Source organism: Micromys minutus, assembly GCF_963924665.1.
Source record: "Micromys minutus genome assembly, chromosome: 29".
Classification (NCBI taxonomy): domain Eukaryota; kingdom Metazoa; phylum Chordata; class Mammalia; order Rodentia; family Muridae; genus Micromys; species Micromys minutus.
This window is the reverse complement of record NC_137964.1, coordinates 1-111,965: the sequence shown is the minus strand read 5'-3', so window position 1 is coordinate 111,965 and position 111,965 is coordinate 1. Positions and strand designations below refer to the sequence as shown.

At 50.4% G+C, this 111,965-nt stretch overlaps 3 protein-coding genes and 1 pseudogene across 5 annotated transcripts; 1 reads left to right on the top strand and 3 right to left on the bottom strand.

Moving 5' to 3' along the window:
* Window positions 1-38,759: 38,759 nt before the first annotated feature.
* GRIFIN (galectin-related inter-fiber protein) lies at window positions 38,760-40,635 on the top strand (the record flags this gene model as incomplete). The annotated part of the gene is made up of 5 exons (XM_080940999.1): window positions 38,760-38,771; window positions 39,060-39,139; window positions 39,219-39,378; window positions 40,203-40,369; window positions 40,503-40,635. The coding sequence occupies 5 exons, from the start codon at window positions 38,760-38,762 to the stop codon at window positions 40,516-40,518; spliced, it is 435 nt and encodes a 144-aa protein (XP_080797125.1). The 3' UTR covers window positions 40,519-40,635.
* A 9,053-nt stretch (window positions 40,636-49,688) lies between these two features.
* On the bottom strand, window positions 49,689-51,742 carry LOC308439256 (large ribosomal subunit protein eL33-like; annotated as a pseudogene). Its single transcript has 2 exons — window positions 51,703-51,742; window positions 49,689-50,037 (listed from the first exon to the last, which is right to left on the bottom strand). The product of its transcript is annotated as a large ribosomal subunit protein eL33-like (transcript).
* An 11,229-nt stretch (window positions 51,743-62,971) lies between these two features.
* Window positions 62,972-80,258, bottom strand: CHST12 (carbohydrate sulfotransferase 12). Of its 2 annotated transcripts, XM_080941151.1 has the most exons (3): window positions 80,157-80,196; window positions 64,893-65,064; window positions 62,972-64,623 (listed from the first exon to the last, which is right to left on the bottom strand). In XM_080941151.1, the coding sequence occupies exon 3, from the start codon at window positions 64,543-64,545 to the stop codon at window positions 63,286-63,288; it is 1,260 nt and encodes a 419-aa protein (XP_080797277.1). In that variant the 5' UTR covers window positions 64,546-64,623; window positions 64,893-65,064; window positions 80,157-80,196; the 3' UTR covers window positions 62,972-63,285. The 2 variants fall into 2 exon arrangements, with proteins under 2 accessions (XP_080797277.1, XP_080797276.1); XM_080941150.1 differs by lacking the exon at window positions 64,893-65,064 and having other exon boundaries at window positions 80,157-80,258.
* A 9,295-nt stretch (window positions 80,259-89,553) lies between these two features.
* LOC308439254 (kinesin-like protein KIF19) lies at window positions 89,554-110,107 on the bottom strand (the record flags this gene model as incomplete). The annotated part of the gene is made up of 10 exons (XM_080940997.1): window positions 89,554-89,654; window positions 91,129-91,236; window positions 93,248-93,398; window positions 94,960-95,292; window positions 95,482-95,590; window positions 96,595-96,722; window positions 99,235-99,356; window positions 102,439-102,709; window positions 108,829-109,000; window positions 109,933-110,107. Coding segments are annotated over 10 exons (1,670 nt in total), but the record flags the coding sequence as incomplete, so codon positions are not given.
* Between the last annotated feature and the right edge of the window lie 1,858 nt (window positions 110,108-111,965).

Here is a 111,965-nt window from a genome sequence, read left to right as displayed (position 1 = left end):
GCTCCTCCCTGAATCCTCTCTTCTGGACCACTTGGTAGCCTCCGGTCCATTCTCCTCTACAAAGTACCTGCTCTGACCCCTCCCTCCCTCCCCCATCTTACTGCCCCTCTCAAACACACACACACACACACACACACACACACACACACAGCCAATTTCCCAACAGCTCAAGCCCCCTAGCTTTCTGCATGGCTTGAATTTAAACCAAAGGGAAGATTCCTTAGTGGGAACTCATCAAGTCTCTGAGGGCAGAAGCAATGGAATACCTATGTCTTCCTTCCACACCCATCTGATGGCAGTCTCTGAGAACCTCCATCCCAAGTCTAGGACTCCTTCAAGCTCCTACCACCAAGTCCCCATGCTTCCCGTTGTAAAGAATGCAGCCTGATGCTTGGAGATGGGCTGGTGAGGGTACATAGAGCAGCTGTGCAGGGGAGACACAGCCCTGTACACAAAGCTGGGCTGAGGGGGAGTGAGGAACCCAGCTCTGGCTGTGGCTGCTGATCTGAGAATGGCAGGTCAAAGCCTTACAGCATTCTTGTGGGAGCTGCAGGCTCCGGCAAGAGTGATTCAGTTTCTTTGCTGTCAGGAGAATGGAATTTCGTGGTTGCTCCTTGAGGTCTGAAAACCAAAGGGAGACATGACCAGCTAGCCTCCCTACTGCTTCCTGCACTGAGCTCTAGCTGGGGTACTCTCTTACCCTAAACACTAAGGCTCCCTGCAGGGAACCACTGGGCATGGAAGGGTAGGGCAATCATCCCAGGACAGGAAATAAGGGTCTGGAGCGGGAAGACCCAGATATTCAGGAAGCCCCTAGTATCCTCAGAAAAAGTTCTGGGAGGGGAAATCCAAGGGTCCAGGTCCAGGCAGGAGCACAGTGACCATGTGAAACAGAGCCATGTCTCCAGGCCCTCACTGGGGGATTCTAGGCAGGCGCTTTATTGCTCGCACACATGTGCACACTTGCTCGCTCGCTCTCACTTTCTATCTCTCTGAGGCTGTGAGTTCTTGGGCCTCAGTTTTATTTCTTTTCCTTACAGTCCTGGAATTTTGTTGACCTGGAAGATGGAGAGCAGGCCAGTGGGCTTCAGATGACATCAAAGGGAGAGCATCCGGCCCAACGTGTTCATACACACCTTTAATCCCAGCACTTGGCAGGCCAATCTCTGAATTCAAGGACAGCCTGGTCTATATAGAGGTTTCCAGGACAGCTGGGACGACATAGAAAAACCACAGAGAGGTGCCAGATGGAGACTGAGAGAATCTAGGTTCTACCACCATCACCATCTGAATTCCAGAGACTGCATTTACTGCCTTGCGGGGAGACATGCTGAGACATTCACTTTCTGACTCTACTGGGTACTTGGTCCCTTGGTCCCTTTATTTTCCATGTCAAGTTTCCTCCTCTATAATTTCTACCCATATACAATCTTCTTACTCCATAGTCAGTAAGCAGGGTTTGAATCCTGTGTGTTTGATTCCCCTAGTAAGACAACTGAGTCACAGCTTTCATATCTTTTTTAAAAAAGATTTATTTATATATGTGAGTACACTGTAGCTGACCTCAGACACACCAGAAGAGGGTATTGAATCCCATTATAGATGGTTGTGAGCCACCATGTGGTTGCTGGGAATTGAACCCAGGACCTCTGGATGAACAGTCAGTGCTCTTAACCACTGAGCCATCTCTCCAACCCTCACAGCTTTTATTTCAAGTGACCAAACTTAACTTTTCCTTTTTTACTGACAACAGGGGCATAGTTGAGTTCCCTGGCTTTTTGTGGCAGAGCAGGTAAGAGTGCCAGCCTGGCCCTTCTGCATCTTCAATCACTCTGCCAGTCCCTGCTTGGTCGATACCCAAGTGGTGGGCTGAGGAACCAGGGGTTACAGCACCCCTGTAGACTGAGCCAGGGCTCTCCAACTGAAGTCAAGCTCACGAAGTCCTGAGGACACAGGGTTGCCCCTGGCCCCTTTAGTCTCCTGGGAACGGTTAGAACCGGCCATCTGCCTACCACCTCTTCCTGGTGTCTTGAGGCCCGGGCAGGAGCCTGCCCTCTCATGCAGGGTCCTGGGAACCATTAACTCAGCAGGAAGCCATCCAGAGCAGCCCACACCCACCACTGCTAGGAGTCGGGCAGCCTGGGAACCAGCCTCCCCAGCAGGGCAGCGGAGGCCAGGGAGGCTGGGCATGGCGGTGCACACCTGCAATCCAGCATTTAAAAGGCAGAGGCAGGAGAATAGGAGTACAAGGCCAGCCTCAGCCTCATGAAACCCTGTTTCAAAAACACCAAAAGTGGCCAAGTGTTTACTGTGCGAGCACAGAGACCTGAGTTCAGTCTCCAGCGGCCACATAAAAAGCCAGGCATGATGGTGTGTGCTTATAATCCTAGTCCCGGGGAGTGAGAGACAAGTGGCTTCCTGGGCTCACTGGCAGCTACCCTCCCTTACCTGTCGAATTGATTCAGGCCAGTGAGAGACCCTGTCTCAAAACAAAAGCAAAGTCTGAAGCTGACACCTTCAGCCTCTAGGGCACACATACATGCTTGGACACATGCTCAAGGCTAGGCATACACATACACACACATACACATGTGCTCAAGGGTAGAATGTGTCCTTGAAACTACCACAAGGCAGCACAATGAGGTAGGGCTGGGATCTTTAAAAAATCTGGTACACATACATCAGAGATGGGGCTCAATCAAAATGGCCCAGTGAGGCCCAGTGCAGAAGGTTCTGTCACTCCTAGAGGAGGGAGAAGGGTTGGGGTTCGCTAGGAACTCAGCACAGCCAGCAGAATTAACAGCAGCTGATTCCCATCAACTGGGGTGGGCACTACCCAGGGACAGGCTAGGCAGACTCCAGCTGCAGGAGACAGCCCCCACCCAGATCCACCCATCTGCCCAGCACCCTCACCACTGCCCACACTCTGTGTGGTCCTGGGCCAGTCCCTGGCTCCCTGCAGGCTGAAGTCTTCACTCTTCTCTGTAATAGGGACGTGGCTGGCGCCTTCCACCCACCGCTTGCAGGCACAGTTCAGTGGACCCAGCTGCTTGATTGATCCTGGACCCTAGTGTAGGTTAAAGCCTGCTTCCTTTGACTCAGTGTCTGGGCAAAGTTTCAGGGGGCACTCTGGTTTGGGGTATCCTGAGAGGCCCTAAATGGTTTCCCTTTCCCACCCCTTGTCGCCCCTTCGTGAAGCCATGTCAACAAGAATAGCCTGTTTACCTGCCATTCTCCTCATCCAGGTCTGCCACAAAGTAGGACTCCATGAGCCTGCTGCACGGGGGGGGGGGTGGGGGGGGTAGAGGATAGACTGTGGCTATGTGAATGGGTGGCAGAGGTTAAGTGGTTGTGTGACTAGATGAATGGATGGATGGGATGGGTGGGTAGGTAAAGTGGACGAACAGACAGACAGAAAGATAAATGCATAGGCAGTATGCTGGACGGGAGGGCATGTAAATGGTGTGAGTGGATGGATGGGAGGATGGAGGAACAGATGGGATGTAAGGTAGATAAATGGATGAATTGATGCATGGATGGATGTGTGGATGCATGGGTGGGTGGATGAAAGGAAAGATGGGTGGGTGCATGAATGCATGGGTAGATGGATGGATGCATGGAAGCATGGATGATGCATAGGCAGATGATGCATGGATAGATGTATGGATGGATGCATGAGTAGATGGATGGATGCATGGAAGTGTGCATGGATGGATGGATAAATGGATGGATGGATGGATGGATGGATGGATGGATGGATGGGTGGGTGGGTGGATGGATGGATGGATGGATGGGTGGATGGATGGATGGATGGATGGATGGGTGGATGGGTGGGTGGGTGGGTGGGTGGATGGGTGGATGGATGGATGGATGGATGGATGGATGGATGGGTGGATGGATGCATGAGTAGATGGATGGATGCATGGAAGTGTGCATGGATGGATGGATAAATGGATGGATGGATGGATGGATGGATGGATGGATGGATGGATGGATGGATGGATGGGTGGGTGGGTGGATGGATGGATGGATGGGTGGGTGGGTGGATGGATGGATGGATGGATGGATGGATGGATGGATGGATGGGTGGGTGGGTGAGTGGGTGGGTGGATGGATGGGTGGATGGGTGGGTGGATGGATGGATGGATGGATGGATGGGTGGATGGATGGATGGGTGGATGGGTGGATGGGTGGATGGATGGATGAATGAGTGGATGGATGGGTGGATGGATGGATGGATGGATGGATGGATGGATGGATGGGTGGATGGATGGGTGGATGGATGGGTGGATGGATGGGTGGGTGGACAGAGTGAGGGTGTATAAATGGTGTGGGTGGATGGGTGGGCAGATGGGAGGTCAGATGGGTGGCTTCATACATGGATGGATGCATAGATGGATGAATGAGTGAGGATGTGTAAACAGTGTGGATGGATAGATAAACATCAGGAGGTATTATGAGTATCTGTGAAGGTGCCACATGTCAGTTCTGCAGAAACCATCAAGGCTCGGCCCATGCCTAAAGCAGAGCCTGGACCTACTATAGGAGTGACGGACAGGCGGAGAACATGTGCTGCAGGGTGAGGAGTCATTCTGTCCTGTCCTTCAAGCCATGGGTCTTGGGAATAAGAAGATGTGTCAAGCCATCTACTGACCTCTGAGCTGGGCCAGGATGTAGATCTCAAGGAAGTAGATGAGACCAGTACTAGGTGTCATACTCTACACAAGGAGCAGTACCTCAGCTGTCACACAGGCTTTCAAGGGTCTTCCTCAAACCCAGGGGTTGGCAGAGCATAGCAGGAGTGCTCCACGGCGGGGGAAGAACTCATGTGCCTGGGAGCTAAACTATCCCTGTCTAAACTTACGATTGAGCTCCCTATGACCATATGAGGACAGCTGGGCTGGGAGGAGGGGTGAAGGGCTGGCTTAATGTGATTTGCGATACCCAGTGACAGAGTTCGACCACCACCCAGATCCACTTCCTGACATCCTGCAGAGGCCAGACACCCTCCAGGGAGACGCCAGAGCCACCACAACCCAGCCAGCCTTTGTTTCTTCAAGAATGGCCAGCTTGTCAGCTGCCACAGGCAAGCAGGGGTGGGCTCAGTGGCTCGGGGAACCTCATGGTCGTGACCCCATGCCAAGGCAGTAGTCTGGGATCCTAGAAACAATGGGAGGAGGCTCTGGCTTGGGTTGTGGTAGCAGAGGTCAGTCTCAAATGGGACACTGCTTAGTGAGTGATGGAGTCTCTCTACCTGTCAGCTCTTCCTCAGAAGATGCTCCCCTTCGTTTTATTTTATTTTATCGGTATATTATTTAGTAGTACTAAATATTAGGGGTTGAATTTAAGCAATCAATATGCTAAGTAGATACTCTACCACTGAGCCACACCGCAGCCCCTCACTGGGGGATTCTAGGCAGGGGCTCTGCCTCTGAGCCACACCCCAGCCCCTCACTGGGGGATTCTAGGCAGGGGCTCTCCTACTGAGCCACACCCCAGCCCCTCACTGGGGGATTCTAGGCAGGGGCTCTACCACTGAGCCACACCCCAGCCCCTCACTGGGGGATTCTAGGCAGGGGCTCTACCTCTGAGCCACACCTCCAGTGGTCTTATTATTGTTTTATTTCAAGACAGAATCTCACTGTTTCCTAAACTGGTAATCTTCCTGCCTCCATCTCTTGAGTAACTGGAGTGTCAGCTTTTCACCATTAGGCCCAACATTCTTCACCTTCCTAAGGATGAGATAGAAATGTCATCCGCGATCATCCAGGCTGGTGTGGAAAGTGCGAAGGGGGCTCCACACCAGAGTGACAACCCTACCTCCAAAGAGACAAGCTACCACCACAGCGTCAGAGAGCCAATGACAGGCTCTGCTCACTTCTCATTTTCCTGTCTGCCTGACTGTCCACCCACACTTCCTCCTGCCTCACCCATTCATCCAACACAGTCCCTAAATATTTCCTTTCTTCAGCATGGGTGAATTCATTTGGTTTCTTTTTTTATTGGTGTGTGCGCATGCTCATCTGTGAGTTCACATGTGAAGGACAGCCATCTATGTGAGGTATCTTTCTATCCCTCGGCACCTTACTTTTTGCCGTAGGGTTTCTTACTAGACCTAGAGCTGACCAGTTTGGCTGGAGTGGCTGACCAAGAGCTTTCAGACACCCCGATGTACACTGTTTCTAACCTCAGGATTCCAGGAGAGCCTAAGCCAAAACACCTGGCTGGGGGTCAGAGTTAAAGCTCTTAGGTGTTCACAGCAGGCACTTTGTCCATGCCAACTCCATAGCTCCTATTAAATGAACTCAAATATCCGGTTGAAGCAATCTTTTTGTCTCAGATTTCCCAAGTGATGGGTTAGCCTCATTACAAGTATGAACCACTGTTCTTGGCTAAGTGTGGTGAATTGAAACAACTTTTTTTTTCCAGATCTCTTTACTTGTGTGTGTGTGTGTGTGTGTGTGTGTGTGTGTGTGCGCGTGCGCATAGCATCTGTAGTATGTATGTGGAGATCAGAGAACTTGCAGAAGTCAGTTTTCCCTCCCACTACGTTGGTCACAGCAATCAAACTCAGGGCACCAAGCTTGGCAGCAAGCCCTTTAACTACTGAGTCACAGTGTTGACCCAGCATAAGGACTAGACACTTTGGGCAGGCGGAGGGATCCTGTACTGTTTTGAGGGGTTGTGTGCTTAGGCAAGAGTGAGGGCAGCACCCAATGGGAGAGAAAACTAGGATGCGCTGGAGCCTAAAGTTCGGGGGGGGGGGGGAGCAGGAGCAACAGCAGGCTTACAAGCCCAAGGGAGGCGCAACAGACGATATAAATGAAGAATATTCTGAGTCCACGTTTGTTGGTGTGATCATCCCAAGCCTGTGTGTCCTGGAGTCTTAAACTGGAGAAAGCTGGGCGGGGCCCGGAGACCTGGACCAGCTTTTGTTTCCTTTTCTTGCTTCCTTAGGAGGCTTTAGTCAAAGGTTGAGTCTAGTCTTGCAGGGTGTGTGTGTGGCCACTGTCAGAGTAGGTATAGCCAGGTGGCTCAGAGGCTCATGAGGCTCCAGGGTGGCAGGGACCAGCCGAGGTCAGCTGGAAGGGAAGTGGGCTTCTGAAGCCCCCCTCCCTGTAGCTAGGTCCACTTTCTTCCTTGTGATCTGCAGGGTCTATGGCCCAGCAGGTTTTCTTTATGGTGATTTGGGTCCTGGACATCTGACAACGAATGCCAAGATACAGTTTTGGTTGCCACACTTGAGCAGAAATGTGTTGGGGCTGTAGCTCAGTGGTAGAGCCTTTAACTAGAATCCCCAGTGAGGGGCTGGGGTGTGGCTCAGTGGTAGATCCCTTAACTAGAACCCCCCAGTGAGGGGCTGGGGTGTGGCTCAGTGGTAGAGCCCCTGCCTAGAATCCCCCAGTGAGGGGCTGGGGTGTGGCTCAGTGGTAGAGCCCCTGCCTAGAATCCCCCAGTGAGGGGCTGGGGTGTGGCTCAGAGGTAGAGCTCCTGTCTAGAATCCCCCAGTGAGGGGCTGGGGTGTGGCTCAGAGGTAGAGCCCCTGCCTAGAATCCCGCATCTCCCAGTCTCCTCCTGCTCAGTGCAGGGACCTCCTCACAGACCCTCCCCAGCGTGACAACAATAAGCAAGCACAGCAAAGAGAAATAGGCGTAGGCTGAACACTGAGGCAAAGCCAGGGTGCTGATAACCCACCCAGGTCACACAGGACGTGGGATCCCACAGTCTCACCCACAATGCAGCTGCTGAGAAGTGGTGGGCAGTCCCTCAGGGGATCTCCAGTGTGGCTTTCCCGCTTGCCTGGTTCCTCGTGAGCTGGGCATGTGCCCGACAGTGTAGGCCTAGGAGTTGCTTTCCCGGTCCTCTTGCAGGAGGTCATTGGAGGGCAGAGGATGTAGCTGCAGTCAGGACATATGGCCGCCAAGAGCGGAAGGATCGCACTGGGGACTTCCGCAGGTAGTGGCCTTGATGGATTAGGGACGCTGGGACAGGAGCCAGGCAGCTTGAGGGTCTAAACAAGGGCTTGTAGAGGACAGAAGTGACAAAGCGACCCCCCACCTATCCCTGGCACCCCTAGGGCTTCCAGGGGTGCACGCTGAGGACCCAGTAGTGGGAGGGGCCTGCTGCAGCTGTTCGCTCAGCTAAAGGTTTAATCTCCAAAACAGGAAGGCGCTATTGACACAAGCCACAGCCACAGACGGAACTGGGCCTCAGGCTTGTGAGCATTAGCTCCCCGGCCAGTCAGCTGCCTAGTGCAGGGACCTCCTCACAGACCCTGCCATCGAACACTGGTGGTGTGCTCAGCTTCTGGTAACCCCCCGCCACCCACATCACAGCTCAGGAATAAGTGCCTCTCCGGCTTTGCAAGCTCCAGGATGGGGGTGGGAGGTGGGGGTCTTGAGGCATGAGGAGCAGGAAGGTAGAGGCCCTCCCCACCAGCCTCATTTTATAAATAAGGAAACCACACAGGATCATAGAGGGAAGTGAGCCAACCTGGGTCATAACAGCATGAGTAGAGGCATCTCAAATATACCTGGGTGTGGCTCTGTTTACACACACACACACACACACACACACACACACACACACACACACCATCTGCCCAGCAGACTGCGTTTGCCTTACTCCTAAGTCCACCCTTTTTACCGTTGTCCCCTGTCCAGCCCTGCACACAGTCTGGTAGCCACCCAAACACAGAGAACAGTTTCCTGGATAAAATCCTTCCGTGCAGATACACAAGGTACCCAAGAGCTTTGGGGCTAGGGCCCATTTCGCAGATGGGAAGAGTGAGGCTAGAAAGGATTGCTTTACATCTTGGGACCATGTTTGAAAGTGACTGTGCATAGGTCTGACTGACTCCGCAGTCCACTCTCCAGCTGATGGGTGGTTTGAGTCTCGCTCAAGCATCACATTAGTCACATCCTGAAGCTCTTTCAGACTGCCCCACCCTCGATGCTTCGTCCTGCACTGGGCCACCCTCCCTCCCGTCTCATCCAATACGGCCTTTGCTGTTACTCTATCCCCACGACCCAGTTTCTCTCCTTGTCTGTGTCTGGGGGCAGGAGACCCTGAGGGGACAGTGTCCCTCTTTGAGGCAGGTCCAGTGGAGGATCAGGTGTCCCAGGTGGAGCAGGCAGGCGCGTCTGCCTGCTGGAGAAGGGACCATGGCTTTCAGGTCTTCAATAGCCCAAGATTAGGTTCCCTCCCCGGGGACCCTGTTGTGAGGCCATTGTGATGGCCCTGGGAACCAAGGCCTCCCAGCCAGCTGGAGCCTGGCCTGCCTGCCCCTGGAGCCTACATTTCAAACGGTCCCGGCATCCTCCGGGCTGTTTGGATGGTCAGGGGTGAGAGCAACATCCACAGCCAGAGTGAGCCCAGAGGAAGACACGGACCCCGTTTGTCACAGACTTTGTCTATTGTCCAGGACCACTGCTTTTGAGGGGACAAGTGACCTCGTTGTGGTCTCATACAGTGTAGCTGGACATCCAGTGTGTGACTTTGGCCAGTGTGCAACCAAAACAGTGTTGTGCAGAAACCGTCACAGGGCTCAGTCCTACTTCAGCTTTTCTTGTTCTCTTTGTCAGTGTCCCCACCACCTACCCACCCACCCATGGCTGCTTACATGACAAGGCCATCTTTCCCACCCCAGTTTAAGTTTGAGTATGGGCCTTGCACTCTCCCACTGAGCCACACCCCAGCCCCTCACTGGGGGACTCTAGACAGGGGATCTACCACTGAGCCACACCCCAGCCCCTCACTGGGGGACTCTAGGCAGGGGCTCTCCCACTGAGCCACACCCCAGCCCCTCACTGGGGATTCTAGGCAGGAGCTCTACCACTGAGCCACACCCCAGCCCCTCACTGGGGGACTCTAGGCAGGGGCTCTCCCACTGAGCCACACCCCAGCCCCTCACTGGGGGATTCTAGGCAGGGGCTCTACCACTGAGCCACACCCCAGCCCCTCACTGGGGGACTCTAGGCAGGGGCTCTACCACTGAGCCACACCCCAGCCCCTCACTGGGGGATTCTAGGCAGGGGCTCTTCTGCTGAGTCACACCCCAGCCCCTCACTGGGGGATTCTAGGCAGGGGCTCTACCACTGAGCCACACCCCAGCCCCTCACTGGGGGACTCTAGGCAGGGGCTCTACCACTGAGCCACACCCCAGCCCCTCACTGGGGGACTCTAGGCAGGGGCTCCCATACCCCAGCCCCTCACTGGGGGATTCTAGGCAGGGGCTCTGCCACTGAGCCACACCCCAGCCCCTCACTGGGGGACTCTAGGCAGGGGCTCTACCACTGAGCCACACCCCAGCCCCTCACTGGGGGACTCTAGGCAGGGGCTCTACCACTGAGCCACACCCCAGCCCCTCACTGGGGGACTCTAGGCAGGGGCTCTACCACTGAGCCACACCCCAGCCCCTCACTGGGGGATTCTAGGCAGGGGCTCTTCTGCTGAGTCACACCCCAGCCCCTCACTGGGGGATTCTAGGCAGGGGCTCTACCACTGAGCCACACCCCAGCCCCTCACTGGGGGACTCTAGGCAGGGGCTCTACCACTGAGCCACACCCCAGCCCCTCACTGGGGGACTCTAGGCAGGGGCTCCCATACCCCAGCCCCTCACTGGGGGATTCTAGGCAGGGGCTCTGCCACTGAGCCACACCCCAGCCCCTCACTGGGGGACTCTAGGCAGGGGCTCTACCACTGAGCCACACCCCAGCCCCTCACTGGGGGACTCTAGGCAGGGGCTCTACCACTGAGCCACACCCCAGCCCCTCACTGGGGGACTCTAGGCAGGGGCTCCCATACCCCAGCCCCTCACTGGGGGATTCTAGGCAGGGGCTCTGCCACTGAGCCACACCCCAGCCCCTCACTGGGGGACTCTAGGCAGGGGCTCTACCACTGAGCCACACCCCAGCCCCTCACTGGGGGACTCTAGGCAGGGGCTCTACCACTGAGCCACACCCCAGCCCCTCACTGGGGGACTCTAGGCAGGGGCTCTACCACTGAGCCACACCCCAGCCCCTCACTGGGGGATTCTAGGCAGGGGCTCTCCCACTGAGCCACATTGTCCAAGCTCTAAATTGGGGTAGTTATGGAGCAGAGTGATATGAGCCACTCCGTAGGACATACTGGGATAGTTGTAGGAACCTGGACGTCTAGTGGCGATGTACCGCTCTTGGGAAGCACACATGCAGTGTGGAAGGCTGGGCAAGCTGTCCACAGACTAGTACTTCTTCCACCCCTGTGCGAATGCATATGTGTGTGAGCCTGTAGGACACGAACATGCGGAGCTGCAAGACTGCACATGTGATTTGCTTGTGTGCAGGAGTGTAGCTGTCCTCTGTGTGCAGACGCATCCTTTCCCCAGCCTAGCCAGAGAGTCTAGAATAGGGCTAGAGTCGTCTTTAGCCCAGATCTGTCCTGCAGGGACCCATAGCTCTCCTGGACTAATAACGAGATAAAACCTAAGCTTCGGCTTACGGCTGTGGAGTGCCAGGGCAGTTTGCCCCTGTGATACCCGCCCCCCCTCCAGTCCGTACCCCTCCTAGGCGCTAGAAGATGAGCCTGGGGCTGCTGTAAAAGGTGTGTTCCAGCTGAGTAGCTTTACCACAAACTGATTGATTCCCTGCCAATTCCCAAGGTCAAGGTGACAGTTCCCTCTGATTTTCTGAGGGGTCACCATCTGTCCGGAGACAAGCTCACATGTGGATGAGACACAGTGTGTGACCCGAGGGACGTGGGAACATCAAGTGTAAAAGGCCCTGAAGTTAAGAGCAGTGGTTCTCAACCTGTGGGTCACTTTATGTGGCAACTCATGACAGCAGCATATTTGCAGTTACAAAGTAGCAACAAAAAAATGCATGGGGGGGGTCATCCCAACATGAGGTGTTGACCATATCAAAGGGTCTCAGCATCAGGAAGGTTGAAATCCACTGAGAACGAGGTCCATCCCTCCATTCCCAAGTACCTCATGGAGGCTTTGTGGGGTTCTCGTGAGGACCTAAACAAAGGTCTCTTTCTTTTATAGAAGGCTGTTTTGTTTGCATTTGTTTATGGTGTATATGTGTGACAGTGTGCTTTCATGGCACACATATAGAGGTCAGGGGACAACCGGCAGGAATAAATTTTGGAGTCCTGGAGTCCATGTGAGTCCTGGAGATTAGAATTAGGTAGTTAAACTTGATGGTTAGTGCTTTCCGTCAGTGATCCCCTTCAGGGGGCGAGAACTTCAGTTACTTCTGGGGTGCTGTTAGCCATCCAACTATAAAAAATAGGACCTCACCAGGGTCGTGGTGGTAGCACACACCTTTAGTTTCAGCCTCGAGAGGCAGAGGCAAATGAGTCTCTGTGGTTTTGAGGGTAGCCTGATCTACAGAGGACAGCCTGGGCTACACAGAGAAACCCTGTCTCAAAACCAACAAAACAAAACAAACAAAAGACAAGAGAAGGGCAACTAGACAGGTCCTGAGAGGCTGGCTCTTCCCTCATTGCTAGGCTAGCTGTCCTGCCTCAGGAATCAGCAGGTGTCTAGTCCTGCGGGAGACAGCACCTCTCATGGTTCAGGTTGGAGTCCCAACTCAGAAGCCCTGCCTGCTGACCAGCAGTCACACCCCACATGGCAGATGGACCAAATGTCCCTGCACCTCTGGTCACTCTGAGGACACTAGAGGCCAGCCTGACTTAAGAGACAAATATATGCATGACGCATCATTCTCAGACTTGCTGAGGACTCTGTGCACGGCCTTCTTACCCCCAGCCCTCAAGTCCAGGCATGAGGGTTAGGATCACTTCAGGAGTGGGAACAGGCTCCCCAGGGATGTCCCAGCAGCTAGAAGGTGCTTTCAGCTGCAGATTCATCCATGCTGGGTATAACCTGGTCCATCTCCCATCTCATTACAGGTGTGTCCTCCCCTGCCTTGTTACGAGGTGTTGGGAATGGGACGCAGGGCTCCGTGCACACTAGGCAAGCACTTTCGTAACTGAACTGCAGCCCCATGCAGTGTTCTTTGACCAAGAGGTCTCAAGTCCAGCAGATGTGGCTTGGGTAGGCTCAAGCTGCAGTTCGCCCCACCACCTGTTGACCCCATTCTTCCATGGCTTTGTCTGGGGACATGGTGGGAACTAGCCTTTGTTTGGCCTCCCAGATCCCAGACTGTCGCCCCCTGGGAGGCCTGGTCAGCCAGAGCTCAGGTGTCTCACACAGCCGGTTCCTCTGCCTCTTGCCCAGGAGCCAGGGAAGGTCACTCCCCAGGGGCCACAGGCGGCTCTGGCCCCGCCTTCAGGGACAGTGGACAGGTGGGGTGGCCGTCTGGCGGCAGGTAAGCCCAACCAGACCTGATGCCATCTCTCAGTCCCTTGAGAGGAGAGGCCGACCAGGCGTATCCACAGAAATATCACCTGAGGCCTCTTCCCACGACCCCTGTGCCCACCCCACCCCCAGGGCCAACATGCCTGCCAGAGTGAGTTCTCCCTGTCCTCTGTCACTCTCTGCCTTGTGGAACCAGGGTTCTGACCCCATTTTGTCTAGTAAAGAAAAAAAAAAAACCCTTATTGTGAGGGGGATGCACCCCACACCCTCAAGCTGTTCCTGTGGAATCCATGCCTGCCTTGGGTTTGATCCTGGATCTCAGTGCTCTAGGGAGGCCGCCTCGTAGTCATGTGTTCTTTGGAGTCATACTACCAAGGTTAAGTCAGTCTGGGGATGTAGCCCAGTTGATCGAGCGCTTCCCTAGCATGCACAAAGCACTGGGTTTCATCACCAGGAGTTCAAAATCCGGAAGTGGTGACATAACACCTGCAAATCTGGCATTTGGGAGGATCAGGAGTTCAAGGTCATCCTTGGCTACATAGCAAACCAGAGGCCAGCCACAGGCTATATAAGATCCCGGCTTTAAAATTAAAAGTCCAAAACTTAGCTTTGCTAGTTATGTGCTGGATGACTTTAGGTTGAGTCGGGGGCGTTGCCACAGCTACAAACAGGGATGTCCAGAGGGTACTGTGAGCTGAGGCCCACACAGCACTAGGTGCAGGAATCGGCCACACCTGGGCAGGACCTCAACTTCGTCCTCCTGTGTTCCATGTGGGGTTCCTGGGTCCAATCTAGCCAGGTCCTACATGTCTGCCTTATCCATAGCAAGGATTTGAGCTGAGAAACCAAAGCTCAGAGAAAGCAGACCTTTCATCCAAGGCTAGTTTTTCCTAGAGGGTCCACTGGCCACGAGGAGAAGGAGGAAGCATACCCGAGGGTGGGGAATTCCAGATGCAACAGTCAGGAAGCTGTGTAGGATCCTGAAGCCTGGGCCTGCTCCAACTCGCAGACTGGCTCCATTCTGTGCCCAGACACCCACACACACAGCAGATCCATGGACCCAAAGAGGCCTCTGCCCCATGGCAGGCTGCCTGGCTCCCCCACATGGGAAGGGGCCCAAAGGCAAAGGCTGTCTGTCCTCTGCCACTTGAGAGGACACCCAAGAAAGTCATAGCCCTTCCTCCTTGGGTATTCATTCATTCACTAATTCAGTTACTCATGTTCATTCACTAACTCACCAACCCATTAATCTATCCATCCATCTACTTATCCATTTGCCCATCCATCCACCCATTCATTCATCCATCCATCCATCTACCCACCCACCCATCCATCCATCTACCCATCCATTCATCCATCCATCCATCCATCCATCCTCCCATCCATCCATTCATCTTCCCATCCATCCATCCATCCTCCCATCCATCCATTCATCTTCCCATCCATCCATCCATCCTCCCATCCATCCATCCATCTTCCCATCCATCCATCCATCCTCCCATCCATCCATCCATCCTCCCATCCATCCATCCATCCTCCCATCCATCCATCCATCTTCCCATCCATCCATCCATCCTCCCATCCATCCATCCATCTTCCCATCCATCCATCCATCCTCCCATCCATCCATCCATCTTCCCATCCATCCATCCATCCTCCCATCCATCCATCCATCCATCCATCCATCCATCCTCCCATCCATCCATCTACTTATCCATTTGCCCATCCATCCATCCTCCCATCCACCCACTCATTCATCCATCTATCCATCCATGCATGCATTTTGCAGACACCTGGATAATCTTCCTGTGTAGTCTTGACCAAATCTATTGTCCTCTCTGGACTGATGGCTCCCATTTGTCAAACAACCTTACCTCCATAGCTGGCTGGGGACATACAGGAAGTGCAGAGTAGAGGGGACCACAGGCCCGAACACGGTGGCTTTCAGGTTAAAATCTTTGATTTCCCTAGAGAGTGCTGGAATCTTGCTCTTGCCTACATGCTTCTGGGAGAAGCTCCTCTGTCTTCCTTCCCAGTTTCTTCTCAAGGAGCACAGCTGGTAACCCCTTGTCATGTTAGGGCATGGAGAGGAGGAGAGAGGAGGGGCTACTTCTGGGTCTCTGAGGAATCCTGTGAAGATGATCACTCTCAGTCCCTTAGGGATCTGCCCGATCCAAACCCTCATCTTCTTTTTATTATTTTTTATTTTTTTTTAAAAATGCACATGCACACACATATGCACAGGCATAAGAGAGAGAATGTATGTGCATGTGTGTGGGGATATATGTGTACATATGTGGAAGTCAGAGGACAGCCTGAGGTGTTCCCCACAGGAATGCTCTTCACCTGTGAGACACACTCATCAGACAAGAGCTGACTAGTAGGCTAACTTGGCTGGCCCATGAGCCCCAGGGAGCTTCTTGTCCCTTCCTCCCCACTGCTGGGAATATAACTTTCTATAAAAGATAATGATATTATGATTTGAAATGTTATTTTTATGATTATGTGGTGTCCGGGGGACCATGGACATGTGAATAGAGCTGAGGCCCAAAGAGGACCTCAGATCCTCGGGACCTAAGCTGGAGCTGGAGTTACTGGATCTGTGAGTGCTAAGAACTGAACTTTGTCTTCTGGAAGAACAGAATGTACTGGGACACAGCTCCAGCCCTGGGTGAAGATATTATAAAGAGATATGTGTGTCTTTCTCTCTGACTATATTGAAATGACAGACCCGAAGGGAACGGGATTCTCTCAGGAATTTTATACTGGGAGAAGAGAGGCCGAAAGCCTAGGCCAGTGGGACATGACCCTTTTCTCCTGGGAAGAGCCTAGGACCTCGGTAGAGCACAGGAGAGGCTGGTCAGGACCACACCTTGACCAGGCCTACTGAGCGCTGCGTGACTCTGGCCCTCTCGGGAATCCTCTGTCTCATTCAGGACTCACATGAACTTGGGAGTCACAGGGTCACTCTGTCCATTTTCTCAACATAGCCACATTGAGTAAAACCTTTTCCTGCTCTTTACTACCAGTTTGGATGCTTTCGTTGGCTTGTAGAGGATGCAGAGCTGAACCTGGTTTGATGGGGCTCAGGTTATGACCCCAAGTCCAATAGCAGGAACATAAACACAAGCCGTGACACTCAGGTATTCCTTACAGTCTCGGGTCTTCTCATGCCAAGTGTTTACCAACTGAGCCACGTCACCTCTGTCCAGTGTCCCCTCACGGAGGCACATGAGGTGTGAACTGATCACTGAGAGGCAACAAGACAAGGATACTTCTCTCATACTTCTCTCTGGCGAGAAGCCAGGCTCTGACAATCTCTGGAGGAGGTTCTGCCCCTTTCCGTTGAGATTTATCTCTCAGAATCACCAAGATAGCTCTCTACAAAGTCCGGGTACTCCGTACAGAGACCTCAAACCCATAGAGCTCCAGTTGCTTCTGCCTCCAAACTTCTGGGATTAAACGGCTGGGCTACCAAGCCTGACTCACTCTGACATTTCAAACAGTGATTGCAGCTGTGTATCACTAGGGACACAGAGGTCCTTGTAATGGTTTGAACATGTTTAGCTACTATTAGAAGGTGTGGCCTTGTTGGAGGAAGTATGTCGCTGTGTAAGCTGACTTTGAAGGCCCCTAATACCCAGTGTAGAAGAGTCAAACTCCTGGTTGCCTTCGGATGAAGATGTAGAATTCTCAGTTCCTCCTCCAGCACCGTGCCTGCTGGGAGGCTGCTATGTTTCACCATGATGTCAATGGTCTGAACCTCTGAAACTGTAGGCCAGCTTCAATTCAGTGTTTGCCTTTATAAGACTTGCCATGGTTGTGGTGCCTCTTTATACCAAGGAAACCCTAACCAAGACAGTCTTTTTTTTTTTTTTTTTTTTTTTAATTTTTAAGGCTTATTTATTATATATAAGTACACTGTAGCTGTCCTCAGACACACCAGAAGAGGGCATCAAATCTCATCATAGACGGTTATAAGCCACCATGTGGTTGCTGGGATTTGAACTCGGGACCTCTGGAAGAACAGTCAGTGCTCTTAATTGCTGAGCCATCTCTCCAGCCCCAAGACAGTCTTTATACCCACAGATCACCAGGGAACCATGAATGTTAAACACACAGGGGCCTCTTCTCAGTGGAAGAATTACCTGTTTTCCACCTAGAAGGCTGGGAGTGGGTTCTGTTAACAGTCTGGTAACTTTTGGCTATCTGTGGTGACAGACCTCACCTAAATCTTCCAGAATAATTATCCCAGACTCTCCCCTCCCTACATCATTACTCATCCTGAGGAGAGATGTCACATGTGTCATATGACCTGCTGACCCCTATGCCACCAGCCAGATTCTAGACCTCTTAGCTATAGATCCCACCCTCAGGGTCACATGCACGTGCTAAAGGAATTTCTATGTAACCACGCCTTAAGCTCTACTGTGCACTGGAATTGGAATGATTGTTCCTTGGAAACTTTCCCCCAAATTGTACTGTGCTTTAAATATGCTGACTATGCTGAGTGGTGGTAACTCACACCTTTAATCCCAGCACTTGGGAAGCAGAGGCAGGAAGATCTGAGCTCGAGGCCAGCCTGGTCTACAGAGTGAGTTCCAGGACAGCCAGGGCTACACAGAGAAGCCCTGTCTGAAAAACAAACAAGCAAACAAAGCTGACAACAAGACCCCGGCATTAGACTCCCTGAAGTCTGATCCATGTCCATTTCAACCACATTTTCATCCTCATCTCTTTGTGGGTTCACTTCCCCGCCTGGACACCTACTGGGTCTCTCTGAAGTGACACCCACAACATGAAGAATACAACCCTCAGAGAAGGTAAGAAAAGTTTTATTTAAAAAGAAATTATAGGGGTTAGAGAAACTATACATTCTCAGTAAAAAAGACCTTAGGTGAGAGAGCAAATTAACATGGGTCTTTTTCAATCCTTTGTGCAATTATTGAAATGTTTGTTAAGATCAAAATATTCAGACTTACAGCTGTACAACTTTGCACACATAGGAACTGATATGAAGAGATTCCGTGAGAAGGTCAATGTTTTAGAAAAAGAGAAAGGGAGAGAGGGGAGGGAGAGGAGGAGAGAATGGGAAGGGAGAGAAAGGAGGGCAGATAAGATAGAAAAGAGACAGGGTTACAGGCATCTACCTAGATGGACAACTCAGGCTCTTCTGAGGATATGAATCCCAAAGGTTCAGCCTGGTGGCCTGAGCAGCAGCAGCCACTGAGCCACTGTGTTTCAGAAAGTCTGTGCCGCCCTGGTTCCTGTTTGTCTCTGTCCTCTGAGCCACCCCTGGGTCCTTCCTATAAGTCGCACTTGGGTTTAGTGGTCAGAGTTGCTTCTGAGCCCTAAAAATCAAACAAAACACCAAGCTTCAAACAAAGCAAGCCAGATGAAACCACTCCAAACTTGCTTGGGAGGCGTGGTGTGGAGGAGGAAGGGCTGGCTTTCGGGTTTAACTCTTTTCGTACCCAACATGGCTTGTAAAAAGCAAGCTTTTTGCTTTTGCTTTTGACACAGGGTCTAGCTTTGTAATTCAGGCTGGCCCCAGCCTCACGAGTGCAGCTAATACAGGGGTGCCCCATATCATCTCCCCTCTTCCTCTCCTCTCTCCCCAACTTCTCTCTTTCTTTCTGACAGGGACACAGATAGCCCAGGCTGGGAGTAAACTATTTGGCTAAAGATGACTTTGAAATGTTTGTTAAGATTCATAAACCTTCCATCCCCATCATCCCTGTCACTTCGATTCCAGGCATGACCCACCACCCCTAACCTACTTGTTAATATTATCATCATTATTATTTAAGCACAGGTTCTCATGTAGTCCTAGTTGACTCAGAACTCCCTATGTAGCTGAGGCTAGCTCTGAATTCTTAGAGCCCCTGCACGTGTAACATTTTTGACTCCCTAGTAATCTGTGGGTGCAAGAACCTCTGTGACCTCAACAGTAGACAACCATGAGCACATGTCCCAGTTCTTTATGTCACTCTTGTTCAGTTACAGAGGATGTACGTGGAGCCTGGGTTCTCACTGGCAGTCACTCGCTCTACATCCTGTCCTGGAGCTTGATTGGCAGAGAGCATGGGGCAGGCCAGAGGTCCACGTGAGCTCTGTTTTCTGGCTCTGAGAACCCACTGGCATATTCTCTCCTGAGAACTGTCCAGGGGTGAGCTTCCCAACACTGGAGGCATGTAAGCAGAAGCTAGCAATGGCAGCTGGAAGATGGGTGTGCGTAGCTTCAGTCCTATGCTTAACTGAATAGAATGGAGTGGGAGTTTGCAAAATGGACTGCATTATCTGAATGTACACACAGTGTTATCTGATTTCTTGAAGCATAACAATTTAAAATGTTTCCCTGTAGATATTCCTTGGTATAAAAGTAATAAGTCAGTATAGTTTAGTGTTGTGTTAAAATGTTTGATTTTAAAATTCCTATTGAAGCAGACTGGAGATTCATGGAAAACTATTAATGAACCTTGGCTTATGATTTAGGACAGAATTCCCAGAAATTTCTGAAATGACCCTAAACACACTTCAACCATTTTGTATAATATATTTATATAAAGTGATATTCTCAGCACTGACCCGAAAAAATATCAATATTGATAAACTCTGAAAAATAAACATTTGGTTAAGATTTTATATAAAATAACAAGTATATGTATCTAATTAGTACACAAACTTGCTCTATTGCTGTATCTGCATATGTGTGCAGTCTTGTATTATGTGTATGATTGTGTGTATGTGTGTGAATTGTGGTGCATGTACATGTATGTTCATGTATGTGGAAGCTTAAGAAGGGTGATGATACCATGACTAAGTCAACTCTTAAAAAGGACAACATGTAACTGGGGCTGGCTTACAGGTGGTTCAGCCCATTACATCATGGCAGGAAGCATGGCAGCATCCAGAGAGACATGAGGCAGCCAGGAGGAGGGTCTGGATCACACTGGCTAGACCTAAGCATATATATGAGATCTCAAAGCCCCGCCTCCACAGTGACACACTTCCTCTAATAAGGCCACACCTACTCCAGAAAGGCCACACCTCCTAACAGTGCCACTTCCCCTGGACAAAGCACATTCAATCCACCACAAGTGTAGAAACTTTCTCCTGATTCTTTTGTTTGTTTTTGAGAAAAGGTCTTGTTATCCGCCTGCCTCTGCCTGCCACCCACCAAGTGCTGGGATCAAAGGTGTGTGCTGCCACCCTTCTGGCTCCCATTTTGATTTTTTTCTTTTTTGAGAGCAGATATGCAGTTGAACTAAGAGCTGATTGATTTAGCCAGGATGACTGGCCAGTGAGCTTCAGAGATCCCCTGTCACTGTTCCACACCCCAAAACATCACATGTTACAAACATGCTCTACCATGCCTGGCTTTTGGAATGGGTCCAGAGGATCTGAACTCAGGTCTTTATTTTTGTATGGCCAGCATTTTACTGGCTGGGTCATTGACCTCATTCTCTAATAAACTGTGGGACTCTATGTATACCAAAGAATTGTTTTAAAATAAATGTCTTTCTAATTCATTGTGAGCAGTGGATTTGTGGGCTTGTTTTTATGTGGCATACTGGTCTGGAATTCTAGACTCTGGACCTCCATCTTCCGGGGAAGGGCTTAGAGTCATGGTTCCAAGAGAGATAGGAAGTTAAGTCTTTCCAGCAGTCAGGTCGGTCTAGACAGGGACCTCAGCCTCCCCTTCCATGCATGGGTCATGAGTCTCATCCTACATAGCAGGGAGCACAGCCTCTAAGGGGCAACCATACCCTTGGACCTCCTGGTCCAGCAGAGCTGGCATGCTAGAGGGACTGTTGGCAAGTGTCTCTGAAGGTGACCACATGTAGGCTGGACATGGTGGTGCTGACCTGCAGTCCCAGCAGGGACATCATGGATTTAATGGTAGCCTGAGTTACATATAACATCCTATCACAAAAACAACAACAAAAACTTAGAAAGGGGACTGGCTGGGAGTTTAGCTCAGTGGGTATAGTACTTGTCTGGCATACCTAAAGAGCAGAGGGTAGGCCCAGGAGAACAGGGCTAAGGACTTTTCTCCACAACTGACCACCTGGCTGAGTCCAATTCCCACCAAGCCACTGTAGTTCCCATAGAACTGGAGGACTAGGGACACAGGGACAATGCCAGGGACAAAGAGCTGGGGCCGGGGACCCTGGGGGTTGGACTTATGGCCTTCCCTGACCCCAGCAGAAAAAACTAGCCTTGTTGGGCACAGCCAAGTCACAGAGACCAGCCTGGGGGTGGGACTAGGGCAATGAAAGGCCCAGAGAAAGGATTAGTCCAAGCCCAAAGGCTTGGCAGGTGCCATGGCAACCTGGAGCCGGAGCTGAGACAATAGGCCTGTGTTAACACCCTCCGTCTGCCTCTGTGGGGCTGGGGGCTTGTTAACCAGCTTAGTAGGCCGAGGGCAGCCATTCACATGGAAATCTGGGCTTTGGAGCTGAGGGACTGGGAGGCGATGGGGCAGGTGCTGGAACCGAGGAAAAAGTGAGTCTTACCTTCTTGTCTGGCCCACATTCCCACACTGCCTCGTGCACCGCCATGTGTCCTGGAAAGCTACTCTGTTCACGGGCAGCCCAGGCCTTATGGGGCCTAGGAGTGTCTGGCTTGGCACTCACAAAATGTGGGATTAGTGAGGATCCTGGAGAGGGCAGTAGGGTGGGCTCCATGGAGTAGGGGAGGGAAGAAATGGACAATCCCTGCTGGTACCCCAAAGCCAACGTTATCCTAAGGACTTTGAGGGTGTCCCTTCTCAGCTCTGTTCATAGCTCCAGGCCCAGCTGTGCCTTTGGCTCCAGCCTCTGTCGACACAGGAGGCTGGCCATGTAACTTAGCGCTATCCTCTCCCACCCAGATGGCTCCTTGCACCTGTTCCTTCTGCCCAGCCCCCAGCTGGAGCCTCCCACAGCCCAGCCCTGGGACCCTGCCTCACAGAAACCCTTCCGTTTGCTAGCATTTCTGCTTTCTTTCAGCTTTCCTATTCTACCCAAACAGGTTACTCCAAAGTGCCATCTCCAGCCCGTGGAGTGTCTAGGTAGAGCATTCACGCAGGACTTGCAAGAGGAACAAACCAGGACCAGGTTTTGGGGACCACAACAGGTCTGGCCTCAGAGCCTTGTTCTGAGGTTGCATGGTGCTCACATCAGTAGGGGGAGGGACAGAGCCCCGAGGCTCCACCATGGCGCTGGGAAAAGCCCCTTGCAAGCTGAGATGCCCTGGAATGCTTGAGCAGGCCAGAGTGACAGGGAAGGAGCCAAGCAGGTGTCTAAGCCCCTGTTGATGCAGGATTACAGCCATCTGGCTGCATCTCCGGGCAGGGTCCCTCCCTCCTGGTGTGGGGAAATCACCAGGCACGGCAGGGAGAACTCCAGCGGTTCCAGGATTGGCCTCAGTCTCTGCATGGGGAGAGCTGAGCACCCAAGGGGTAGCCTCTGTGTTGGGACCTCTAGGTGGATGCTTTCCTTCCTGAGCTGAGCTTGTCCAGCAGGAAGCTATGGTCGTGACCTTGTGGGGAAACTGAGGCTCAAGGGCACTGGTAGACTCTTGCAGCTTAAAAATATTTTTATTGTGTGTGATGTGTGCCTAGCACACACATGGAGGTCAGGAGTCTGTTCTCTCTGTCTACTACACACCTTTGTTTCTTTTCCTTTCTTTCCTTCCTTCTCTCTCTCTCTCTCTCTCTCTCTCTCTCTCTCTCTCTGAGACTGGGTCTCATTTATTCCCTGTATTCCCACCGGGGCCTTGAACTCTATTCTGATTCCCCTGTCTCCACCTCCCAGTGCTGGGATTGCAGGCACATGCGGACACCAATGTTTTTCTTGCAAATGTATGCTTCTGACAGAGACAGAAACTGTCCAGGACAGACAAACACCTGGGGTTCTCCAACCCAGCGTCAAGCTCTCGAGCCCTGGAATCCTGTCCTTCCTTGGGTACAGGTGGGCACACACAGAGCTGTGTGCCTTTGGAAACTGTTAGGGACCAGAGACTTTGACCTGTAATGAGTGCTGTGTCTACACTGTGCCTTTCAGGTTTTTGGGGTGATGTCACCTGCCTTGTATCTCACGCTTCAGCTCTCCCTTGTCACCTCTTTTACCAGCAGCCACCAGACAGAATGTCAGAGCAGTTTACTAGTTAGGAGTCCAGGAACATAGAAGACCTCAGGTTCCTGAGCCCCAACACACGCGCACACACACACACACCAGTGTTGGGTTTCCTTTGAGGCCCCAGCTGCACACAGCTGGCAGAAGGGAGGGGGCATGCTGGAAACATGAGCAGGATCTACCTCCACCCCCAGCTCCCAAGGATGAACTTTGGGCACCATCAGAGATTCTGGCTGGGCTAGCCACCTCCGCTTCTGTCCTCTTCCCCCCTCCCCAGCCTGCCATCTGCCCCTGTCTCTCTGTGGAGGGGGAGGGGCTACCCACATTCCTCAGCATCTCAGCTACCCTCCTCACATCTGCCGTTTCCCAAGCCCCCTGCCTTCCCTACCTTGTCCAAATATCACACTGGTCCATGCAGCCTCTTGTAGGTCCTCTAGAGTCATCCTGAGGATGGCTCTCAGTCCTTTGAGAAACTCCCTAACCCTGTTGGCCCCTGACATGCCAGAACATTCAGGAACAGAGTAAAGAAGGCTGATTGGATGCCCACCACATGTCTGACCAAGTCTATTCCCCATAAGGGGCTGAGAAAGCAGGGTACCAGGGCAGGGAACTGGTCATCCTGACCTGTCCTGATCCTCAGAGGCCTTCCATGGATGGGTTAAAGGATGCCTCTGGTCCTTGGAGTTCCTATGTGGGAGCAGTGTAGACTGAGGGATTTCTAGAGTTCCCAAAGGAAACGCACCCCAGTCTGCAGCCAAGCTGCCTGGCTTAGCCTCACTGATCCCCAAAGCTGCTCTGAGCATCGGAGAAGAGAGGACATAGAAACTGGGCAGTAGCAAGGCTTAGAAGAGCCACAGCTCAGATGCGTCTGCTTAATGCACTGATTCACCCTTACTCTGTCTCTGTGTCTCTGTGTCTCTGTATGTGTCTCTGTCTCTCTCTCATATTGCCTTTTGAAACAGAATCTTTAAACAGTGCCTTTAATACCAATACTCAGGAGGATCTCTGAGTTGTAGGCCAGCCTGGTCTACAGAACAAGTTACAGGACAGCCAAGGCTACTCCTGTCTTAAAACACACACACACACACACACACACGTACATGCACACACACACATGCACTAGAGAGAGAAAATCTCATACTACCATCTATGCTAATCCTGGCCTTACAATCACTGCATTAGCCCAGGCTAGCCTAAATCTTTGCTCCTCTTGCCTGAGCATTCCTCCTCAAGGTTCTGCCATTTTTCTTAGCTCTTATATAGACCTGACAGCTGCATCCAAACTGCCTGGGAATTTCACCAACCCAGCCAACACTGAGCACCTGCTGTATACTAGACCTGTTATACACAAGGTGGTGTAGTTCACAACCATTCTTCTCTCTTATGGAGCATTCTAAGAGCTAGACACGAAGTCATAGGAAGTGTGAAAAGAAGGCCTGACTCAACTGGGGCAAGGTGCTTGAAGGGATGCTTGGCAGATGAGGAATGCATATGCAATGGTCTTGTGTTCAGCAGAATGACTAGATAAGGAACCAGTGGGAAAGAATGCTTGTTTTAGGGAGGCTGGGGTTGAGGGGGCAAGGCCACACCTTGTGATGGCCTAACAGTCTCTAGTAGAGTGGCCCCTTCTTGCTATGTCACCAGGAGCTGATTCAGGGCAGGCTGCTAGTCAGCTGTAGCTAACCCAGCTCAAAAACTGTGGCTCTGGGGCTGGAGCACCCATCAATGTCACCTATGCAGACCCACATGGGAACTCCCAGAAGTAGAGGCCAGGGGAAGAAAAGCAGCTTGCCTGTGACCCAGGGCTGCCTCTTTTTTCTGCACCCCTCCCCTCCCTCTCCCTAGAGCCCCCCTAGAGGCTCTTCCCTTACCCAGAGCCCCCCTCCACCTCCTCAGAACTTCCCCTTCCCCCAGCACACAACAGCCGCCAGGCGGGTCCTCTTTCCGGGGGGGGGGGGGGGGGGGAGGGGGAGGATGCTTTCTCTAGGTCCTCAGCAGAGCAGTTGCTTGAGACTAATTGAATTTTCCGCCTGGGAAGGGTCTGGGGCGTTCAGGGTGGAACAGGCTGGGAAGAACTTGTTAACAGGGCCGCTGGTGCCCTCCCCCAAGCCCTGTGCCATCTCCCCCCCCCACCACTTGTGGAATGGGGAGGAGTGATAAGGAGGGAGCCTGGGAAAAATGATTCAGCAGTTGGGGGGCAGCTCCACCCCAGTAGAGTCCTAGTGGACAGAGGTGACTTGTGGCAGCCCGTACCTTAACTGTCCTGGGATGAGGCTCACTGGGCCTCTGTTTCCTCTCGTACCAAAGAAAATCAGAACTGGGGTAAGTGGTTTGGTAGAAGCCAGACTGGTCTCACTGTCGTTGTGGAAGCCACCCTGCCCATTGCTGGGTGCAGACCCTCTGAGTAGCATGAGACAGGGCCACGTGCAGGGCTCTGAATGTGCAGAGGGCCTGGGGTATGGGTCAGGCTCTAACGCAGCAGGTCACGGACTCCTGATCCCTACTTGAACAATCCCCCAGATACTCATAGGTGACCCTCACATACTATTTACAGTCCTGTAAGGATGCTAGGCACGAGCCTTTGGAGATTACAGTCAGATTGGGGAATCCCTTCTGGCTCCCGGCCCCCTCAGTGCCTCCCATGAGCATGTGTTGGAGGGGTGAGGAGCAAGTGAGGGGGTGGTGAGGGGCTGCGGTACACACGGGCACAGTCAGGTATCTGTGGATGCCTGTGCCTCTGGGCTGTGTTAGTCCCAGGGCTGGCCAAACACAGGGAGGGAAGGGTTAAGAGTCACTAAGGAAGGCCTTATGGGACAGCAGCTGCTGTCTCCGCACCTGTGGGAGGAACATGTGGGTCAAGCTGCCGAGGAGGAGGTATAGTCTGATCCTGCTTCAGTCCACAGCAGCAGCATGGCAGTGGGGAAGATGTCCAGCGAAGGGGCAGGAACTGGGCAGAGTGGGTGGGCAACACAGCTCCGAGCTGCTATCTACAGACTGACCTCTGGGTCATTGTCACACGACCCACCTCCCTTCCCGCTCTGGTCCTCAATGTAGTGACACCCCTCCTGACACCCGTGAGGGCCACATGTGGGAACACCACTTGGGCTTGATGGTCTCTCTGCATAGCTTAAGGTCATGTGAGAAACCCGTAGGGGACACTGTCACCCAGTAAGATCAAGACAAGCCTTGGAGACAATGACAGTCATATCCAGGAAGGGTCTAGGAAGGGGATTTCTCTCCATTTTCCATTTGAGACGTCTCACCCTTACCTCTGTCTATCCAATCACCCCCAGCATCTTCCTAAATGCCTGCTCCAGACCTGGATGATGCTGGGGCATAAACCCGAACCACACCTATCGTTCTCTGGAGCCTCAGGGTGGCCACCGAGGTACGCCAGGCAGGCAGACAGGACAGAGGGAAATAGCTTGTGTGGACTGGATCTCTCCTGGTGTCCATAAGACTCATTGGAGGGTGGAGTCCCTCGAATGTCCTGAGGTTGGGGAGAAGGCAGGAACACAGCCATCATAGGACAAGGCAGAACATTTTGAGAGTGAAGCCCACAGAAGGCTCTGGGTGTCCTAGGAGAACGTGAAAACAGACGAGACAGGGTGAGGGACAGAGACAAGGAGCTATAGGAAGTCCAACAGTGGGACATAGATCAGGAGGAAGAGATGGGGGGAGAGTCTTGTCCTCAGGATAGAGGCCACAAAGATAAGGGCTGGAGGACAAAGGGCCCCTTTGCTCAACAAGGAGTCATTTACTGGGGAGGACTTGGTGGGCCATTCCATCTATTTATCTGTTTGTTTGTTTGGTTGGTTGATTAATTGTTTTTCAAGACAATGTTTCTCTGTGTAGCCATAGATGTCTCGGAACTTGCTATGCAGGCCAGGCTGGCCTTGAGCTCAGAGATCTGTCTGACTTTGCTTCCCAAGTTTGGGGATTAAAGGTGTTCACCACCAACTCCACCTCCACCAACATTCATCCTCTTTTGTAGGCCTTTTCCCCATGAAATTATCTTTGGTTCAGAACCAGGGTAAAAGATATCCTGCACAAGATGCCCTGTGATACCCTACCAAGGATCTTTAAGGGCCCTTTCCTATATCCTATCTTGGAACCCAAGGCTGGCTGGCACATACCCTGAACTCACAATAGCAACAGGGACTCATACTACTCTGAAACAGGCAAGTGATGTACCACTAATGGGTTAGGACAACACTCACAGGCTTACAGAAGCTGATGTCAGGCACAGGGATTGCTCATTGTACCTCAGTTTCTCCTCTAAGAACTCCTTCTCTGAACAGGATGGAGGCTATAGAGGAAAGCACTGGCCCCAGGGTATGTGTCTATAGTCAAGGAAGGAGCTGTGAGGAGAAGAGGGCTGAATAAGGAGATGGGGAGCTTCAGCTTATCCTGTCTCCCCCCACACAACCCCATAACTCTCTGATTCTTCCCACTCAGCAACCTGTCTACATGAATGAACAGAGAGACAGATAGCAATGGATGGACAGAAGGATGGATGGATAGATGGATTGATGGATGAGTGGGTGGATGGATGGTGGATATATGGGTGGATAGATGGGTGGATGGATGGATGGATGGATGGATGGATGGATGGATGGATGGGTGGGTGGATGGATGGATGGATGGATGGATGGATGGATGGGTGGGTGGGTGGATGGATGGAAGGATGAATAGATAGGTAGATGGATGAGTGGGTGGATGGATGGTGGATATATGGGTGGATAGATGGGTGGATGGATGGATGGATGGATGGATGGAAGGATGAATAGATAGGTAGATGGATGGATGGGTGGATGAATAGATAGGTGTATGGATAGATAGATGGGTCAGAAGGATGGATGGATGGATAGATGGATGGATGGTTAGAGGGATGAATGGATGGATGGAGGGAGGGAAGGCTGCAGTCATGGATCAGGTGATGGACACAGGTGGGTGAGTGGGTGGGTGGATAAGTGAACAGGAAGATTGATGGGTGGGTAGGTAGATAGGTGGAGGGACGCATGGAAGGTGAGTTGGTGGGTGGATAGTTTAATGACTAATCCTGGCTTGTCAACTATCAAGATGTATCAAGATCTGGGAAGAAGGAACCTCAGATAAAGAATGGCTCCATCAGATTGGTCTGTGGCGTTCTCTTGATGGCTGATGGATGTAGGAGGGACCAGCCCACCATGAGTGGTACCATAGTGGTAACAAAGGTAGCTGAGTGTGGCCCTAGAAGTAAGTAATCCACTTAGCAGCCCTCCCCCACAGGCTGTCTCAAGTTCCTGCCTTGGTTTCCCTCAAAGATGGACTCCTCTCTACCCTACGTGGCCATGGTGTTTATCATGGCCTCAGAAAACAAACTAGGACCGATGGACAGATGGACAGCTGGACAGCTGGATGGACCCTAGGCTCACTCCTACACTCAGATGAGGCTGGCTGCTATTCACTGGGTTATAGCACTGGCTAGAGGACCAAGGTCAGGACTTTGACTCTTCAAACGTCTGAGAAACCTGTCTCTAGCAGTGTCAAGCTATGTGACCCAGGACAAGAACATGAACTCGTTGAGATAGAAATCTCACGGTAGGGTCTGGAAAGATGGCTCAGTGGTTAAGCACACTGTTCTGCTCTTGCAGGGGACCAGGGTTCAATTCCTAACACCCACACAGTGGCTGGCTCTTGTTCTAGAGGATCTGATGCCCTCTTCCAGCCTCCATGGCCACCAAGCATGCATGTGGTGTACACAAATACAGGTAGGTAAGATATTTTTGCACATAAAATAAGTACATCTTTTTTTTTTTTTTTTTAAAGGCTACTAAGACTTCCTCCAGACCTCAGAGAACCCAGAAAGGTGTGTGTGTGGGTCTCTGAGCAGAAAACAATCTTCAAACCTCTTCTCGATATACCCCTGTCAGAGGGCGGAGGCCTAACTACCAATGTGAGGAAGCCAAGCCTTCAGGCTCACCTCCAGATAAATACAGACCCCGGGGTCTCCTCGCCCTGCCCCTGATTGCCTGGCACAGACACAGGACACACACGTGCAAATGCTTTTATCTGAACACAGACACTTTGTGACCACCGATATCTCTCCACCCTGCACGACCTCTGACCTGTGACCTCATCCATACATCGCTCCTTCCTGGCCTGTGTCCTGCTATGGGTCGAGAGCACAAGTGGAGTCCCTTGTCAGTCAAGGATGGAGGAGCTGAATTGGTTGTTCGAGGGCTGTGGGGTTGGGTGTGGACCAGGTCCTCCTGAGCCAATTTGGCCCCTGCTCCTGTGTCTGACCCCCACGCTTCCTCCCTGCACCCCCTCTGGGGAGAGACCTTAATTAACATCTTCCTGTTCAGTTTCCAAAAACATATTTGGGAGGATTATTTTGCAAAGGAAATGTTTTTGAAAGAATCTTGTGTTCCGTTGTTCCAACACAGGGTATCGGTCAGAGCAGGGACATTGAGTGGGGCTTTGGGGCGACCCTGATGTTCAGGTGAACAGATCTGATAGACTCCAGCCCTAAGCCCCTCTCGGAGCTGCCATCCACTCCCAAGAAAATGGGGTCCTGGGGTGACAGAGAGAGGGCTAGAAGCCAAAGATGGGAGGCAGACTCTGTGTGTGTGTGTGTGTGTGTGTGTGTGTGTGTGTGTGTGTGTGTGAGCGAGTGTGGCTGGGACACACCCTTCAAAAACAACCTTGTCAAGCCCCAGGTGCATCTCAGGCCCTATGTCTGGACTGCTTATTCCATTTCTCCTGGGCAAATAACTTGAACATGCTCCAACCTGGCTTACAGACCTGTCTTTCTCTTCCCTCTCCTGTCCCTATCTACTATTTAAGTTTCATATACATTTCAATCTCTCTTCCTGCTCCCTCCCTTCCTTCCTCTTTCCCTCCTTCCTTCTTTCTTAACAAACAAATAAACAAACAAACAAAAAAAACCAGATTCATTCTATTTTTGTTTGTGTGTGGTGTGTGTGCATGTGTCTCTGTGTGGGTATGTGCATATATGTACATGCAGGTACCTGCAGAAGCCAGAAGAAGGCCCGGACTCTGGAGTTACCCACCTGATGGGGGGGGGGTGCTGGGAATGGAACTTAGGTCCTTCGCAAGAGCAACAAGAGCTCAGAACCACCGAGCCAACTCTCCAGCCTGCCTTCCTTTCTTTCTTCTTATGGGGTCTCATGTATGATTCTAAGGATCAAACTCAGGGCCTAGTGCACACTAGACAAGCCCTCTACCAACTGATCTACATTCCCAGCCCCTCTCCTCCCCCTACCTCCTGATTTGTTCCACTTCTTCTTACTCTAGATTCTTTTAATTATTTCTCCCAAGGGCTGGAGTTACAGACACCAGCTGACTACTTCTTCCCTGTCTCTTCTTCCTCTCCCTCTCCTCCCTCTCTTCCCCCTCCTTCTCTTCTTCCTCTCCTTCCTCCCCTCCACCTTATTCCAAGACAGGGTTTCTCTGTGTAGCCCTGGCTGTCCAGGAACTCTGTAGACCAGGCTGGCCTCAAACTCCACCTGCCTCTGCCTCCCAAGTGCTGGGACTAAAGGTGTGAGCCACCACTGCCTACTTAGCCCCTCCCCTCTTGTAGCCCAGGCTGGCCTCAAGAAAGACTGCCTCCACCTCTCAGATGCTGGGGTTTTAAGGTGTTGTGTGGTACTAGGGGTTGACCTTGGGCCCTAGTTTGTGCTAAGCTAACACTCTACCCACTAAGCCACAGCCCCAGTGCCCTGTGCCCTTAGTTCCTATCCAGACAATCAATCACACTGCAACACCCCTGCTCCCACAGACACAGAAGGGCGTTGGCATGTGGGAAGCACCAGCCAGGAACACGTCATGTTGCCCTCCACTCTGAAAGAAATGGCTGCAGACCATCCCTCAGCTGAGACCTCTCAATCCCCCCCCACTTGCTGCATGATCGTGTATAGTTTTTTGCTCACTCAAAGCTTCTGTCTCAACCTGTCACCTACTGGCCCTTCTTGTCCACTGTGAACCCTCCCTCCACGTCCCAGTGCAAAAGGTATGTTTGTAACTGTTTGTTGAATGACTGAATGATGCCTCCGTCGTGGACCTAGAGTAGGGTCTCCTAGCAAAAGTCCTTTAGCTCAAAGAGTATCCCTCCCTCACTGGGGACGTGGCTTAGTTGGTGGTGTGCTTGTCGAGCAAACAGGAAGCCCTGAGTTCCATCCCAGAACCTCATAAGCAGGGTACGGTGGCCGTTGTCTATGATCCCAGCACTTGGGATGTAGAGACAGGAGGATCAGCTCAAGGCAATCCTCAGCTATGTGGTGAGTTCCGGGTCAGCCTCAGCTACATCAGATCTTCTCTCAGCAAGCACTCTTCAGTTCCTGCTTCCTGTATTTCTGTGCTCCTCTGCCTTAGCTTCTCCCTCTGCCTCTGTTTCTACCCCATCCTGCCTTCTTAGTCACAAGCCAGCCTCAGCTCTCCACTGGCCTCTGGCCCCCTCAAGCTGGGGAAAGTTCCAGAAGCTTCATCCAGTGCTAGCTCCGAAGAGGACATTTCTCAACCCCCCAGGGATCCGCTGAGGCAGGGGTGGGACAGTGGGTCAGAGCCTGCAGCCAGCTGGGGAAGTGATGGGCAAGTGTGGTGGGCATGAGGCCACAGTTTTTCTGGCACCTTCCCTAGCTTATCTGGGCCTCAGTTTCCCCTTTGAGAAAAGAGAGGTAGTGGTGCTGCCTAGCCTGAGACATGTGCTTACTGGTCTCTTCTACTCTCTTTTATTTTTGTCTGACTTTGCTTCTTCAAGAGTTTCTATCTTTGTTAATATTGTTTTTCTTCTACCTCCAGGCCCCACCCCCGCCCTCCACCCTCCTCACCCCTATCGGAGGATTGATCCGAAGGGCTCATGTGCACCATGCAGGCATGCACAGTGCACCATGCTCAGATGTCTATTTACTCTTTATATCAAGACAGAGTCTCACCATAAGTTGCCTGGGCTGGTATTGAACTCATGACCTTCCTGCTCAGCCTCCCATAGAGCTGGGATGACAGACTGCTGACATCAGGCCCTGCCATGTCCACTTTTCTATCTGTTGTTTTCTCTTTGTCACCAGTGTGCCCTCCTGTCCCCATTTCCAGCTCTGCACGCCTCTTCAGTGTTCTGTGGGGCTCACAGCTCCTCCCCACAGATGTCCTGGAACTGGTGTGAGGTTATTTTGGGAGCTGGTGGCTCCCCTGGGTCTTTCCCAAGCGCCTTGGCTGGGATAGAGCACATTGGAAGCCAGTCATGTCTGCCGGGGCAGGCGGCTTGTGCTGCCTAAGACTGACAGGAGTGTGGTCCAGGGACACAGCACACAGACTTCCTGGTGACAGAGGCTCAGGCAGCGGCCACAGCCTGTCTCTAAGGATTCCCGGGAAGGGCTCATTCCTAACCACGGGTATAAAACTTCTCTCTCTATCTCTTTGTTACAGTTTATTTTTGAGACAGGATCTTATGCAGCTTAGGCTGGTCTCCAAGTTGCTATATAGCCAAGGATGATCTTGATTTCAAATTTCCTTCTTCCACCTCCCTGGTGCGGGAGTGAGGGGTGACCACCAGCCATGTTTATGCAGTTCCGTGCATGCTGGGCAAGCTGTCTATCAACCAAGCCACACCCCCAACCCTGCCCACCCCCTTTTTTTGACAAAATATGACTATGCTAGGGAGTCAAGAACTCAAATCCCTCCTGTCTCTGTCTCCTGACTGCTGGATGTGAATTATTGCAACTGTCATAGAAATGTTTCTGTTGCTTATGTTTAAAAAAATATAAAGAACTGGGCTGTGATGGTGCACATTTTTAATCCCAGCACTCAGGAGGCAGAGGCAGGCAGATCTCTGAGTTCGAGACCAGCCTGGTCTACAGAGTGAGTTCCAAGACAGTCAGGGATACACAGAGAACCCCTGTCTAAAATAATATTAATAAAGATCGGTGGGGTGCTGGGGAGACAGCTCTGTGGGGGAAGTGCTTGCTGTGCAAGCCTGTGGATCTGAGTTTGCTTCCCTATTATAGTGTAAAATCTCAGTGTGGCACACATAACCTCAGAGCTGGGGGTGGGGACTGACAGATTCATGGAGCTCACCAGATAAACATTCGAGCCAGGTCGGTGAGCTTCAGGTTCTATGAGACCCTGCCTGAAAGAGCAAAGCAAACCAAACACAAGCACGTGTAAGGCAGAGAGTGACAAAGAAGGACAGCTGGTACAGCAACTTCAGACCTCTGTATGTACATGGGCACACACACACGCATATACCACACTCATGTGGACACACACGTTCACATTTTTTTAAATCTTATTTTGAGTGTGTGTTTTGCCTGTGCATCACATGTGTGCCTGGTACCTGCAGCGAGCAGAAGTGAGCAGAAGGGGGCGCCACATCCCCTGGATCTGCAGTCATAGGTGGTTTGTGAGCTGCCACGTGGGTGCTGGGAACCGCACCAGGGTCCTCTGGGAGAGGAGCCTGTGCTCTAGACTGCCGAGCCCTCTCCACAGCTGTCTTCCCCGACATTTCCTAGGTGCACAGGGTAAAATTTAATTATATGCTTCACCTAACTCAGTGTGTCAAAACTTATTTAAACATGGAATCAATGTGAAATCATTACAGGGAGAATTCCCAACAGATAATGAATGCAGAACTCAGTGGGTGTTACCGGGACATTTCTGTTCATGTATGAATCTCACCTACCCTCCCTTTCCTACCCACTTCCTGTGCCCTCCCCAGCTCCCACCATTCCTAATGCCCCCCCTCATTGCCCCCCCTCATCTTATGCTTTTGGTTTTTATGGTTTTTAAAGTTTCCATATTTGAAAGAAAACATGTAACACTCTTTTTTAATTTCATTTTTTTTTTTTACACAAGGTTTCATGTAGCTGAGGCTGGCCTTGAACTTCTCAGGTCCCGTGTATTAACATTCACCACAGTGACGCAGGGTTGTAGTCGCAGCACTCGGGAGGCTGAGGCACTAGTATCTCAGAGAAGCTCAACCGTGGACTAAAGAATGAGTCCAACTATGTCTCAAGAAAGGGAGGGGAGGGCTGGCCGTGCGGCACAGGGCAGAGCACTTGCCTAGCATGAAGTCTTGACTCTGGAGGTGGAGGAGGGAGGGTCAGGAGAGCAGGACTTCTCTTTGCTACATAGTGAGTCTCTAGACTACACAAGACTCTGCCTTCGAAGGAAGAAAGGAGGGGTTATTAGTGTGCCTTTTGTCCTGATTTGGGAATCTAGTGTGTGTTATACACTCATATCTCCATGGAATATTCCAGATGCTTAATGGGTGTGTTCCATCTGTCTCTCCATCCTGCTTTCCCGGTGTCTACCCATGCACGAATGCAGCTGGCGCTCTATAAATGCCCTTGTACACCAGAGTGTGGCAGTGCGAATGTGCCAGTCAGACATTTGAAAAAACACAAAAGAATAAAAATAAAATAAAACTGGGGCTGCAGCAATGGCTGAACCACTCACTCTAAGAATGTACCGCTCTGTGCTAGAGTTTGGTTCCCAGCGCCTAGCCCAGCTGTGGTGGGTCCTCTCAGCTCTCTGTGAGTCCAGTTTCAGGGCATCCAATGCCCTGGGGGCCCCATACCGTCTTCTGTCCTCCACAAATACCCCAGAGTGCACACACACACAATCTTTAAAATAAAAATACTCCTGTCTGGTGAGGAGCCATGTCCTTTCTGTCCCTCCCTGGTTCCGGGCCTCAGAATTCCCGCACCTACATCTTTAGCACAGCTTGAAAGGGGTCCTCCAGACACCTTATTGTCTGATTGTATTTACAGCTCTTCCTTCCTCCAATCCAGTCCCAGGTCTGTTTATAGCTCTGGCGCTCTGCAGTGTCCCTGGAGCCCAGCATGCATCTGGAGAAAATATTTGGTTCCCTCAAGGTCAGATGTTAGTGAGCGGGCATGCTCCTGTCCGCACAGTGGACCCTAACCCCGGCCACCTCAGTGGCCTCCTCGTTCCTGTTTCTGCCCCAGACAACCCTCCGTGTGCCACACCTCAAAGATGGTTTCACATAGGCTCATTCCCTACTGGCACTGGATCAGTTTGGATGGCTGAGAGAAAATCTTTTCTCCATCCCCTGGCCTCCAGCACTACTCCCTTACAATGTGCCATAACTGACTGGCTTGGGCATCTGGGCATTTTTTTCTTGGACTTGGCTCCTTACTGCCCCCCGGAGCCTGTTCATAGCAATGCACCACCAGAGAAACAGCCCAAAGTGGCCTCTTCCTCCACCCCTGAAAAGAAAGGTTCTTGTCCAGCAGTGAACAGATATGAACACTCCTTGATGGCTTCAGAGTTATTGGGTGACCGGCAAATACTGACTAAGGAGTTTGGCCCAGAAACTGACAGGTGTAGCCAAGAAGAGGTGATTTCATGTCTTCTTGACCGGGAGCCTCCAACTTTCAGTCCTCCTGCCTCAGCTTCCTGCATGCTGGAATTGTAATTCCATGTCACCGCACCCAGACTGTTGTTGGTTTGGGTACCTTCCCCTCCCCTTAACTCTCGTTCATTCTATAACACCTACCCATAGTGTCTCCTGGAAGGCAACCCAGATAGACCTCATCCTATGCTTCCAAGGGATATGTGTGGGGTGGGGACTCAGGCACGCTGCTGGCTTCAGACCTTGGCTTTGTGATGACCTAGCTGTGTGTCTGCGCTGCTTCATCCTTTCCCAGAATCTGGCTCTCAGGACAAATCAGAAATGCATGCAACTACCCAGCAGGTATCTGACCAAGAGCAAGCCTGGGCTACGGAGGGACATTCTTAAATGAACAGGGGAAGAATAGATGAGAAAAAAAGATGAGAGAAAAAGAAAGTGGAGGAGGCAGGGAAGAGTAGAGGAGGGGGAGATTTGGCCCTAGGCACTGGCCAGGGTCCGGCCAAAATGGCTGCCTACCCCCCCACATCCTGGTGTAGCCCTTCCCCCAAGCTGGGTGGAGACCAGCTCCTGCTTCAGGACCTTCAAAGTCAACAGCTCCAGGCAAAACTGCACATCCGGGTGGAGGTAGGAGTTGCTGCGTAAGCGGCAGGTCTGTTATTCTCAGCACTGAACCACCTACCTGGCAGCTGGCCCCACTGGACAGCCTGGCATAGAGGAGCGCCACCCACCACACTATCTGTCTCACAAGACCAACCAGGCCAGGGTAGAGGCAGCCAGGGAAGGATCTGGGCTCCCTGACATTGGCGTGGGGGCAAGGTGTATCTTGGGTCTCTCGTTGGCCCATTCTGTCCCCTGGGTTGTAGCTGCCTGGGTCACTGGGAACTGTCAAAGCCTCCTGCTCCAACCCTACCGGACACAAGTCTCAGCCACTCAGAGGGAGGCAGAGCCCAGCTGTGGGAGCACATCCAACCTCAGTCAGAGTAGCACGGGGGTTCCACAGTTTCCCAGAGCTGTAGAGACTGTTGTGGGCAGCTGCCAGCTTTCCTGCAACACAGACCTCATAATCCAGAAGGGGGAGGTTGAGGCTCACAGAGGAAGGAGACCGTTCGAAGCAAGCATTTTTGACCTGTCTGTTCCAGGCAGCAATGCCTGGGCCTCATGTCTCAACAGGTCTGGGGCTCCTCTGCCATCCCTAGGCCCCTAATTCCAAGCCTTCAGGCAGCAAGAGCCTGAGAACAAGGTGCCCACACCAATGTTCCTCTCATCCTAGGGAAGATGGAGGTGGAGTGGCCCAATGCTCCTGCCCAACCACATCTGTCTTGTTCACCTTCCCTCACCAAGGAGACAGGCACAGGGGGCAGAGGTCAGCATTAGTAAGTCCAGTGTGAGGCTGAGACACACAGAAGGCCACTGGCCCAAGGTAGCTAGGGGTTAGTGACAGTTGCACACTCCTGGCTGTGGGCTCTGACTCCAACCCTGAGCTCTGGGCACCAACCAGCACTTATTGCTTATCCAGAGAATTTAAAGATTGACATCTAATTCCAGCAGCACTCCTAGATATGGGAAAGAAGAAGAGGAGAGTCCTGACGCTGGCCTGCAAGCTCCTAGTGGGCCCTGTGGCCCAAGGCCTTGAGTTTGTGTGTTTTTTGAGAGTCTCTCACAGGGACCTGGGGCTTGCCACTTTGGGTATCCTGGCTGGCTGGAGAACCCCAGCACCGGCCACTGTGTTCTGTGCTTTGTGGGGCATCAAACTCACATTCTTCTACTTGCGTAGCAAGCACGTTGGTACTAGTTCCCCAAAGGGAGCTTCACCATGCTCCTCTGGGGAGGTAAGTGTGGGGTCTGCAGACTGTGCACCCCCAGCAGCCAGACAGGCAGGGCTGTGAACATGGCAGGTCCGGCAGGCTCATCCACTGGAGCCTCTGTTACCCTGGGCTGCCCCCTGCAGGCACAGCCAACCATGCCGTCTCTCTGTCCTACTTGACCTTGGTACCCACCACTCCCCTGACGACAAGTCCGTGCAGCGGTACTGGGAAGAGGCAAAGCAGGACGGAGACTCAGCCCTGCCTGGGCCTGTGGGGGGATGGTGGCAGAGGTGACCCACGATAGCAGGACAGGACACACATGCTTGTTATACACTCATCTGTTGGCTTTAGCCACAAGGCTCTGGGCCCCCAGCCTGGCTACACTGTGACCTAACTCCCCCCTCGGAGAGTCCCAGAGGCCCCCATAACCGCCCCCACAGACTTGGGCTTCTCTTCTCCATCCTTGAGGTGGCCTCAAGGGCCCCAGCGGAGCCTTCTCATTGGCTCAGCCTAAGAGGCAGTCGGCCAGGAGAGGCGTGGGGGTGTGGGAAAGGCCCTCCCATCTGTAGACTGGACACTGGAATGTGCTGAGCAGAGCCAGGCCTAATCCCCATTCATCCCCTTGAGGCCACTGAGCCACTGCATCAGGGCAGCCCTAGGGGTGGGGGGGCTGGAACGGGGACACATTTCCAGAATGGTGAACAGTGGGTAGATGGTCAGAGACCATAAGGCCAGCCAGGGTTCCACAGGAGAGCATGACTTCTGCACTCTCTGAGATGGGTCAGTTTGAGGCTCTGGAGTATGGGAGTTGGTGGAACCCTGGTCATACTGTTCCTACAAAGATGGGAGATGTCCCCAGATGTGGGCAAGACCCTGAATAGTCATGGTGGCAGAGCCAGACAGACCTGAGGAAGTATGTTGAGAGGACCAATGAATCTCCTGAGGATGAACCCAGGGCAAGAGTTCTGTCACTAAGCTGTGTGCCCAGCCTCCTCTCTAGCAGGGGCAGCCTGAGGGGGAGGAAAAAAAGGACACAGAGGCTCATGTGAGCCAGACAAGGCTCCCGGAGGTGGGGCTCCTGTGCCCCGCCCCAGCAGGCTTTGCTATATCTCCAGCTGTCTCATCCCCCCCACCATTGGCTGAGGGCGATGGCATTGCAGGTGGGTAAGATGCTCAGACCTGGAAGGGCGCAAATGCTGGAGAAGGAAGGGTGGGGGCGTCTGGCGGGCCCCCTACTCCTTACTATAGAGATGGGGAACATTTATGTCTCTCTTCAGACCCCAAGCAGAGAGGCTGTGGGGGTAAGGTTGGACTACCCCACCCAGAGCAACACGGAGGTGGAGGCCTTGGGCTTGGTGGGGGACGGTGTCTCTGAATAAATAGTCCAATTGGAGGGGAGGCAGGAGGTTGCAGCCCTCTGGGTTCTGTCCTCTGTGTCTTGCCTTCAGTTCGAAGCCTTCTGTGCAGGGGGCCTGGCCCCTGGCTGGAGTCTGACTGTACAGGGACATGCAGATGCTGGAGAAGATAAGTAAGAACCTCCATCTCTGGGGCTGGGGTAGGTACCCTTCAATTGTGCTCCTGACCCTGACCACACTCCCCACCCACAGGTTTGAGATCAACTTTTTAACAGATGCAGGGGACATCGCCTTTCATGTCAAACCTCAATTCCCCAGTGCCACAGTGGTGGGCAATGCCTTCCAGGGAGGGCAGTGGGGACAGGAGGAGGTGTCCAACGTGTTCCCGCTGACCCTCGGAGAGCCCTTTGAGGTGAGGAGGCCTGTGGGAGGAAAGAGAGGTAGGGGTGGGACACCAGGGGCCCATGAAGAAGGGGACCGTGATGGGTTGGGTTGGTACACCTCCTGGGCCCGAGTGGCCTCCTTTTCCTCGTTTCAGAGTTTGTTCAGGTGCTTCTCTCTCTGGTTACCGATCACCATCTCTCGGAGAAAAGAGGGAGCCCCAGCTGGGAACTCAGAGTCAGGTGGTCCATATTGTACTTTGCTAAGTAGCCAGTATTGTGGTTTTGGTTTTTAATGTTTATTTTATGTATGTGAGCACACTGTAGCTGTCTTCAGACACAACAGAAGAGGGCATCAGATCCCATCACAGATGATTGAAAGCCACCATGTGGTTGCTGGGAATTGAACTCAGGACCTCTGGAAGAGCATTCAGTGCTCTTAACCACTAAACCATCTCTCCAGTCCCCCAGTGTTGTGTTTTATAAAACATGGCCGGCATAATGTGGTGGGAGGAATTTCTTGGCGGCCTGGCCAATGTGTTCCCCTAAGGAATCACCCCCATGCGACAAACAGGTCTAGTACAAAAAGAAGTTTATTGGGAGAAAGGAAGGAGACGTGGAAAGGAGTAGGTAGAGGCAGAGAAAGGGGCAGAAAGACAAAAAGAGAGGAGAGAGAAAGGGAGAGGTCACCTGGGAGCCTGTGGAGAAGAGAGAGGGAGAGGGAGAGAGAAAGACAGACAGACAGACAGAGAGGAGCCAAGCCCAGTAGTCTTGGCTCATATTTGGCAGGGATGCAAGCTCTGTGGTTGCTTCTGTGGTTGGGGCCCAGTGACTCCCCACTTTCTCTTCTCCCCAGGTGGAGGTGGGTGCAGATACGGAACACTTCCACATTTATGCCCAGGGACAGAAGGTTCTCCAGTTCCCACATCGGCACCGGCCGCTGGCCACCATCACCAGAGTTCGAGTGCTCAGTGACCATCAGCTGGCCCAGGTGGAACTGGCCAAGCGGAGCCTGAGCTGGGGGTAATGTACCTGCCGTGTCCTTCTACCCGAATCCGGCACCCTGGGTAACCACATCTATTTCCCACCCTCACCCCAGTTGTCCATGCCTGGTCAGAGCAAACAGAGCTAAATCCAGAACCTTGGATTCTTTCAGGGATGGGGGCTACTGAGTGGCCTGGACCACGCAGCCTACAAGAGCCAGCCTTGGCTATCCTGTTTCCGCTGCCACCTGGAGCCACACTCCACACAGTATAGATGCTGGGAAGCTGAGGCTCTGTGTGAACCCCTAGCTTAACCTTCAATAAAATATGAGCAGGTTACAGTCGTGGCTGCTGCAGAGGCGGGGCTGTTCTTCCGGGCTTCCTGAGACCAATGCCCCAGGCACTGCCCAGTCCCCCTCCCTTGTCCCTAAGACCCTGGCTGGAGTCTGAGGTTGTACATCAAAGGGCACTCACTCTGACACTCAAATGACCCTATCATGGGGTGGAACATGGTGGACAGGAGAATCTGGTAGATCTTTAGTCCCTTTTGGCACGGGGCTCAATCTGGCCCCTTCTAAGACATCATTTCAGAAGCTCTGAGGCTTCCTGGAAGCTTCCTCTCCCTCCCTACTCCCCGCTTCCCACTGGAGTCCTTCCTGTTTTCTCTGGTCCCACCTGGGAGACGTGCTCCTCTCCCTGTAGCCTTCTGTGTGTGTGTGTGTGCACATGAGCGTGTATGTGCATGATGGGCACAGGGTAGTGGGAGGGAGAGAGGACCCTGAGGGCCTCTGACAGGAACTGGGCTCAGCCCTCAGCCTCTTAGCTCTGCTTCCACAAATATTCCTTCCAGGTTACCAGGGGGGAAGCTCACGCCTGCCTTGCCTCAGCAGAGCTTAGCCTTCCACCCACCGTGCAGGTGCTCCCTGGGTCAGACAAGGCGGCCATAGGGGCTCACTGACAAGTGGAGGCACAGGTGCATGCACCAGGACAGGACCTGTGTCTCTGACACTCTGCCTTACTGCTTTGAGAAAGGTTTTTCACTAACCCGGAAGTTTTGGCTGAGCTGCCTTACCAGTGAGCTCAGGAGGTCGATCTGTCTCTGCCCTGCCGTGGGCTTATAGCCACAGTCAGCTTTTTATGTTGATGCTGTGCTGGGATCTGAACTCAGGTCTTCATGTTTGACCTTCTTAACCACTGAGTTAACCCCTAGACTATTATCTGTCTTTGTTCTTTTTAAGTGTCTGTTTGTCATCTATCCATTTAATCATCTAGCTGTCATCTCTGTGTGTCATCTGCCATCTGTAAATTATTATAAAAGCTCTCTCTCTCTCTCTCTCTCTCTCTCTATATATATATATATATATATATATATATATATCACTATTTTTATCATCTATATATTGTCTGTATCTGTCATCTTCATATAAGTCTATAGTCTATTTTATGTTTGTCTATTGACCTGTCTGTCTGTCTGTCTACCTACCTATGTGTCTGTACTTCCTTTCCACCTGGGAACACACTGAGCCCAGCTCTGCCCCAGGGTTCCCTCGCAGCCTTAGGAGACGCTGGGTGGGAATGTGGCCTTTACATGTGAGTTCATGTGAAGAAATCACTCGATCAGTGCTGACCCAGGCAGGGGCAGAGCGAAGCCACTTTGGAATGGTAGTCCAGGTTGAGTCTGAGCCCTGGTTCACCCTACAGGAAACCCTGGCCCTCTATCAAAGTGAGATTGCAGAGCCCAAGACCCACAGGGTGTGCGAAAGTAGACTGTCAATTCAGGTACTGAGAGGGACAGTTACATTCAAGTACTCTCTGAGGTAGTGTGGTTTTCCAGCTGTGGACTGAGACCCACTAGAAGGCCAAAGACCTTTATCGGGGTCTTCAGGCATCCTGCATATCAGGTACTTACATTACGGTTCATAACAGTAGCAAAATTACACTTATGAAGTAGCAAGAAAATAATTTTGTGGTTGGGGGTCACCATAACATGAGGAACTATATTAAAGGGTCACAACATTAGGAAAGTTGAGAACTACTGCTCTAAGGTTACAGTGGGGAAACTGAGGCTGAGACAGGGAGCCAGCAGGAGAGAGGAGCCAGAGAGGCACCTGGGGTCCGCAGCTGGGCAGGGTTTAGAGAGCTGCTGGCGCCAACCCCCAGGTGGGACAATGGCAGCCCAGAGTCCAGCTGTGTAGCTTCCTGTCTCTGCTCACTTCCCCAGCCTATGTCCTGGCCCAGCTGGCCTGGGGCCCCTTCCTGCCTCTCTTTAAGAGTTCTGGCCTTTGTGTGAGCCACAAAAGGTTGGGGGCTGTCTATAATGTATAAGTCTTTGGCTTTGGTAGCATATGGGGAGGAGGAAGAAGCTCCTATAGGGGTGAACTAAGTGAGGTTGCCAGGCTGCCTGGCTCCTGAGGCTCTGAGTGTCCCACTCACTTCAAGAAACTGCAGTGGCTACTTGCTCAATGTCCCTGGGCCTCAGTTTCCCCACAGTGTAAAGCACTGCCTCATCAACAACATGACACAGTGCACGCCTGGAAAAGCATCAGATCTATCTTACAGGGTGGAAAAGCCTGGGGACAGGCTCACAGTGGGACAGCACTAATCCCCTAAAACCAAAGTAAAAAGTTGGGTATTTGACAGGGATTTTTCATCCCAACACTAGTGAGGTGGAATCAGATGGACCTTTAATGCATTATCCTGTCTGGTGAGTTGCAGGCCAGGGAACTTAAAAAAGGTGAAAGGTATCTGCACCTAAAGCTCTGGTCTCCACGTGTATGTGAACACATGTGCACACACCTGTACACACATGTGCACTATACACACCTTTAGGTCCACATTTAGATATGCATCTTCTTGCTTTTGGGACAGATTCACAAGGGGCTCCAAAAAAATCATCAACATACCCAGAGGTTAGATAACTTACTCCAGGTTGCTCAGAAGTAAGGAGAAATCCAGGCCCGATACAATACCTGTACTCACACACATCTTTCCTCAGAGAAATGCTAAAACACTCATCTACATATGAATACCCACCTGAATGCACACACACCCGAGTGTACATGCATAAACACATGTTTGCACACATGCTTGTGTGCATGCCCCTCTCTGTGCCTCCACCCTGGGCCTTAGTTAAAGGCAGCTGTGCTGGAGAGGTTACAGAAGAGTTAATCCCATTACAAGGGAGGGAGACCCCTGAGTGTCTCCATCTTTAGAATGGAGTGCAGAGAGCTAGGACTCCTAGGCACCCTGCTACATACCCTTGCTATCACATCTGTCTTTAACACACAGCATGGGCTGAGCACTGCAGCCAGGCTGGCTGAGTAACCTGTTTCCTTGGCTGGGACGACACCTCCTCCAGGAAGCCCCCCCCCCTCCAGCCAGCTCCTGCAGCCTGGGCTTTCTCCAAGCAGCACCCTCATCCCCAGTACCTAGTCTACAGGTCAGAGCCTAGGTCTCAGCCCAGCTGCAGCTCAGTTGCACTGAATTCTGGAAATGTTTGTTGAATGAGAGTCGACAATCTGAAGATTTCCCTGGGGGAAATCATTAATCGTCGAGCAACCTACAGTCCTCTCCTCACAGGGTCTAGGCCACAGGTCTAGAAACATCTACTGCGCTCTTGCTCTTGTGCTCTTGCAGCCTTGCTCTCCCACCCCTACCCCTCCTCTTCCCCTTCCCTTCCTCCCCTCCCTTCCCCCCTCTCCCTCCACGTGCTCATGGCCGGCCTCTACTCCTTTCTCTCTCTCTCTCTCTCTCTCTCTCTCTCTCTCTCTCTCTCTGCCTCTACCTCCGTCTTGACTCCCCCATGACCTAAATAAACTCTGTTCTGTACTATAAAAAAGAAAGAAAGAAAGAAAGAAAGAAAGAAACATCTACTGCACACAACCGGAAGGCACCCAGTAACTTTCCCCGGTGCCTCTGTGGGTCTATTTTCTCGTCCCCAGCTCCTTTGCTCCAGCTGACTCTTGCACTTTCCTTTGTATCCCTTAGCCTGGCTGGCTTCCTGCCATCATCACAACCTTTTAGAGACACACCTAGGATAGGGCATGTCCTCCTGTCCTCTCTCCCACATTCCAGCCTCTTCCTCAAGCCCTGAGGCCGACGGGTAACAGACTGACCAGCAGAGGGCATGAGCATGGGGCCTGCCTCATCTTCTCAGTCAGGTTGCAGAGAAGCACTTTTGGCTTCCAGCCGAGCGGGCAGTGGTGGTACAGCCTTTGATCCCAGCACCCAGAGAAGACAGAGGTGGACAACTGTGAGCTGGAGGCCAGCCTGGTCTCCAGAGTGAGTTCCAGGACAGCCAGGAGAGACCCTGTCTCAAAACACACAAATCAACCAAACAAAAAGATGACCTTCCAAATACCAGGACAGAGCCAAACTGTATTCCTGGGCCCATAGGACTTGTTCCCACAAAAAAGAGACCTGAGCCCCAGGCTTGTGGCGCAGATAACACCGGCAGCTAACACAGCTGAAGGGTGAGGCTGACACTCCTGTTCTAACCATCACTGAGGCCAGGACACACCTGGTGACAGCCTCAGCTTCTTTGCTTATTTGGAGACACAGTCTCATTCCATAGCCTAAGCTGGCCTTGAACTCACAGCCATCCTCCTGCTGCTGCTTCTTGGGCTGTGGGAGGAATTCCCTGCAGCACACACCTGGCTTCTTTGCCACATGCTGCTGCACAGAAGGGCGTGGACAGTGCCCAGCAAGAGCAGTGGGCACAGACTGCACAAATCACCCCACCATGACAGCCAGAGGACAGGCCGGCTGTGCCCTTTCAGGCCTCAGGTCACCAGACCCCAGCAAGGGCCTCAAGTACCTGTCTCAGGCTGGGTAGTGGTTGTCCCGTCTCTGCTTACAGCTCCCTGTGGAGCCTGGCTTCTGTCCGCATTTAACGGGATCTTGCAAGTACTGCAGGAATGTGCTTGAGGACCATGGGGCAGGTCCCTAGCATGCCACTCTCTGCTGAGAGTGAAGGAAGACCAGAGCTCTGGCCTAGGGTCAATGCCATGCAGTGGTCCCCCTAACCTGTCCTCTCTGGTTGCCTTGGGTTAGAGCATGGTGTGTGAACAGAGACTGGGGAAGGGATAGCAAATCAAACATCCAGTAGGATGGGGCAAGACGGCTCAGCATCTGAAGATACTTGCCTCCTAGCCTAACAGCAATGACCCGAGTTCTCTGACCTCCATACATTACAAAACCAGTCCCTCAGACACATACAATAAACAAGCAAACAACATGAAGGTTAAAGTTAATGTCAAGAAAGCCGGTTGCCAGAGAAAGACTGGAATTCCCCCCCCCCCCCATTAGATTCATCTAACACAGAGTGAGTGAGAAAAGTCCCCTATATATGTAAAAAATTAAGTGAAGATGGTGGTTGCCTTATAAACATCCTATCAAGGATCATGCATGTACCTGGGACCCAGCATTTTGGGGGCTTTGGGCTCAGCTCAGTAGCCCACTCCCATTCTTAGTTCTCTCTCTCCCTGTCTCTTTCTCTCTGTCTCTCTATGTCTCTGTCTCTGTCTCTCTCTCTCAGACGGGGTCTCACTACGTAGCTCTGGCTGTTCTGGAACTCACTACATAGACCAGGCTGGCCTCGAACTCACAGACCAGCTGCCTCTGCCTCCTAACTGCTGGGATTAAAAGTGTGTGCTAACACCACCTTTTTTCTTAATAAACTCTATGTTTATTTTAATCATGTGTCCTTGGTACAATTCATTGCCCTTGGTCACAAGACTCGGCATATCTCCTTTTTTCTTCTCTTTATTTACCTGTTTCTTTAGTAGTGAGATGGGACAGGATGCATGCATGTATGAAGGCTAGAGGACATCCTTAGCAATGATTCCCTCTCTTCACCCTGTGGGTGGCAGGGATAGATCTCTCAGGACATCAAGTTTGGCTGCAAGCACCTTTACCTGCTGAGCCATCTCATCAGCCCAAGAACTGTACATTTCAACAAGTGGCCCTTGAGTATTCATCCCAGGATTCTTACCCATGCCAGTTACACCAGTCAGATCAATAAGTAGGTAACAAAACCACCTCCAGGCATCTGGAGCCTGAGGGGACAGACTCTGCCCAGTGGGTGCAGTCTATGATGTCCAGGGTGCACACTGGAGCAGAAGTCATCACCTAAGATCCAATGTGGCCCTAGGGCAGTGCGGACTTCTTCCACCCATCTGAACCGAGATGATGACCAACCGGACTTCACCTTGACCGAGGCTGCGTCGGCATGCCTACCTCTCACCCCTGCCCCAAATGTTTCTCTATTCAAGTGCCGCCATCAGTGCCTGGAGGATGGACCCAGAGTCCCAGGACCCTTTTATCTGCTCCTCTTCCCAACCCACCGATTTTATCATGTACACATTAGTTTCAGACACATGGGCAGAGGAAGCCTGTGCTGAGAAATTGCCTCCATCAGATTGGCCTGTTGGGCATATCTGGGGCACTTTCTTCCCTGAGCGGCTGATGAGGGAGGGATCAGCCCACTATGGGTAGTGCCAACGCCAGGAAGGTGGTCCTAGGAGGCTTGAGGAAGGTAGCTGAGCAAGCTTGAGGAGCAAGTCAGCCAGCAGCGTTCCTCTGTGGTCCCTGATTTAGTTCCTGTCTCTAGCTCCCCTGCCTGGAGCTCCTATCCTGACTTCCCTTAGTGATGCCATGTGGTGTGCTCAAGATATGTGAGCCAAATGGACCCGTCCCTCCCTTGGGTGCTTTCGATTTGTGTTTATCAGAGCAATGGACAGTGTGCTAATACATCTCTCTTCTCCAGCTACCTGCTATGCTTGAGGCCCTGGGTTCTGTCCCAGCAAAGCACGGTTCAGATGTCACACCTGTATCATCTGTAGCTACACAGGGAATCCAAGCTCAGTCTGGGCTACATGAAACCCTATTTAAAAAAAAAAAAAAAGACTGGGTATGGTGGTACAAGCCTTTCCTCGGGGGCAGAGCACCTGAATCTCTGAGTTCAAGACTAGCCTCTGCTATATAGCAAGTTCCAGGAAAACACAGAGAACACTGTCTCAGAGAAAACAAAACAAAGTAACATTTTAGGACAGGGCACCGCAATCTGTTAGGGCTTCTGGAGCTGGGGCAGACAGCTTTCAGCAGGAGAAGGTCTCTTGTGGGAAATTCAACCCTGCGATAAAGTCCAAGCATAGCTCCTGTTGGGGGAGAGATGAGACTCTGGACCAGTCCTCAGAGCCTATGGGGTATGTGTTCAGAGGTTCCACATATGGAATGTCCTGCAAAAGGGACAAAGAAGCCAGCTGGCAAGCACATCCTAAAATAACCTTGATACCCAGGAAGAGGGGATCTAATAAAAAAGCCACCCCTGTGGGGTGTGGCTCAGTGGTACTGCACCTTTAAAGAATCCACCAACAAGGGGACAAGCCTGTAATCTTCACAGAGTTCAAAATGACCCTTGGCTACACACAAGGAGTCTTAAACTTAAAACTGTCTCAAAAAAAAAAAAAAAAAAGAGAGAGAGAGAGAAAATAAAATAAATACACTCATTAACACAACAGTTGTCAGGGTCCCAGGAGGGAGCACTAGCGATGACAAGGAGTACAGTGGCTCCTCTGCAGCTCTGAGGCCGGAAGCAGTGCTCCTGACAGTTGCCAAGACCATTGAACTCCATAGTACAAAGAGGCACCTTCACTGTATGCAAATCCTTAAAACGTTAGCCAGGAAGCCACGGGAGCGGGATGGAATGCGTCTGCACAAGGGACGCTAATTGAATTACAAACATGTGACATCATTTTTGAACAGGGATGGAGAAAGGGGCTGATCTAAGCAATTTGGGACACTATTCTGTCCAAAGACAGCAAGACCGGGGAGGGAACTAACCATGTACCAACACCGGGCTTGGGCGGGTGCAGAGTTTTTCTCACAGGAGTATGTGGCTTAGCAATTCTAAGAATGGAATAAAGAGAAAATAGATTGGAGATGGTGCTGGGGGTGGGGGGCACTCCACTTTCCATGCCAGAGCAAGAAACAAGGCTCAGACAGATTAACAAAAATGCTGGAACAACAGGACAGTCGCAGACAGAGGGGCTGGGCTCCTGCCTTACTCTGTAGGCAGAAATTAATGCTAGCGCCATCAGAACACTCAACAGGAGTGGCTAAAGCTTTAAATTCTTAGGAAAAAATGTGGGCTAGAGGGCGGGCTTCCTGGGTTTGGATAGACAATAACTTGATGAATAGAACCCAAAGTCCAGGCAACACAGGAAACACGAGACTGTGGACCTGATCCCAGTTCAAATGGTGGGTCAAGAATTCTAGCAGAAGCTTGACGGGCAATCCAGATGATGGGGAGAACATCTGAAGTCAGATGTATGGGGTGCCAGCTGTGACTGCATGGCTGAAGTGCCAGCACTAGGGAGGCTGAAGCAGGAGGAGTTTTGGTGCTATTTGTTTTGTTTTTGGATATAGGGCTTCTTTGTGTAGCCCTGGCTGTTCTGGGACTGGCTCTGTAGACCAGGCTGGCCTCAAACTCAGAGATTCTCCCCTGTTTCTGCCTCTCCAGTGCTGGGGTTTAAGCATGTGCCACTACATCCAGCTGAGGCAGGAGGATTTTTATGAGTTTCAGGCCAGTTTAGGCTAATGTTTCACAGATAAAACCCTAGAGCACAGGTTAGAGTAGTACACTGAGTGTACAGAGAGCTTGGTAGCCACAGCAAGTGTCTGACTTAGAGAGGAACAGAGAAGAAGGTGGAGGGTGCGGGAAGACTGCAAATATCAGTGCACATACATGAACACACACAGCACATGTGTGTACGTAGCACAGAGTAGCTTTTTGTCCTAATATATATATGTATATATGTTCTAATATATACATATATATGCCATAATGTGTATATATATGTTTGTGTGTACGTATATGGAGAGAGAGAGAGAGAGGGAGGGAGAGGAATCCCGGCTGCCCTGGAACTCGATCTGTAGATCAAGCTGTCCTTGAATGGATTGAAGTCGAGTATCACGATGCCCTTACTGCTCTATCTTATCACCGCGAACACACTCAACATGGTTGTGGCTCTGCAGTTAAGAACACTTCCTGCTCTTGCAGAGGACCTGAGTTTGGTTCTTACCTCCAACATCCAGGGGTTCACTACTGCCTGCAACTCCAGCTCCAAGGGCTCTGACACCCTCTTCTGCCTTCTGAACACACATGGCAGATGTCTGCACACACCCATACATTTTTTTAAAAAAAGTTTTAAAAGCACACAGTAGATTGGGATGGCAGTTTTTGTGCATTTGGGGTCTGAGGTTGAATTTCTGGGGACACTGGAACAGTCTGTAACATTAAGAATAATTTTTTATTACAAGAGCACAAATGAACTTTTATTTATTTACTCTCCATTAGTTTAAATCCGGGATCGGTACAGTATCACACGGATTCTGTGTCCAATGGCCTTTGCAGGAAGGTTGTTTTGGAATTTGGCACGAACCATACCACTGTTTCCATGGGCCCGAGTTACTTTTCCCCAGAACACTCTGGTTTTGTTTGGTTTGCCTCCAGGAGTCACTGTATTGTTTTTTGCTTTGTACACATAAGCACATCTCTTGCCTAAGTAGAACTCAGTTTCATCTCGGTATAAATGCCTTCAATTTTAAGAAGAGCTGTGTGATCCCTTTGGTTCCAGAGACCTTGCTTGTAGCTAGCAAAAATGGCCTTGCACCACAGTCTTCCAGACAGACTTGCATTTAGAAGTCCTCTTCCCAGCAGGCCTCCACAGGCGCCAAGATGGCAGGAAGGGTAGAATTATTTCTTTTAATATTTTATTTAGCTGGATGGTGGTGGCACACACCTTTAATCGCAGTACTAGGAAGGCAGAGGCAGGCAGATCTGAGTTTGAGACCAGCTGGTCTACAGAGAGAGTTCCAGGATAGGGAGGGCTACACAGAGAAATTCTGTCTTGAAAAATAATTTTTAAAAGTTTAATATGTATTTATTTATTATATATAAGTACACTGTTGCTATTTTCAGACACACCAAAAGAGGGCATCAGATCTCATTACAGATGGTTGTGAGCCACCATATGGGTGCCAGGATTTGAACTCAGGACCTCTGGAAGAACAGTCAGTGCTTTTAACCACTGAGCCACCTCTCCAGTCCCCAGAGCTATCTTTTCAACACCACTGTGGCCTCCATTTTACCAGGGCATCCAAGGTATGACAGGACCTGAGTCCAACTTGCCCCATTTGGCTATTCACAGAGGTCTATAGAACTCCAAAGGACAGGTTCCAGATTCTGGAGGACCATGTGTGTCCGTAGGCAGGAGGAATCTTCTGGAAACATGAACCCAGATGTGACTGAAACAGAGAGAGGCTGCAGCAGGGGTAAGAGCCATCTCCTTGGCCCCCTTTTTTCATTTCTGAGACAGGACCTCATTTAGCCTTTGCTGACATCAACAGCTATATGTAGGCAAGGACTGACCTGGGATTTCTAACCCGTTTGTCTTTGCCACCTGAGAGCTGAGATTATAGGTGTGTGCCACCACACCTGGTTTATGTGGCGCTGGGCGTGGGCCCTCTACCAACTGAGTCACACCCCAAGCCCCTATTTTAAAAAAAAAAAATCCTCTTTATTTTAAGTGTATGAGTACTTTGTTTACGCATATGACTGTGCCCTCCCTCTGTGACTGGTGCCCAAAAAGACCGGGCACAAGTGTCAGATCCCCTGGAACCAGAATTAAAGATGGTCGTGAGCCACCTTGTGGATTCTGGGAGCAAAATCCCACTCTGCCAGAGCAGCAAGTTCTCTTTCCCATTAAGCCCCCTTCAGCCCCCTTCAACCTGTCCCCTTATAAATGAGTTATCAAGAGGCTTTGCAGGTCACTGAGACCCACCGTTGGGGACAGATTGCTCGCTCTGGGCTGTAGCTGAGCTCTTGCTAATCTTGGGGACAGATAGGGAGTGGGAAGTGGGCACAGCCAGTGGCCGGATGGAGCAGCATTCAGGCCTTGAGAGTCCAGGGGAGGCCAGAGGGGACCCATTGTGCTCTGGCCAACTGCCTAGAACATCCCGGAACTTGGAGATGGGGGCCATGTCCTCCTGAGAGCACACCAGGCTCTGTCTTTACAGAGGGGCAGTACTGGGGTGGGGGTGGGGAATCAGGGCAGAAGGTGGAGGGCATGGCCAACAGTCAGTGACCCAGGCTGGATGTCTGTGCCTGTGCCTGAGTATCCCAGAAGCTACTCAGTGTCTCTCCAACCGAGCGGCTCTTCCTCTACCCTGCACTCGGCCATCCGGACAGACAGCCATTCAGAGCCTGTCAGCATGGGCTCAGGTCCAGCTTAGGAGACAAAGCTGTCCCAGGGCCACAGCCTGGCTGACCCTGGATGGGTAGTTGGCACTGCTTCTTGGGCAGCCCCTCACCATGGATACCACCACCCACATTCAGCTCAGAGGTGGCCATTGTCTCCCTGCCAGTGTGTGGCAAGCACCCAAGAGCCCAGGCTGGCACTGCTACGGTGGTGTCTCAGGCCACAGGACGGAATGGAGTATTTTCCCACGCACTAGGATCCAGTAGCCCTAGAACAGTGACCTGGTAGATGAGTGTCTCAGTCAGGGTTCCTATTCCTGCACAAACATCACGACCAAGAAGCAAGTTGGGGAGGAAAGGGTTTATTCAGCTTACACTTCCACATTGCTGTTCATCACCAGAGGAAGTCAGGACTGGAATTCAAGCAGGTCAGGAAGCAGGAGCTGATGCAGAGGCCATGGAGGATGCTGCTTACTGGCTTGCTTCCCCTGGCTTGCTCAGCCTGCTTTCTTATAACCCAGGTCTTACCAGTCCAGGGATGGCACCACCCACAATGGGCTGTGCCCTCCCCCTTGATCACTAGTTGAGAAAATGCCTTATAGCTGCATCTCATGGAGGCATTTCCTCAACTGAGGCTCCTTTCTCTGTGGTAACTCCAGCCTGTGTTGAGTTGACATAAAACCAGCCGGTACACTGAGGAAATGGAGGCCTGAGGAAGAAGAGTGTTCACCCTCAGTGCCAGCAGGGACTGGACAGTGTCTGCTACAGGAAAGCGCATTCGTCCCCTCTTTCAAGCCCACATGTGGCTTCCCCTATTCCTTGTTGATTGACACTCCTCCCAGTCCCTCCTCATCTATCTAGAAAGGCCACGGATCTCATTGCTCTTGTCTCTTTCCTAACTCACCCCAGTTTCTCTTGGGAGACCTTCCTGAGCCATGTGGTCTCAGACATAGAACACTATGGAGTCTGGCCCTATACAGCTTAGACTGAATGGTCCCTGAGGAATCTCCCAGGCCCTCCATCTCCTCACTGGCTTGTTTCTGTTGACTCACACCAGCATCAGGACCAGGCAGGTGTCGACTTTTTCTTAGAGCATCCTGGCCAAGCAGGGTGAGGTGGAGCAGTCCAGGAAGAGATGGCAGATGGAGAACTCTTCCAGGGGTGCTGGCTTCAAACCTGGCCCTACCTTTTCCAGCAGGGCAGTTATCTTATTCGTGTGTGTGCGTGTTTATATGTATATGTGTGTTAAAGATTTAGATTTATTCATTTATTTTATGCACAAATGCTCTATTTGTATGTATACCTGCATGCCAGAAGAAAACATCAGATCCCATTACAGATGGTTGTGAGCCACCATGTGGTTGCTGTGAATTAAACTCAGGACCTCTGCAAGAACAGTCAGTGCTCTCACCCACTGAGCCATCTTTCCAGTCCAATGTATTTTACTCTTTAAACTTTTATCAGTATGGTGTATGTGTGTGCATGGTGTGATGTGTGTGGTATGTGTTATGTGGTGTGTGTGTGTGTATGTGGTATGTGTGTGTGTATGTGCACCTGCCTGCCACTGTATGTGTGGAGGTCAGAGGATAACTTTCAGGAACTCAGTCTCTCCTTCCACCTTAAATTTTTTATTTATTTTTTAATTATGCACAGGATATGTGACCATGAGTGCAAGTGTTTGAGGAGACCCTGGGACATCAGATACCCTGAAGCTGTAGGTCTAGGTAGTTGTGAACCACCTGACATACTTGTCTGGAACTTGCTCTACAGACCAGGCTCAAACTTACAGAGATCCTCCTGCCTCTGCCTCTTCAGTGCTAGGATTGAAGCCAGGGGGAAAGGTTAGAATTTAGGCTAGGGCAGGATGGGGAGGCCCTGTGCTAGGCAGGAGATCCAGAGAGATTGGAATGTTCTAGAATAGTCACTGTTCAAGGGCTCAGAGAGGAGCCAGAGAACTCCATGATTGATTTGGAGACCTCTGAAGGAAGGCTCAGGAAAGAAAGAGATGGAACATTCCAGAAACAGAATATTCTTTGAATAGGAAGCAACGGGCTCACTGGAATAGTACTTCTGAGATGGTAAGTGGGCACTGGGAGAGACCCTGGCCCCAGTGAAAGGATTTCACTCTACAAAGGGAACTCACTCCCTAAAGGGGTTCCCTGCAGCAACTCATGGTAAAAAAATAAAATAAAATAAAAATAAAAAAGGAATAGATCTGGCAGAGGCACTTGGGAGGCACCAGTGTCCTTGTGGCAACTACAACCTCATGTAGACAAGTTTGGGCTGGATGGTACTGGGGATGAGGCCAATCCCCTCGAGAGGGTCATGTGTGTTCCTTTGTGTCCACGTGTCTTGGGGAGGACCAGAGAATCCCTTGGGAAGAGACTCAAAGGACAGCTGTGAGCCACAAGTGGTAGACATCCAGCCAATTCGAAGGTCTGAATGGGGTCAAGCCAGAGGATTCTTGGTGTCCTCAAGACAGGCCCTGCATAGTGACCTCAATAGCAAGTGAGAGAAATGGCGTGGGCTTAGACCACTCCTGCTGGGCCTCCGGAGCCTGTCCTGATGGAGGAATACATTTAGGCCAGTAGCACACGTCACCCTGGCTTCAGAAACTAGGATAAAAGAATCCCGGTTCAGCTGCAGGAGAGTTGTCTGTTGAGAGACTACCTTGGCCTAGGAATCCAGCAGTGGGAGCTGTCACTCCCTGTGCCAGTGGTGGCTGGTTTGGATGCCACACTTCACTATCACTGCCTCTTCGGGCATGAGAGGGTGGCTGCAGAGCTACTCCTAGTCCGAGCCGACTTTGCCAGCAGCCGGGCAGATAAGCTTAAGGGTGATCAGCCTGATCTCTGAGTCGGGGCTGCCCCCTACTGGACCGTGTTGGCTATATAGTCCTGAATGAAGGCTGCTTCCTGGTGAATGGAGCCCAGCGAGCAAGTTAAACCCGCCCCATAAGGACCAGGTCCTGAGAGGTCCCAGTTACATTCTTTGCAGCTGAGGCCAGAGGCCTCACGGGTCGATGGGAAAGGGGACGTTCTTTTTCTGTGATAGGGAGGTCCTGGGGGTCACTCCCAGAGCTCAGGGAGAAACCCCACATTCCTAAGGGTCCATTCCCTGAAGCAGGCACTTAGCTATGGCTTCTGTGTGACCTCTCTCTGAGACTCAGTTTCCCCATCTGTACTGGGTTATGATAATTTCAGTATAGTGGTCACAGTCCATGTGTAAAGATACTCCCTTGAAACTTTGTGTTTTCTCTGAAAACTTCATACTCTGCATTATGTCTACCTATGCTACTTTGAGATGCTCCCCTCAAATCAAGATCATTGGTTGCAAAATATCTGCCAACTTTTAACCTGAGCATCAGTAGAGACAGGTAAGGATGTGCTTGGTGTTCGACTTCCCCGAACCACAACGAGGTGGGAGAGGTCACTTAGCCCAAATGCTCCTCACTGGCACCTCTCAGCCTGTGTGACAACAGAAAAGGTGGATCCAGGTGTGGCTCAATTCCTCAGAGTGGAGAGGCAGGGCCATCAATGCTGGAATCTTCTAGAGCAGTGGTTCTCAACCTACCTAATCCTGTGACCCTTTAGTACAGTTCCTCAGGGTGTGCAGACTCCAACCATAAAGTTGTTTTTGTTGCTACTTCATATCTGTAATTTTGCAACTGTTATGAATCATAATGTAAATGTCTGATATACAGTGTATCTAATATGTGACCCCTATGAAAAGGCCATTTAAACCCCAAGAGGGTTGTAACCAATACATTGAGAAGCACTGCTTAGGAGGCTCCCGGGGCATGAGGTCCTTTGCTTTGAGAGCGCTACCACAATAAGGGAACCAGATAAACTTGTGCCTAGGGCCTAGAACTGTCCAGTGTGGGGTTGGGGTGGGGAATATCGGAATGGACCTTGGTGTTGAACCATGTCTCTTTGCTGGTCTTCCATCTAGGGACTGTTACAAACAGGATGGGCATCCAGATCAGGGGATGGGTTCACGTAAGACACAGTATAATTCGGGCTGCTGTGTGCAGCTGGAACACATTGTGCTCTGTATCTGCAGGCACCCAGGAGGTGGGTCACAGCTTTGAAGAGGTGAGGCAAGGGGGTGAGGGGTGCTCACGGCCCTGCTCGGGCCCCTGACTTCACACTCCTGAAAGTCAGCATTCAGAAAGATCAGGCCTCCAGGGTTATCTTCAGCTATATAGTGTGAGGCTATGTCAAACCTTATATAAACAAACAAACATATCAATACATTTAAAACATTAGGGGAAACAACTGTGGCTCAGATCTCTTCAAGGGACCGAAATGAAGGTCACCAGGCTGTTAGATCCTCAGCAATGAAACCTAGTCAAGTGTAACAAGGGGACAGAGACTCTATCACACTCATCTAGATGCTTCCTCGGACAAGGCAAGGTGACACAGGATATTGGGGTCACTCTTTTGACTGAGTGACCAGGGTCATCCTGAATAATGAGACCCCTCTTGAGAAAAAGGCAAGCTTAGCATCAAGTCATGAGAGCAGAGAGTCTGAGAGGGGGAAGAGAGAGACCTGAGGCCCATGTCTACTGGGACCTGACAGTGTGAGGTCAAAGAGCATGTCTGAGGTCAAAGGTTCCTTGTGGCAAGGGGTCCCAATATCCATGTTCTGCTTAGGGGTAACAGTGGTCATTCTTGCTTTATGTCTTTTCTCTTGGGGGCAGGGACAAGACAACTCCAGATTGTATGGAACACCCCAAAGTGTCAGCCGAGGGCCGAGCAATGATGCTACAGAGGATGCCAAGTGGAGGATCTCCTACCATACTCATTGTGAAAATTGTGAAAATGCCTCCATAAGATCTGGCTGTAGGGCATTTTCTTAACTAGTGATGAATGGGAGAGGACCTAATCCATTGTGGACCCTGAGCTGGTGGTCCTGGATTCTATAGGAAAGCAGGCTGAGCAACCATGAGGAGCAAGCCAGTGAGCAGCATTCCTCCATGGCCTCAGCATCAGCTCCTCTCTCCAGATTCCTGCCCTACTTCCTCGTGCCTCCCCAAGACGATGTCCACTGGATCTGCATTAGGGCCAGATGTGAACTGGAAGACATCATCTTGGGGAGGCACCAAGAAGTAGAAGCCTAGGGCACTTCTGAGAAAAGATGGGGTCTACAAAAAAGGGCTGGGCTAGCAATGGTAGTGTTTATATCTATGCATGTGAACTCAGGACTGGAAAGAATTCCAGCCTGCAGGGGACGATGACTTTAGGGGAAGCATGATCAGCTGCTGGTGCAGAAGAAACTGTGACTCGCTGCACATCTGGATCATGCCACATCTGGAGCCCATGTGTACATCCAGCTGTACTTCTCATCCTGAGAGGTAGCACATCCCTACCATAGCCCAGCAAAGGACTCATCCCTGCCTGGCTGGAAGTCATGATAACCAAGACAAATGCATCCCGTGGCCCATCAGTGGGCATCCCTTTTCTCTAGACCTCCCCCCTCAGACAGGCACAGGAATCCAGCTCAAGCGAAAGCTCAGGGTATGCAGGCTCAAAGCCCTAGGACACAGCCCCATCACTACATGTACTGGGCATGGTGGTGCATGCTTACAGTCATCCTCCACTATACAGTGAGTTTGAGGCCAGCCTAGGCTACATGAAACTTGGTCTCCAAACCAGAGGGGAAAGATGGCTCAGTGGCTAAAGGTGCTTATGGTGCCAGCCTGAGGACCTGAGTTCAAGTTCCAGAACCCACCTAAAAAACCAGGCACAGTGCAGCTGTGACCCTCTCATTGTATGTCCAGCTCCAGATGCTTCCAGCCTCTTCCAGCATTCTAGGTATATGCAGACATTTGCACACACCTATACATAATTCAAAAAATTTTAAAAAAGGCTTGTAAGTGAGGGGTCCTAGGCTGTTGAGGTAACCAGCTTAGATAGCTCTGGGGGCCTGGTAGGCAACAAGATGGAGGGAGACTGGCTGGACTCCAGGGACAGCAGCAGTTCACAGCCTAGTGGGTCTGCACCTGTGGGTCAGAAGGGTAAAAGTTGGAAATACAGGAGGTTGATGTCAGTCGAAGCCCCGAAGATGGTTATGCAAATAACTGTCAACCGGCAGGTGCTTCCTGAACTCCCAACTGTAAATCCACTTTGCCTGGACGCACCACAATGGGGCAGATGTACAAGGCTCTAGGCACCCCCCAAACCCTGCCTTCACAGAAGAGAGTGACATAGACTTTAGCCAAATCAGCCACTCCCTAAGTCCCTCTCCTGCGCTTGTGCACACACACACACACACACACACACACACACAGCATCAGAAAAACAACTATGGCCAATCTCAGAGGCAAACGAATGGGAAGTAGGTGGTTGGATCCCAGGCTGTTTTAAAAGGAGAGAACAAAGGAGAGAACAAAGGAGAGAGGGGCACGAAAATAAAGGCACGTGTTGAAACCTTCTCCTTGGTCCTGGCTCCTTTGTCCTCCGTGAATGCTCTATTCCAGAGCGTTGTCGCAGGCCCTGCACTGCTACCTGACAAATAGGCTGGGGTTTATGGCCCCACAGGCTGGGCTTTCATCTCAGCACCTCGCTGAGCATTGAACCACCAGGGTTCACAGGCCTAGCGGTACCCCAGCCTGAACTCCTGAAGGCCAGGCAGAGCGCTCCAGAAGCTGCCTTCCCTCAGATCAGCAGTGTGAAGCTGCCTTCCCCGGGAGGAGCAGAGTGTGACCCCATCTGACAGTACACCATGCACCTACCTTCAGAGATGCACATCCAGCTCCATGGGGAAGTCCAGTCTCCTTCATGCCATACATGTGCACGTGTGTGTGTGTGTGTGTGTGTGTGTGTGTGTGTGTGTGTGTGTGTTGTGCGTGCATGCAGACATGTTTGTGTACATATGATTATGGACAGTTACCTATATCACTATGTCCCAGGTCGTCAGGCTTGGCAGCAAGTGTTTTTACCCACTGACCTATCTCACTGATCCTATTTTTTTTAGACAGGGTTTCCCTATGTAAACCTGGCTGGCCTGGAACTCACTATGTAGACCAGGTTGCCCTCAAACTCATAGAGCTCCATCTGCCTCTGTCTCTTGAGTGCTGGGATCGAAGGGATGTGCCATACCTGAATCCTTGCCTTGTTCTAATACAGGTTCCCTTACTGAATGAACCTGGAGTTCACTAGCTGACCAGCAAGTCTCAGGGATCTGCTGGGGTTATAGAAGCATGCCCTCCATGTCCAGCCTTTACTTGGGTGCTGGGTATCTGAACTCAGGTCCTCAAGCCCACATAGCAAGTATTTTACCCACTCCTAGGCATCTCCCCAGCCTAGTTCATAGCTTTCTATCTTAACCTTTTTCCAGCACTAACACTGCATCTCTTGATCCCCTGAATTACTGTGAGCAGTGGCTCAGTCTGAAGGACCTAAGTCTTAACAGCAGGGGGCAATGGAGACTTCAGCTCCAAAGATGCTCTGTAGACTCCTGGGCTCCATCCAACTTTTCAGGTAGGGAAGGTAAGAAGACTTTTATTACGGCTCTCACCTACTCACCAAACAACGTTGTTCCAGGACCTTCTTTTGGTTGTGCCTTAGAGGTCTGTCCCTGGGAAATGTTAGAAACTTTGCCCACAGTTCTGAGAAACAACTGTCCTCTCAGGGGACAGCAGGGCCCCAGGGATCTTAGTAGACAAGGGGCTGGCAACCCAGGGGCAGGCACCCCCAGATCTCTCCTGCTGTCCCCACTCCAATGTGTGTAGTAATTGCTTCAGGAAGTGTCTCTTCCACAATCTCAAGAGCCCTGCTTGCTGCCCAGGGTGGGGCTGTGCCCTGTGCTAGACTGGGGTGAAAGCCAGGGACACTCCCTGGGCTGGGGATGTTTTTTCTAAGTGGCTAGTGTCTTCCTGTCTCCTCCCTCTGGCTCTGAGCCTCTCTGCCAAGCTGGCCAACACCATGGGGCCCGTTACTTCCTCCCAAGCATGAGGCCACTTTCAACTACTTGGCCTCTTTACCAGCTCCCAACTTTGCCATCAGCTACCCCAGTGGCCTGAGGCTGAGCCTGTGTGTAGCCTCTTTGCCCTGCCTTGTCCTGTCCTGGCTCTTCCAAAGGTGGGGCTGGGACATGGGGCCCAGGGCCTGCTGGGAACAGTCTGGTTGGATGCCTGATGGTGGGTGGGGTTCCTGGTGCTGTCTTCAGAACTTCTTGGTTCAGAGCAAGTGTGGACTCTGTGGGTCACCCCAGGAGACCTTCAATTCCCTTGCTAGAACAAGGTAGAAATCTACAGAATTCCTTCTGACTCATCCAGACAACCTTCAAATAAGCCCTAACGTCTCCATCAAACACCAGCCATCCATTCTTGTTTGGTCCTGTATTTAGTCAGTTTCCTTTTGGAATAAAAATGTCCATTGACAAGGTCACATGAAAGGGGCATTCTTCTTTGGAATGGCGGGGAGGACAGTGAACACACAGTGTTTTAATTTTAGTCTCTCTCTCTCCCTGTGTGTGTGTGTGTGTGTGTGTGTGTGTGTGTGTGAAAGAGAGAGAGAGAATGAAATGAATGTGTGTTGTGTGTCAGGGGACAGTTTTTAGAAATCATTTTTCTCCTTCTACTTTGTGGGTCCTGAACTCAGGTAATCTACCTTGGCCACAAATGCTGACATGGGTTTGACCAAGTTCCTGTACCAGGTGGACACTCACAGACCTATCAGATGTCTCTTACAGACTATTCCTCCAACCATCTCTCCCCAGGTGTGCCATCAAAGGCAGAACAATCCATTCTAAAACCCAACACAACAGAGCAGGAGAGATAGCCTGGGAATTTGAGGATCCACATCTGGTCCCCAGAACACACATAAGAAAGCTGGAGCTTACCGGCTAGCCAGCCTCAGAGACAACCTGTCTCATTAAGTGATGTGGAGAGATGGCTCCGAGGATGTGTTCCCCACATAAGCACAAGGACAGGAATCTGGATGCCCAGAACCTATGTAAATGCCTGTGACTCCAGCCTTGGAACGTGGAGGCTGTGACTCTTCTGAGAAAGCTGGCTGCTCAGACAGACTAATCAGAGCTGCCAGCTTGGGCCTTAACTAAGAGACCCTGTGGCAATGAGTAAAACAGAAGGGTGATTCAGGGGGATTCTCCACACCAACCATGGATATACAAATGCACACACACATTCACATGCACACACAAGTGTGCAAATATAGATGCACACACATACATGCACCAGACACACAAATGAAAAACAAAAATGTATGCAGGATACCCTCTTTTTCACCAGAGCCTTGTGGGTTCCAGGCTGAAGCTGCAGACACACTTCATCTCAGAGCAGTGGCTTGGGTGGATAGAGTTTGTGGTGCAAAAGTGAGGGCCAGAGTCCAGATCCCCAGTGCCCATGAAAACAACAAACAGGTCTGCCAGCACACACCCATCACCCCAGCATAGGGGATGAGAGCACCAGCCTTACACTCCTATGAATTCCACCACATCTCTCTTGCCACAATGGACTAATGAGTCTCAGCCACAAGTCAAAATAAATCCTCCCTTCTGGGCTAACAAGATTGCTCAGCAGGTAAAGGGCTTGCTGCCAAGTCTCACATGGGTCCACTGAAACTCACATGGTAGAAGCAGAGAAGCAACTCCTGCACATTAGTAGGTTATGGGATGCATATGGGTGCACATACATTGCACAGATAAATAAATGTAACTTAAAGCTAAATCTTTCCTTCAGATGTTTGACCACAACAATGTCTGGGTAACTGATTATCTCTGTGGTGGTTTGAATTAGACTTTTCAGTAGAAACCCTTGATCTCAATGACTGAGTGTGGTAGAGGAAGGAAATGTCATAAATATTCATTATTCTTCATGAATATTAATGTAGTCATTAATATTTTATAACACTGATAAATAACCAGTGTCTGCCTACACAAATGCCATCACCAGAAGGTCCTATGGCATCTCTTTTTCTTAATGGGCCATCTTCAATTATAGTTTGTCAAATAACAATATTTTCATTCAATAGCATAGTCAGGATCCTATGTGTTAAATCAAATATCACATATCCAATTTTTCACTGGAGGACTCTATACAGGTGCTCTATCACTGGGCCGCATCCCAGCCACTCACTGGGGGATTCTAGGCAGGGGCTCTACCACTGAGCCCCACCTCAGCTCCTCATTGGGGTAGTATAGGCAGGGGCTCTACCACTGAGCCATGCCCCAGTCCTTCATTGGAGGCAAGTACTCTACCACTAAGCCCTCTTTTAAATTAGTCCAGGCAGGCCTTAAAGTTTGATCCTTCTGCCGCAGCATCCCGAGTAACAGGGATGACAAGCCTGTGTCACTAGACTTGGACACCTGGGTTAAAGGAAGAGCTAGAGTGGAGAGTTAGCTTTGCTCTAAGGCTCTGACCTGAAGACAATTTATTTATAATGCCATTTCGGTAGGGAACCCTGAAGATTTATCTCCACTTCCCCTTTGCAAAAGCATCTCTTTATAAAAGGGCTCTGGGGTTGGAGAGATGGCTCAGTGGTACTCTTTCAGAAGGTTCATATTCAGGTCCCAACACCCATATCAGGCAGCTCATGAGAGTCCGACCCTCTCTTCTAGCCTCCTCAGATACCTGTGCTGACATATGGGTTTTCACTCTCAAAGGATGCACCTGCCTCTCCCTAAAAACAGATGCAAAGGAGCTAGAGAGAGGTCTCAGTGGTAAAAGCACCGCCTGCTTTCTCAGGGAGCTGATGCTCACATGGTGGCTCACAACCCTCTGAAACTCAATCCTTGGGAATCCAATGCCCTCTTCTGGCCTCTATGGGCATCCATACATGTGATGCACAGCCATACATACAGAAAATACACCCCTACATATAAATATTTTTTAAATTTAAATATAAAAATAACCAAATACTTAAATAATTATTAAAAAATAATTTTTAAAAAGCTTGTGATAGCTTGGCTGGATAGTTTGGGTATGTCCCCTAGGGGTCTAGGTCAGAACTTGTTCTCTGGGGACTAGGTTTGAAGCTGAAGGAACCCATGCTCTCAGTAGGAGGTGAAGTGTGAGACTCAGCCACACAGTTCCTATATGGTGAGATCACTCCTTGTACACATTCCAGCTGCTGCCACATGTCTGAGGGCCTCACAGAAGCTGATGTTTATACCAGGCCCTTAAAAATTACTGAGCCTCGGGGGTTTTGTTACAGTGACCACCACCATTACCACCACCACTACCACCAAACAGCCAGCTTCACATTTCGGTTCTTCTCTAGTGAAGACACTTTTGAGGTGTTCTACCTCCAGGGAAGGTGTGAGACTTGGATATCCCATGAGCCCCTGGCCCCCTTCCTGTGTATGCTTCTTGTCTGACCCAAAGAACCACAGGAGTGCAAGAGTGCAGGTGCCACACTTTACTCCAGCTTCCTCCCACTTTCTTATTAAATATATCTGAAATATATTAATCTTAGAAAACAGTATTAACACAGTGTTCCATGAATCTGGGCTGTGGAGTAAACAAATCCAGATTGCAAAAGGGTGGGGTGGGATGCAAAACTCTGGAAAGTGAGGCGCTTGGGTCTTGGTTGGACAATCATCTGCCTGTCACACCAGCAAGGAAAGGAAGCCAGGAGAGAACCCAGGAGGGCACAGGGTCCCCTTCTCAAAGGACTGCCTCATGGGACAGTCATTCAGTTTATTGTGGCCGCGTGAGGGCTTATAGGAGCTCAGTCCCTGAGCAGGTTTTCTGGCTTGGGGTAGCCAAAGAGAACAAAGTCAGCCTCGTAGAGTTTATAGAGCTGTTGCCTCCAGGCCAGGGGGATATTGGCAAACCAGTCTTCTTCCCAACTGCTGGCCGTCCTGTTCCGGTAACTGGGAGGGAAGTGGAGCTGGGAGTCTACCTTGAGGAACCTCAGGAGCTGAGCAGCATCCTCATCCAGGGTCTCCAGCTTCCCCACAAAATCATAGTCTATCTGGCACGGGTGGCAGAGGCGGTACACTTGTCGCCAGTGCTCGTTGAAGGGCGCCAGCTTCTCCGTGTGTGGGTCCAGGAGGTACTGAATGAAGTTGGCGAAGGAGACCTTGAGGCCAGCGCTAAAAGCCTCACTCACCGAAGCGGGCAGGGTGGTGTGGTTGGCATACAGTCGGAGCATGGGCACCGCGAACTTGCGGTAAAACTCCTCGTTCTCCAGCTCAAACTTGCTGCGGAAAGCCGAGATGAGGCGCACAAAGGGGTCGCGTACGAACAGGAACTTGGTGTACTTCTTCAGCTTGACCTTCATGAGGTGACGGGAGAACTTCCCATAGCGGCGCCAGAACTTGTTGAAGGTCAGATGCGTGCTGGTGTTGTGCACGTGCTCTCGCGGGATGTCCAGGGGGTCTCGGTAGGGGCTACCCCGGTCCAGCAGGCTCTCGCTCAGCACGATCATCACTCGCTTCCAGTTGGTGCAGGCCACCTTGGGCACGTAGCAGTAGATGACCCCGTGGCGGTCATCCACGATCAGGTGGTTCAGTTCGTAGTTGGGGATGTCGTCAAAAGAGCGGTCCTTGGTGGGGAATGCCAGGCTGGCGTTAGCACAGAAGTCTCTCAGCAAGCTCCTCCTCTCAGCCTGCTGCCTGTCCCGGTCTGGGTTCTGCTGGGCACCATGGGTGGACCAGTCGTAGCCTCTCACGTTCTCTTCCATGTGGCTCAAGACTGGCTTACTGGGGGCGAGCACCGGGGGCTGCTCAGTTTTGCTCCTGGGAAGGTTGCTGTGCTTTGCATCAGAACTAAGGAGCGTATCCAAAAACTCATCGACATCAGAAGTGAACACGTTCTCCTCGACCAGCCCCTGGGTGGGAAGGGGTTCTAGGATGTGTGGCCTGGACAGGGACGTGTGCAGATAGAAGTGAGCAGTGCCCACGTTGTCCCAATATACAATGATCAAAAGAATCATGAGGGCCGACCCGAGTACCAGCCACAGCCGGAAGAGCCGCGGCTTGGTCATGCTGCCCTGGGCAGGGCCCACACCTGGCCCTTCACTTTAGCCTTGTGTACATCCAGGACATGGTGCTGGGAGACGGATCTGGAGAGGCGAGAACACACCAGGTTAGAGGTTCAGAACAACATGCATTGTCTCCCCACATGCAGGGCCTTGGGTGGCGGGCTCTCCTTCCCCCATTTCCCATCAACCAGCTCACTTGCATGTCCAGCCTCTAGTCTCCCTGTGTAAATTCATGTTAGATTTAGTTACTCCATCTTGGGGTGTCACCAAAGTAAGTAGAGACCTTTTTGTCCCTGCACTGAAAAACGTTAAGGGGCTAGGCAGAAATCCCAAGGGGATGGTGAACTTACTGTGCAAACATGAGAACCCAAGTTAGATCCTTAGAATCCAATTCATCCAGGTGTGGCCAGGCACATTGGTGACGCCAGAGAGGCAAAGACAGGCAGATCTCTATGAATCAGAGGCCAGCCTGGTTGGTCTACACAGTAAGTCCCAAGACAATCAGGTCTATGTAGAGAGACCCTGTCTCAAAGAACAGAAAATAAGCCTGGTGTGGTGACACACCCTTTTCATCCCAGCACTTAGGAGGTGGAAGCAGGAGGGTCTTTGAATCTGGGGCCAGCCTGGTCTACAGTGTTTCAGGACAGTCAGGGCTACACAGAGAATCCTGTCTACAAACCACCCCACCCCACCCCAAACAAACAAATGAAAGCCCGTGTGGAAGTGTGTGCTTATCCTCTCAGCATTAGGGATATAGAGACAGACAGACAGGCAAGCCTCATGTCCTAGAGAGAGACACTGTTTCAAAACAGGTGGTACATGGCCCCAAGGGAATGACACCTACACATACACCCTACACACATGTGCACCTGTACATATAAACACTCAAATACACCGACATACAAACCCCAAGATAGATGGTTCCGGGGACAAAGCCTGCAGTTGACCTAAGGTTTCTAGCCTTTGTACACACCCACAACATACACACATACTCTCTCACACATACATACACAGACACATAAAATAAATCTTAAAATTAAAAAAAAAAAAAAAAAACAGAAAGGATAAAAAGGGTTTCCTAGAAACTAACCATGTGGGGAGGTGCCAAGGAGGAAGGAGAGGCGGTTGATATGAGCACCACTGCCACCGGGAGGCTAAAGCTGCCCAAGCTTCTCCTGAAGCCTTCCACCGCATTCTCAGACCGAGCAAGCACTGCCGAACCAGGCCCTACTCAGCATGCAGCAGGATGTTAGTAAAGCGACCTGCCTCTGGCACAGGCTGGCCCCATGTGGATAAAGCCATGCCAGGGGTAAGCCATCTGGTTCCCAGGTTCCAAAGCACAGTCAGTGGTCCCCAAGGAAGTGTGTCTGTCCCATCAGAGACCACGGCCATGCTCACCGTAGCTTATGACTGGTCTAGTAACACCCATTCCTCTTAAACTCAGCACCAAAGGGAAAATCGGGGTCTCCTGGGAGACCGCCCCTCATGGCGGCAAAGCGGATACTACATTCTCACTTGCATCTCAGTTCAGGTGACAACCATGGGGCCCAAGCAAGAAATTGATCTCTAAGCGCCATCCACAGGAGCAAGAGGCACTGTGACCTTCAGCATGGTAGCTTGGTAGCTTGAGCCTTGGCCCTGCCTGGTGCCAACTGCTAGGAGGTGCTGGTTAGATGGTGCGGAGCAGGATAGCCAAACTGACTCCCAGTCATCTCACAGCAAGACCTAGAGGGCCCTGAGCTCCACCCCACGGCACAGAGTAGGGGTGGAGGAAATGAAGGCAGAGCTGGGTGTCACTCCGCTTTCTCCATCCTTTCCCAACAGGACAGAAAATATTAGTCATGCAAACACTAATCAAAAGCAAGCAGAAGCAGCTATATTAATAGCAGATGAAGAAAACTTCAGAAGAACTCAAGAAAAGGAAAGGTGTACCATCACAGAAAATTCAACCCACAAAGAAGACATAATAACCACAAACAAGTATGTACCACACAATATAACTTCAAAATACATAAAGCAAAAATTCAGACTGGGGGTGTAGCTCAGTTAGCAGATACTGAGCCCTGGATTCTATCCCCAAAAGGCACATGCCTGTAATCTGAGTACTCCGGAGGTGGAGGCAGGAGGATCAGGAAATGAGGGTCATCCTGGGCTACATAGTGAGTTTGAGGATAACCTGGGCTACATAGACCCTCTCTTCAAAAAAAAGTTGTATTTATATATATATTTGGGGGGGGAGGGAGGATCCACAGTTATAGTTGGAGACTTGAACATTCGAGTCTTTTTAAAGAGTTTATTTATTTATTTATTTTATTTATGTAAGTACACTGTAGCTGTCCTCAGATCCCACTACAGATGGTTGTGAGCCACCATGTGGCTGCTGGGAATTGAACTCGGCCTCTGGAAGAGCAGTCAGTGCTCTAACCACTGAGCCATTTCTCCAGCCTGAACATTCCACTCTTCATTACGTCTGATTCTGTTTGATTACACGTATTTGTGCATATGTCTGTCTGTGTGGAGATCTGCACTCGAGTCCCTGGAGCTGGAGTCACAGGTGGATGGGAGGATTGATGTGGCCGCCGGGAAGCAGATCAGGGTCCTCTGTGAGAGCACACACCCTGAGTGCTCAGCCATCTCTCCAGATCTGACATTCCAGTTTTGAGCACCAAGAGAAACACAGGACAGGACAGAGCTGAGGCTGTTTCCTGATACAGCTAAACCCACCTTTTCCTTTCAGAGAGATGAAGCACAGCGCGGTGGCCAAGCGTACACGCCGTTAACAGAACCGAAACCATTTAGAATTCTTGGGTTATAATAGAATAAAAACTAGATCACAATATCAGAAAGATAAAAGAAATCTTCAAATATTTGGGAATCAAGTGGCCCACTTCTAAATAACCTATGGGCTAAAGGAACTACAAAGACTTTTGTTATTGATTGTTGTTTGAGATATTGCTTTATTATTTGGTTACACTCGATTCAGTTTGCCCGCCATCCCCTCAGCTCCCCATGTGCAGGCATGTACCAGTGTCCTTGGCCTTGAAAGAACTTTTTAAGCACATGCCTGGTGCCTGCATGGGAGGTGTGGCGTGCACACCACGGAACACACAGGTGGAGGTCGAAGGACCGCTCTGTATTCAGACCTCCCACCCTCTGTGGTTTGAGGCAGCCATTGTGCATATGACCAGCGCATCGCCAGATCTTCCCTCTCTGCCTCCTGTTTGCCGGAGGAACACTATTAGATACACAGCAACGTATTGGGCTTTCTACATGGGTCCTGGGGGCATCAAACTTGGGTCATCACACCTTCACCGCACACACTTTGCCTCAGCCTTTTAAAGGGAGGACTTGAGACATGGAACCAAATGAGAACTAAGAACACAATGCATCGAAACCCACCGCGTCTAGGCCAGCAGGGCTCGAGGCACTGGAAAGGGAAGGACTACAGATCCATGGTCTAAACTAGGCCAGGCATGCTGGTGCCTGCAATTCCAGCAGGGGAAAGAGGGTCTCTGAGTTCAAGTTCAGGCTGATGAACATATTGAGACCATGTCTAATGAACAAGCAGACAAAACCAAATAATTACCTATTTCTACAGATAAATAGATAATAACTGTTATAATACCTATTATCTGCTTATATAAATTATTTATATAAATAAATAGATAATATTTACAAACAGTAAATGTCTATTTACATAGATTAAAAACTCCCACCTCTCACAACTGCAAAAGAATAAACCAAAACTCTGCAGAGAGAAAGAACCAGGGTGAGAGCAGAAATCACTAAAATGGGATACAGGCAAAATAAATAAATCATTGAGACAAAAACCTAGTTTTTGGCAAGGATGTTGATGCCTCATGTACACCCCGCTGTGGTAACTGAGATAAAAGGACTGTGAGCTCAGGCTAGACCCTACAGTCACACCCTGTCCATAAGTACTGCAAGTATCAGGCCGCAGAGTCGAGTGGAAGAGAAAACTGAGTGGACTGTGGAAGCCACTAGGATGTCCCAAGAGATCACAGTGCCGGCAGACCTGTTTATTTACAGTACGGAAGGCGGGCTGGGGAGACAGCTCAGTGGTTAAGAGCATTTGCTGCTCGTGCACAGGACCACAGTTTGTTTCCCAGCACCTACAGGACAGCTCACAACTCCAGTTCCAGGGCATCTGACACCATTTTCTGGCCTCCATGAGCACCAGGCACATATATCGTGCCCAGATACACATGCTCGAAAAATTCTCATATATGTAGAATAAGTAAGTCTTTAGATCAAGCTTAGTGTAGAATGAAGGTACACATGGAAATGGGTCTGACAATAAGTCCCATCTAGGTTCTTACAGAAAGTAAGACATGACACTAAATCCCAGAGTTTCCCTCTAATGCTACACTGTGGATGAAACTCACAACAGGTTTCACACACAACAGGCAAGTACTCTCTGACTGAGCCACACCCCAGCCCCTCACTGGGGGATTCTAGGCAAGGGCTCTACCACTGGGCCACACCCCAGCCCCTCACTGGGGGACTCTAGACAGGGGTTCTACCACTGAGACACACTCCCTATCTACAGATTCCCTTTGGACAGCCAAACTCCTTTGTTCCCTCATCCAACTTTGGAGTTGACTTGGTGAAACAACTAGTCCACACACAGCCAGACCTGTGCCAGCTCTGGTCCCTCTCAAAGATGACCAACCTGTGTGCTCTGTCCACTGAGATACATTTGCCTTCCAGTCCGAGAGGCCAGGGTGCCTTTCAACATCAAGGAGGCCCCTCTTTGTGTGTCTGACCTCAGACAAACCACATGAAGAGCAGTTCCAGACCTGAGTCAATTGCACAGGAACACGCTCTGTGTCCGCCCTCTGGAGGGCCGGCTCTGCCACTTTAAAGCCAGGACTCCCAGGACGGCAGGCATGGCAGCAAAGGAGAGAAAAGGCCTGCCAGGTCCGTACCACCACCAACCAGTTGTGTTCTGTTTTGTTTTTAAGTCGACCCAGGAATGTCTAGCCTTGTTTCCAGACACATGGAGGGGATGTTATGCTGCCTTCTGTGAGGGACGGGAAGTCGGCGGAGAGCGGTGAGGCAGAAGAACCACAGCCACGGTCCCTGCCAGCCCCAAAAAGTCAGGGACCACAAATGACCTCAGAGTAATTTTCCATTTAAAAAATAAGGGTGTGATTTTTCAAGTCCAAACTCTCCAACTCTTTAAACAGCAGCAACACGAGGCCCCGTGTGCTCTGAAGCACCAAGAGCAACGGTTAGGGCGGCTCAGCAAAGGACTCACCGTCAGGAAGACTTGCAACTGCTGTGGGACCAGGGCTCTGCTGTCAGCAGACACCTCAGGCGCTGGGTCTCACCTAAACCCTCAGCCCAGAGACTTTCCCGGGCCTGGGTCCCAGGGGCTCCTAAGTGTTCTGACAACTATGGCAGGCTCAGCACCAAACACGACTGCCAGGCAGGCACACTTGCCTGTGGGGTGACTGACTACCAGACGCTTCTCTAACTCGTCACGTACATGACACAATGCCACAGGCAAGCCAGGCAGCCAGAAGGTACATGCCATGTTGGCGCCTGATCGTTTCAAACCACCCTCACAGCAACATGAGAAGCTGAGGCAATATGCGAGGCCAGGGCACACGCATGCACTGACCTCAGCCACATTACGTCTAGTCACCACGGCTGAGAGGGAGGGTCAACAGTAGTCACCAACCCTGCCTGTGCACACACGCTCCCAGCACAAGGAAGAGCCACATTCCCATAAAGGGTGGGATCTGTTTCTCAGACTCAGGACCATCAGACAAGAAAGTCAAATAACACGAGAGGGTTTCTTTTGACTGTCAACAGGACAAGGCCAGTGGAAGCCCAGATATTTAGCCAAAGGCTATTCTGGGGCTGCAGAGATGGCTCAGTGGGTAAAGTGTGCCAACCCAAGAACACAGCTCTCATCACACGGGGACAAGATAGTTTACTCTGGGCCCAAATGAGTCCGGCACAAATTTAGGTTACCCCAGATTCTATGTTCCAATGTGGTAACGGTTCAAAGTCGTTAATAGTAACAGAGCAAAGAAACTCACAAACCAATTCTACAATACACTGGTGGAAACGTCACAAGGTGGCCACGGCAAATTGAAGAGATCTCTGCGGTAGGCCTCAGATGCTAAGGACAGTTTCAGCTTTTTGGTTGGGGGGAGCTAGGTGTCTGTTTACACATGCCAGTGCTCTGCCACTGAGCCACACCCCAGCCCCTCACTGGGGATTCTAGGCAGGGGCTCTACCACTGAGCCACACCCCAGCCCCTCACTGGGGGACTCTAGGCAGGGGCTCTACCACTGAGCTCTACCCTCTTTTTCCTTTTCACATTGGCACGTCTCCTAAATTGCTAGTACTGGCTTAGGACTCGCTAAGTAACCAGGCTGAGTTTCTAGGTTGGGCTTACGTTAGCTGAGTCAGCAGTTGTCATCCACCCTGCCCGTGCACACACTCTCCCGGCACTGGCCATTTCTCTGCAGAATGCTACCTAACTACCAACACTGCCCCTTGAACTGGGGATGTTCTTTGTCTAATCATACAGCCAGAAACTTCACAGGGAAATGCATAGGAAGTGTGAAGGGACAGACAGCAACGTGCTTTGCTGGGAGGGAGGGGAAGCCAAGCCAGCCACTGTCTGACACAGGTATGTCAGAGGACAGCCCTAACTCGCACCTCCCCTAGGGCTCCAGGACCTGGAGGGAAGGCATTCCTTCCCAATTGAGTCACTAGGCTCCTCTAAGCTTTCTTAACAGGATTATTGAGAAATGATGGACATGCAATAAATGCTCTCTTCTTGTTTAATGTGTTGCTCAACATGTAACTGAATGGGGTTTGGCATATGTATACTACAATCAGTATTTCCAGCAGGGTGTGGCGCCACACGTCTGGCCTCCCCACACTGGGAAGCTGGGGGCAGCAGGAGGAGCTTGTGTTACATGAGACCCAGCCTTAAGAATAGTAAGTGTCTCCAACACTCCCCCTCCGATACCCAGCCAGTGATCTGCACTGTTTTCTAGCCAGAAGATGGAGTCACATGGTACAGAGGCTTCTTCATAGGCTTTTCTCGTTTGACTCGTCTGACGGTCCTGAGGCTGCTGGTTTGCTTCTATGTGCACTGATGGCCTGCCTGCAGGAATGTCAGGTAAGTCTGTGTGAGGTGTTAGATCCCGGAGTTACAGACAGTTGTGAGCCACCATGTGGGTGCTGGGAATTGAACCCAAGTCCTCTGGAAGAGCAGTCAGTGCTCTTAACTGCTGAGCCAGCTCTCCAGCGCCTTGGGAAACTTTTGTTAGTGGTGTTGGCACTGGACCTCTACAGGCAGAAGCTGTGCAGTTCTGCTCTTAACACCACAGCGACACTAAAAGTCCCACCATGGGACAAACCCCCGGGAACCAGCAGGGTTTGGGCTCACTGGGCTCACTGGCATCAGTGGATGGAAGACTTGCCACACAGGCATGAGGGCCTGATGAGAACCCATGGAACGAGTCATAGTAGCACAAGTCTCTAAACCCAGCACCCCTGGGACAAACAGGAGGTGAGAACGGGAGGCAAAGAAAGGTCAAAGGTCAGCTACCTTACCATATGCAATCAGATGACACCCCGTTTAAAAGCGGCGCAAGGCTGGGTCTGGAGAGATGCTCAGTGGAGCAGTGGTGTAACTCCAGTATCAGGGTCCCATATGCTCTTCTGACCTCCCTAGGCACTATGCATACATGGTGCCTAGACATGCATGCAGGCAAAACATCCATAAACATTTTTTTAATAAGTATAAGGAAAAAGGCAGCATCCAACACTATCTTCTAATCTGGACATACGTGCCATGGCATGCACACCCATGCTCACATGAATCCATACGAACACACACTCAGATCCTTGGACATACGTGCCATGGCATGCACACCCATGCTCACATGATTCCATACGAACACACACTCAGATCCTTCGTTTTCAGTTAATCCCACACACTAAGTCAGACAGCATGTGTGAGTAAAATTATGCAACAAACATTCACACTGAGATTAATTTATGCCAAATGAAAATTGAGAGCAAATTGGGTGTGGTGATGACACCTGCATTCACAGCACTAAGGCTGAGGCAGGGGCATCAGGGATTCAGAGGCGGCTTGGGTTACAGAGTGAGACTCTGCCTCTAAAGAGATGCGATGGACAGAGAAAAAGCTTTAATTGACAGCATGCAGGCCCAGTTTGAGCCTTACTATCCATGTAAAAAGCTAGGAGGTGTGGGGTTTAGTTTTGCAATCTCAACACAGGAGAGCTGAGACAGGAGGTTTTTGGCAGTCAGCCCATTAGAATCCACAACCTCAGGCTAGTGATGAAAATGGCCTGGAGCAAAAACAAGGTGATCTGCTCCTGTGGAGGGATATCTGAGGTTGTCATCTCATTTCCTCATGCGCTTGCTCTCTTTCTCTCTTTCTCTCTTTCTCTCTTTCTCTCTCTCTCTCTCTCTCTCTCTCTCTCTCACACACACACGCACACACACACACACACCACACTCACACATACCACACACCACACTCACACACACACCACACTCACACACATCACACTCACACACACCACACTCACACACACCACACTCACACACACACACACTCACATACACACACCACACTCACACACATCACACTCACACACACCACACTCACACACACACACACACACACCACACTCACACATACACACCACACTCACACACACACACACACACACACACACACACACCACACTCACACACACACACCACACTCACACACACACACCACACACACACACTGGTCTTTGAGTCCTCAGTCTGCAGCTTTCAAATACACAGGACATCAGTGCAGCCTACCCGGCCAACAGCTCCAAACCAGACTGGGAGTTCTCCAAAGACAAGAACCATAGCTAATGTATTCAACATCCCATATAACACGTTTGTGTCGCCTGATTTAAAGACAACTCACTTACAAGACCTAAGTCAATCAAATACATGTCAGAGGTGCTTCCCTTCACCATCAGATATGACCAGTTTAGGATGTGTGTAGGGCCGCACCTGACACAAACCTGGTACCCCAGCTACTTAGGAGGCTGAGGTAACATAATCCAAAGTATAAAGTCTGCCTGGGAAAGAGTGAGTTCAAAAACAGCCTGAGTAACTTAGCCAAGTTTTTTATTTTGCCTCAAAATAAAAAGTTAAATGGGGGCTGAAAGTCAGGGCATAGTAGCACATTCCTTTAATGTCAGTAGAGGGAGAATGATCTCTACAAGTTCAAGGACAGCGTGGTTTACATAGCCAGTTTCAGGCAACCAAGGTTACATAGTAAGACCATGTCTCCAAAAAAGGGTGGCTAAAATCGTAGCTTAGTAGAATCTCTGCCTAGAATCCCCCACTGAAGGGCTGGGGTGTGGCTTAGTGGTAGAGCCCCTGCCTAGAATCCCCCAGTGAGGAGCTGTGGTGTGGCTCAGTGGTAGAGCCCCTGCCTAGAATCCCCAGTGAGGGGCTGGGGTGTGGCTCAGTGGTAGAGCCCCTGCCTAGAATCCCCAGTGAGGGGCTGGGGTGTGGCTCAGTGGTAGAGCCCCTGCCTAGGATCCCCCAGTGAGGGCTGGGGTGTGGCTCAGTGGTAGAGCCCCTGCCTAGGATCCCCCAGTGAGGGCTGGGGTGTGGCTCAGTGGTAGAATGTGTGTGAGAGCCAAGGTCCTATCTCTGGAACAGAAAACAGCAGTAGACCATGGCTGACTGTATTTGCAGAGTCTGTTTCTATCCCCTGCCCAAGACTCCTACCCACCCAGGCCTCTCTGGGCTGTCACTGTATTGATCAATGCCCTGATCCCTCTCCCTCCTTCTACCCTCCTACCTCCCTGCCATTCTGCTGTGGTGAAAGCCAATTAGGACTTGTCTCTGTCCCTAGTCCTCTGGTCCATGGCGTCCCCTGGCTTCTCATTCTAACCCTTTCCATGGTGGTGACAGGCCAGTTTGTCCCTCCTCTTAGTCACTCCAGTATAGCCAGAGAGGCTCCCTGTCATTCATCAGTGGCCCAATGGGGCAGGTTCTTGCTGCACTGACCCCTCTGCTAAGCCACTCCAAAGCTCACTCTGTGCTAAGGCCATTTTGATCAGGCCTTAGAAAGTAGGTACCAGGACCCACACGCCTACAGCTGCTCACCACGTAGTCACCGGGCATATTCCATTTCTTCTCTACAGGACCTGTCACATCTCAGACCCGTCACTGTGTGGACACTGTCGAACCTTGCACTAAACAGTTCTCGGAGGGAGGACCCATCTTATTTGCCACAGCACGTCCTCAAGGCTCAGGGCAGTGGGCCCACGTGAGGAGGGCATCAGGTAGCAACATTTTCTGCCATCCTGATTCTGAAAGTGGGGAAGGGTCACTGGTACTTCTTCACTTGTAAACATGTTTTAAATCCCTTCACAGGAGCCGAGAGGGCTCAGAGCATGAGCATGTGACTCTGAATCCTGTCACATGTCTACACATCACCTGTAATCTCAGCTCACGTGTCTACACATGCGCCTGTATTCCGGGTGCTGGGGGTGAGTGGGAGACAGGAGGGTCCTGAGGCTCTGCTGGCCAGCCAAGCCAAAACAGCAACCTCAGCAAGACGGTCAGAGCTGAAGAGCTGGTTCAGCACTTATGAGGAGCTGGGTTCGAAACTCAGCATCCGCATCAAGCAGCTCACAACTGCCTGTAGCTCCAGGCCCTCCTTCTGACTTCTGTGAGTACTCGGACCCAAGTGAGCACACGGGCACGTGCGCGCGCGCGCGCACACACACACACACACACACACACACACACTCGAATAAAAATACATGTTAAGAGAAAGGAACAAGGACAGCACTGCTAAAGGCAGCATGAGGTCTTTGACAAATGACAAGTGACTTAGCCGAGACAGGACACAGAAAACAATGAGACAATAAAGGCAATGCCGTCAGGAAACCCCAAGGAGCTGCACACAAGCCAGACAAGTGGGGGAGCCTCTTGCCCCAAGACATCAATGCCAATGGAGACCATTTCTGCCTATAATGAGAACAGAGCCCACAAAGTTACTGAGCAACCACTCACAGCGGCCTCTGCCTCAGTTTTCTCTCCCCTGCCCAGGAGACAGGGTGTCACCGTGTAGCCCTGGCTGGCCTTGAACTCAAGAATCCATGGCCTCCTGAGTGTTGGCGCCTCTGAGAGCCAGCACTTTCTCCACTACACCTGCTAGTGCTCAGTAGCTGCCATGGGGTCCTTGGCTTTAGCTCTGACTTCCCATCTCAGCAGGTGACATCACAGTGTGTCCCCTCCCCTGCCAGCCCTCTCAAGCATGTCATGACTCCAATTAGAGCAGCAGCCCATGTTTACACACACTACCACGCTATGGCGAGACTATTCACAGCTGGGGCTACCCGGACACCATAATTATTTTTTTCTCTTCCCTCCCGCACAACAGTTTATTTTCCCTGGGAACTAATGACAGTCTCGTGTTTTCGTTTGCTTTGTTTTCTGTGTTCTTAGGGCTAATCCAGCCTCAAGTCTGCCAACTGTGTCAGTCCCCTGCAGCTGTCACAGCGCAGAGTCTGTGACTCCATCCCCTCCAAGCCTGCTGCCTCCTGCAGGGCGCCTGTGACCATGCGCCCTGCCCCACCCCCACCAACCGCCTTTCTCTTTATATAGGGATACAAGTTGGCCAGTTACCCTCAAGTCCAGGAGAGATAACTTTGGACAGTTTATTGTGGCTCGTCTACGGTCTCCTGCCTGAGGATGGAGTTAAAGAGGAACAAGGTTTCTCTCAGGGATTTTCTAGTTTCGTATTTATTTGTGTGTGTGGGCACATACCCGTGACCAGCAGAAGGTAGGTGTCAATCATCTCTGCTTTATTTTTGAGACAGAATTTCCCACTGAGCCGAATTCACTGCTTCTGTCAGAGAATGGCTGGCTGGGAAGGCCAGGATTCTCCTGCTCCTACTTCCTCTTTTCTGCCAGCACCAGTCTGTAGGTATCCATGGCCACACTTGGCTTTATGTGGGTGCTACGGAGCAATCTACTAACTCCCTTGTTGAGTTTTTCTTTTTTGAGACAGGTTCTCATGTGGCTCAGGCTAACCCCAAACTACCTGATATGCAGCAGATGACCCGGAACTTCTGGTCCTCCTACATTCATATGCCCCTCCCCCCAATCAGCCTCTGAGTGCTGGGACCATGTGTCAGCCACCAGGCTCTTCCTAACTGGCCGGTTTTCTTTCTTTCTTTCTTTCTTTTTTTTTCCTTTTTTTTTTTTTTTTTTTTTTTTTTTTTGAGACAGGGTATCACTATAGAACAGAGACTGGCTCTTACCTCCTGTCTCAGCCTCCCAGTCCCTCAGAGGACAGCATGTGCCACCGTGCGCCCCACCTCATCCTATAAAGGATTATTAATTATTTATGAGGTTTGGTTTTTGTTTGTTTTTATTTTTTTAAGACAGAGCTTCTCTGTGTAGCCTTGGCTGTCCTGGAACTCACCCTGTAGACCAGGTTGGCCTTAAACATTCACCTGTCTCTGCCTCTGGAGTGCCACCACTGCCTGGTTCATTTATGAGTTTCTTCAGAAACCAGACAACTGAGTGTTTCAACTGGGGACTGGCCACTGTGACCCGTAGGTCTTTTCTCTCTGGCTACTCAAGTTCTGAGATCACCCATCCCCTTGGCCAAAGGGAAAGGCTAGCAGTATGGGTGGGCTGGTCAGGCTTGGGAGCTAAATGCTCAAGGGCAGCCCTTCCCCCACTGGCAAGTGGGTCTGCTGTTTCCCATTTGGAAACTTTCAGAGTTTCTAAATAGTTTAGCAACCTCACTGGCTAACAGCAGGAAGTATTATGTGAGAGGGTGGACATTTTCAGCCACATCTGTGGGCCAGCAACAGCCATCGGCAGGGGCTGCACACACTAAAGGGGTGTGAAACTAACAGCTAGCCCCTCCGGCTCCAGCTCCTCCTCCTCCTTCAGCTCCCCCTGCCTCCACCTCTCCAGTACAGGGAAGACAGGCCCACACCACTTTCTAGCTGCTTAATAACTGGACAGTGAACACCTAAGCTGTTTAAAGTGGTGGTCCAGGGCCGGGGGCATGGCTCCGCTGGTAAGGTACTCTCTCACCTAGCGCGTACAAAGCCCTGGGTTCCACCTAGTTCACATTAACCGGTACAGTGGCTCATGCCAGTAACCCCAGGGAAGTGGAGGGACCAGGATCAGGAAGGAGTGCAGGGACAACCTCGGCTACAGAAGTAACGAGACCAGCCTGGGTTACATGAGACGCTGTTTTAAAAACTATATAGTGAGCGGGCCATGGTGTCACACACCTTTAATCCCAGCCCAGCACTTGGGAAACAGACAGGCTGATCACTGAGTTCAAAGCCAGCCTGGTCTACAGAGCAAGCTCCTAGACAGCCAAACAAAAATGTGTGTGTGTGTTACTGTGTGTATGAATGTGTATGTGTGTGTGATGTTTTCCCACCTGATTTATTTCAGTCCTATGAGTAACCAAGCTGTTTTCCTTCACAGTACTTTCTGGCCTGGCCTTCCTAGAACAGACTCACTGCCCCACCCAGCCCTGGGGATCATGTGGTAACACTATGACCCGACAGTCCAGAGTCAGCTAAGTGTGAGCATTCCTTCTGCGTGCCACTCTTCTCTCAGGTTTTCCCTGACTCCAAGCCTGAGCACACACTGCCACAGATTCTTAGCACCTACACATCACACTTTCCCACGCCTCCACAGCCCCGGCACGGTGGGGACCAGCAGGACCCGGACTGCCCGCTCCGGGGCTTGCGTTGCTTTTTTTCTTCTGCGCAGTTCCTATAGAGATCCTCACTGCCCAGAGGAGCCCTGGGGGACTTCAGGCTCTGCACCCCTCCCCTAGCCACTGTGCCACACCCACAATGACACCCACTGCATCTTTCTAAACCCTAAAGTTACCTAGGGTTTACCCTAACAGGCCTGGTCCTGGCTCACGTCAAACCTCCGCTGGCGTTTCCAGCTGAGACCGGTGCATCCAGCTCCTCTCAAGCAGAGACGCGGTCTCCCAGAGCCGGGAGCAGGGCTGAGTTAGCACAGTGCTGGCCACGAAAGCACAAGGACCTGATCCAGAACCCCAGAGCCTCCTGCGTAAAACTCTGACACAGTACTCTGTGCCTGAATGCCCAGGTCATCCAGCCTCGTCACTGGTGAGCTCTAGGCCAGTCTGTCTCAGAACAGGGATATAGCATTCCTGAGGACTACACCCAGAGTTGTCCTCTGGCCTCCAATGCACCTGCACACACACATGGACATGCACACAACCGGGCTGCACACCCCAGAAACAAGTCTTTCCCCCACAGGCATGAGCACAGCAGTTCAATGTCACCGAATTAGCTGCTTCCATGCCTCATGCTTAGGGTTTCTTTTCTTTGGTTAGTTTCTTTGAGACAGGGTTTATGTAGCCCAGGCTAGCCTTCAACTGGTCCTTCCTGCCTCCGCCGCTTGAGTGCCAGGATTACAGGTGTGTGCCACCTTTCCTGGCGTTTTCTTTGCATGTCTTTCATATAGTGGCACCCCAACCATGTTAGAGATTACCAAATCAAGTGACCTGAACCACACCAACCTGAGCTGCCCAGGGCCCATGGTTTCCAGTATATTTTTGTTTTGTTTTGAAGTCATAATCTTACCCTATAGCCCAGGCTGGCCTGAACCTCACTATGCAGCCCAGGCTGCCTTCAAACTCATAGCAATCCTCTTGCCTCAACTCACAAGAACAACTCCCGAGGTTGCAGTATCATAGTTCACACAGCAGTTTCCCAACAAGCTTTTTCCTCTCCTTCACACCCCGGAGCAGGGCCCTAACTCATGCTACCAAGTCCAGAGCCACACTGTAGGGGTCTAGCAATCAAAGGCTCACATTCTCATTCAACTCCGGAGCTCCCAGGGCAGCGTGGGAGCATAAAATAAATAATTTAAGAAGGGTGCGAACATTGCAGCTCTCTGTGCGACAGCCAGGCGGATGTGCGGAGCCCAGGGTCTGCCAGCGATGTCTTCGTGGCCAGAAGCCCAAAGAGAAGATAGGTCCTACTGTTAGCCACTAACGCTCGGCTTCCTGTGGCCCACCAGGCACCGGCAGCAATGCACAGAACAGGAGGATGCTCAATTGAGGAGGGTGAGATGTGGGGCCAGTGCTTGCCCTGTGCAAAAGCTGGCTTCAGAGACAGACTCCTGCAAGGTCTTGCCGGGACATTGCAGCACAACAGTCTCTGAACAATTGCTTTCTCGCTTGTACACCCAAATACCTAGAGGCAAAACTGAGGTGTCCCCCTCCGAGCCAGGCACTACTACTGCAAAGAAGATCGGCCGAGTGGCCACACCTTCTTCCACGCATTCTGCAGGGCTGCACAAGAAGATGGCTCAGAGAAGATACGCGCTTGGCTAAGGCCACACAGCCAGCTGGACAGGACTAGGATTCGAACCCGGGACCACGTGGGAGCTGCATAGCCAGGCAGAATGAGGTTTGTATCATCAAACCGTGGACCATCGCCCCACCCTAGGATCCGGGACTCCCATGCACCCCTCACTCCTCTCCAGCCTGCGCTCCTCACCTAGCGCCCGCTACAGCCACCACCGCTGCTGCTGTTGCTGCTGCTGCTGATTCCGCAGCCGAGGTCGCCTCCTCCTGCTAGCAGCCCCGCCCGAGGCACGGCCCCGCCCCCAGCCAGACCCCTCCCCCTGCCATCTTCTCGCGAGCGCTAGCGAGCGGGACTACGCCCGTCCTTGGTGCGCCTGCGCACTTCTCCCCGTTCCTGCCTTCGCTAGTCAGTGCCATGTGGCACCTTATTTACGGCCAGAGATTGGTCCCACCCTGAGCATCCCGCCCCTTCCGCAGCAACCAATCCGAAGTGGAGGCGTGGCTGATCTCAAGGGGCGTTGTCTGTCTCGCAGTTTGAATTTGCTGAGTGGGTCCTGCAGGCTGACAATCCTGTCAGAGTTTATGGGGCTTAAGAGAGCCGATGCAGGTAAAGCTCTTAGCGAGAGCCAGGCATGATGCAGGCCTGTCACCCCAGCTACTTGGCAGTGAGGGAGGGAAGGAGAGTAGGATGGGAAGTTCCAGGTTAGCCTTACTTAATGAAATCCTGTCTCAAAAGAACCAAATAAGGTTTGGGGAGAGGACTCAGTGGGTAAATAGAGGTGCTTGCCTCACAAATGTGAGAACCTATGATCAGATCCCTACAGCCCACGCTCATGAGCCAGACTCTGTGGTGCCTGCCTGCAATACCAGTAATGGCAAGATGGGAGGCAGAGACAGAGCCATCCCTGGAGCTTGCTGGCTTCCTAGCCCACTCTATATGATGAAGTTTCAGACCAATGAGAGGCTCTGTCTCAATCAGAAGTTGGAAGGTGCCTGAGGTTGTCCTCTGAGCTCCACACATCACACGAGGTACACACATGTGCCTGCAACAGAAAGCTAGTGAGGTGACACACACTTAGAATCTCAGCACTGCGCTGCCTTCTCAAAGCAGGGGACTCTTTCCTTGCCAACAGGCTCTCCAAAGCAGAGCCTAGGGTTAGAAGCCTCTTTCTATAGCAAAATGACACAGGATGGCAGAGGGCAGAACCTAGGAAGACTTACTATATTTTGGTGGCAGGTGACCCCATCTTATTACAGCTGAATCCCCTGGGTGGCCACGTGTGCACATGAGCTGTTCAGGCTGCTGTGACTATAACACAGACAGCTCTTTTCCTGGGGCTCTGCAGGCCAGATGTCAGGAATTGAGGTAGCAAGCAGGCTGATTCTTGCAGAGAGCTCTGCAGAGCATCTTCCAGCCCTTCTCTTGATCTCCCTTCTGTGTGCTTCAGCCTGGATTTCCACTTCCATAAGAGCAGAGCCAGACAGGATTAGGACCATCCCATGACCTCATTTCATCACCACTCCACTGGCTCAGTCTCCAAATAAGGTCACCTCAAAGGCACTGGGAGCTTCAACATCACTTTCCTTTTGGGGTAGGACGACAGGACACAGTTCAGTCTGTGACTGTAAGTTCCAGGGCTCGGGTGTGGCTGGGTTCCATCGCTATTAACCCATAACAAGGAATGATGGCACACATCTGCAGCTCCAGCATTCAGGAATTGGAGCTTGGGGGTATCCTGGGCTGCAAGAGACAGTGTCTCCAACAAAACCCCACACAAACAAACAAAGCATACGTATCGTATACCAAGTTGTTTGAGACAGGGTCTCTCTATATACCTGCAGCTATCAGCTGTCTTGGGACCAGGCTGACCTAGAACTTGTAGAGATACACTTGCCTCTGCATCTCTGGCTCCTCCCTCTGAGTGTTGGGGTTAAAGGTGTGCTATGCCTGGTCAACAAACCCGGTTGCATTTCATTTAAGCAGGTATTGTGGTACTCACCTGTAATACCAACACTTGGGCAGTGGAGACAGGATTGTAAGTCTGAGGTCAGCCTGGGATACCTAGATGTTATTTTCTATTACATATCTGCTGGAATGGCTCAGGCCAATGTAAACACAGCTCCAATTTCAACTGAAGCTTCAGAGCAACTGTGTGTTCTCCGTTGCAGGTGGAGCTGCAGTGCTGTGCTGCCTCTTTAAGAAGCCACCTGACATGCTGTATAAAACATGCGCTTCCCTGGGCTGGGTGGAGGGCCCAGTGGGGAAGGAAGCTTGCTGAGAAAGCATCAGGACTTGAGACTGAACTCCCAGCAACCATGTAAAAGGCTGGGCCTGGCCCCATGCATGCCTATGTCATCAGCGCTGGGGGGGGGGGGGGGGAGACACAGGTGCCTAATGCGGCTCCCCGGCAACTGACCTGCTTCCAGGTTCAGATGAAGACCCCTTTCTCAAGGGACTGAGACAGTATGACAGAGCAGGGCACTCTAGGCCTTTGGCTGTGTAGACATGGCCACATGCACTTGCTCACACAGGCGCTGTTCTAGCTTGCTTCCTGTTGCTGGGATAAACGATGGCCAAGAGCAGTGTGGCAGAGTTTCAGCACACAGGTTAAGCCCATTCCCGGGGAGATCAAGGCAGCAGCTTGAAGGCAGGAACTGAAGCAGAGCAATAGAGGAACTAACTGGCTGGGCTGGCGTCACGCCCACAGCAGCCTGGGCCCTCCTGGGCCAATCAACAACCAAGACCATACCCCACAAATAAGCTCGCTGGCCAGTCAGATGAAAGGAATCTCTCAATTGAGGTTCCCTCTTCCCAAGTGTGTCTAGGGATGTGTCAATTGGCAGGCATCGGCAAGCACACACGAAAGCGCGCACACACACACACTTTCTTAGTGACCCATTCTTTTGTTCATGGAGTACCCAGAGCCAGTCTCCATAGTCTAGTGATCTTACCTGTCTAACATATAGGTGACAAACGGAAGACAGCCAGAACCATCTGTTGCTTTGAGATTGATTATTGCATTTATTTATAAGTGTGGGGGGGGGGGACAGGCGTGTTATGCACATGGGGGTCAAAGAACGATTTGCTTGAGTTGGTTTCTCTGCATGTGGATTCTTGCCATGGAACTAAGGCCAGGTTTGACACCAAGTGCCTTTAACCTTAAGCCATGGCTCCTGAAATAGTTCATTTATATATAGTCTGTTCATTTCTTCTGTTTCCAAACCCACTTCCCATAGTAACCACATTAGAAACATTCTTACTCTGTGAAAAAGCTACATGGTATCCTATTTACAGATAAAGAAACAGCAGTTAGAACTTGACTAGCTAATGGAAGGCACACAGTCCTACCAGTAAAAGTTTATCCCAGTCCAAACTTTGGGCTCCAGAGCACGAGCTACACACTGTCCCATAGTTTCTAGATAGGAAATGCACCTGCCAATAGGGCTAATAGGGGCTAGCTGTGCCCTGGATCATGAAAACATGATACAGATAGCCTTTTTGTATGTTTTGTGTATGTGTTTGTGTTGGGTGAGAGGTATTTAGTTTCAGTGATATGGATGAATGGTTCTGAGCTAGGACATAGCTAGTAAATACTCAGCCCCTCACTGGGGGATTCTAGGCAAGGGCTCTACCACTGAGCCACACCCCAGCCCCTCACTGGGGGATTCTAGGCAGGGGTTCTACCACTGAGCCACACCCCAGCCCCTCACTGGGGGATTCTAGACAGGGGCTCTACCACTGAGCCACACCTTAGCCCCATGTCATGTTATTTTCCTAGTCTCCAAGCTCCTTCACATAGTTGGGTCTCCCAGCCTTTTATTCTGCTGGCCTCGTTCAAGGGCTTTGAGTTCCCTAGAACCCAGAGTGAGTCTTATACAGAGGACATGTGCCCTATTGGTTTTATAATCAGGGTTGCAACAGAGGATAGATATAAGTAACTGTGGGTCTTGCAAAAATGAACCAGATAGTATCAGTTAGCAGCAAAGAGGCCAGTGGGAGGTTCTGACACATCCTGGGTGCCGTAAGGATCCAAAGAATAAGAAATAAACCATCACACCGCTCAGTGGTGGCACACACTTGGAAGGCAGAGGCAGGCAGAGTGTTGTAAGTTCAAGGGCGGCCTGGTCTACAGAGTAAGTTCCAGTCAAAGCTACACAGAGAAACCCGGTCTTAATAGAAAACATAGATAAATCAGTAAGTATTGAAAAGAAAGGAAAGAAATGGAACTATCAATAGATGGGATCATGTGAAATTAATGTTTCTTCACAGTTAAAGAAACAGCAGAACACACAAATACCTACAGAATGGGAGATCTGCAGCTGTGCAGAAATCGAGTACTAAGGAAATACAATTGCCTATGAGGACATGGACTAATGAACAGCAAGTGTTCAAAAGAAAGACATATATAAGTAGTAATTATTTTAAAAATAGCTCAACATGCCTAGTCATCATAGAACTGCTAATTAACAGGACCCTGGGATACTATTTCACCCTAGTCAGAATGGCTGTCACTAAGAAATCTAAACTAGAGCCACTCCCAGCACTCGGGAGGTGGAGGCAGGTAAATCTCTGTGAGTTCAAGTCCAGCTCAGTCTACAGAGCAAGTTCCAGGGCAGCCAGTGATACACAGAACACCTCCCCCTTCCCTGTCTAAAAAAGGAGAGGCAGGAAGGGAGAGGAGGAGGAAGAAAAAGAATGAGGAGGAGAAAGAGGAGGAAAAAGAAGAAGGGGAGGAAGAGAAAGAAGAGGAAGAAGAGAAATCTGATAACATGGGCCTAGAAAGATGGCTCAGCAGTTAAGAGCACTGGCTGCCCTTGCAGAGGCCCAGGCTTGGTTCCAGGAACTCATAGAACAGCATACACCCTCAGTTCCATGGATCTGAAACCTTCATCTGGCCTCTGTGGACACCACACACATAGTACACAGGCAGGAAAAACACTCAAAGTTGTTTTGGAAATTTTTTTAAAATTTTATGTGTACGGCTGTCTGTGTATCAGGTACATGGAGAGCCTTTGGAGGCCAGAAAAGGACACTGGATCCCCTAAGTCTGCAGGTACAGATGGTTGTGAGTCACCATGTGGTTGCTAGGAATTGATTCTGGGTGCTCTGGAAGAGCAGACAGTGCTCTTAACCACTGAGCCAATTCTTCAGCTCCAATGTCCATAACATAAATTACATCTTTAAAAATTAAATCTTAAAGAACTAGCAACAAATGCTGGAGAAGACTGGGGAAGGGGGGCTACTGCTCCATGATGGAATGCTAAATCCTGTACCTGAAGTCTAATCCAAGAATGATTACAGGCTTTTGTTGTGCAAAGCCTGTTCCTTGATTTAAAACTGTTAGTTAAGGGCTGGAGAGATGGCTCCATGGTTAAGAGCACCAAGTGCTCTTCCAGAGGTCCTGAGTTCAATTCCCAGCAACCACAACCCTAACCCTAACTCACAACCATCCGTAATAGAATCTGATGCCCTCTTGTGGAGTGTCTGAAGACAGCAACAGTGTACTCACATATATAAAATAAACTGGTTAAATATAATTGACCACAGCCAATTACTGGAGGGATTAGAAATAGGTAGGTTTTGAGTTCCCTGGTTGGGGGTGGAGAAGAGAGAGGAGGAAGAGAGACCAGGAGGAGAAGGAGGAAGAATGAGAGGAGAGGAGGAAGCCTCCATGAGTGGAAAGGAACCATGAGCTCGTTGCCAGGAAAAACAGCAAGTATCTGGGGTACAAGGGAGGCAGTCAGGGCAGCAGCCAGAAGAGTAGATAAGGGGTTACCCCCCAGTAATTGTCAAAGCCAAATAAATTAACCACAGTCTGAGTCTCGTTTATTTGTAAGCTAGCTGGAGATACGTTGAAATCGGTTGTGCTACGAGGAACCCTTATTCACAGCTCTGGGAGGTGATGAGGTTGTGAGGCTGGAGCCCTTGTGAATGGCATGAGTGCCTTATAAACAAACTCTCACACCCTCCTTCCACCACAAAAAGTCCTCAGCGGTCTGAACCCGGACACAGGCCTCACCAGAACCCACCTGCATCTCAGCCCTGAACTCTAAACTAACCCCACAGCCTTCTGGGCAGGAACGTACAGGCCAGTCTGGGCGAGTGCCCAGATAGAGATGTCCTTAGCCATCTGCCACCTATTGCTCAGGCCACCAGTGGTCTCTTAACCCAAGGATTTACCTTGCTTATCCCCAAATCAAGAGCTCACACTTCACTGAACAGCCAACCAGATGCCATGCCCCTTCTCTCTGGGGGACTTTGTAGTTCCTCCCTCCCTCCCTCTGTCCTTCCTCCCTTCTGTCCCCCTTCTCCTCTATTATTAAGTACTATTATTGCTCACCATCATTATCTTTTTATTTTATTTATACTTGTTTTTGTTTTATGTGCATTGGTGTTTTGCCTGTATGCATGCCTGTGTGAAGGTGTCAGATGTTGGAGTTACAGACAGCTGTGAGCTACCATGAAGTAAGAAGTGGAAACGTCTAGTTCTTTGGAAAGTCGGTTATGTCAAATGATGTTTAGCTGGGGCACATGGGTGAAAGGACATGTTGTTGAAGCAAACGTGAAAGAAAGCACGTTTGATGAAGGCGTGTAAGTGTGACCCCACAGAGTGGGGGTGAGCACTGAGCTGGTTTGCTCTACCTCACTGTTCTTTGCTAACAACACACAAGTATTGGTTTACCCTGCATAGCACCGATGAGCTCAACTTGTGTTAACACCGGCGCCATTAAGAGAAGATCACCCAAGATCTGCTCGTGAGGTTCCTGCAGCAGTTTGAGCTTCCGCAGCCTTGCCTCAGGAGCTGCTGGTTCGTGCCTGTCGCCTGCCTAGGGGACTGGTCTGCAGCTGCTCAGCTGTATTTGGCGTTCGCTACAGGACTGAGCTGCTGACAAAGAAGACTGAGCTCACCAACAAAGAGCTATTGCTGAATGGGTCCAGTTCCCCCACATCCTAGTAACTTTTCTCTCCCACTACCTCTGCTGGGTGGTAGACCAGAAGAAGGCTGAACCCCTATTAAAAGGAGGTTGCCAAAAGAAATTACGCCTACAATATGGGTCCTGGAAACAGAGCCCCAGTCCCTGGAGGGGGTGCTCTGAGCACGAAGGCATCTCTACAGCGCACTATCAGTATTCTTATTTGGAGATGCTGGGGTGAACCCAGAGCCTCGTGTGAGCACTTTGCCAACTGAGCCAGCATTCCTACACCTTTATTATTATTGTTGTTGTTGTTGTTGTTACTGTTTTGTTTTTTTGAGACAAGATTTTTCTGTGTAGACCTGGCTATCCTGGAACTCATTCTGTAGCTCAGGCTGGTCTGGAACTTAGGGATCTACCTGCCTCTGCCTCTCAAATACTAGGATCAAAGGTATGTCCCACCATGCCAGACCATTTATTATTTTTTAAATTTGTGTGTGTATAGTATAGATATGCATGTGCCACAGCACATGTGGAGGTCAGAGGTCAATCTCCAGTGTCAGGTCCTTGCCTTTCCCGTTGTTTGAGGCAGGGTTTCCCATTCACTTCTGTATATGGCAGCCAACTGGCCTACAATTCTCCAGAAATTCTGTCTCCACCTCGTAGCCCCTGCTGGAGCGCTGAGACCATGGACACACATTGTCTCATGTTACCAGCTTTACATGTGCTCTGGGGATCTGAACTCAGGCCCTCACAATTGAACAAATGGTGAGCACTTTACACACTGAGCTGTGTCTCCGTCCCACGTCTTTGAGTTCAGCCATGACCGATGAGCCCAAGCGTCTAATGTGCGAGTGACACATTTCCTAATATACATTATGAAAGATCTTCACAATCAGAAAGTTTGCAGGAGCCAGGCAGTGACGGTGCACCTTTAATCCCAGCACTCAGGAAGGAGAGGCAGGTGGGTCTCTGAGTTCAAGGCCAGCCTGATCTACAGAGTGAGTTCCAGGATAGTCAGGGTTACACAGAGAAACCCTGTCTTGAAAATACAAACAAAAATAGTTTTCCCATGACCTTAAAGTTATAAGTCATCTTACACTCTCTGTAAGGAGTTCTTAGTGTGGTGCTTGGGGCCCGAGGAGCCTGAGATTCCAGCTGGCTTCAAAGTCAAAGACTATATATCTCCAACCACCTCACCACAGTAGAGGCAGACATCAACAGGGCTCACAGAAGTCACAGCAAAGTCCCCAGATGTAGAAACCACCACCCAAGCACCAGATGGGCAATGGCTTCAAGGTAGCCCTGAGCTGGCTTCCCAGGCAACGTGTGTCACTGCACGGAATGTGCACAGACAGGGACGACCTCAGCATCTGATTGCAGCTTCTGCTCAGCATTTCTGGGCTGGGCACATACCAGTCCAAGACCTACTTCCTAGTCAGGGTGGGAGCTGCCACTCCCCTCCCCTCTCAATCCTAAGGAGGCAAAGCCAGAGACCACCCAGTCCATCTCCCTGAAGTTCCCATCCCAACACATAAAAGGAGACACTCTTTTCTGCTTCCCAGTGCTGGGATAAACACCATGGCAAACGCAGTCTGGAGAGGAGAGGGTTTATTTCAGCTGTCAGTCCATTGCTGAGGAAAGCCAGGGCAGGAGCTCAAGCAGGAGCAGAGGCAGGAAACTGAGGAACGCTACTGACGGCCTTGCCCTCAGTAATGGCTTCTTCAGCTTGATCACCTTGTCTCCAGCCCTCGATCCCTCATGCCCACATCTCAGAAATCAAACACAAAAACCAGACAAGGCAATGTCTTGCTGAAAATGGAACTCAGTTTGTGTCCTCTTTCCCCCTACCCCTTAGTTTAAAAAGGAAGACAGAATCAAGCAGATCTCTGTGAGTTCGAGGCCAGCCTGGTTTACCAAGTGAGTTTCAGGATAGGCAGAGCTACACAGAGAAACCCTGTCTTGAGAAAACAGGAAAAAGGGGGGCAGACAGAAGACCTTGGGAATGTGGCAGGTGTTAGGGTGTTAGCATGCCCCAGGCCCACACAATAGTTGTGGTGGCCATGCCTATAGTCTCAAAAGTTAGGAGAGGAAGGCAGTAGGATCAAGAGTTCAAGGTCATTCTCAGCTACTTTGCAAGTTCAAGGCTAGCCTGAGCTATGCGAGACCCTGTGTCAAACAAACAAACAAGCCCAAATCCCTAAGCCCCCAAGTCTTCCCCATGCAGGCCCCAGTAAAAGCAAAGCACACATTTCTCAGCAACCTGGCTGTTCCCTCTTGTCTCTCACCATCAACTCCCACAGCAGCCTGGCTGGGGGCTTGGGAAGCTTGTAGGGAGAGACCAGTAGCAGGAAAAAAGCAATCTTGTCTTCCCCAGTGCTGGCTTCCCCAGATGACCACCTATAGACTGTTCAGAGGTTAGTGGCAATGGGGACACATTCTTCCATCCTTTCTGAGGCTGCTCAGACCTCCCCAGAGACCTCTACAGCCTGAGTGTGAGCCATGGGCTGTCAATCATCAGAATCCAGGGATGAGGAGTGATCCCAGGAGCATCCTCAGCCATGGTCCTTAGCCATGTAAGGTAACCCCCGAGTCCTGAAGGACTTCTCCATGTCTTATTGGGTGCTGGGGTCCACTGGACTCTAGACTTCCAGGTGGCTGTCTCCTGCCTCCATCTATTTAGGATGCCTTGGCCTCTTGGCACTGCCACCCTGGAGCTTGGAGGGATTGTTGGAGGGCAGTGGGCTTTGACGCCGCCCTCTGCTGTCTGTAGACCCTGGGGTGGATGGGAGACGTTAGTTTCTTCACCCAGTAAGAGCTAGCACCCACCAGACATTGTGACTTTGGTTTCATCTGTGGCTACATGCAGCTCAACACACAGAGAGCCCGAACCCACCTGTACACGTGTCTGTGTGTGCACTCAAGAGTGCACGCACACACACACATACACACACACACACACACACACACACACACACACACACACACATGCATTTGGGACAGGCAGCCGACTTCACCAATACCAACACCCTTCTCCAGCTGTCATGTGTGACCAGAGATGCTTGATTTCAGGCAATGGCTTGCCTCCTCAGCCTTCAGAATGATGTGGCCTCCCATGTCCCCAGGTCTCTCAGGACCCTCTGTTTGATAACATGCCCAGCAGCTCTAGCCAAATGCAACAAAAATGGGTGCCTGTATGAACCCTTCCCTGTCCCCCACACTCAGGCTGTCATTCAGCATGCTTGGCTAATCGATCAGCACCTGGAAGACCCCTTCCCAAAAAACAGAAGCATGGGGGAAGGTAAGATGCAGCAGCGGGAACTGAGGTCAGACAGCAGGAAGGTCCTCCGACTTACTCCCTACCCCCTCAAAATCCTGATAGTCCAGGGATGCTTGACTTCAATAGATTGGCTGTCAGGTGGTTCAGTGGGTGACAAGATTGTACTAAGGATGCCAGAGGAAGCTTGCTGTCCCTAGGAGGGATTTGGGGGACTTCTCTCTGGTTTCTCCACGTCAGATCAAAATGCACAAGCATGCTCACTAACATGGCCGACCTCAAAGCTAGGTTTAGTAATACACAGGACACCACACTGGGTTTTTTAATTGGATTCTAGGGATGTGTGTCAGCATGTACTGAGCTAACTATATGCCTAGCCCTAGTAAGAGTGCTTTTTAAAAAGACTTTGGGAGATCCATCTACAGAGGGTAGGGAATGGACTCACCTAGGTGCCTGCCTGTCCACCAGACCTAATTCCTGTCATTGTCCCCCACTGACTGCACCAGGTGCTGTTCTGTCAGTGTCCCATCCTCAGTCCCTAAACCCTGCCCCCTGCTGATTCTCCCTCCCTGCCTCACCAGGCCTCTCCTGCCCTCCTTGACCCTCAGCTCCCTGCCAGCCACACAGGCGCAGACATCTCATTCAGAATTAAGGGATGTTAAGATGTTTTCAAGGGAAGTGGCGTGTACCATCAGGAATGCCAGGGAGCTTCTGCTGGGACAAGGACAGCCTGGAAAAGCCACCTGATCCCCAATCAGAGTCTCCTAACCAGCAGAACAAGGGGAAAGGGAGCAGGATGTGGAACCCTGGCTTGCACTCACTGCCCAGGTCTTCCCCCAGCCCCCTGGCTTCTGAGAGCATGGTAGAAATCTGGAGTGTGGGAGGCTGGCCCTCCATTGAGTCTCCCACAGAGAGGACCTGAGCGTCCAACCTGACAGTGGGTGAAGACAGAGGACTGCAGTCGGACACTGACCTCGGATGTCACGTGGCAGGAGGGAAGGCCGGCTTGGGGCTGCGTTGCTCTGCCACATGGTGCTGGGGAAGGTGAAGCTGACCTCTGGCACCTGGAGAGTGTTTTCCTCTGAAGGAGACACCAGCAATGGGAAGTGTTATTTGAAGGATCCAGCTAGTAAGCTGAGATCAAAAAAAAAAAGGAGTAGGGAAGAGAAACTCCTTCCTCAGTGCCTCCCTGTGAGCACTCCACAGGAGGCTGAGAGAGAATGAAGGGGGAGTGAGGGAGAGGGGAAGGAGAGGGGAGGGGAGAGGAGGGGAGAAGAGGAGAGAGGAGGGGAGAGGAGGGGAGAGGAGGGGAGAGGAGGGGAGGGGAGAGGAGGGGAGAGGAGGGGAGGGGAGAGGAGGGGAGAAGAAGAGAGAGGAGAGGAGGGGAGAGGAGGGGAGAGGAGAGGAGAGGAGGGGAGAGGAGAGGAGGGGAGGGGAGAGGAGGGGAGAAGAAGAGAGAGGAGAGGAGGGGAGAGGAGGGGAGAGGAGAGGAGAGGAGGGGAGAGGAGAGGAGGGGAGGGGAGAGGAGGGGAGAAGAAGAGAGAGGAGAGGAGGGGAGAGGAGGGGAGAGGAGAGGAGAGGAGGGGAGAGGAGAGGAGAGGAGGGGAGAGGAGGAGAGAGGAGAGGAGGGGAGAGGAGAGGAGAGGAGGGGAGAGGAAGGGAGAGGAGGGGAGAGGAAGAGAGAGGAGGGGAGAGGAGAGGAAGGGAGAGGAGGGGAAAGGAGAGGAAAGGAGAAGAGGGAAGAGGAGAGGAGAGGAGGGGAGAAGAGAGGAAGGGAGAGGAGGGGAGAGGAGGGGCAGGCTGGGGTGGGGAAAAGAGAGGAGGGGAGAGGAACAAGATGTCATGAAGAGGGCAAAGAAGAGGGAGGAGGACGAGGTAGATTTAGAGAAAGTATTTTCCTAAGTAGTCTGGGTTCAAACTCTTAATCCCCCTACCTCAGCCTTCCAAGAGTTAGCAGTACAGGCATGCAGCCATTGCCAGCTGTGGAGACAGGGTAGCCTGCTACTCCTCCTGATCCTAACATGTAAGTTTCCTGAGTGCTAGGATCACAGGCTTAGAGTGTGGTGTTTGAAGAACCATCCAATGCTAGTGTACTTTGTCCTGCGTGTACATGAGGGTTTGCATGGGTGCAGAGGTCAGGGGTGACTGGGGAGCCCTCCTCCACCATTTTCCATTTGTCTGCTTGTTTTTGAGACAGAGCCTCACTATGTAACACTGGATAGCCTGAAACTTACTTTGTAGACAAGGCTGGGCTCTGAACTCACAGAGATCCTCCAGCCTCTGCCTGGGTTTAAAGCCTGTACCACACTCACAGCCTTCTGCTTTGTGTTTGACAGGGTTTGTCACTGAGCCTGCAGGCCATGGCTTTGGCTGGAAGCTCCGTCCATGTCTCTACCGCATTGCCAGGCTGCAGATGAGCACTACAGTGCTGGGCTTTCCATGGTTGCTCAAGGTTGTGTGGCACTTTACGGACTAATTGTGATCATAGAAACCTACCTCTGTAAACAGAACCGTGCTGCCTGTGATCCCAGAACTCAGGAAACTGAGGCAGGAGGATGGCAATCAGAACAGTCTGGGCTACATACCAAAATGTTTGTCAAAACAAATTAAGAAGGAAAAAAAGTGTTTTGGGTTAGGCATGGTGATACATGCCTTTAGTCTCTTAGGAGGATCTCTGTGAGTTCAAGTACAACCTGGTGTACAAAGCAAGTGCCAGGCCAGCTAAGGCTGCACAGTGTCTCACAGCTAGGTTATGCCTGTCTCAAATTTAAGTCAAGGTCTCACATAGTCCAGCCTAACTTCTGTGGAACCTAGGGTCCCACACATGCTAGGCAGACTGTACCAGTTCAAATCCACCACAGTAGGCTTGTATCTAGACAGATATAAAGTCTGCACCCAGATATGAGGAGACCGTCCGGGGGACCTTAACTTTCCAGCCTACTGCTCCATCCACGAAAGCAATCAATTAAGCAAACTAAGAAAAACAAAAGCCAAAACTCAAACCAGAAACCATAGACAGCAGGCTGTTACTGTCACCAGCCTTTGGCTTGCATGGCTTGAGATAAGGAAAACATTATTTCTCTTTCCTTGACCTGTGTGAAAACTGAGGCTGGGTTTCATCTTGGAAGCCACAGGGACAGCAGGAAAAAAGCTCTTCCCTGCTGGCTTTGGTGGCTGGGGGTGTGCTGGGGACAGCTGGCTCTCGGACAGATGCTCCACAGAGGGCTGATGCTTCTCCAGCATCTGCATTTGGGAAAAGGCACACAGAAAAGCAAAGTGTGAACAGAGTGTGAAGACGCTGAGATCCTTCCCATTAACACCTACTATGTGTCAGAATAACAGAACCACTGAATTGGCCTGAGCAAATGAGCAAAGGGCTGACTGAGTCTGACTCGTCCCCGTCCCCTGTGGAGGGTGCGATGGCTTGAGTAGGTGAGTTGGCTCATGGCCTTGTTGGAGGAAGTGTGTCACTGTGGAGGAGGTTTGAGGTTTGCTATGCTCCAGCTAGGCCTAGTGTGGCACAGTAGTCTCCTGCTACCTGCGGGTCAGATTTGAGCTCTCAGCTCTTTCTCCAGCACCACATCTGCCTGCATGCCACCATGTTTCCCACCATGTAGAAAATGGCCTAAACCTCTGAACTATAAACCAGCCCAACTAAATGTTTTCCTTTATAAGAATCGTCACGGTCATGGTGTCTGTTCACAGCAATAAAACCCTAAGACAGAGAACTTTCAGGGGCATGTGATACATGGGTTAGTATGCAGGATGCCGCCCTCACTTGGGTGAAGGCCACAGTGGGACAGTAAAGCAAACATTCCCCAAGTAAGAGAACCCTCTTGTCCTCCAACTGGGACATTAGGCTTTTTCTGCCTTCATAACTAAAAGGAGCTTGCTTTCTCTCCTCTCCCCACTCCTTTCTTCTCCCCCTCCCCCAACTTTAGCTACTTCCTTCCCTTTATACTAAACAAATCAGCTGATCACTTGCTTTTTTCTTTCTTGATTTTTAGTCTTAGTGTTTTGGATACAGGATCCCAATATGTAGCCCAGGCTGGCCTCGAACTCATGATCCTCTAACCACAGCTTTGTAAATGCTGGCATTAGAAACCCACGTTATAATGTCTAGTCTTCATATTACTCTCAAGCCAGTGAACACCCTGTGTTCAGCAGAGGTTGGGACTTTGACAGGATATAGGCTGGCCAGGCCCTCTGTTACTAACTAACACCAAACACTGGAAGCACAGAAATAAACGGTAGTGATAGACACAATGAATTAACTGTCACGTGCTACTTAGGGTACTTGCTCTGAAGTCAACCAATGACCCTTTCCTTAAGTTAAAATATAAGTACTGACTGGGAACTCAGCTTAGTAGTAGATCATCTGCCTAGAAATTCTAGTGAGGAGATGGAGTATATCTTGGTGTAGAGCTCCTGCCTAGAATCCCCCAGTGAGGGGCTGGGGTGTGGCTCAGTGGTAGAGCCCCTGCCTAGAATCCCCCAGTGAGGGGCTGGGGTGTGGCTCAGTGGTAGAGCCCCTGCCTAGAATCCCCCAGTGAGGGGCTGGGGTGTGGCTCAGTGGTAGAGCCCCTGCCTAGAATCCCCCAGGGAGAAGCTGGGGTGTGGCTCAGAAGTAGAGTTTTTGCCCAATTCATGCAAGGCCCTGTTCTATCACTAGCACCACAAAAGGAAGACAGGAAAAAGGGAGATAAGAAAAACTGGCACACAAAAACGTTCAGGTCACAGAGCTGCACAAGGTCTGGGTCCTATAGTAGGATCTGACCCAGCACACCAGCTGCCAGCTACGTACTTGTTGCAGGCTCCAGGTGAATGAGGGTGACCGCTTCCTCCCTGCCTTCCTATCCAGAGAGCAGTCCCTGTTGGGGCTGGCATGGGGCCACCTCCAGTCTGCAGGGCTGGGGTCCCTGGAGTCCAGGCAGCCACCTTCTCTGTCATACACCTTGCAGCGCCGGCTGGCTGCTATAAGAGCAATGCTCTTGGTACCCAGGGCCATCTCTTTGAGGGCCTGGGCACTCAGAGGTGGGCTGCTCATCTCTCCTGGTGGCTGTGGGGTCCTCAGCTCCAAGCCAGCTGTGGGCTGCAGCCTGGAGATGAGAGTCTTGGTGCCTAGAGCATTCGGCTTCTATGAAAGAGCATGCACCAGCCACTGTCAGCCACTGAGACCCCTGTGCAGCCCCTCCCCATGTAGTCCCTCCCTGTGCAGTCCCTCTCCGTATAGCCCCTCCCCGGATGCCCCCTCCCCGTGCAGCCCCTCCCCATGCAGTCTAGCTGGGAAGGAGCCTCCTGTGTATCCAGCACCCTGAATACCAACCTCAAGCATGGGGGGTGTCAGCAAGATGCGGAGGGCTGGTGGAGGGAGAAGAGAGTCTTGCTTTCCAAGCCTTCGCAAGGGGGTGTGTTTTGAGGACCTGTTCCCGTCACTGTGGATGAAACAGGAGACATTCAAGAGCTTCTAGCTCCTTTGACAGCCTGGGCAGCTGGGATCTATCCTCAGCTGCTGTTTCAGCCCAGAGCACCGTGGTCTATACATTACTGGTCAAGATGCAATGTTGCTGTGGCTGGGGCCATACTCGCTCATCCATGCTGGTCACCTACTAATCAGGTGGTAACCAAGTAACCAAGAGAACAGCATAGGGAGATAGTGTGCTGGGCTCTGCCTTCTATTTAAGATGGAGATATGCAGCTAAGCTGTTCAGTCTTGGATGTCAAGATAATAGGATGCAGAATGAGCATGCAGATGAATCTCTAGGCATGTCTGTAAATGGCTCTCTAGACTGGGTTGACCGACATAGGGAGAGCCCTCCTCAATCTAAGTGATACCATTCCACAGGGATCCTGGACTAAATAAAAAAGGAGAACTTCAGCTGACTATCAGCATCCCTCTTTCTCTGCTTCCGAACAGCAGAAGCCATGTCTTCTCCATCCTAAGAAAGTGTACCCTCAAACTGTGGCTCAGCAGTAACACCTTCCTAAATCCCTTCCTAAATTACTCTTTAACTGTGTATGTATGTCTGTGCACATGCATGGGGCAGAGACACTCTGGCATGTGAAGGTTAGAGGACAAGCTCAACTGTCCTTCTCCATGCACTGTGCACTTTCCTTTTTCTGAAATGGAGCCTGGAACCACCAAGCAGGTGAGGCTGTCTGCCTGCCTCCACCTCCTCAGCATGCCATCCTGCCTACTCACTGTGCGCAGGTTCAACAGGCCACTGCACTTGCAAGGCAAGCCCTTTCCCCGCTGAGTCATCTCCTTAGCTCATCCACTTAAGACAAGCTGAGGAGAAGGATATGAGTCAGGGCCCTGGAGGAGGGAGCTGAGCTCTGAGGTGAGCCCTGTCAGGAGGTTAACGGAAGACCGTCGGAACTACAGCCTCAGCCCCACCCGGACCTCTTTCCATTGCTCTAGCACAGGGGCCGTGCCCACCTGTCTCTCTCTAGGAGCATTTGAGGCAGCTCAAATGTGGCACCCCAGGGGAGATCCCTCCTGTCACCCAGAGGCTCTCCACTGGTCTCGTCAGTCGGTTGGGGTGACACATTCATAATGGGACCATCCTGGAAGGGAAGGAGCAGAGTTAGGCATGGAGCACACGAAACAGTGTCACCAAGCTGAAGGTCTCTGAGGGACCATAGAGAAGCTGGTGCTCTCTCCATCAAGGCTCAAAGGAAGCCATGAACCAGGGAGCACCAGCTGGGGCTAGATAACCTGTTTCCATCATGGGACTAGGGAACTCCCTTTTCATTCACAGGAGGTTTCCAGAACATCAAACTGCAGACCACTGTATGACAATGTCCCAGGGGCTAGGGAGGGAAGAGGAGCTAGTGTTCGGTAAGTAGAAAGTTTTGATTTGGGAGAAAGAGAAGGTTCTAGAAGAATCACAGTTATTGAGGGGCATGGAAGTCCTAGTGGCACACGCCTTTACTCCCAGCACGAGGGAGGCAGAGGCAGGGGATCTCTGTAATTCAAGGTCACCCTAGTCTACATAATGAGTTTCGGGATAGCCAGGGCTACATAGTGACACTCTGGCTCAAAACAGACAAAAGTACATAAAATAAGAATAGTCAGAGGGTGATAGAACACTTGCCTAGAATATGCAAGGCCCTGAGTTCACCCCTCAGTGCTGTCCTGTCCCCAAAACAATGAATGTATGCATGGTTTCCCACACAGAAAGAGAGAGAAGAGAGTGGTGGTTATTTAAAATGGTCACAATTCAATTTGTGGCACAATTTAGAATCACCCAGGCAGAGAGTATCAATGAGGGACCATCCAGATGAGGGGCCTGTGGGCATGTCTCTGGGGGTTTCATGATTGCAATTCATTGATGTGGGAAGACCCAGCCTCAAAGTGGGTAGCACCGTTTCTTGTGTGTGGGTCTGGTCTGTGAAAAGGGGACATGTGAGCTGGGTGCCAGGAAGCACACGTGTGCTCCCTCTCTGCCCAGGACTACATGTGTGGTGTCAGCACTCGGGGAATCCTGCCCATGAGCCTGTCCTCTGGCATTCACATTCCACAAGCAAAACAGGAAGAAGCACTCTGCAGGTACAGCTGGTGGCTTAGCAAGGCCTGTCCGTGAGCCTCGAGCAATCTGGGGGACATAGCATCAACACCCCAGACTCTGAGAAGTCTTCAGCATACACCTGTCACCAGAAAAGTTAAAGTGTGTGTGATGTCACCAGAGAGAGAGAGTAGGGCTAAAGGCTCTGGTCACTGGCCCACTTAGCCACAATGCTCCTACGAGCTGGGCATCTGTTTGAAGAAGTTGACACTAGAGATGCCCATGGGTGGATGAGGGGACCCTGTGCTAAGAATCAGAGCCCAGGCACCAGTATGCTGGGCAAAGATTCTCACAGAAGCCAAATGCTTGTGTGGTCTCTATGTGCCAAAGATGGTTCTTTCAAAGGAACATTAGAGCCACACCACAAGGCTTTGAGTTTTATCCTTGGCATCTCTCTCACACATGCACGCGAGCACACACACACACACACACACACACACACACACACACACACATTAAATCTAAACAACAACAACAACAACAACAACAAACCATTGGGCATTAGGTCCATGACAAAGTACCTGCCTAGAATCCCCCAGTGAGGGGCTGGGGTGTGGCTCAGTGGTAGAGCCCCTGCCTAGAATCCCCCAGTGAGGGGCTGGGGTGTGGCTCAGTGGTAAGGTGCTTTATCTAGCACCCACAAGGTCTTGGGTTTCATTTCCAGCATCACAAGGCAAAAACAAGAACAAATGATCCGTGGGTGCTGGGGACCAGTGGAATAGAAGAAAAACCAGCAGAGTATGGGGATGTTGGGCAGGCAGGCTGCCTAGTATGGTCCTACAGTGGTGAATATTTGTCTCACCTGTTGGTTCAAACCCATAGAAGTAGGAATCAAGGTGAAGTAAAGGCATGGAAGAAGAGAGCCGCGCTGGCCTCACCTAATGCAGCAGCACCCACCCCACCCAGTATTCTAGTGGACCCTGCTCCAGTAGCTCACTGGACAGGCTGTGGTCTTTAGACCTGCCAGACTCTCCGAGAGTATGCGTGTGCATGTGTGTACTGTAAATTTGTTCATGTATGCACATGTACATGTGGGAGAACAACCCATGTAGAGAGCAGAAGTAGACTTTGGGTGTTTTCCTTAATCGCCCTCTTTCTTTCTTCGTTTTTAAGTTGTTTTGTTTATTTGTAGTTTGTTTCATTTTGAGACAAGGTCTCTCACTGAACCTGGAACTTGTCAATTCAACAAGAATGGCTGCTCAGGGATCCACCTGTCTCGGCCTTCCCAGCACTGGGCTGACAGACACATCCTGCCTTGCTCAGTGAGCACTTTACTGACTGAACCAGCTCCCAGCTCATCCCCTGGTTCTGGACCCAGTCTGTCTGTGCAGCCTGGGGCTCAGAACGCATTCCACGTGCAGCTGACCCAGGGTGCGTGGTACGTGGATGTCTCAGTTTCCTTCTCCATTCCCTGGTTGCCCTCACAGCCCAGCACAGGCTGGCCTAGAGCAGAGCATGATGGGATGTTGTTGGCTGCAGCATTAGCCAGAGGTGGGGGAAGTGAGACTCACTTGGAGCGAGCTGGACATTACGGAGAGCTGCAGCAGCAGTCGGTCCAGCGTGCCCTCGCCCAGCTCCCGGGAGTAGAGTTGGTACTGCTGCTCCAGAGACTCCGGGGCTGAGATGCCACTGTCTGAGGAAGCAGAGAGCAGCCATCAGAATTCGCTAGAACACACCACCTCAGGCACATAAAAAACACTACCATGTGCCAAAACGGCAACCCCCATCCTTAAATGTTTAAAGGGAAGAAGACTCCTAGGTGGACCTTGTCTTCTCCAGCCTTTCAAATTTCACCCATTTTAACTTATTTTTTGAGTCAGGGTCTCATGTTGTTCAGGCTGGCCTCAAACTCACTATGTAGCTAAGGGTAACCTTGACCCCTCTGATCTTCCTATGTGTACCTGCCAAGTGCTGGGATTACAGATGTGAGCCATCATACTTGGTTAATACAGTGCTAGGAATAGAACCCAGAGTCTCAAGCATCTCCAGCCCTATGATATATGTGTGTATATGTGAATATATGTATATATGTATATGGTTTGTAGAGACAGGGTTTCTCTGGCTGTCATGGAACTCCCAAGCCCTATTTTAATTTATTGTGATATTTTTGCATGTGTAATATTAAAGATAGAGTTCAGGGTCTTTGGGGAATGGATGAATAGAGGCTCACAGTGCAGCCCTGGCTGGTTCAGAACTCAATGTAGGTTGGGATGGCCTTGATTCGTGGGCCTCTGCCTCCTGACTACTGGGATTAAATGCATTCACCATTACACTTGGAAGTCCAGAATGTCGAACATGCTAAACAAACACTCTACCACTGAGCAAGCCACACCTCTGCTGAAGTTTAAAATTGTTTTTCTATTGTGCTGAAATATCACTTTCAGTCATAACACAATAGTATCGGGCTGGGCATGGAGAGCGTTTGCCTGGCACAAGTAATGCTCTGGTTTTTATCTCTAGTGTCATCAAAATAGGAAAGGAAGCAGGGAGAAAAGACTGAAAATGGTTCTAAAGTATAAATAACATTTATATAAAAGCAAAAGACCAACTTCTGTGCGGATTCCCAAAAGAACTGGAGAACAGTGTGGTGCACATGACCCAGTACAGCCAGGCAGTGGTGATGTATGGCTTTAGCCCCAACTCAGGAGGCAGAGGCAAAGGGATCTGAGTTTGAGGTCAGCCTGGTCTACAGAGCAAGTACTAGAACAGCCAGGGCTACACAGAGAAACAAACAAATAAAAAGAAAAAAGAAAGAAGAAAGGAAGGAAGGAAGAGAAGAAAAAGAAAAAAGAAAGATAGAAAAGAAAATTAAACATGAATGTTCTCCAAAGTGTTGTTCATAACAGCCCCAGGTGGGACCAACACCCACCATGAGTTTATAGACACAGGCTGTCCATGTGATGGGCTACGCAGACACTGTGGTGTCTGCTAGAACACCAGTGAGCCTGAAGGGGTTCTGCTACGTGAAGAAAGTCAGAACCAAAGGTCATATTGTGTGTGATTGCATTCACAGGACCATCCCACCCAGGTAAAGCCACAGCGGGGAAGAGGACTGGGCTCACCTGCTGAGTGAAACCTGAGGCAAGAGGAACGCACATCAGACGACGGCCTGAGCCACACAGTGAGACCCAGCCTCAGAGAGAAAGAAAGGCTGGAAAGATGGTTGTGTGGGAAAAGTGCTTGCTGCTTAAGCATGAGGACCTGAGTTGGGTCCTTAGAATCCACATAAAAGAACAGAACATGGTGGTGTGTGACTTTAAATCCAGCAAGGGCAGACAGAGATGGGGGGAGTTCCCTGGGGCCTGCTGGCCAGCCAGCCTCATCTACTCAGTGAGATCCTGTCTCAAAAAACAAGGTAGTGCATGGTACAAGAAGGCATCTGGATATAGACTTCTCACCTCTAACATGCACCCATATGCACATGTGCACACATATACATATACATACACATATACATATACATATACATCATATACATATACATATACATATACATATACATACACATACACATCTACATATACATATACATATACATACACATCATATACATATACATATACATATATATACATATGCATATGCATATGCATATACATATACACATACATATACATATACATATACATATACATATACATCATATACATATACATATACATACACATACACATATACATATACATATACATATACATACACATCATATACATATACATATACATACACATACACATATACATACACATACATATACACATACACATACACATACACATATACATATACATACACATACACATATACATATACAAAATAAATAAAATACTCTTAAGAACTGAAGACAAGGCTGGGCAGGAGTGCACACACCTTTACTTCCAGCATTCAGGAGAAAAGAGGCAGGCAGTTCTCTGTGTCTTTAAAGCCAGCCTGGGAGCCAGAGAGACAGTTCAGTGGTTAAGAGCACTGACTGCTCTTCCAAAGGTCCTGAGTTCAATTCCCAGCAACCACATGGTGGCTCACAACCATCTGTAATGAGATCTGATGCCCTCTTCTGGTGTGTGTGAAGACAGCCACAGTATACTCACATACATTAAATAAATAAATAAATATTTTTTTAAAAAAAGCCAGCCTGGTCTACATGAGTCCCAGGCCAGCCTGGTCTATATGGTGAGACTCTGTCTCAAACCAATTAAACACAAAAAGTCCAGGGGAGGTGGAGATAGGAGAGTTTGTTTGTTTTCAGACAAAGGTTTGGTTTCTCTATTGTGCTGGGAATTAGACTCTGGGCTTTAAGTTCACTAGGTATGCTCTCTAACAGTGAGCTGTGTCCCCTTCCATCTCATGTTTTTGTGTGTGTATATACCTACATGTATGTAGTGGTCAGAGGACGACCTCAGGCATCATTCCTTAGGCACCATCCACCTTTTGTTTAAGACAAGAGCTCCCATAAGCCTGGAAGTTTGCCAGGTAGACTAAGCTAGATGGCCAAATAGCTCCAGGGACCCACCTTTCCTCACTTCCCACCTGGCCGTCAATGGGACTACAAGCATGCACTACAATGTTCGACTTTTTAATGAGTTCTGGGGCTTGAACTCAGATCCCCACACTTGCTAATAAACACTTTGCTGTCTGAGCCATTTCCCCAGCCCCACCCTGTGGTTTCTCTTTCTAGACCGTAGAATTACTTGACCCTACACGCCTAGCTGGCTCACCCTGCATCAGCTGTCGCTGCCCCTGGATGACCCGTTCACACAGTAGCCGGTGCTGGTGATAGCTCTGAATCACAAAATCCTTCTGGCATAGCAGGTTCTTGCGGCATAGGTTGTCAGCCTGAAGCTCCGTGTTCTCCACCTCAAGCTCATGAGCCCTGCACAGCAGCTGCAGGACCTCCCGCTGGTCCTCACTGGTCACCTGCCTGGGCAGTAGCTTCTCCATCTGTGAGGCCTTCTGCTTGGCATGAGCCAGGCGCTGCTCTAGCCCAGCCTGGGGAAGACAAGGAGAGCTCAGAGCCATCACTGATACCAGTTAGTCATCCTCACAAAACATAGGGCAATTAGCCCTAGTGATAAGGCTAATTCTGATGAGGTCTTTTTGACAGGACCTAGAATTTTCTAGAAGGCATATGTGAGCAAAATGCAAACTAGGCAGCCTCTGGCCATGCTCATGAGGAATTACATTGATTCAGTTATTTGGGGTGGGAAAAACCACCTTACATGTGGGCCATACCCTACTCCCATTGGAGTTCTGTAATAAATGAAAAAGAGAGTGAGCTGAGCCCAGCATCTATCTCTCTCTGCTTCCTGACTATAAATACAATGTAACCAGCTGTCTCCTGCTGCCATGCCTTCCCCACCATGATGGACTGTGCACCTGTAGACTGTGAGAAAAAAAAAAAAAAAAAGAAAAAAAAAAAAAACCTTAAATCGCTTTATCAGGCATTTTACTCTAGCAACAAGAAAAATAACTTAGCTCCATCCCCAGGACTAACCATATCTTCTACCCTCAAAATCTTGCTATTTTAACCTATCTATGTATAGAGCCTTGCTGGCCCAGGAGGGACCAAGCCAGCTTCTGGATACAACAAGCAATTCACCTAAGAGCTTGATTTTCAAGAGCTAACCCATCTGTGCAGAGCCCACTCCACAGGGGTAGAACCCACAGTTACTACTCAGTGCCCTAATTGCCCTGAGCTAGTGCAAGGCATACAGGAACAGAGCTGGGGCCCCAGAACTCACAGTGCCAAATAGAACAATGAATATACTCTTAATCCTAGTCTGTAGCAAGCAGATGTCTAGTTGTTCTGTGTGCCAGCCTACAGCAAGAAAAAACACACTTCCTGTAGATGGCCAGTGTTTTCCTTAGACCAGCAGAACCCCTGGTAAGGGCCAGGACCGAGTACGTATAAGCATAGAACCTTCCTCAAGTTGGTTCTGTCTGTGCAGTGTAATGTGTGAACCTCTGCTGTTTTAGCTCAAAACCTAAGTATACAGAAATTGTGCTTTAATCTCGGGAAATTTGGGGCTGGAGAAATGGGCCAGCAGTTCAGAGCACACACTGCCCTTACAGAGGATATGAGTTCTATCCTCTGCACCTATACCTGCTGACTCACAGCTACCTGTAACTCCAGCTCTAGGGAACCTGATGACCTCTTTTAGTCTCCTCAGAAACTGGCACTTACATGCATCTGTACCCCCAAACACACACAGACATATATCTAGACATATAAATAATTTTTTAAAAGTAAGTATTTTTTTAAAAAAATAAAAGTGCTGGCAACTTTATACAAAATGTGGCCATCTGAGTAGCACACCACACAATGAGGAATCCCGAATAAACTTATTTCACTCCTCAAGCTGAACTTGGATGAGTCTTTCTCCTCATCTCCCCTTCCTTTTTAGCCAGAGTCTCACAGAGCCTGGGTTGGCCTTAAACTCACTATGTAGCTGAGGATAGTCTTGAACCACCGATTCTCCTGCCTCCAGAGTGCTGGGATTACAGTTGTGCACCAAACATGTAGTTTGCACACTGCTAGAAATGGACCAGGGGCTCTGTGCTGACCAGAGCTCTAGCAACTGAACCACATCTGCAGCCTCTGAATGAGTCATGAGCTGTTAGGGCTGCTCAACTGTGAACTTCATATCTCCTCATAAATGCAAGCTAATGATAAGCTTGTCTATACAGCCCGTTTGCTCCTTCCTGCAGAAACCACAGTGGGATTCTTGGCCACCTTTTCTGCTCGCTTATCCTAGCTCCTGGGGCACCCTAGTGCTCTAGTGCTCCTGTGGGGCCACATGTGGTGTGGAATGGCAGATTCCTCCTACTGTAGACTGTAAGTGGCAAACTGTCTTCAATTCCAGGAAACAGGCACACTGTGACATGCCTCCAGAGTGTCCCATATCACAAAGCTGTGGGCCTCACTCTAGGTCCTGATTCTTTCAAGCAGGAATTAGGCAGAGCTCAGGCCCAGCTTGTCTACTGCAGGTCTCCTGACCTAATCACTCTGTATAAAATGACCTGGGGGCCCATACCTAAATATAATAAAAGCAATATACAGCAAACCAATAGCCAACATCAAACTAAATGGTGAGAAATTCAAAACAATCCCACTAAAATCAGGAACTAGACAAGGCTGCCCACTCTCCCCCACCTATTCAATATAGTACTAGAAGTCCTGGCCGGAGCAATTAGACAGTGAAAGGAAATCAAAGGGATACAAATTGGAAAGGAAGAAGTAAAAACATCTCTATTTGCAGATGACATGATAGTGTACTTAAGCGACCCCACAAATTCTACCAGAGAACTACAGCTGATAAACAAGTTCAGCAAAGTGGCTGGATATAAAATTAATTCAAACAAATAAGTAGCCTTCCTATATTCAAAGGACAAACATGTGGAGAAAGAAATTAGGGAAAAGATACCCTTAACAATAGTCACAAAAACTATGAAATACCTTGGTGTGACTCTAACTAAGGAAGTAAAGTACCTGTATGCCAAGAACTTCAAACCTCTAAAGCAGGAAATTGAGGAAGATCTCAGAAAATGGAAAGATCTCCCATGCTCATGGATTGGAAGGATCAACATTTTTAAAATGGCCATCTTACCAAAAGCAATCTACAGATTCAATGCAATCCCCATCAAAATTCCAACTCAATTCTTCATTGAGTTGGAAAGAGCAATGTGCAATTTCATCTGGAATAACAAAAGACCTAGAATAGTGAAATCCATCCTCAACAACAAGAAAACATCTGTGGGAATCACTATCCCTGACCTCAAGCTATATTACAACGCAATTGTGTTAAAAGTCACATGGTACTGGTACAGAGATAGGCAGATAGATCAATGGAACAGAATAAAAGATCCAGAAATGAAATTTCACACATATGGTCACTTGATTTTTGACAAAGGAATTGAAAACATTCAATGGAAAAAGACAGCCTCTTCAACAAATGGTGTTGGCTCACCTGGCAGTCAGCATGCAGAAGAATGAAAATAGACCTTTTCTTATCTCCTTGTACAAAGCTCAAGTGCAAGTGCATCAAAGATCTCCACATTAAACCAGGTATACTGAAATTATTAGAAGAGAAAGTAGGGAAAACCTTAGAACATATAGGCACCGGAGAAAATTTCCTGAACAGAACACCGATGGCTTGTGCTCTAAGACCAAGGATTGAGAAATGGGACTTAATGAGATTGCAAAGTTTCTGTAAGGCTAAGGACACTGTCAAGAAAACAAAATGGCAGCCAACTGATTGGGAAAAGATCTTTACCAATCCTACATCTGATAGAGGTCTAATATCCAATACATACAAAGAACTCAAGAAGTTAGACTCCAGAGAATCAAACGATCCTATTAAAAAATGGGGTACAGAGCTGAACAAAGAATTCTCAATTGAGGAATACTGAATGGCTGAGAAGCATCTAAGGAAGTGCTTGACATCCCTAGTCATCAGGGAAATGCAAATCAAAACAACCCTGAGCTTCCACCTCACACCAGTCAGAATGGCTAAGATCAAAAATTCAGATGACAACAGATGCTGGTGAGGATGCAGAGAAAGAGGAACACTTCTCTACTGTTGGTGGTATTGTAAGCTGGTACAACCACTCTGGAAATCAGTCTGGTGAAAATTGGAAATCAGTCCTTGGAAAATTGGACATAGTCCTACCTGAAGATCCAGTTATTCCACTTCTGGGAATATACCCCAAAATTGCTCCAGCATACAATAAGGACACATGTTCCACCACGTTTATAGCAGCCTTATTTATAATAGCCAGAAGCTGGAAAGAACTCAGATGCCCTTCAGTAGATGAATGGATACAAAAAATTTACACAATGGAGTACTACTCAGCTATTAGAAACAATGACTTAATGAAATTTCTAGGAAAATGGATGCATCTAGAGAATATCATCCTGAGTGGGGTAACCCAATTACAAAAGGACAGACATAATATGCAGTCACTGATAATTGGATATTAGCCCCAGAAAGCTCTGAACACCCAAGAAACAAGTCACAGATCATATGAAGCTCAAAAAAAAAAAAAAAAAAAAAAGGCCAAAAAGTAGAAGGCTCAGTCCATAGAAAACAACAAGTGTATAGCACCCCCTCAGAGTGGGGTACACCTAGACCTTAAATCATTAATAACTGAAGAGGTGAGAAGATAGCCTTGTGGCAATTTTTAGTATTTAAAAATCATTATGTCTAATCTATACACACCAAGAAAACTTTGACTATTTCCATGTTACTTTCTGTTCTACATGTACTTCATGCTATGATAACTAGTAAGATTTCAATGCTATCAAACCTTTAAAAGAATCAAGTACTGACAAAAATATGTTCATATAGTTTTATGCCAAAATGCTTTTTAAAATCTGTATATGTAAAATTAAAATCTCTCTCTTTTTAAAATAAAGTTGTAAGAAAAAATAATAAAATGAACTGGGAGCCATTGAGACCTGCCTATGGCCTGGACACCCACCAGACAAGGCCCCAGCTCTCTAGACATAGCTGTAGATACACACTTGTTTTCGTATGTGTCCGTACACACAAGTGTGTGTGTGTGTGTGTGTGTGTGTGTGTGTGAGAGAGAGAGAGAGAGAGAGAGAGAGAGAAAGAGAGAGAGAGAGCCTTTGATAGAAATAATGACCATGCCAATAAAACACCTTCCCAGAAACTCATATCCCTTCATCCTGGAGTCTGCTCAGGTGACTCAGCAAAGAAACTATCACACCACTCAACTAACTCCATAGGACCCCCAGAGGGTCACATGGGGCTCAGGCTGCTTTGTAGGCCCAGAGTCTTGGTCCCCTAGGAATGGGCAGACAATGGCTGAGAAAAATGTGTTCTGTCACTGTTCTTATGAACTGGGATTGATTCCATTCCCTTCCTCCCAATTCCCCTCCAAGCATCCTCCCTAAAGTCCTCTCCAACTCCCTTCCATCAAGGCCTCCCTCTGGTCCTTCCTGCTCCCCTGACATCCAGCAACCCCTGAAGTCCTCCCTAACTCCCCTCAATCCAGCATCCCCACAGTCCTCCCCAACTGTCTTCCATTCCCCTCCACACAGCCTCCTGAGGTGCCTCCTCCTCTGCCCACTCACACATGTTCCAGTGACTGTTGCTCCCCTGATAATGTCACACCCATGTCTCCTCAGATCATGAGCTCAGGGCCCAGGACACAGCAGTCCTCACTGAAGCCCCAGTGCCTGGACTCAAGCTAGCCTTGATCAAGCATGCCTTGCTTTTGCTTAACCAGTCATTCACTTTGTTGAATGACAGGCTTGCTGTGCAGGCGCCTTCACGAGTTGATATCTGAATCCTCTGGGGTTCACGCCATCTACTTGATGTACTTCAGACTCAGACAGAGGCATCCATCTTATTTTTAAAAGTCATTGAGCTGGGCATAGTGGTACACACATATAGTCCCAGCACTCAGAAGGCAGAGGCAGGTGGATCTCTGTGAGTTTGAGGCCAGCCAGGTCTACAGAGTGAGTTTCAGAACAGCCAGGCTACACAGAGAAACCCTGTCTCAAAAAACAAAAAAGTTGCACAAAACCTAAGCATTAATTTGAAGTGAGGTAACATGAGCCCAGACTGCTGTGGGCAGGTGTGACAAAACGAAGGGCCACTTGCTTTGGTTACACAGCCTTTAAGAGAACTAAAGCCCTGCTGTTGTTAACAATCTGACTTTGCTGGGCACCCTGATTTCTGAAGACACGGCCGCCAACGCTTAGCTAAAGAGCTGCCCAGGTCCTAACATTGCTGCTCTTCCCCCAAAGCTTCATCAAGCAGGAGTTCTGCTGCAAGTTTCCTAAACTGAGTTTACTCCTTAGCCGGCTATTGTATAAACAGCTCATATAAAGAGCCAGCTCTTCCCTGCCCCATGTATCCAGACTTAAACTTCTGATCCTCCTGCCTCTACTTCCCAAGTGCTGGGATTATAGGTGTGTGGCATCACACCTGTTGTGGGGAGGAATCCTGGACCTGTGCTTGCTAAGCAAACCTCTACTGACTGAGCTTTGTCTCAGTCCTGGACAACTCTCAAAGAGTTGCCTGGCTCAGATAATAAGCGCCATTCCTGTGACTGTGCTCTAAGTCCCTCTCCCTTACCTTGAGGGCTGCTGTTTTCTGCTGTTCAGCCAAGAGCAAGTTCACCTCCTCTCTGGCCAGAGCCACCTCTGCAGGCTCGGAAGCCTCGACTTCCTCTCCATCAGCATCCACCGGCTCCTTGTCCTCACCCCTGTCCATGATCACGTGGCGGTGGGTCTTCTCCCGCTCCCAGCTGCAGCCAGTACAGGTTTCAGAGTCAGTTGTGCTTGAGCTGACAGTTCTCACACCCAGAGCACCCCAGGCCCACTAGCTTTCTCACAGACACAAAATAATTAAAGAGAGGAATCGGGTCTCTCTCATGCTCTTCCCACAGAGTCAGCCTTTTTGACCCTTGCTGTCCTCAGGGGACAGCTGTGTGGCCAGGGACACCAGGAGGAGAGTGCTAGGATTGGCCAGCCAGGGTACCACATTGCGCCTAAACAAAATCCACAGAAACTGAACAGGAAAGGAAGACTGAGGAAGCCTGGGGAGCAGATGCCTGGCCAGAAAGGGGAAAGACACTGAGATCGTGTTGTTAATGTTTAGATTAGCTTTGGTGGAAGGACTGTGCTGTTTATGTAGCTGAAGGGAGAGTAGAAAGATAATGATGATGACAGGCAAAGAGAGTGAAGGGAAGGAGAAAGGAAGAGGAAGAAAGGAGGGGAAGAAGGGAGGAAGGGGATTGTGGGAGAAGCAAGAGAAAGGGTGAAGGAAAGCAAGTGTTTGTGTCACGGTGCTGTCCGAGGTCACCCCTAAGGGAATGGCTGTGTCCAGGTTTTCCAGTGTGATAATTGCCAGTGCCCTTTCAACTCCAGGTGCACCCAGCTATTCCCTGCACGGGGTCACTCTGCCTTCAGAGCAGGGATGCATATGGGTAAGTGGACAGTGAGAGACAGTTTGGTTAGTATTTACTGGGCCCCTGGGCTAGCTCTGAACTCTAGCCATAAGGTCCAAGGGATCTAGAAGTGGCTCGTGCTTGGCCCGGCTTACCAATAGGGTCATGACGAGAGAGGGATAGACAGGAACCTGCCTTCTTTGGGGGCCTGCAGATGGTAGCGACCAGTGGCCCACTTTGTTCCTTGGCTTCCCTTCCCTGTGGGCTGTGCTGTGCAACAGGGCACTCACTCTGCAATGGTCAGGAGGTGGCGAGACATGTCTATGTGCAGCTCAATGTTGGTATTCTCCAGCTCCACCAGGCTGCGCCGCATCTCCATCTGCTCCTTGAATGCCCCGATAAGCTGTGCCCGGATCTTGTTCATCTGTAGGTGACTGTCCTCCTCTGCATCATGGGGAACTGTGACTGCTGGTGGAGAGAGGAGCATTGCCAGTCATGTAGGCATGAACTCCATGCTCACCCACCAAAATGGGCCATGTGGCCATGGGCATGTGTGGATGGATGGAGGATGGGAAGGGTTGGTGTTTGGGTGAGAGGATGTAGTGCAGGGTGGATGGATAGATAGGTAATTGTTGATGTATAGATTGATAAATGGATGGACTTTTATGAGGTTAGATGGATGTGTAGACAGATGGATGTATGTGTCAGTGGGTGGGTGAGTAGCTGGATGGTATGCGGGTGGATGGATGGATGGATGGATGGATGGATGGATGGATGGATAGATGGATGGATGGGTGGGTAAGTGGGCAGAGGGATGAATGAAATGGGAGATGAATGGATGGGTAGATGAATGTGTATTTGGGCTGATGGATGGATGCTGTACTGGCTGGTTCTGTGTCAACTTGACACAAGCTGGAGTTATCACAGAGAAAGGAGCCTCAGTTGAGGAAATGCCTCCATGAGATCCAGCTGTAAGGCATTTTCTCAACTAGTGATCAAGGGGGGAGGGCCCAGCTCATTGTGGGTGGAGCCATCCCTGGGCTGGTAGACCTGGGAGCTACAAGAAAGCAGGCTGAGCAAGCCAGGGGAAGCAAGCCAGTAAGCAGCATCCTCCATGGCCTCTGCATCAGCTCCTGCTTCCTGACCTGCTTGAGTTCCAGTGCTGACTTCCTCTGGTGATGAACAGTGATATGGTAGTGTGAGCTGAATAAACCCTTTCCTCCCCATCTTGCCATCTTGCTTTTGGTCATAATGTTTGTGCAGGAATAGAGACCCTGACTGAGACAGATGGGGAGATAGTAGGTGGATAAACGGGTGTGTGAGTGGATGGACAGATGACAGGTGTAATAAGCGTGTGGGTAGATGGATGATGGAGAAAGGCTGCAGCTGAGAAGTAGATGAGTGACACACAGATGACGTGGAATGGGTGTGCATAACAGCCTCACTTCTCCTCGGGAGCCTTCAGTTTGTCCAAATTACCCACTTGAATTCTGTAAACTGTTTATTAAGCATCTGCCCACTCTTACTCACCGGGCTGCTTGCTTATTTTTATTGATTTTACAAGTGCTTTGTAAATTATGGCAAAATTTATCTTCATAAACTAAAGAACATGTGTGTGGTATGTGTGCATATGCCTAACAGACTTGACTTTGGTACTTTCGTCCTTTCGGTGGTGGAAGGCTATGGAGGTCTAGTCTGCGGGTCTGTTTGTGCATGCATGCAGTCACATGTGCTCGTTTGTGGAGGCCAGAGGTCAATGTTAGGTATCTTCCCTAGTCTCTCCCCACCTTGATTTGAGGCAGTGCCTCTCACTGATCCTGCGGCTCATTAGCTGGAGACTAGACGGCTCTCAAGTTCCAGGAATCACCTGGACTTTTCCCTTACCCAGATCTGGGGTCAGAGACACCCAGTTTTTAATTTGTTTTGTTTTATGAGACAAAATTTCTCTTTGTAGCTCTGGCTGTCCTCTCACTCTGTAGACCAGGCTGCCCTCAAACTCAGAGATCCTCCTGCCTCTGCCTCCTGAATGCTGGGATTAGAGTTGTGAACCACCACGACCAGCCTGCTGTGCTTGGCTTTTATGTGAGTGTCAAGAATCCTTAAGAGTCCTCAAGTCTTCACAGTGGCCTCACAGTGACTCCAGCTCCACATGCATGTCCATGGAGTCTATTTTTGCAAGTTCTACCTTTCTTTGTGTGTGTGTGTGTGTGTGTGTGTGTGTGTGTGTGTCAGTGTGTCATTCCCCCTAGCTGGTCTCAAGCTCTCTATAACTTGAATTCAGTCCCTAGAGCCCACGTAAAGCCAGGTGGCAGGGTCCATCTAC

Bases quoted from the DNA above. Each gene is read 5' to 3' on its own strand.
- CHST12 (XM_080941150.1), bottom strand. From the start codon at position 64,545: ATGACCAAGCCGCGGCTCTTCCGGCTGTGGCTGGTACTCGGGTCGGCC.